General features: G+C 39.6%; 4 protein-coding genes and 1 non-coding gene across 11 annotated transcripts; 2 read left to right on the top strand and 3 right to left on the bottom strand.

Annotated features, from left to right (window-relative positions):
• Nucleotides 1-20083: 20083 nt before the first annotated feature.
• MGP (matrix Gla protein) lies at nucleotides 20084-23442 on the bottom strand. Its single transcript, XM_059185981.1, has 4 exons — nucleotides 23283-23442; nucleotides 21821-21853; nucleotides 20906-20981; nucleotides 20084-20464 (listed from the first exon to the last, which is right to left on the bottom strand). The coding sequence occupies exons 1-4, from the start codon at nucleotides 23341-23343 to the stop codon at nucleotides 20323-20325; spliced, it is 312 nt and encodes a 103-aa protein (XP_059041964.1). The 5' UTR covers nucleotides 23344-23442; the 3' UTR covers nucleotides 20084-20322.
• A 7710-nt stretch (nucleotides 23443-31152) lies between these two features.
• LOC131840092 (U1 spliceosomal RNA) lies at nucleotides 31153-31317 on the top strand. The gene has a single exon (XR_009357202.1). It is a non-coding gene; the product is annotated as a U1 spliceosomal RNA (small nuclear RNA).
• Nucleotides 31318-58080: 26763 nt separating this feature from the next.
• On the bottom strand, nucleotides 58081-81413 carry ERP27 (endoplasmic reticulum protein 27). 2 transcript variants are annotated; one of them, XM_059185971.1, is made up of 7 exons: nucleotides 80439-81413; nucleotides 79971-80071; nucleotides 78083-78220; nucleotides 64908-65024; nucleotides 60560-60685; nucleotides 59100-59297; nucleotides 58081-58685 (listed from the first exon to the last, which is right to left on the bottom strand). In XM_059185971.1, exons 1-7 carry the CDS (start codon nucleotides 80530-80532, stop codon nucleotides 58638-58640), a joined length of 822 nt encoding a protein of 273 aa, XP_059041954.1. In that variant the 5' UTR covers nucleotides 80533-81413; the 3' UTR covers nucleotides 58081-58637. The 2 variants fall into 2 exon arrangements, with proteins under 2 accessions (XP_059041954.1, XP_059041955.1); XM_059185972.1 differs by lacking the exons at nucleotides 79971-80071; nucleotides 80439-81413 and adding an exon at nucleotides 78358-79942.
• Nucleotides 81414-81542: 129 nt separating this feature from the next.
• ARHGDIB (Rho GDP dissociation inhibitor beta) lies at nucleotides 81543-117639 on the bottom strand. Its single transcript, XM_059185973.1, has 7 exons — nucleotides 117621-117639; nucleotides 101530-101586; nucleotides 92145-92328; nucleotides 91420-91503; nucleotides 88593-88669; nucleotides 84485-84548; nucleotides 81543-82241 (listed from the first exon to the last, which is right to left on the bottom strand). The coding sequence occupies exons 3-7, from the start codon at nucleotides 92320-92322 to the stop codon at nucleotides 82042-82044; spliced, it is 603 nt and encodes a 200-aa protein (XP_059041956.1). The 5' UTR covers nucleotides 92323-92328; nucleotides 101530-101586; nucleotides 117621-117639; the 3' UTR covers nucleotides 81543-82041.
• PDE6H (phosphodiesterase 6H) lies at nucleotides 99603-124062 on the top strand. 6 transcript variants are annotated; one of them, XM_059185976.1, is made up of 4 exons: nucleotides 99603-99991; nucleotides 119489-119662; nucleotides 120922-120962; nucleotides 123224-123571. In XM_059185976.1, the coding sequence occupies exons 1-4, from the start codon at nucleotides 99864-99866 to the stop codon at nucleotides 123235-123237; spliced, it is 357 nt and encodes a 118-aa protein (XP_059041959.1). In that variant the 5' UTR covers nucleotides 99603-99863; the 3' UTR covers nucleotides 123238-123571. The 6 variants fall into 6 exon arrangements, with proteins under 6 accessions (XP_059041959.1, XP_059041957.1, XP_059041960.1 ...); XM_059185974.1 differs by lacking the exon at nucleotides 123224-123571 and adding an exon at nucleotides 123578-124062 and having other exon boundaries at nucleotides 99614-99991; XM_059185977.1 differs by lacking the exons at nucleotides 99603-99991; nucleotides 123224-123571 and adding exons at nucleotides 107464-107610; nucleotides 123578-124062.
• Nucleotides 124063-132899: the final 8837 nt, after the last annotated feature.

The raw sequence follows: 132899 nt of genomic DNA, 5'->3' as shown, positions 1-132899 counted from the left end.
CAAATAAATAAATAAAATCTTAAAAAAAAAAAGATTATGAGGCACGAGATGTTTAGAGAGTAATAGAAGTACTTTTATTTTCTTTCCTCGTCAAACTCCTGAATATTACCCACATTTGACCACATTTATTTCACAACACAGAGTGGTGGTTACAATGAGACCTAAAGAATTAAATTAGTCATCCAAAAAATAAAGTTCAAGGTCCAAATATGTTCACTTTAAATATATGTTATGTGCACATGTGAATGAAGAGTCAAGATGTGGGCTTAAAATCCAAATAGTTACTTTATTTCATTATGTGACCATTTGCCAGCCCAATAGCTCAATTGTAATCATTTCCTTTTTTGCCCATTCTTGTATATTCATTCTGTCTGCCCTGGAGTACCTCACTTTCTTCAACTTTTTTTTTTTTTTTTTGGCATATTATACTGGATAATCCACTCCCTATTCTGAACAGAATGGGTGCTAACTGCTGATTTTATGGATATACGTATTGGTTTCATATATTTCTCCTCTTTGAACATGATAATGTTGGGTCCGTTATCAAAGAAACGAGACTGAGACAAAGTTACCCAAAGCCTTATTCTATGCCAAGCATTAGAAGTTAGACTGACCGGCCAGGGAAATGAGGCTGAGACAAAGTGAAAGTTATGTAAAGCTTTATTCTATGCCAAGCATTAGAAGTCAGACTGACTGGCCAGGGCCGCCTCCGAAAAGAGTGACGCCCCTTGGTCTTACAGGTTAGTTTTTATAGGGCACAATCGCAGACATCTACCTATGTGGCTTTGGCTGATTGGATGTCTCCTACCTGTGTGTTTTAGTAATGGTTACCTGGAACTGATACTAGTAACTGTTGAGGCATTTATTAAACAACAAAATGGCCTTGTTTTAGGTATGTGTTTTAGTAATAGTTACCTGGAACCGATACAAACAAAATGGCCTTGTTTTAGGTGTGTGTTTTAGCAACAGTTATCTGGAACTGATATCAATAACTGTTGAGGCATTTATTAAACAACAAAATGTCTACCTACCATGGAGTTACTATGGCTAAGTAGGACCAGGCAGGCCCTAGGGGGTTAACATGTTTTAACGTGGAATCGACCCCAACAATAAAAATCAGAGTATTGAGGGTGGGGTGGCTCAGTCATTTAAGTGTACAACTCTTGATTTTTGCTCAGGTCATGATCTCAGGGTCATGAGATCAATCCCTAAGTCAGGCTCCACACTCAGTGGGGATATTGCTTGAGATTCTCTCTCTCCTTCTGCTTCTCTTCCCTACTCCAAGTGCTCTCTCTAAAATAAATACATAAATTTAAAAAAAAACAACAACCAGGATACTAAGGTGGGAAGTTTCATTTGGTCTAACCAACAATATACTCCAGGAATCCCTTTCTTGTCCTGGTCAAGTGGTGTTATTCCCATGTTTAAACACAATCTGTGATGAGAAGCTCATTGTAGCAGCCCTTTTCAAATGTGAACTTGTCTCTTCGATTTTGTGGTTTTCAAAACAAAATTTTCCTCCCTGTCTTTTTAACCCTCTGTTTATTGTCCTACCCTTAGGATAACATGTCTTTTTTCTTTTCCCACATGCCGTACCTCTGCATATTTTTACCTAGATGTCATATAAACCTTCTCTGCATCAAACAAAACAACACTCATTATGTCAGTCACTGATCATATAGCTTAGTTTTAACTGCTTTACTTTTCATATTTATTCTCCTTTAGACATAATGCCCTTGATATCCAGAGCCTGTTTCTAGGCTATAAAATAGAGCCATAAAATGAGCTGGGACAGAGACAGACATTCTGATTTAAGGGACATGTACATCTGAGCTTTCTAAGGAGGAGAGGTGGGTTGCATGAAATTATGGTATGAAGAGAGGTCAAACAAAGGGAGGGGTCTGACTTTCTAATTTTGATCCTCTTTGGCTCTAATGACTAAGGCACAAGAAGATGAAGAGAGGGATACTGAAATTAAGTTCCAGTTAAGCTTAGAGAGGGAGGTATGGTTGGGGTGAAGGTGACTACATTTCTTGCACTTTTATGAAGGGGTAAGCTTTCCAATTCACACTTCCCCCAAAGTCACATGATCATTAAAACATCAGCCAATGATGAATTATGGAAGAAGCATCACCATCAAATGGAGAACATCCACAAGGTTCCATTTTGGTACATCTACCCATCTTTTGAATTATTTTGCATTTCATTTTGTTGTTGAAGACAGAAAGAAGGCATTTCACTAATTCTCTTTGAAAGCCAATATTTATATGTACCAGGATTAGCATAGTTATCTGTTAGATAAACTAACTATACTGTAGGATAGTCTCTCATGAAAGATCTTGGAAAACTGGAGGCTTAAAAATATGGATACTGAAAAAACTTTGAAGGATACATAGGGCTAATTCTAGAGCTTGAATATCTAAATACTTAGCTGATCCTGTCAAGATCTTATTTAGCCCTGAAGTCATATCTATTTGTTTTTAATATGAAGGTAATAAATCATGTCATTGTTTAACATTGTAAGGTATGTGTACACAAGGCAGTCACAGAGCTGAAATATGACTTTGAAGCTTTTTAACTGCAACATTTAGAAACCTAGTTCAGCTTGTGGAAAACCATGGACATATTTTGGTTTGGCTCAGTGCCCTCTTTTCATCCTTCAGGTCACTGAGTGCAAAGGGAAAAAAAACCTCAAGCTGTAAATATTTTTGAAGTACAGGTTTATTTTTCCCTCTTGCAAAACCAACACTGAATTATTTGATTTTGTCCAAGGGATCTAGTTTTTTCCAAGGCAGGGGATTGAAAAGTGCTTTATCACTGAAAAGTGCTGTTTAGATTGATTGCAAACATGTGACTTTGTAATTCCCAAGGGAATCTTATCAGAAACTAAAAGATGACTGCAAAGAGGTTTTTCAGTCTCAACATTTCTTCCTGCTTTAGGGTTGTATCTTCTCTTTTCATGCTGTTGAAAGTCTGGTCAGTTTGCAAATGTTGTCCATCTTTAGTTTTGCTTTTGCAAAAAAACTCCTTAAGCTTCTCACCTGCAGAAGATATCAAAAATTGAGTTTCAGTGCTGGTTTTGTTTTTAACTTACTTATGACTTTAACCCAGTAATGTTTTAGTTTTCACATCTCTTGATTATGGATAATAACCTTTTTGCCTACAACCTATAGATGCTGTTAATATTTGTGGGATTGATGTATATGTACAAAAGTGTTTAAAATAAATTCATTTATAAAAATGGAAAATTAATGCCATATATCCACAGCTCCTTGGGGGAAGGAAGGGCACAGCTTATATAGAGAAGATCTTGAATTGTGTTTGCACTGAGCTGGAAGAAGGCAGGGTTATCAACCCTAAGATTGCTTCTCTTTTTCTCAGGGCATACATGCAGGCATACAAATGCAAATACCATTTCTAGTTAAGTCTACACCCACAGCTGACATTCTAGATATTAAGCTTAGTATGCTTCTCTTTCAAATCAGTCCTGACTTCTTGTATATACCAGGAAAATGTAGGGGCTCCAGAAACGAGTAATTCCCAGGGGGCCAGATAAGACTTAGGTTCCCCCTCACCTAAAGAACTCCTCAGAAACCACATCAGTCTGGGCCTCTTTTTACCTTACTCTTGATTGACAGCTTGAGAAACTTGTCTAGCTGTTCAGCTGACAAAGAAAATCCTCTTTACTTGTCCGTAGATTATGTTGCTACTTTGTAATATAACCTGAGATGTACTCTGGGAGCCATGCAGCAAAACATCTGTGTACAGGACCTTGTCTCCCTGCCTTTAAGGTGACTATTTGAAACACTTTTGTGTGTGTGTTTGTGTCAAGATAGTCCTCTCCAAATTTTGTTTTTAAAACGCAGACATCTCCTTGGAAAGACAAAGGCAAACTTGTCTGGGTCAGTAGTGGGAAGGGAGTAGATAGAAAAAGAGACACTGGAAAGGAAAAGTGTGGATGTTTAAGACAATATTTTCTTTCTTTGTCATAGTTCTAGCTTGGACTGACCTGGGCTCAGGTCTTCCTATACCAAAGCACATGTTAGTACTTGCCCAACAAGTACTCAAATCTCTGGGGTGGGGAGGAGTGAGTAAGACCTGGCCTGGGAAATTGTCTAAACAGCACTTCATTTGGAGACTTCATATGACCTTTCTTTGTCTTCTGTCCTTTTGGCCCAATCAGTGGGTTTATTTGCATTATGTGTTAGCTAATCATTATGCAGCACCTAGGCATTTTGAATAGTAAGGAAATAAAGCAAATGGGGTCAAGAGAATGATCTCAGATAGCACATGCAATGAATTTACTGGCTCCCTAAGTCTGCACTGGGATCTCCAATAAAGCGGGCTGTATTAACAAAGATGCAGGGCTACAGCAGGTGATATGATTAGCTTTGAAGTGAATTTTAATGCCAACCTTTTTTCCTATGGCTGTATTATCTCACCCTTTTTGGTTCTTTCCCTCTGAGGAATCTGTTGCTAATCTTTGTTGGTAAAGATATTTTATTCAAAAGCATAGGTGACTTCCTCATCAAATTTTCAGGTGAATCAGATCTCCAAAAAGAACTAATAAAATAAATGACAAAATTATCTCAACTACTGAATTTAAAGAGAGAACAGGTAAAAAAACAATAAAATATACTTTGCATTTAGATTATAAAATTTACTCAGAAGGACAAGATGGGGGAAGATATGATTTTCTAGCAATTTATGTCAAAAATACTTAAAGGCTTTTAACAGGGCATGAGAAGTAGCCATGAGAGAAATAAATGCAGGCTCTGACTCCCAATAAGGGCAACAAGAGTTGGGTAATGAGCAGTCACAATTAGTTATACTATGAAACCATCAGATAATGTTTTGCGCTTCATATTAGGTCCTATAGGACAGATATTGACCAACTAGAATGTATCTAGAAAAAGTTGCTTTGGGGGTATGTGACATAAGCAAGATAGTGAAGGGGGAAGCCTTGGACATGCCTTCTCCCCATAAACACCAATTCAACAACAATTTACAAATTCCCTTTGCGAGTAACCCAGAAACTGATTGAAAGATGGCTGTGTCCAGAACAAACAAAACACTCACTGAAAATGGTAGAAAAACTTGGGATTCCCCTCTCATTGGAGTCCTTGTCCCTAGCATAGCTGTATGATTGGGAAGAAAGTCTTTGGCTCCCACTTTCTCCCAGGGGAAGGAAGGTCCTGTTTTGTACATACAGCATCCCAACTTTTCTGAGGCGGCTACCCAGAAGACTAGCTTCTGTGTTACCAGTTATGTAATCTGATGGGTTTGGCACAGCCTAGTCACCTGGGAGAAAATGGAGATGGCAGCTTGGTCTGGTAGATGTGACAGCTTCTTCCCTGTTCAGCACAAAATGATTAGGATCTGGAAAAATGCCAGCTCTCAGCTATACATAATGGGGTGGCGGGGAGTTCATGTGTCCAGTGCCCTAAATTTCCTAAGGATGACCAAAGAATTAACATCTGTCAGTCTTACCAATCTTGGAGGTCTAATGTGTCTGGCAAAGTCTAGCTGCTAGAAGAGGATGGGGATGGGAGGTTATGTGTGTGTAAATGCATGCCATAGATTCTCAGCTTAGCACAGGAGAAGCAGATTAAAAAAAAAAAGAAATCCCAATTCTCAGCTTCCTCCAGAACAGCAAAAGAGTTGATCAATGCATCTAGCATCCTAACCTCTCTGGGGCTTCCCCAAGATCTGCCATCTATTTTGCCACTCTTGGAGCTTTCATGGGTCCAACAGAGTCTAGCCAATGAGGAGGAATGGAAATAATGATTTGAATGGTTAGTCACTATTGTTACACCTCCTTTTGCTTCCCTAACCCAGCACAGAGCAAAAGGACAAAAAGCACAGCTCCCTGTTTCTTCCTGAGTAGGGAAAGAGTTAATAGAGGCCCCCACAATCTCTAGCTGGGCTGAGTGATGAAGCTTTTCTTCTGTATGAGGCCTGTCCATGAAGACTGGGACAGGTGCTTGCTTTGTCTAATGTCCAGACACCAGCAGAGTATCAAGGGAAATGAATCAGGCAAAGTTGTTCTGAACAAAGAAACTAGATAAATTTTCAGAAACCAACCTTAATGAAATGGAATTATATGATTTACCTGAGAGAAAGTTCAGAATAATTGTCATAAAGATACTCACTGAGGTCAAGAGAATAATGCATGAACAAAAAGAATTGCAACAAAGTGATAGAAAGTATTAAAAAGTACCAAAATAGAAATCATGAAGGTGAAGAACACAATTGAATTGAAAAAGTCACTAGAGGGGTTCAATAATAAACTAGGTCAAGTAGAAGAAAAGATTAGCAAACTTGAAGACAGGCCATTGGAAATAATTCAGCCAGAGAAGAAAAAAGAATGAAAAAAGCAAAGAAAGCTTTAGGGAAATAACTGAACATCAAAAGGACCAATATACACATTATTGGAATCCCAAATGAAGAAGAGAAAAAGAAAGGACCTGAAAGTTCATTTGAGGAAATAATGTTTGAAAACTTTCCAAATCTGGGAAAGGACATGGACATTTAGATTCAAGAAGCCCAACAAAAACCCAAGTAAGATGAACCTCAAAAAAATCTATAGATCTTCCTCAACTTATGATGGCATTTTAATAAAAGTATTATAAGTTGAACATATATTTAATACACTTAACCTATTGAATATCATAGTTTAGCATAGCCTACCTTAAAAATGTTCAGAACACTTACATTGACTTGCAGTTGGGCAAAATCATCTAACACAAAGAGTAACAAGTATTGAATATCTTACTTTATTGAAATTTATGTAATTTGTTGAATGTATACTAAAAATGAAAAGAGAATGGTTGTATAGGTACACAATGGTTGTAAATATACTCTTGTGATTGTGTGGCTGACTGGGAACTGTGATTTGCCATTGCTTCCCTGCATCATGAGAGAGTATCATACTATATATTGCTAGCCTGAGAAAAGATTAAAATTCAAAGTTCAAAGTGTAGTTTCTACTGAATGTATTGTCTTTGCACCATTGTAAAGTCAAAAAATTATAAGTTGAACCATCATAAGCTGAGGAATGCCTGTATTCTGAGACACATTATAATCAAATTGTCAAAAAAGTCAAAGACAAGGAAGGAATCTGAAATCAGCAAGGGTAAAGAAACTTGTCACATACAAGGGAACCCCCATAAGAGGATATTTCAGCAGAAACCTTGCAAGTCGGAAGAGAGTGGGAGGGTATATTCAAAACGCTAAAGGGAAAAACCTGCCAGCTAAGAATAATATATCTGGCAAAATTATCCTCTGAAAATGAAGGAGAGAAAAAGATTTTTCCAGACCAAAACATATACAACACCCCCCTTAATGCATACACAAACACACACACACAAGGGAGTTCATCACTAGATTTGTCTCATAAGAAATACTAGAGAATTTTTCAAGTTGAAATAAAAGATGCTAATAGCAACATGCTGGTATAAGAAAGTATGAAATTCATTGGTAAAAGTAAATATATAGACAAATACAGAATGCTGTATTACTGTATTCTGGTTGATATGTCACTTTAAATTCTAGTTTAAAAGTTTAAAAGGAAAAAGTGTTAAAAATAACTAAATAAAAACATGTTAAAAGATACACAATATGAACAGATGAAAATCGTAATAACAGTTAACATAATATGTGTGGAGGGGGAGAAGTTATAGTGTAGGGTTTTCGTATGTGATTGAATTTAAGTTGTTACCAGCTTAAAATAGACTATTATAAAGACAAGATATTTTATGTAAGCTCCAGGGTAGCCAAATATATATATACATATATAAGCTCCAGGGTAGCCAAATATATATATATATATATATATATATATATATATATATATATAATATCTTTATATGTATATATACACATACATATGAATATATATATATAAGTTACACAAAGGAAAAATAGAAAGAAATCAAAACAGGGCACCTGGGTGACTCAGTGGGTTAAGCCTCTGCCTTCCGCTCAGGTCATGATCTCAGGGTCCTGGGCTCAAGCCCTGCATCGGGCTCTCTGCTTGGCGGGGAGCCTGCTTCCCTCCCATTCTCTGCCTGCCTTTCTGCCTACTTGTGAACTCTCCCTCTCTGTGTCAAATAAATAAATAAAATCTTTAAAAAAGAAGAAAGGAATCAAAGCATACCAAGACAAAAATACATAAATAAACATATACATATAAAATATTATCACAGAGAGAGTCAATTATCATATGGTTTCACTTATTTGTGGAGCATAACAAAAAGCATGGAGGACATGGGGAGTTAGAGGGGGTTGGGATAAATTGAAAGGGGAGGTGAATCATGAGAGACTATGGACTCTGAAAAACAATCTGAGGGGTTTGAAGTGGCGGGGGGGTGGGAGGTCGGGGTACCAGGTGGTGGGTATTATAGAGGGCAAAGATTGCATGGAGCGCTGGGTGTGGTGAAAAAATAATGATACTGTTATGCTGAAAATAAATAAATGAAAAAAAAATATTATCACATATATATGCTATATATATATCAACAAACACAAAAGAAGACAGCAAGAGAGGAAAAGACAGACAAAAGAACTATAAAACCAACATAAAATACCTTAAAAAAACAACAATAGTAAATCCTTCCCTATCAATAATTACTTTAAATGTGAATAGATTAAACACCCGGTCTTAGTCTGCTTGGGCCGCTATAACAAAATATCTCAGAATGGATATCCATTTTAATTTAACAGAAATTTATTTCTCAGAGTTCTGGAGGCTGGGAAGTCTGAGATCAAAATGCCAGCAGGACACATTCTTGCAAAGTTTTCTCTCTGACTCATAGCCAGCATTTTCTTGCTGTGTCTTCATACAGCAAAGGGCTAAAGATCTCTTTGGGACCTCTTATCTTATCTCTTTGGAACCTCTTGGGAGCCTCATGAAGGCTTCATTCTTATGGTTTATGCACTTCTCCAAGGTCTACTTGCTAATACCATCACATTTGGGAATTAGGATTTTGTCATATGAATTTGGGGGAGAGAATACATTCAGATGATAATACTCCCAAATCGGAAGATTTGGGGTGACTGAATGGATTAAAAAATCCCAACTATATTCTGTTTGTAAGAAACTCACTTTAGATTTAAAGACATACTTAGGCTGCAAGTGAAAGGTTGGAAAATGATAATCCATGCAAATAGTAACTGAAAGAGAGCAGGAGTGGCTCTACTTATACCAGATAAAAGAGACTTTAGGTGAAAAACTGTCAAAAGAGGTAAAGAAGGGCATTACATAATGACAAAAGGGCCAGTTCAACAGGAAGATATAACAATTATAAATATATATGAATGGAACATCAAAGCACCTAAATTTATAAAGCAAACATTGACAGAACAGAAAGAAGAAATAGACAGCAATATATGGGGTGCCTGGGTGGCTCAGTGGGTTGAGCCCCTGACTTCGGCTCAGGTCATGATCTCAGGGTCCTGGGATCGAGCCCCGCATCGGGCTCTCTGCTCAGCGGGGAGCCTGCTTCTCCCTCTCTCTCTGCCTGCCTCTCTGCCTACTTGGGATCTGTCAAATAAATAAATAAAATCTTAAAAAAAAAAGAAATAGACAGCAATATAATAATAGTAAGAGACTTAAATACTCTACTTCAATAAAGCATTTAGACAAAAGATTAATAAAAAAAACCCAGAGGACTTGAATAATGCTATAGATCAATGGGACCTAATACATGTATACAGACCATTCCAGCCACTAGAATACACATGCTTCTCAAGCACTTATGGATCTTTCACCAAGGTATTAGTTCATAAAACATATTAGGTCATAAAACAAGTCCTAACAAATTTAAGAATTGACAGATGAATTGATGAAGGAAGTGTAGTGTACACATCCAAGAGAACACTTTTCAATTTTAAAAAGGAAGGAAATTTTGCAATGTACAACATGGATGAATCTTGTGATATTATGCTAAGTGAAATAAGTCAGTCACAGAAAGGAAAATATTGCATTATTCCACTTACATAAGGTACCTGAAAATAGTCAAATTCATATAATTGAAGAATGATAGTGATTGCCAGGGGTTGGGAAGGTGGTTTGAGAAGTTATAAATTCAGGGTATAAAGTTTCAGTTAAACAAGGTGAGTAAGTTCTAGAGATCTGCTGTACAACATTGTACCTATAGACAACAATAATACACTTGAAAAACTTAAGAGGGTAGATCTTAGGTTAAGTGTGTTTACCATAGTAAAATAAAATAATAAAAAAAAATTGTATAGCTTTTCTCTCCTAGAATCATGGCAAATGGAACATAAGCATTGGGCTATTTTTTGCATTAATATAGAAAGAATAGGGGAGCCTGGGTGGCTCAGTGGGTTAAGACTCTGCCTTGGCTCAGGTCATGATCTCAGGGTCCTGGAATCGAACCCAACATCTGGCTCTCTGCTCAGTGGGGTGACTGCTCCCCCTACCCCTGCCTACTTGTGATCTCTCTGTTAAATAAATAAATAAAATCTTTAAAAAATATAGAAAGAATATTTCAGTTGGTGAGTGAAATAGACCCCCGTTCCTGAGAGTTGTGAGCTCCTGGTCACCATGTATTTCTCAGACCATGGCTGATATATCAGTTTACTATGCTCATGATAAGAAAATAAATTTATTTTTCAAATGAATGGAGTTTGTGTTTATGTTTGCTAAAAAATGGAGAGAGAAAAAAGATACATGAGAGCATGCATATGTCTGAGTAGCAAATCAAATGTAGATGTTTAAAAAGGGAAAAGATAAGTGAGGCCGTTGAATATATGCACTCTGTTTTATTCTAGAAAGAAGAATTAATGCCAACATTTTTAAATTGATCCAATATAAAAAAATTTAGTTTTTTAAAGATTTTTAAAATTTACAGAATTGAAAAAACATAGAAATGGCTAATAGACACATGAAAAAATGCTTAACATCACTAGCCATCAGGGAAATACAAATCAAAACCACAATGAGATACCACCTTATACCAGTTAGTATGGCAAAAATTAACAAAACAAGAAACAACAAATGTTGAAGAAGATGTGGAGAAAGGGAAACCCTCTTACACTCTTGGTGGGAATGCAAGCTGATACAGCCACTCTGGAAAAGAGTATGAAGGTTCCCCAAGATATTAAGAATAGAGCTACCCTATGGCCCAGCAATTGCACTACTAGGTATTTACTCCCAAAATACAGCTGTGGTGAAAAGAAAGAGCATGTGCCCACCCCCTTCCGCATTTTCAGAGCAGCAATGTCCACAATAGCTAATCTGTGGAAGGAGCCGGATGCCCTTCAACAGATAAATGGATAAGAAGATGTGGTTCATATACAATGGAATACACACCATTTGCAGCTACATCAGATGGAACTGGAGGGGATTATGTTAAGTGAAGTAAGTCACAGGCAGAAAAAGACGATTATCATACGGTTTCACTCTTATGTGGAACATAAACAGTAGCACAGAGGACCATAGATGAAGGGAGAGAAATGCAAAAGGGGAGAAATCAGAGAGGAAAATGAACTATGACAGGCTATGGACCCCGAGAAACAATCGGGGGGTTTCATAAGGAAGGAGGATGGGGGGGGTAACAGGGTGATGGTTATTAAGGAGGGCATGTGCTGTGATGACCACTCGATGTTATACTTAACTAATGAATCATCGAACACTAGATCAAAAATTAATTATGTACTATATAATGGCTAACTGAACATAATAAGAAGGAAGAATTTTAAAATTTATTTATTTTAGAGAAAGAGAGAGAGAGAGAGAAAAAGAGAGAGGTGCCAGCATGGGGAGAAGCAGAGGGAGAGGGACAAGCAGATTTTGTGCTGAGCATGAAGGCCAGCACAGGGCTGATCCCACAACCCTGAGAACATGACCTGAGCTGGAATCTAGGGTCAGAGTCTTGACCGACTCAGTCACCCAAGTGCTGTGGTATAAGAAAATTTTCTATCCTAGCAATCAGTTATCCAAAAAATGAGCTGATGAATCACGCAACCTAGAGAATTTCCTAACAATGCTTTAAGTGCAAATTGATCATTTTCTTTTCTTTTTTTTAAAGATTTTACTTATTTATTTGACAGAGATCACAAGTAGGCAGAGAGGCAGACAGAGAGAGAGGAGGAAGCAGGCTCCCCACGGAGAAGAGAGCCTGATGCGGGGCTCGATCCCAGGACCCTGGGATCATGACCTGAGCTGAAGGCAGAGGCTTAACCCACTGAGCCACCCAAGCGCCCCCAAATTGATCATTTTCTACTGTGTGGTCATATTGTGTGGTATAGAGCAGGTATATGATAAATATTTGTTAAGTGTTAAATACACGGTAGGCATGCTATAAAAGGAGAGGGAGGTTGGGCTTGACCAATAATTCTGAAGTAAGTTGTGCAAGATGGTAACCAACACCATTTAAAGAGAATGTTCTATTGTCAAATTATCCCGTGTACCCCTGAGTTAAATAGATTCAAACAGATTCCTTTACTGATGGACCACAGAGAGGATTTAATATAGCAAATTTCACATAAATACTTATCTCCAAGAGGAGATTATGCAAAAACAATAGAACTTATTTGGGCATAAAACAACATTTGCTGAGACACTGACTGGAACATCATTCTTTAGAATACTTATTTTGGAAATGCTGGTCTAATTTGATCCACTTTCTCTTTTAATTCTTAATTCCTTTTATGTTTTCAAAGAGATGGGTGTTATTTGTCCTTAAACTTCTACTAAACTTTGTAGTTCTAGCCACCTTTTTCTAGATAGCATGGGTGTATATAGAAATGTATTTACCAGCTTAGTGAAAAATTTATCTCCTCTTTTTCAGCTCTATGACATCTTCCTTGGTATACTCTAATGTTTGAGTTCTAATTTACTCCTAGGGGTAAGTCATAGCATTTATGATTTTCTTTGAAAAATTTTTATAATAAAAAAACATTATCTTTAGGAACCTTTCCAAAACTTCTTGTAAAGAGGAAAATTCTCTCTCAGAATGTTTAAAAACTGTATCTAAATGTATGCAGATTATTTTCCTACTTTATTATGTTTGTGGTCAAAAGGAGTAGTCATTATCCTTAGATGAAATGGATAGAGACAAATTCTGTGTATTGTTTTCTCCAAAGTAAAGGAGTCAGAGTGTTTCTAGGCAAGCACCATAAAAGCGTCCTGTATTAACTGAGAAAAGAGCACATTTCTTGAACAGTATTTTTCAGAGCTTAACCTCATGTTTTAACAACCCCAGATGACTTATGTTTCTGGGTTTCTTCTTTGTAGGTTAGTCTTCAATGTCTGAGTTCAGAGAAATGAGAGATGGAAAAAACCCCCAACGGGTCACCCAGTTCATTTCTGTAAAGAAATTAAAAGATGAGTCTCATAATGTAGTCCCTGGCATCAACTTACTTAAGAATAACTTGAGGGAGGGGTTTACATTTTTAAATCCAAAAAAACCTGGGGCCAGTTTCCATTTCAGGATGAATTTAGAGTTCACCAAGAGATTTCCATATCCTACCTCTGCTGTATTTGTGTGTGTATACATATGTCATAAACTGAGCAATTAAGCCAAATATATTCTGGCTTTGAGCTTGTAAGGGGAAGGAAAGATAAGAAAGAAGGAATCACAAGGTTGAAAGATGCCAGTGTCAGGGAAAAGGGCCTAGCATTGACAAGTTTTGAGATGGGGGCTGTTTTATGAATTGGAGCAAGCTGCTCTCTTCATCTAAGGGCAGTTTTGGGAGATGGACTCAGCTCACCCAAAGCCATCAATTGCTGGCATGTGAGGGAATGAGTGCCTCAGTCCTGAAGGGAACTGAGCAAAACACCATAAAATCAATTACAATTCCCATTTGCACTGTTCCTTCCACTTGTTTCATACAGTATGGTCCAGAAATAGCTTCTCCAGGATTCTGGTCGGACTCTTTTCCAGGAAAAAAAAAATTACAATCTAGTTATCTTTTCCCAGATGCTGTGGCTGTTTAATAGAACTGTTTTTCCCAGTTTTAGTGTGACAGTGATCTCCTCTTTCTCAGTTCTATCGTTTCTCCTTTGGTATAGTCTCGTGTTTGAAATCCAATTCAGCCCTGGAGCAAGTTAGAATCTTACAAAGGTTAGCTAGACAATCTGCAGCCTGTGCTGCTGCAGCTGGTAATAAAGTCACTACTAACACTGTTTCCCTCTTCAACTATCCATTGCTGATCACCTTACTCTTAGTTAACACATCAGGTGGTCTAGGTGTGTAATTGACTAAGTGAAATAGATTCCCATTCCTGAGAGTTGTGAGGTGGTCACCATGCCCTTCCCAGACCGTAGCTGACATATTATTTGCCCACTTACTCTCACAATTGGGAAGAGAAATGCCACGAGTTATTCCAATGGATTACCTAGATATCTCATATATTTTTCTTCTTAGATTCAGAAAGCCTACCTTCTCCAGATAAACATGTTCAATTATCCCCTTTAGAAAAGATGACTCTGTTACTTGCTAATTGTTCTCTTAGCATGAAGAGACTGATGTGATAGCATCTAGAGCTTAAATGGGACGTTTAAAATGTTCTGTGGTAAAATTGTTCTCTCTATATGAATCAGAATTTCCAACCCACAGATACTAGAATTGTAAGGAGGGAAAGTATAAACCCTTCTTGTGGGTTATGCAATATGATAAATAGATAAATGATAAATAAATACTGCTTCTTTATCTTGGTTCTCAGACCCATGTAGTCTTCCTACTGGGGACATGCCACTGTATGATGCTTGGTAGTTTATGGTGGATAACACCTCATGGATAAAGATGCCCCATTCTTGCAAAGAAAATCAAATGGATTAATATATTCTGTTCTGAATTAACATCAGTTGCTAGGGATTCTTACTGAAGGAGGAGGCATGGCAGAAGATATACCTAGCAACAGTCAGAGAGGTAGTAATGTCCGGGCTCCAGAGAAGGGCCATCTAGGATGAAATAGAAATGAATAAAAAAACAGAGGCAATCTACGCACAGTTTCAGGGTTCCAAATCTAAATAAGTTCAGTATAGAAATTTCTCTCATTAGAATTTTGTATTATGGCAAGGAACTGGGCTAGAGTGTTAGAATTGAGGAAGTGAAGGAAAGGCTACAAATGATGGTTAATCAAGGTACTCAAGAACTCAGAGATAGAACAACAGATTACTTACAGATTATCTTTATTGAAAAGGTAAGCGTAGGGATTTAAATAGTGCTCAAATATACTACTAGCACTAGTATTTAAGTATATAACTTTAACTCCATTCTAATAGGGATACTTTTATGACCGCATAAAAATACAGTTGTATGAATTCTAAACCCAGGTAGACACAAGAGTTAAGATAATGAATTTTCCTTAAATGAAAATGAACTTCCTCGGACAAGGATTCTGAAACTACATGTTTCATCAGCACAGGTAGATATGGCATAGGGGAGAACTGACAAAGAATGGAATAGGTACAAACTGGCCTGTGCTATCAACAGTTTTTGGCCGTAAGTTCTGCTGGCTGCTTTCAAAGTACCCCCAAAGAAAAATCATGCTGTCATTTCTTAATATCCAGAATGAGTACATTACAGTAATGGTAATAATACAATAGAAAGCAACAGTAGAAATAGCTAACATTTATTAAGCACTTATGCTATGCCAGTGTTTGTGTACATCACCTATATTTCATTTATTTAGCATTTACAGCAAGGTGAAGGTGGGTACTAGAATAATCTTATTTTACAAATAGGGAAACTGAGATTAACTTGCCCAAGAATTTCACAGTTCTAAGTGGTGAAGCTAGGAGTTCCAAAGTCCTTATTCTCAAACATTTGCTAAAACAGAAGATGGATTTTATGGGGTGGGAGAAGAGCATTCTCACTGTGTTTAAGCACTCTTTGGTTCCCAGGATGTACTATTTCATGAAAGGCCTTACCAAGATCATGAAAAGGGAAGAAAATAAGGCCTGTAACCCATCACTTCATGTGTCTTATCTCTCAAACACCAATGTATATCAAAGAAAGAAGCAGAACAGAGAAGGTGGATAGATAAAATTTTGACTGACCTGAAACTACATGAAAACTAGCCTCATCAGATTGGAAAGTGTGGCTGCATACAGTAAAGGTTGGTACCAATGTATGGACCATTTGTACATAATACTTTCTAAAAACTGGCTTAAGGAATTAGATTTTATGAGGTCAGTACAAGTAAATTTCTCAGGAAAATAAAATCACCTGTCCTTGGAACATTTAGTCTAAGCTACTCAACATGAAATGAGGGGATTGAATGAGGTTTTTGCTGAACTCCTTGTCAGGTCAAAAACTATAACTCCAGTGCTGTGCAATTGATAAAACAAGAGGTTTGGAGCAAGAAGACCCCTGTCCCCCTATTTACCAACTGAATGATGGTCACAGATCTGGTTCCTGGGAAACAGACTCTAAGAGTTGGATATTTGTGTACAGATGGTTTATAGGGAAGTACTCTTGAGTACAACATGGGTGGGGGTGAGGAATATAGGCTTAGGCAGAGTGAAAATTTGAGCTGTCATACAATTCCAATAAATGCCTTAGCCAATTCTAGGAGGAAACTTTGAGGCTAAGATGGCCATTCAGAATAGTCCTGTCTGATATGGAGTCTCAAATGGGATTTACCCTTTCTTTAGAAATAACTAAAGAAAGCAGATGACAATACATATGAAACAATGATTTTCAAGACACTGGACATCAATCAATGAAAGATGATGATGATCCCTAAGAGATTAGAAACAAACAAAGTCAGTCTTGTGATTGCCTCAGTTTATTGCCTTAAGAGAGTTTCCAGGCCATGGCTCAGGGAGGAGGGAACCAAAGTGAAATATGGTGGACATTTTGTGTTGAGATGAGTTGAAAGTCCTAGGAGAGTGTGGTGGTTATAATTTACATGGCAAAATACTGGAGAGGAGAGAGAAAGAGGAGAGAGGGGTCTCTGGATATCTGGATATGTAACAGAGGATTGATTGGCACATAAATATAAAAAAATAATCATCCAAGAGGAATAAAGGGAACAGTAGCTGGCACTAACTCAGGGCTGGGATTATTGTCTCTTCCTACCACCTATTCATGGGACATTGGGTGCAGTACTCAGAGGGTCTTTCGTCAGTGTAGGGGAAGCAACTTGTCCTAGACTAACTACTGAGTTGGTCTCATTTTAAAAGCAAGATGTAAGACAATGAAACTTTACCCAGGTGATTTAACTGTCCCAGAACAAAGCTCAAGAATACAAAAACAGTAAAATTCACAATATCTGGTGACAAATAAAAGATTAGCAGGAATTCAAAGAACTAGGAAATTAAGATCCATAACAAGTAGAATAATCAACCAATCAAAAGTGAAAGTGAGACAGATATTGGAATTAGCAAACAATGACATTAAAAAAAGTTATCCTGACTTTATCAAAGATGTTAAAAAAGTTGAGACATAGAAAATATTAAAACACCCAAATAAAACTTCTATAGGTGAAAACTGTAATGTCTGAAATGAAAAATGGACTGGATAGGATTAACAGTAAATTAGATGTTATTGAGGATCAGTTAACAAACTTGTAGACACATTAAAATAAACTGTTTTCTTTTGTGGAACAACTTCAAGTGCATGTAGGTGCAGTCTCCATGGATGAGAGGAGTGAAGGAAGGAAAGTATTTGAAGAAATAATGATAATGAATAAGATACAATGAATAATGATAAGAAATAATGATAATTTCTAAATTTAATGCAATCCAAGAAGCTCAATAAACCTCATGGACAAGAAAAATGAGGAAAACCACACAAAGGTACATAATAATCACTTTGGCTAAAACCAATGGTAAAGAGAAAAACCTCAGAAGCTGCAAGACATAGAAGACACAGTAGAAGATACAAAAGAATAAAGGTAAGAATGACAATGGATTTATAGCAGGAACAATGAGAACCATAAGACAGTGGAACATCTTAAAAGAATTTTAAAAACCTGGCAACATAGGATTTGCTATGGAGTGAAGACATATTTCAAATATGAAGGCAAAATTTCAAAATTGAAAGAATCCAGCAGACCAGAATTACAAGTAATGTTAAAGGAAGTCCTTTGGGCAGAAGAAAAATGAGACCAGATGGAAATCTGGATGCATACAAAAGAAGGAGGAGCTGTGAAAATGGAAGCTACATGAGTAAATACATGAGATTTCTTTTTTTGTATTATCTAAACATTTTAAAAAATAATTGACTGTTTAAAGCAAAAGCAAAAACATCCTATAAGATCTTAACGTATGTAAAAGCAGAAAATAACTGGGCTATTTAAGCCATTTACATATAATGAGATTTCTGTGATAGGTTTAAGTCTATCATCTTGCCATTTGTTTTCAATTTTTATTCCCCTTACCCTCTATTTTTGCCTTCTTCTGTAATTCTCAACACTGATGTAAATGAGGATGAGTTTGATAATTGCCCCAACTTCTTGGAAAGTTTTCAGCCATAGGACAGACAGTAGAGCTCAGCAGAGCCTCTTGGCTTTCCTAAACTGAGGAGACAGAGCTGGGAGTCAGAGAGGTGGCTGGTGATTACAAAGAAGAGTATCAGAGAGGAGAGAGGTGCACACAAGGGAGAACTCTAGAGAGCTGTAGAGAATTGCGCTCAAGTCCTTAGCTGGGAACCATCAGCTGCCAATGTATCTGGTGATCAGGGGAATAATATCTCAGACTGAGTAACACACCACTGCATTCACTACAATGTCTTTAGGAAGTTGCTTCTCTGAATCTCAATTTACCATCTAATAAATATTACCCATCTTCTAGGTTGTTGTAAGACCCAATGAATTATCACATGCAAAATAGCTTAGAAAATGATAAAGCGTTCATCATCATATTACTATGATGATGGTTTAAATTATATAACACACATTATTGTATGAATGTTTCAAAATTGGGTTATCACTCCCTTGCATGACTAGTCAATCTGTTTTTATTCATCTTTCATTGAAAACCCTTTGTGAACAGAGCATATTACTAAGCCTGTGGAGAAGAAAAGAAATTGCAGTTTCTTCCCTTAATGTTAGCCAAGGAAATATGCATAAAAAGAAACTTTAATCAAAATATGAATTGAATAATACTATTGTACTTTACATATATTGTTGAAGGGTTAGACACTGGTTTGAGTAGTGTGATAGGAGATGGGTGGATTTAATCATTATTGATTTCATAAAGTACTTGAGTTTTGAGCTGAATTTTGAAGGATTGGAAAGATTATCCACTAAGGAGATGGAGGCAGTGGGCCTACCAAAAGGAATGGATGTAAAAGTTGGACATGGATGGGTTCTCATGGCAGGAAGAGCAAACTCTAAAGTGGGATTGAGAAGTCCTGGGCTCTGTCTTGAACTACCAAGCAGGAGACTCTGGAGCCTCATTTCTTCATCGGCAAACCAAGCTTGAGGGAATGATAACATTTTGTCTGGTTCCCAAATTCCAGGATTGAATTGTTTAAAAAAATCTCTGGTGATTGTGAAAGTGACATTTTCTTGGCCCAGGTGAGTTAAAACTGACATCTTAGGACATGATAACTCTCAAGACATTATGATGAGAGTGATGAGCCAGGATAAAGCTCAGAATCCACACAAGGGAATTAGGGCCATTTGAAGTTTGGGAGCGGGAAAATCATAGGATTAATCACCTATGAGGTTTGAAAACCCTAGAAAACATATAACAGGAGGAATTCACCTATCCTAAGGTAGAGTCTAGACAAATTATGGCTGAATGTCTTCTAAGTTTCATTCTTGCTATGTAGATATGTTTCTTTTTTTTTATTTTTAAAGATTTTATTTATTTATTTGACAGATAGAGATCACAAGTAGGCAGAGAGGCAGGCAGAGAGAGAGGAGGAAGCAGGCTCCCCACTGAGCAGAGAGCCCGAATGCGGGGCTTGATCCCTGAACCCTGAGATCATGACCTGAGCCGAAGGCAGCGACTTAACCCACTGAGCCACCCAGGTGCCCCTAGATAGTTTCTAATGAGCACTAGAATATGATTAACAGAATTTCCTGTTCTGGGTTAGATGGATCATGGTTTAAATATCTTAGTACTTTTTTTCCAGAAGAAATCAGACTCACAAAATGAAAGTATCCAACCAACAGTTTATTACATACTAATCACACATCTTAACTCCCTCTTGACCTTTCACAACATTGCACTTACACTGCGTATCAGCCTGGGATCGGGAAGGAGAGCAGCAGCCAGACAAGAACATGTAAGAAGTAAGCAATTCTCATGTGTTTATGTAGTTCGATGATGCTACTGCAAAGGAATACAAAACCAGACACCAGGCTCTGGAAAGAAAGAGACGTTTTCTAATCTCATTTGCTTCCTCTGCGCCGCCGGAAATAGTGATTGTAGGCCGCGTCGTATCCATAAACCAGGGCAAAGCGTTCGCAAAGCTTGAAGTCATCACAGGCTTCCCGATTGATCTCATAGGCAGGCTTGGTGCGTTCTCTGATCCTAGAATGTTGGTGGTTGGGGGGAAAGAGGCCCCAAATTAGAAGCATAGAGTTGGGGGGGGGGAGAAAGGGAAAAGAGGGGAAAGAAAGAATAAGAAAATATAGGAGAGAGATCCCATTCATCCCCCAATATTAAAGACACTTAATAGGGGGAAAGGTAGAACCGGGGAATTTTTTTTCTTTTCTTTTTTTTTTTTTTTTTTTAAGCGAAAACAGAAATTTTCTTTCTGTCCTCCTTTTCCCTTCTCCCTCTCTCAGCTTTCTGGGTCTTTCACAAACTAGTCTTCTTGAAATTCAGTTATTTTCTATACACTGTTTTTAATTCTTTGATTTAGGGTTACAATTAGAAATGATTAAAAAAATGGAATGTTTCTCATTCCATTCAGATCAGGGATGCTACATTGGGTAAAATTACCTCCCCTCATCAAGTTTTGTTACTCACCTCTCTTGGGCTTTAGCTCTCCATCTCTGTTGCTGGGACATAAAAGTATTAGCATTTCTCCTGTTAATGAAGGGATCTTCAAAGAAAAAAGAAATAATTGCAGTTTCAGAGAAGCAATAGTTGGAGATATTTCCATGAATATTCCCTGACATAAATACATTTGAAAACTCATTAACTCATACATTTCATGTAACTAGCTATCTTATGAAACTCAGAGGGAAAAGTAAAGCAGGTTTTATAAACTGCCTAATCAAAAGAAATCAGCATATGCTTTTTAGAGGTTTGTTACATAGGCCACAGTTATTTTTATTTGTTTATTTCACCTTTGGGCAATTGCTTTGCCTTTCTCAATTTGGTATTCCTAGTCAGTGTGTTTGTAATTCCTGTGAGGAGAAACTCTGTCCTGAGGACTTGTGAAGCATAATTTTAGATCACCAGAAATGGACAGTGTAAATATCATGAAAATAATGAACAAACTGGGAATGAGGGTGATATATTCCTTCTTCCTGTACTCAGTCTTTGTTAACTAGATACTCAATGGCATTCAACATAATGCTGACGACTGTGGTTTCCCAGCTGACTGGGCCTCTAATTCCATACTTTGCCATACTTCACCATTTGTCATTACTTCTTGTTTTCCATCTGTGTGGCTGATGTGGTGCCAGCTTAAAATTTCCAAATGCCTCCAACTCTGCTGAATGCAGTTTCAACACCATATCACACTATTTCAAGCCTAAACCATTGTGCATCTGGTGATTTTTATAGTTGTTAGATTCTTCAATTTCGTTTTCCAAAAGAGGCCCTCGTTCCCTTCCCTATATGATCTCCACATACTATCATTTTGTCTGCTTAAGAATAGGAAGAGAGATTCTTTAAAACATGAGATTTAAATAAGGAAGTAAAATGTTCACTTACTAATTTCATAGGATTCCATGCTTTCATGAGATTCTGGAATTTAAAAAAAAAGTTTCTGTTGATTATTATTTATCACACATGACAATGGTCTAAATTGAAGGACGGACGGAGAGAAAAGAGTCAAAACGATGTGAAGAATATAGTGAGCAGTGTGATTATTACAAATTTCAGGCATTTAGGATTGAGGAGTTGTTTCTCTAGCTCTGTCCTTGGTGTAGAGATCTCTACACTTCAGTTTTTTCTGATGAGGAAGGAGCCAGTGGTTACTTGGCTATAAGTTCCCAAGGGCTTTGACGTCTTCAGGCTAGTGAAATAAGCTGATTTAAGTGCTACGCACAGATTTCCAGAGAGGCTGCTTCTCTGATTCATTTGGGACCTGTCCAAGAGCACAGTTGAGAAGGACAAAGGGGTCCAGAAAATAGCCCAGGTCCTCCCGGCAGTGTGGGGGATATGGTCAACCAGGATCTACCAAGATAGGTTTCTAAGAGGTTCTGAAAGCCTCGTAAGAACCTGTGTGACCTTGGCAGTCACAGAAACCACTGGTTCCAGGTGACATCTCCCACTGGGCTGAAGCCAGTTCAGAGGAAAAGCTGAGCTGATGCCAAAGCATAAGTTTTCTTCTTTCTACCACTTCTCTGTGCACAATAGGTAAATTTGGCAATAAGGGGTTTATATTTGTAAGCAAGTGATTTTATTTGAAAAACCAAAGAGGAGATGAAGAGATCAAATCCTTTGATACAGAAACCATATGAATAATTTCAAGAGTCAGAAGAAAAGTACAAGTGGTTGTTAATATAATTGAGGTTCAAGGACATCTAAATATCCAGATAATTGAAGCATAAGATGGATTGAAAATAATCTTCCTTCAGATTCTCTTTCATAAATTTTGAACAGACATAGGTGTAGTTAACGGCATAGAGAAACCAGGTAGAATTTATCTTTTGACAATTGGAATTATACACCCATTTTTCTCTGAGATTCTTTAAATGTAGAACTCTGTTTTTAAATTAATTCACTGAACAAATGTAGGAAGTTCATGAGATTGATCTGTCCCTGCATAAGGCTAAACTTAACATTTCATGTGATAACTGCTTTTCTTAAAAATGAGTGATTTAACTAATACCTTTAACCAACTGTTATCAAAATATAAATAAACATCCCTAAAAATGAGAGCTTGGGGGCTGGGAATTTGATATCTTTCTGAAACAGCAAAATTTCTAGGTGTATAGTGACTTACTATAGACAGGACATGCTTGCTAAGTCTGGATATTTCAGATGTAAAGAAGATTTGATGGGACAAATCAGTGTCCATAGGGCTTAGGAAATGGTAGATTGATGGTACTTTAAGATTCTATTAGAGAGAGGGGGAAGAAGAGGAGCAGGGAAAGGGAAAAATAAAAATAAATTGAAATCAGAGGCAGAAAAGAAAAACCAGAAAAGCGGTAGAAGAAAGTTTTCTCACCATAGCACAGAGCTGCCACGGCCAAGGCAGCCAGGATGGAGAGAAGGAGCAGGCTCTTCATGGTCTCTCCGTGTTCTGTGGGTTGGTCTCACTGGCTTGTGCAGCAGTAGACAGAAGAGAGCTTCTGTGGGTTGTTCGTGAAAGGCTGTGAAGTTTTTATAAGAACTAGAGCAGCTGAAAGGGGAGGAACCAGTGGGAGGGGGCCAGAGAAGGTGGAGACTGGTTGGCCCTAAACTAGCACTGGGACTTTTCCCAAATCTTCATTCCTTCCAGATAGTATCTGCTCTGGGTGGGCAGTTTCCCTCAATCCTTGGCCAGACTGTGCTACAGCAGGATGCTGCCCTGCTACGGACGTTGTGGCCGCCCTGACTTTGGGGCCAGACCTGGGCAAAGGTCCACGGACAAGGGAGTTGCCACAAACACATGTTTGCCTTTCTAATTCCTTCTCCGATCCACTATCCTGGCCCTGACTGCAGGTCTCGGGTGCAGACAGAGCTGTAGTGTTCTGCTGGCTCCCCTGATGGATGGATGAAAGTTTCTGAGGGCAAAGGACTTCCCTTCATAAACTGGTTCTGATGTAAACTTATTTTCCCAGTAGGGTTGAACTATCAATCCTAGACCAATCACACATGTGCCTGGTGGTAGACAACTTTTGCATTTTTGCTGGTGCTCAGCAGGGCAGAGATGCCCAGTGATGCCATGAGTTGTGTTTCCTCAACTGGCTCCATCATAACTTGTCCATCCAGTTTTGTGTCTTGAGTCCAATTCTGTGCCTCATGGCCCTCTTAGGTTGGATACCACTCTTCTAAAGGGCAGCAAAGACAAGAGGGTGCCCACCTCTCATTTTCTGCAGATATTGTCCTGATAATTATTTAATCCAATATGCTCTTAGCAAGTGACACATGAGAGACAAAGCACTGTGCTAGGTGCTGTGGCAGATCTAGAGACAAACAAGGCACGTCCCTAAGGAGGTAAGTAATAGCTACTTACTATATTCATTTTGTGCTTTAGCTGTCATGTGTCCTCCAACATAGATTTTCACAAACATATGCTTCCATTATGCCATTATACCTTCAGTGGCAGAAGTGCTATGTCTTTTCTTGCAGCAGGAGGATTGTAATTTGGTGCCTCTGGTTATGCTGTAGACAGAGTTCTGTTTTTTTTTTTTTTTTTTTCTTCTTGGACAATCAGAAAACCTTTTCTATTAAGATGTGTCTCGGCTATCTGTTACCCAAGAGTCCTGTTGGAAGACAGATAGATTTGAGTCACAGAGAAGCAGATTGTAGGTGAGCTGAGCTACAGGACCTGTCACTTGGCTGGAACAGCAAAAGGGTTGGCATGGGAGTGGTCGGTATGGTTTTCAATAATTTATTTCAAAGAGCAGTACTGGACAACCAGGTGAAGCTACATGCCTCATTCTTTTTGTTTTTTGGGGATGTACTTTCCCTCCCAGCCTCCACCTTCTGAAGAGCTTTTATAAATACTAAAGGATTCCCTGTTAAAGGAACTAGGTTGGAATCCTTGTACTCTGAAGGAATCATGAGTTGCGAAGGACCAATAAAATTCAGGGTTCCCCCCCCCCCGATTTTTTCATATTAAGAGGTAGATTCTTTGTGATAAAACCTTAAAGAGGACCTCAAAGAGAAGACAACATATGTTCATCCCTGATAAATTCATCCATTGTGATTTCTAGTCACAAGATTGGTGGTTGTCTCCCTCTTTAAATCACAAACTTGGTCTCGGGATTGGCTTCAGTGCCCTTTTTCCAAGATAAATCATCCAAATCATTATATTTGCAAAAGACAGTTTACTCCACTGCTTTTACAACATTTACTACATCGCTTGTTTTGGGAAAAAAAGGCTAGCTGTGGCTTATTCATGTAGCATTTTGTATGCACTCAACTCAGTTACTAACCCCCAATTTATATGAGATGAAGGAAGTTTGGTTTCAGTGTCTCATCCCTAAAATGAGTAGGATACTCCACCCACACCCACCCCGCCCCTCCCATCTCCGGAATTAGAGAAGTCTCTCTTTTCCAGCTACAAATATGCGCTTTGAGAGGTATGTTAGCTTGGTCTTTTCTGGCCAGATTCTGCCTGCCTCCTCTACTCCCAAGTTCAAATGGCAGCTATGCTGTGTCTGCCTTCTGACATTATCATTGTTTATTCTTACACTTTCTGGATCCAAGCATGAAAATCTTACACTTCTCTTTCCAACTCCAACGTAAGCTCCACCTTTCTTCACAAGTTGTTTTTATCACTGCTTCCACTGCCTTTCCTAAAGTTTTATTTGTTTATTTAAAAATATTTTCTTTATTTATTTGAGATATATATAGAGAGGCAGAGACAGCAGGAGCAGGGTAGGGGAGTGGCAGGCAGAGGCAGAGGGAGAAGCAGACTCCCTGCTGAGCAGGAAGTCAGATGACATGGGGATCAGGACCTGAGCTGAAGGCAGATGCTTAAATGACGGAGCCACCAAGGTGCCCCTTTCCTAAACTTCTAAGCATGTTTCCTTATCATCTTGCCTTTTGCAAGGCTAACACTTTCTGTTGGAAACTGCCTCTTTTCACCTCTCATCGTCCCCTTTCACTGTTTTCCACTTATTTATGGTTCTCCTATGATAAATACCATTTTTATATAATTTATAAAAATTAATAATGTGTGTGAAAACTCCAAGCCCTTCTTTTTCTTTTTTCCCATACCACTCCCTGTCTCAAAGATATTTTTGTGGCAATTCCCATCATAGGTGTTTATGAAGAGGATCTGACTAACTCGATGGGGGCTTTGTACTAATAAGAAAGGGTCGATATTGGCTCCTTGGAAAAAAGAGAGAGATAAAAAAAAATGGAGGTAGAAAAAAGTGGAAGGAGAGAAATGAGAAAAGCCTTAGATTTGGTTTGCTGGATGGGGAAGGTTTTGGGTAGAGATGAAGTTGTAGAGAGAAAAGCTTTGAGGCTGCTGTAAGATGTGAGACATTGAAAGTGAGACATGGGAAAAGACAAATAAGATGCTATGGTTATGAATATGCTTGTTTGAGATTGTAAATGATTGAGAAGTGCCAGGAAATATTAAAATTGTTTTTAATTAATGCTGGCACCAATTTTTTTTTTTTTTTTTGAGAGAGCTTGCATGCACTTGCGTGAGAGCATGCGTGAACGGGGGAGGAGGAGGGATAGAGGGAGAGGGAGAGAGCATCTCAAACAGTCTCTACACCCAGCACAGAGCTTGAGGCCAGGCTTGATGTCATGACCCTGAGATCATGACTTGAGCAGAAATCAGAAGTGGATGCTTAACGATGAATGGAGCCACCCAGGTGCCCCTAATTTATATTTTCTTAATTGAAATATCTTGTAAAGATTAGACCACATGAAGCTCCAACTTATATTTGGATTTTAGATAATTTTGAAAAAGACATATACATGTATTTCCCCCTAACTCAAGAGGAGTGTTCTTTAGTGGAGAGACTATGTACAGATACTCCTAGGAGTAACAACAAAGGGACTGAAGAGACAGTGACATGACTGGCAGTGTTTTCAGACTTCACAAAGATCTCCCATGGGAGATGCTATAACCCAAGCAACAGGAGCCATGGAGCCACACAGGATCTTCTCTTCTGCCTGCCCTCAGGAGGAAAGAGAAGCATGAGCATGCCCTCCTGGGGCAGAAGTAGCCTCATGCTTTAGTCATTCTTTCATCCATCCAACCATCAATCCATTTTACAAATGTATCGAGCATCTTCTATGTGCCAACTCTAACCTGGAAACAGAATGGAGAAAACCACAGAGCGGGACCCTACTCTCATGGATCAAGTGTGAACTTAGATCACAGATTTAATTAGTGGTTCCTCTTCTTTACAAGTGTTTTTTAGGCAACCAACTGGCCCTAGAGAGGTCTACATGATATGCTTTCTCATTGGACTTTTTTTAAAGGTTTTTTTTTTTTTAATTTATTTATTTGACATACAGAAATCACAAGTAGGCAGAGAGGCAGGCAGAGAGAGAGAGGGAGGCAGGCTCCCCACTGAGCAGAGAGCCCGAGGCGGGGCTCGATCCCAGGACTCTGAGATCATGACCCGAGCTGAAGGCAGAGGCTTAACGCACTGAACCACCCAGGCACCCCTGGACTGACTTTTTATAGATACTCAGGAGCATCTTTATTTGCAAAACATTGCAGAAAACACTGATGACAAGGTCAGATAAATTCTCAGTTCCAGGAAAGAAGGGAGGAGAAGGAAGGTTGGCAGACCTTGGCATTGTAACGTATTTCCCACAATCCTACTTCCTCTGTCTGTCCTTGCCTATCTGTTCTTTCTTTTTCAGACAACTAGGTATTTTGTCTCCTTGAGGAATTTTCCTGGCTCCAGTCAGACTTTTTTTTTTCTGTTCCATGAGATTCCGCTTTATTTACAGAATGTTGGTTTTATGAGTTCACAGTATTATTTTCCTGGCAGCAGTAAAACCCTCAGTCTTGCCATTAAAGAAAAAGGCAAAGGGGAGAAGAATTAGGAAGTAACATCCCAGAAAATAAAAACAAAAATCTCTTTCTAGGACAACAAAGGGCAACGAAACAAGAGACAGAAACTTAGCCAGCTTCCTAGGACAGTGCTGACCAATTAGTTCTGTTTTTTTAAGGGAAGCCCCTTGAGTGGATTTTACATCTGAGATTCTTTTCTTTTTAAAATTTTATTTATTTATTTGACGGAAAGAGCACAAGCAGGAGGAGTGGCAGGCAGAGGGAGAGGCAGGCTTCCCGCTGAGCAAGGAGACTGATGTGGGTGGGATTCAATCCCAGGACCCCTGGATCATGACCTGAGCTAAAGGCAGATGCTTAACCAACTGAGCCACCCAGATGCCCCTACATCTCAGACTCCTTAACTGACATAGCTTCCCAAGCATTGAATCCTTGAGATCTTTCTTAATGTGTCTCAAATGAACTAAATGAAAATAAATGCTTGTGAAACTCAGATATGGGAGGGACATCTAGGAAATCCTGGGAAGACATGTCTGGGAAAAGGCAGAAAAGCCTGGATAGTAAATAAAGTGGTTTTCTGGATGGGAATAGCTGCCTCATTTTTTCCTTCCTTCTCATATAGATCATCTCCTCTACCCCTTTCCTTTCCAGTAAAAGCTTCAAGTTTTAAATAACATAGTGGATGTGAAATAATAATTATACAACGATCCAAGTAATATTAGCATGTATCATATAGGTACTATGATAAACACTTTTTATTCATTATGTATTTACTTCTCATAATAATCCTACAAACTGAGTATAATTACCCACATGGTATATATGAGAAAATTAGGCTCAAAGAGGTTGTGTATTTTTTCCAAGTTCACATAGTAACCAAATGGCTAAAGGCTGTTTGATTTCATAGAAACACTGGGCTACACAACTTGAATCACTTGATATAACCATGCACTAGTACCCAAGGTTCTGACACCTGTTTAAAGAATTCTGTGATTGTGTCCCCAGGGATTGCTGAATCTAAAATTTCAGAGATAAAGATAAAATTATAAAAAGATACACATATTTTAAATGCCAATTTCTTTAATGTTGAAATAGAATAGAAATTGAAGATTTTCCTTTTGTCACTTACACCCGGATAGTTAAGTGACATAAAATCAGAGAAAGGGAAGAATTTGGTATCCGAACACAAGTCCCGCCCTTATTTGTTTATCCAGTACTCTGCACACTAAATCACCTGTCCGAAGAAGCTCCCATTTGAATATGTTGCTTTCTAAAGCCTTTCAGCTTACTTTAGAAATCCCCATGTGTGCTGTCAGCTGACATCAACTCTGGTCTGGTATAAGAATACTGTCTCTCCAGTGTCTAAAAGTCCATTTCTACAGTTAGTTAGACCGCAAGCAAAACTGGAATCTAGACTGCTCCTTCAACTCAAAGCAAAACAGAGAAGAGGTTCTGTGTCTCCAGCTTTGGCTGGGCATGAAGTTAGGAAAGGTCGGCCATGTACTCATGAGACTCTCGCTGCTGCTTCTGAGTGAGGTGTGAAGGTACAGTCTGGCGAGTTTCTCTCACAGCACTATGGCAGGTGTCCTTTCTGAGGAGGGGGAGGAGCCCTTTCAGATCTCTTCTCCTGTCATCCCACACTCACCACGTCCTTGTATTTGCCTCTCATTATTCCAACTCACCAACAGAAAATATCCCTTCCTATGTTCAGGGAGTGTATAACAGCAAGCGAGGGACTTGAATCATTTATAGGAGTTGAAGAGGATATTGGTGACTCATAGAACAGGAGACTCGAAGGTAGAAGGAACGAGCTGAGGTCTGCATGAGTGAGGTGGAAGGAGAAGCAGTGTATAGTTAACATTTGTCAAGACATGAAGGGAAGGGACAGGATGACAGCTTTGCTCATCCGTCCTGGTGTACAGGCACTTGGGAACGCAGTTGGAAGTTGTAAGAAGTCATTTTGGAGGAAGATAGGACAAGAGCTGTAAAGGACAGCAAATGGTGTAATAGAGATTTAGTAAGCGTGACAACAATGACATTAGTTAAGAGAAACTAAAAAATAGTTGACAACTTTTAAATTTGACATGAGAAATGAAATAGGCTCTTTGACATCCTTCAGTTATAGGTAGATACCTGGATGGATCCTGTATAATCTGAAGGTATTTCATCTAAATGAGGATTTAAACCATTTTAAAGTGATTTTAACTTTAAGTAACATTGACCGGAAGAGAATCTAGTGGCGAGCTGCATGAATCAAACCCGCTGAATTCCTTTGTACTTTGGCACATTTCACCTGCTCCTCCATTGGTCTGTCAAACAACAAATGACAGATTGGGTGTGTGTGAGCATTTCATACCCTTATTCCATTTTCTTACTTCCTTTATACTTTTGGTACCCCTCTCAGATGAAAAATAATCACATAAACTAGAAAGGACTCTATAGAAAGAGAGTCAATTATCATATGGTTTCACTTATTTGTGGAGCATAAGGAATAACATGGAGGACATTAGGAGAAGGAAAGGAAAGTGAATTTGGGGAAATTGGAGGGGGAGATGAACCATGAGAGACGTGGACTCTAAAAACAAACGGAGGGTTTTGGAGGGGAGGGAGGTGGAGTTTGGGTGAGCCTGGTGGTGGGTATTGAGGGCATGTATTGCATGGAGCACTGGGTGTGGTGCATAAACAATGAATCTTGGAACACTGAAAAAAAAAAAAAGGCTCTGTAGGAAGTGAATAGCTCTTCTGGTTGAGGGATATGCTTTTTGGAATAAGGAAGCCCAGGGAAACAGTCGAAGTGTCTGTTGACAGATAAAAGGATAAAGATGATATGGTAGATACATAACGGAACATTATTCAGCCATAACAACCATTTGCGACAATGTGAAGGAAGCTGGAGGACGTTATAATAAATGAAATAGGTCAGAAGCAGGAAAGACATATACTGTATGATCTCATATGTAGAACCTAAAAAGTTGAACTCACAGGAACAAAGGTAATTGCCAAGGGCCAGGGGTAGGAAATGGGGAGATGTTGGTCAAAGGGTACAAACTTTAGTTATGAGATAAACAAGTTTTGAGGATCTACTTATTGTGTAGCATGGTAAGTATCGTTAACAATACTGTATTGTATACTTGCACTAATTCAAGTTCAAGATGCTATTCAGCTTTAGTGTTCTTACTATGCTAAAAAAGAGATAACTACAGGAGGTGATGGGTATGTTAACTTGATCATGGTCATCACTTCCCAATGTGTTTGCATATCAAGTCATCACATCTCAAATAGATAAAATTTTTATTTGTCAATTATACCTCAGTAAAACTAAAAAGAAAAAAAAAAAGGGCCTGGATTTGAATTCTGGTTCTATTTCTTACCTCCTTGTGTGACATTCGACAAGTTAAAATTCCTGAGCCTGGCAGGGGAGATACCATGATCACGAAGGTGGTTTTCCCAGGGCGAGGCTTATCCATTGCACTCCGGATGTGCTGACCCCTGCGATTTCCCCAAATGTGGGAAACTCGACTGCATAATTTGTGGTAGTGGGGGACTGCGTTCGCACTTTCCCCTGTTTAAAAAAAAAAAAAAAATTCCTGAGCCTCACATTTTTCAGCGACACAATGAAGGTTTATAAAACCTGACTCACAGGACTGTTGGATGGATTAAATAAGACAGTAAGTGAAAAAAAAAAAAAAAAAGAAAGAAAGAAAAGAAGACAATAAATGTAGAGCTCCTTGAGTAATGGCTGGAGCGCAATGCTGTGGTGTACACACATTTAATAAATGTGATTTCAAAAAAATTGGTAGAACACTATTGCTTTAGTGTTACGATCTTCCCCAGGAGCCAAGGAATAGACCCCTAAGGATGGTCAAAGCAGAGGCGTGAATGCAAAAGCAGGCCCAGCTGAATCAGCAAGGGCGCTGATGGGAACTGAATTGGGAGATGGTGGAGCAGTTTAATCCTGATACAGCCACGTAATGCCTATGTGGCTTTTGAACGGATACTTTAAATCTCTTTTCCAGCATGAGTTGGAATAGACTGGTGTAATTTTGTGCTTCCAGATTATTTCATCCTTGAAGTAAATAAACAGGATAGAAATGATTCTATATTTCTGTGTTTGAACAGAACATTCTGTTCTTAATGCTACTTCGCTGCTGATGCTTCCCAGGCTGACTCGTGTTCGGATGTCAACCCCTTGGTCTGAAACCCGCTAGCTAGATGTCTTGCAGAAGTTCCATTCACATAAATCACCGCGTGCCAGAGGCCCTGTCAGCTGCTATTTCCCAGTGTAGTCCAATATCTTCCTACCTTTGTATTAGATGTGGATATGCTTTGAAACCTTTGAAACAAAAAAGAAGATTTCTTTTTTTCCCTGGCCAGGGGTTTGTCAGTGAGAGAAAAATCTCACGGAAAAGATGGGTAATTCTGCAATTTCTCTCCTTTGTTTCATCACCCAGTCCTTGCCAACCCTGGAAATAGGATGACATTCAGAAGAAGGATATTTAGAGAGGACACAAAGAAAAAACTTCGAGGTTAATATGAGGGAGAGTACAGTGCAGAACATGCCCTGGCTGATCAAGCTACAAAGTGAACTGGCTGTGAAATGAGAGATGGTTTCCACATACGATTTCTCCCTGATAGCACCGTTATAGAAAACAGTGCGTGAAATGTGGGTTGGGACGACCAGTGGAAATCCAATTCAGCCCTGCCTGTCGGGGGCGTTCACCTAAGCAGTCCTATAACCAGCGCTTATCTGAATCTTGGTGGCCTCACCCCGACTCTGTTTCTTCCAATTTATCATTCTCTGTGTTTCCTGTCTTTCTCATAAGCCTAGATTATTTATTTCCTGTCCCTAGGGAATTTGGAAAGAGACTTTTATTTTGTTGAGGGAACAATGGACTTTTCATCTGTGTTCTTCCTCTGACTTTGGGTGAGAGAAAATGAGTGGGTGTTAAGAATGGGAGCCCAAGGAAAAGGAGATTAACTGAAAACACAAAACAAAACAACAGGGTGGAATGAAGTTTTTTGTTCTGTTTTGGGAGAACAGTAGAAAGGCAGGTGAAATGGGTGGGAGCTGGGGTGTGGGCTTAGGGATGATGAGAGTTCAGCGTGAACACTTACTTGCCTTGCACTTCCTCCAGATTTCGAGGTGTTTGAGGTTGGCCTCTGGATCTTAGTCATCTTAAAATACAGAGAAGTGGCTGCCCACTGCTCAAAGGAAGCCAATACTCCTATTGCATGGGTCCCCAGTTCTGTCTGGTGATATAAAACAGTTGACAAGATTATGGGCTTTGGAGTTGATGGGGCAGGATGTGAATTCTGCTCCAGCACGTAGGGATCTCTGCCATTTCCCTAATTCTCATTTTCTTTATCTTAAAAAAAAAATGGAGGGGATCATGGAAAGTAGTTCATACAGCTGTAATGGGGATTAAATGAAATAATGCGTGTGAACATCTAGCTGGTATAGTGCTGGCATGAAATATACCATGAAAGTAACCATTATTATTATTATTTCAAACTAGCTATGTGACTCTGAGTAAGTCATTTCCTTGCTGTAGCATGTGAGGGATGATAGCTGTCCATAAACTGTCGTGAAGATTTAATGAGATAATGCTTGTAAAATACTCAGTGTCTGTGATATAGTAGTTGGTCATTAAATGTTTGTTCTCTTTCCTCTCCTCCTGGTTGTCTTTTCCATTGTTTTCCTTCACTATTTCCCTGTGTGTAACTAATACTCTAGCCAAATGAAGCAACTTGTTCCTGAGAGGTCCCTCAATGTTTGCCATCATACCTTTGCTCATTTTATTGTTTACTTTCTCTCTCTCTCTCTTATTTAATTAATTAATTTATTTATTTGCTTTTCTGTCTCTGTCTTTGACAAAATTGGGCATCTTTTGAAGCTAATCTCAAAAACCACTGACTTGATAAGATGTATTACTTAAATTAGCTTCCACACGGGCTCTTTTTCTTTCCTTAAACACTCCTTTATTTCTTTATTACTACGTATCTTCTTTATTTCTTTTTTACTACAGGCAACTTTTATCTCTTTATTACTACACATCTTCCTTTTTTTTTTAAAAAAAAAGATTTTATTTTTATTTATTTGACAGAGAGATCACAAGTAGGCAGAGAGGCAGGCAGAGAGAGGGAGGAAGCAGGCTCCATGCCAAGGAGAGAGCCAGATGCGGGGCTCGATCCCAGGACCCCGAGATCATGACCTGAGCCAAAGGCAGAAGATTAACCCACTGAGCCACCCAGATGCCCTATGTATCTTCCTTTCTGAGTTAAAGGCATTCCTGTTCTCCATCTTGCTACTTACCCTCTCCCCAGCTGTTGAGGGTACAATCACTGGTCTCCAGACCCATTCATCTACCAGACTATACCTGGTTATCTAGGAAACTATCATTTCTAGAAAACTAAAATCTTTCCAAAAGAAGAAAGAATTCTCTTGCTGAATTCACGCATTGAGTTGAATATCTCTTGTATGTTCTCACAGTAACCTTATGACTTCCTTTCATAAATCTTATCCGATTTGATTACAGAATACTGAAATTGTCTATTTACATGATTATGTTCTACACTGAATTTTAAGCTTCTTAAGGGAAGTCAGGGTTTGTGTCTTGTTCATCTTTGTAATACTAGTCCTGTACTTGTCATCTTACCTGAAAACCTAGTACAGTGCTTGAAAACCACAAGAGCTCAATCAAGTTGCCCTTAACAATTCACTCTGACATTCTCATAACACATACTTGGAATATCCCTGCTCTTTAAAATATAAATTTAATTCTTGTGGAGACAAGAAATCAATATAATTTGAAACATTAAATAATTATACAATATGCTAAAAAAAGGGCAAATGTTATTTCACTCCTTTTTTTTTTAAACCTTTGTGTTATGTAACAACACAACAATTGAATTAGCTGATTATCATCTTTATGAAATAGCAGTATTCTTGAAGCGTTTCCAGATAATAACATTGTAAAATTAAATTACAGCATAAATACATGAAAAAGTACATTCTTTCTTCAAGAGAAGTCCCTTGAAAAGCAAAAGTTCCTATGGAAGAATAAAATAAACAATGTACCCTTGTTGTCTGTGAAATGTAAGCTCTGCCCTTATGTGCTTTTCCTTCAGAACTTTTACACATTGATGTGTTGGAGTAGGCTGGTACTTGCAACATGAAATCAGAAAAAGAAACTTGACTCCATGTTACAGCACCAGAATCTTGCCAATTATCGGTATAAGAAGTTGGATAGAAGGAAATCAAGAATATGTGAAAGATTGCAAAGGGCAGAATTGATTAGTTAATTAATTAAATACCCGTTTCCCTAAATTAGAAGTGGGTAACATTTATTGAATCTATGTCATTTCTTTCCTTTCTCCATTATCCTTTTTTCTGGTTCACCAAAACAAGTCTCTCATCTATGCCAAATACCTTAAAACAAAGCACAATTTTTAGCTTGAAAAAGAAAAAGATAACTGACCTATCTATAGTTAATATACAGAAAGTTAATTTGGAAAAGAGGGAGAGTTAAGCTATCCAAAAGCTTCTCCTCTACCTCAATAATGCAAATGTTTTGTATTCACTGATCGTTTTACTGGATAGCTGAAAGGAAGGCACTTTTGTATCATTTTCCCTTTTCCCAGAAGCTGTGCTGTATTTATTGGAATGAATTTCAGCACTTTCTTCCCATTTTCAGATGATTATGACATATGAACTTTCTCACAAGGTCAGCAAGCCAGGACTGGAGGATTTGTGGGGATTTGTGTTTTAAGGCCAAAGATTCTTGGGGACAAGAAGAAACTGAATTACAGATATTGGCTGTTCTCTAGGCTGTTTATTTTCCAGAAAAGCAGTTTTTAAAATATTTAATATTTTTTGTGCCAGAAAAAAATGGACAATGGTGCAAAAGTAAAAATGTTCCTGGAATAACTGAAGGCTTTCAACCCTAGCCAGTCTGGCAACTTTAACTTGGATTTCTCAGGCCCCACATTTGGTCTTCATATTGTGCTTTATACCTGGACTGACTGCTTCCAAGGCTGGACAGAGTTCATCTGGCTGCATTTTTTTCTGCGAAGGCTCAAAGATTAAGTAAAAAAGCGGACTTGTTCTTCCCAGCATGTTTCTCTGTTGCCTCAAACAAAGCAACAACATAGGCTGTCGTGAGTAGATTTCGCAAGTCTTACTTGTAGGAATGATTTCCATATGGCATTAAGATTAATTACCCAAACACAGGACAGTTGAAGGACCCTAAGGCATTTTAAGTATCCTGAAAGAAGAGATCAAGCGGAAAAGATATGGAGACATTGCAGTGATTCTCTAAATAAATGTATGTAGGTCACGACACGTAGTAAACTAAGCTTTAAATTATGTTTCTTCTTTAAAAAGATTTTAATAATTTATTTGTCTGAGAGAGGAAGAGAGAGAGGGAGGAGAGGCACAAGTAGGAGGAGGGAGAAGCAGGCTTCCTGCTGAGCAAGGAGCCCAGTGCGGGACTCCATCCCAGGACCCTGGGATCTTGACCTGAGCCAAAGGCAGACGCTTAACCAAATGAGGCACCCAGGCATCCCTTAAATTATGTTCTGTGGAAAATTTTTTTCTTTATCATGTTATAGGTCATTTCAATATTATATCTCATGACACAAAGGAAGCTTTAGTCAAAGTACTGATATTATAAATAGGCTGCATTTTCTGATTATGATCTAATAAAATTAGAATTTAAGGTCAAAATGTTAGCTAAAAAAAAAAAAGCAAAATATTTAGAAATCAAAAATACATCATCAAATAATCCTTAGGGGGAAAAGGAAATAAAGGATTAGAGGACATAAAGCAATGCTTAGATCTGAATAATAAGGAGACCACTACATATCAAAATTTGTGAGAGCTGATCAAAGTAGTACGAGAGGAAAATAATTAATAATTAACACATTATTTATACATTAATCAGAAATAAAGGGAATTTGAAAACAAGTGAACTAAGCCTGCAACCCAAGCTGGAAAAAGAACGAGAGAAACAACAACAAAAAAGAAGGAACAAAGTAATAAAAAATCGGTGAAACACACATCAAAATGTAATGTAGTAGATATGTATACAAACTTACTGTTTGAAAGATAAATAAATAAAAGAAATATCTCTGAAAAAGCAAAAGTATTTTTAAAAATTAATTAGTTAATTAATTAATTTGTTTATTTTCAGCATAACAGTATTCATTGTTTTTGCACCACACCCGGTGCTCCATGCAATCCGTGCCCTCTCTAATACCCACCACCTGGTACCCCAACCTCCCACCCCCCCGCCACTTCAAACCCCTCAGATTGTTTTTCAGAGTCCATAGTCTCTCATGGTTCACCTCCCCTTCCAATTTCCCCCAACTCCCTTCTCCTCTCTAACTCCCCATGTCCTCCATGCTATTTGTTATGCTCCACAAATAAGTGAAACCATATGATAATTGACTCTCTCTGCTTGACTTATTTCACTCAGCATAATCTCTTCCAGTCCTGTCCATGTTGCTACAAAAGTTGGGTATTCGTCCTTTCGATGGAGGCATAATACTCCATAGTGTATATGGATCACATCTTCCTTATCCATTTGTCCATTGAAGGGCATCTTGGTTCTTTCCACAGTTTAGTGACCGTGGCCATTGCTGCTATAAACATTGGGGTAGAGATGGCCCTTCTTTTAACTACATTTGTATCTTTGGGGTAAATACCCAATAGTGCAATTGCAGGGTCATAGGGAAGCTCTATTTTTAATTTCTTGAGGAATCTCCACACTGTTCTCCAAAGTGGCTGCACCAACTTGCATTCCCACCAACAGCGTAAGAGGGTTCCCCTTTCTCCACAACCCCTCCAACACATGTTGTTTCCTGTCTTGCTAATTTTGGCCATTCTAACTGGTGCAGGATGGTATCTCAATATGGTTTTATTTTGAATCTCCCTGATGGCTAGTGATGATGAACATTTTGTCATGTGTCTGATAGCCATTTGTATGTCTTCATTGGAGAAGTGTCTGTTCATATCTTCTGCCCATTTTTTGACGTGATTATCTGTTTTGTGTGTGTTGAGTTTGAGGAGTTCTTTATAGATTCTAGATATCAACCTTTTGTCCGTACTGTCATTTGCAAATATCTTCTCCCATTCTGTGGGTTGCCTCTTTGTTTTGTTGACTATTTCCTTTGCTGTGCAGAAGCTTTTGATTTTGATGAAGTCCCAAAAGTTTATTTTCGCTTTTGTTTTCTTTGCCTTTGGAGACATATCTTGAAAGAAGTTGCTGTGGCTGATATCGAAGAGATTACTGCCTACATTCTCCTCTAGGATTCTGATGGATTCCTGTCTCACGTTGAGGTCTTTTATCCATTTTGAGTTTATCTTTGTGTACGGTGTAAGAATGGTCGAATTTCATTCTCCTACATATAGCTATCCAGTTTTCCCAGCACCATTTATTGAAGAGACTGTCGTTTTTCCACTGTATATTTTTTTCCTGTTTTGTTGAAGATTATTTGACCACAGATTTGAGGGTCCATATCTGGGCTCTCTACTCTGTTCCCCAGGGGTACCTGGGTGGCTCAGTCCATTAAGTGTCTGCCTTCAGCTCAGGTCATGATTTCAGCATCCTGGGATCCAGCCTCACATGGGGCTCCCTGCTCATCAGGGAGCCTATTTCTCCCTCTCCTGCTCCCCCTGCTTATTCTCTCTGTTAAATAAATAAATAAATAAATAAATAAATAAATCATCTTTTTTTTAAAAAAAAGTAGTAAACCCAAAACTGGCAAAAGAAGAAATAGAAAATTTGAACAGATCATTAAACATCAAAGAAATAAAAATGGCAACAAAATACCTCTCCTCCAAAATACCCCCTGTGCAGATGGCTTTCTAGTTCAGAAGTACAAATCCCTTGAAAAATAGTTTCTATCTTATTTAAGTTGTTAAAATGTTAAAGATATGTAGCTCATTTTATAAGATGAGTGAACTCTTTGTTGTAAAACTGGATAAAAACTACAGAAGAAAACATTATCAGGCCTATTTTTATGAATGTGGATACTAGAATCCTAAATAATATAGTAGTTAACATAGTCTGAAAAATATTACAAAGTCTACATACTGATCAAGTAGATTTGTACTTACAAATGTAAGTACAAGCAAGCATTTTTAACATTAGAAAATCTATCAGTGTTATTCCTCATAATAATAGATCAAAAGACAAAAACTGTATCATTGTCTCAGTAGATGGAGAAAAAGCAGCTGGTGATGTATATCTTTTAATTTTATATGTATTTTATGCATTAGTTTTGTATTTATATATTTAGAAATACAAATATAATATAAATTTTACATCTAAATATATATACATATATCCAAATTAGAGATAGATAGGAAATTCCTTAAATTGGTAAAAGTCATATGCCAAAAACTCACAGCAAACTTTCTTCTTAATGGAGAAAGTTAAAATACATTTCCTTGGGGTGCTTGGGTGGCTCAGTGGGTTAGGGCCTCTGCCTTCGGCTCAGGTCATGATCCCAGGATACTGGGATTGAGCCCCGCAATGGGCTCTCTGCTCAGCGGGGAGCCTGCTTCTACTTCCATATCTGCCTCTCTCTCTGTCTGCCTCTCTACCTACTTGTGATCTCTGTCTGTCAAATAAATGAATAAAATCCTAAAGAAAATACATTTCCTTTAAAACTAAGGATAAGAAAAACATGTTTACTGTTATCACTATTATTTATCATAGGACTGGAAGGCCTGACCAGGGTTATACAGAGAGAAAAGAAGTAAAACAAAGACTGAAAGGGAAGAGAAAGATAAAGAACCTTGTTTTGAGACAATATTCAATATTCAATATTCAATATTCTCAAAACCTTGTTTTGAGGCAACCTTGTTTGAGACAATATTATCTAAATAATCATCCACCCAACAGAGTGTTAGAATCAGTGAGAGTTTAGCAAACTTGCCTATAAAAGATCAATTGAGAAAGTATCATTTCTTTACATCAGCAATAACTGAAAAAAATAATGAAATAGGATACATTTCACAATACCAACAAGAACTATTGCATATCTTTGAGTTAACTAAGAACACATAGACTCTCTGTGAAGAAAATTCTACGACTCCATCAAGAGCGATTGGAAGATAATCTAAATGGATGGGTGTAACTTCCATGCCCGTGGATAGGAGGATTTCCCACCATAAACATATCAATTTTCCTGAACTTAACCTATAAGCTCAATGCAATCCCAATACAAATTCCAGTTGTAACTTTTGAGATGTCATAAAGATAATCTTTCAAAAATTTTACTTTTCATTTTTCACATTTAGATCTTTTTAAAAATATAATATAATTTAATTTTTTTAGTGATTCATAATTCTTTGTTTATGCACCACACCCAGTGCTCCATGCAATAAGTGCCCTCCTTAATACACACACCACCAGGCTCACCCAAACCGCCACACCCCTCCCCTCCAAAACTCTCAGTTTGTTTCTCAGAGTCCACAGTCTCTCATGGTTTGTCTCCCCCTTCAATTTCCCCCAACTCACTTCTCCCCTCCAACTCCCAGTGTCCTCTGTGTTATTCCTTATGCTTCACAAATAAGTGAAACAATAGGATAATTGACTCTCTCTGCTTGACTTATTTCACTCAGCATAATCTCCTCCAGTCCCATCCATGTTGATACAAAAGTTGGGTATTCATCCTTTCTGATGGAGGCATATTTAGATCTTTAATCCATCAGAAATATTTTTGTTCTGGTTCCTTTTATGTAGTAGGTCATCTTTTCCTCATTGATTTGCAATGTTCTTACGCTCCCCTTAAAGAGGAACTGTTTCTAGTTTCTGTATTCTGTTCGATAGTTGTTTTTCCTATGCTATAGCAAATCTAATTTCCCAAGACAACTAGTATTTTGCTATCTGGAAGACTAAGTTTTTCCCTTTTCTTAAAATTATTTTGGCTATGCTTGGCTTTTGGCTTCTGTGTTTTTTTGATTAGCTTGCCAAATTTTATTTAAAATCTTCTTGGGTTTTTTCTTGGAATTACATTTATATTCATTGAGGAATTTGGGAAGAAATGACATCTTTAGAAAATTGAATCTCTCCACCCATGACCATGACATGTTTTAAAATCTCTTTAGTTGCTTTATATTTATCATCAATATTTTATATTTTTTATGCAAATATCTTGCTTATCTTTTGATTTATTTTGACTTTCAGTGTTTTTGTGGGTGGCATTTAAAAATTACATTTATATATAATCTCTACTGGTGTATTTAGGAACATTGAGGATTTTAAAAAACCTGTAGTTTATAACATGGTAATCATATAGAACTCCCATGTTGATTGAAAAAAAATTTTCTATAGATTCCTTTAATTTTCTGTGTAGGAAAATATATAAACAACAAATATTGATAATGCTGTTTTTGTGTATTCTTTTCAAAAATATATTTTAGATTTTTTTGTTTGTTTTATCGCATTGGTAGGAATAAGGTAGACAGCAGGTATCCTTACCTTGTTCTTAACTTGAAAGGAGATGATTCTTGTGTTGCCCTTGATTATAATGTGATATATTTATAGATTTTTTAAATGAGTATCCTTTATCAGGAAAAAATATTCTCTATTAATCTTAATCTTCTAAGAGTTATTATTTTTAAAACCAAGGGAGTGTTAAATTATATATAATATTTTTCCATCTGTTTTAATATCACTGTTTTTCTCTCCATTAATCGCTCAGTATGGTGAGTTACAATAATAGATTTTCTAATGTTGGCCTTAATAAATTATACTACTTTCCTTGATTATTAAGTTATTTCACCATTAGTCACTGTTACCATTAAAGTGTTATACAGCTATTGTTTGTTTTGACTTACACACTTGTTTACAAAACTCCTTGGTTTTAGTTTCTTCTCTTTGTTCAGTTTTCTGAAGTAAATCCATTACTAACAAGTTACAGTGTTTGTTTAAAAATATATTTATTTTGGGGCACCTGGATGGCTCAGTTGCTTAAGTGATTGACTCTTGATTTCAACTCAGGTCATGATCTTGGGGTCATAAGTTGGAACCGTGTGTGGAGCCTGCTTGTTCCTTTCTCTCTGCTCCCCCCGACCCCACCCCGTTTGCAAATAAATACATAAATAAAATCAATCTAAAAATATATTTATTTTGTCCTTCCTCTGCAGTGATAGTTTACTTAGAAATAAAAATTTTAGTTTGAAATTTGCTTTCCTCAGTACTTTCAAAATGTTTCCATTATCTTCTGGCTTCTTCCGACATTGTTGTAAAATCTGAGGTCAGTCTAACAGTTGCCTTCTCTCTTTAGTGATTTTAAGACTTTTCTCGTAATTTGGTGTTCCATGTTTTGCTAGGGTATGGGTAACTGTGGCTAGGTTTCTATTTACATGGCTCAGGACTGTGCTTCTGTAATGTGATGAATTCATGTCTTTCTTCCATTCATGCATTTTCAAAGACAGTATTTCTTCAAATACTGCCTCTGTCATGCTTTCTTTAACACCTCTTTCTTTAGCTTTTACTAATTTGTGTTGGACCTTCTCATTTTATCCTCCATGTGTCCTAATACTCTTTTATACCGAATTCTGAGTGGTTTGCTAAAATATTTTCTCCTATTCACTAATTTTCTCTTCTTGATTTTTATGTTGATGAGTTCCCTCATATATTTTGTGTCTCTGGATAATGACTTTATCTTAGTTAGGCTGCTATTTGTGGGAATTCTAAACAACCAAGTCATTAGATTGTCCAGAAGTGTTCTGCTTTTTATGCAAGTGCCCAAAGGGGCAGAATTTTGTGCTAATTTATCAACTTGAGAGTTCTTGAATACAAAGTTGGTATATATTTAGAATTCAAACCCATCTTCAGAGTAAGCCTAACTTTTTGATTTCTCATGGGAGACTTTTTTTTTAAATTCACAGACACCAACAACCACTCGCGTAATCTCTCTGTGCTGCTGAATGAATTTCTTTCTGGTCCTTTATTAACTCATTTATCCAACAGCATTTATTGCATGTTAACTGGGTGCTACACACAGTGCTAGATGCTGGCTCCTTTTGATACAAAGATGTACCTGCTACAGTTCTCAAAACAACCCAGATTGTAAAATGGCTCAGTTAGTCACTCAAATGTAAACAGTAGCAAAAATGTAGGCATTCCTGCATTTTGAGACAGTAGAACCTCCTTAGGAGTTAGCCAGGTTCAGCCTGCGCCAGGGCACAGACACTAACTACACTTCCTACTTCAGATTCCAGAACAAGGAAGGTGTTTTGCTTTGTTTGGAACACTTCTCAATGGAAAGAATGAATGACTCATTGGCATGAGTCACCTTGGTCAGTCTGTACTTCTCATTTTTCTAGCCTCTGAAAACCCCCCAAACTCAACCAAGTCTAGAATAACGACCTCAACACTTTCTCCTAGTTCATAGGTCTTCCATAGTGGGGTTTCATGATTTCAGCTGCTTAGAACATATAAAGCGGGTAGAACCAATATTTAAGCCTCATTCTTCATGGAAGAGGTTACATGGGGTGAATACAAGATTCATCAGCTTCTTCTTCTGTCTGCTCATTGTTAGTTTTACCCCTTATTAAAATAGCAACGACAGGGGCACCTGGGTGGTTCAGGGGGCTGAGTGGTTGACTCTTCATTTTAGCTCAGGTCATGGTCTCAGGGTCCTGGGACCGACCCTGGAGGTGAGCCCTGCAAGGGGTTCCCGGCTCAGCGAGGAGTCGGCTTCAGGAAGACTTCTTCTCCCTCTGCCCTTCCCATCACCCCCCCCCCCCAGTCATTCTCTCTCTTTCTCTCTTAAATAAATAAATACATACATACATAAACAAACAAACAAAAAAATCCATAAACAGAAGTTTCACAGAGATGCACTCGACGACTGTCATCATGTGACCATGCCTGCTGCTCTCTCCATGGCTACCTCTCTTGGTGTTCTTTCCCACTCTCAGTCATACATGTTACTCTTAGACACTGACCACCCTCACACATTTATACTGACTTCTAATTATAGGCATAATTTCCTTCTTCCCTGGGGCACAAACTCATTTTAATGGCATGAGTTATTTCTTTTGAATTGATTGATGCATTTTTTTTCATTTTAATGTGACATTCACTTTCATTCATTTTTCAAACCATGTATTCATCAAGTTGATACTATGTGTAGGTCTAGGTAGCAGAGGGAACAAACAGTGAACTAATTAAAAGTAAGTAAATAATTTCATAGGAGCTAGTGATAAATGCTAAGAAGAAATGGAAGAAATAGGATTACTTTGAGGGTCTACACCTATTTACAGCATGATCTATAGCTCACTTCTTTATATTGAATGTTCCTTTGGGTTAGCTCACCCCATCTACTCCTAACACATGCTTATTGCAGTGTGGAGCTATGCTAATGTTCCTACCCTGTGGGACATGGAGTCTTTGAACCAGATAATCAGGAAATGCATAATTATAAACTTTAATAAATATTATGAAGGAAAAATACTTCAATTAGGAAAATATGTGACAATGGATCCAGACTTGATTTAGGAGGTTAGGAAAAAATTGCTTGAAGGAGAATGTTTGGTCTGCAATTTAAGGTATAAATAAGAGTTAAATTTATAAAGGGGGTACTAAAAACAGGAGGAGAAAAACTGAGGTACAGTCACTGTATACATTGTAAGGTAGAATGAGGCTTTCTGTGTTCAAAGACACAAGATCTCAAGTGTACTCACTGCACACACACACACACACACACACACACACACACAGGTAGCTATGTGAGGTTATAGATATGTTAATTGACTATGGTAATCATTTCACAATGTACATTTAAGTCATCATCTTGAACAAGTTTAAAACACATTGTACAACCGAAATATATAAAATTTTTATTTGTCAATCATACCTCAATAAAACTGAAAAATAAAACCACAAGACTTGGGAATTAGGAGGACTATGTGAAAATACCAAAGATCTAGCATTTAAAAAATTTGTTTTAAAGATTTATTTATTTATTTGAGAGAGAGTACATGATGGGGAGAGGCAGAGGGAGAGGGAGAGAGAATTTCAAGCAGTCACCTTGCTGAAAACAGAGCCTGATATGGGGTTTGATTCCATAACTCTGAGATCACAACCTGAGCCAAAACCAAGAGTTGGATATTTAACCCACTGTGCCATCCAGGGGCCCCCTAAAATTTTTAGGTTTTAAAGCTAATTGAAAACCACTGAAGAACTTTAAGAAGGAGGAGGGAGACATAATAAAATATTGTTTCAAAAACATGACTCTGGCTGCCAAATATGGAATAGATTGAAAAGGGGCAAGAGGTAATGTAGGAAGAACAGTTCGGGGGGCCATTGTCGTAGCCCAGTCCTGGGTGATGGTAACTTTATCTAAGATGATATTGAAAAGAAGGAAAGAAGGAGGGATATAAAGTTGCTTAGAAGGTAAGGTTGAACCAGTAAATGTAGAGGTAAAGTGTGGCACAAAAGCACTGGGTCCTTTGTTTCTGGATTATACAGGGTTGCTGATCTAAAGCAGTTCACAGTCTTAAGGTGAAATGAAAATGAGTTGAGATGTTTTTGTGATCTCTAGATAGAAATGTAGAGCATGCAGTTGGTGTTCAGTATCTGATCTGCAAATGCAAATTTGGGAGTCATTAGCCCATATAAACGAAACACATTTATTTTTCAAAATAAGTGAAAAATATATCTCTCCCTAAATGTGTTCCCAGCTGCTCTCCTCCACAGAACAAGGTGCTTGTTACCCAGGAATGAATGAAGGAGATAAATACTGTCAAATCCTTTTGCTTACTATTTCCTATCTCCTTCATAGGTTATAGTAATAAAACCAAACAATAAATATATTGTACAATATCAACAAATAGAGTTACACAGAGAGGGTTTAAACACACAAGTTCATTGGGATGATTTGCTTAGAGTAGGCGTTTGATACACATTTGTTGTTTGACCAAGTCACACTGCTAAATCATTTTTTTAATGATGGCTTATTATTGGGTTTGTTGTAAAAAAAAACAAAACATGATTATGACCATAAATACTCCTCTGTAAGAAGACAAGAGAAAGCCCTTCCCTCTTTGGAGAGGTTGACTTTGGCTACACAGTTCAAGTGACCTGGCATAACCTAAGAACCAAAGTTTTAGTCTGTCACTTAGCCTTTGGTGGGCCATGGGCCTTCTCAGCTAATATAATTTGGCAAACAAGAAGTGTTTCATGAGAGAAGCAGTGTGGAAAGAACTCTATAATTCTGTAAAAGATTTTGCCAACGTTTTACGCACTCTTCTTCCTAAATGCTTTGCCTCAGTCAAATTAATTTGCAAATATCTTGTATTTTCCATGTCTTTTTCCATTCCCTCTCTGGGGACCAAATAGTCGGCATGAATCCTGGCTGTAATAGCCTCATGGGATCAGGCTGAGTAATCTATTGGTCAAGTTAAAGTTCAAGCTATTTATTGGTCAAGTTCAAGTTACTATCAAGGAAAGGGAAGGCATGGGATAGAACCAGAGGAACAATATTAAATGTGTCCCAGGGTAGAGTTCCGGGTTGTACATGGAAAATGTAGCAACCGGTTAAGAGATCAGCTGTAGGTTTCTGAGCCTTGGGCAAGGATATGAGAGTAAAAGAAAAGTTCCAGAATGGAACCCTGAATAAAGCAAGGGTGGCAAATTTTCTCCCACAGTGACTGGGCTGTGTTTGAAGGCTCAGGATCATCTCAGACACCTGTGTCCCTTTGCTGCACACCACTCCTATCTTTTAGAATGCTTTCCTCTCCCTCTGTCTATCTAAATCTTGTCTGTTTCCTTTGGACCAGTCCAAGTCCCATGTGGTGTGTGATCACTGATATAGTTTTTAATTAGCCTGAGAATAACCAAGCAAAAATCTATTTCCCAATAAAAATGCCAAGTCATTGCAGTATGTTTGTTTTGGGGGGTAAATTTTGCAACCTTCTTTGTGTTTTTAAGAATTTGCTCTCATTTCTTCAACATTTTCAGAAAGCTTTTCTGAAATTTTTTTCTGGCTTTATTGCTTATAAACCTTTCTGAGAGTAAGAATCATGTTTTACTTATGTTGTTTTATATACTTTGTAATAATAATGATAATAGGTGAGTGATAATAATAAGCGAGTGAGCCAGTCACTCATAATAATGAGTGACTGGTTCAGTTTATACAACATGTGACACTTTCTTTCTTTCTTTCTTTCTTTCTTTCTTTCTTTCTTTCTTTTTTTTTTTTTTTTTTATCTTGCAGTTGTGGGTTTGAGTCCCACATTGGGTGTAGAGATTATTTAGTAATAATAATAATACTTGTTATTTAGTATATTCGAGATACTTCACCTATATTATTTCTAATTTTCATAAAAACCCTCCCAGGTATGTATGTTATCCCCATTCTGGGTTTGGAAAGGCTAACCTCCTCAAAGAACGAGTAAACACTGAAGCTGAGACCAAAATTCAGATTTGAGTTTTCCATTATTCTAGACTGCCTTTGAATATCTGTTGAATTGGTTAACCTGAATTGTTGGTTACAGAGTCTATGTGACCCATCTCCTAGGGCTTCTGTGGCCATCTGTCAAGCCAGTAGACCCAGAAACCAGAGAGAGAGAAAGATAAGCTGATAGATAGAAAGAGAAGCAGAAGAGGACCACGTTTTGTGTCTCCTCATTTCGCATGGGAAAACCTCCAATGTCATTTTTCTTTTTTGGTTTTCATTTTTCATTTTTCTTTTCTTCTTCTTTTTTTTTTTGCCTTTGCTTGTTTTTTTTTTTTTCCTTTTTCTTGTCCACATTTACTTCAAAAAACAAAAAAGTTTTCTTATATCATACTTCAACACTTCCTCCCACCTCCCTGATTTAATTTTCCATCAGTAAAATGTCTAGCTTATATGTATAATTTTCCAAAAGCTCTTAGGCAAATAGTTAAATTCCAAAAAGTTAACTTGTCCAGCAGGGGCTAATTTGTATGGTCTTCCTCAGGAGGATAGGGGGTGGAGGAAATATATATGTATAGGGAGAGAGAGAGAGAGAGAGAGATTTTTCTAAGAGAAGAAAATCAGCACGTTCCAGCAAATTTATTCTTGGAGGCAACTTAGTTTTCTACACTAAAAAGACAAACTCTGTGCAGTCTCTTTCTGACTGGTCACTGTCACATGCTCATGTATTTTTCAGATTAGCATAGATGTGGTGGAAAGAAATGATTGACAACAGGTTTTTGGATGAATCTGAGAGATAGCTAAACTTTGTAATGACTTCTCCATGTGTGGTATATGCTTATTTATTTATTTTTATATGAGAAAGACAGCACAAGCAGGAGGGGTAAAGGGAGAAGGAGAAACAATCTCAAGCAGACTCCATGCTGGTTGTGGAGACTGACTCAGGGCTCCATCCCACAACCTGAGACCAGGGGCTGAGCTGAAACCACAAGTCTGGCCCTTAACTGACTTGTGCTACCCAGATGTACCTATGCTATATGTTTTGAAAAGAAAGTTAGACATATATGTCAATAATAGTAGCAATAAGATATGATCACTGTTGTATCAGTTGATATACCCCTGTATCATGTACACGGGGAGCCCTTAGGCCCAAGGGGACCTCCAGAAAGACCCATCTGAGTGTGGCCCTAGGTGGTTAACGAGGGGTTGCCAGTCAGGGAAGGTGCAGTGGATATTCTATGTAGAATTAATACCTAGTGCCTTAGTACAAACTAGGAAGGGTTGGGGAGGAAAAGCAAAGAAAGCTTGTGAAGTGTGTGTCTGAGAGCCTGTGCACTTAACGATCAGGATATATTACCTTCTACAAGGCCCTTCCAAATGTTTGCTGAAGAACAAGAAATAATTATTAGTGGCACTCACGGGTGGCTCAGTCAGTTAGCTGTCTGCCTTCAGCTCAGGTCATGATCCCAGGGTCCTGGGGTCGAGTCCCATGTTGGGTTCCTTGCTCACTGGAGAGCCTGCTTCTCCCTCTGCCCACCACTCTCTCGTTCTCTCTCCCTGACAAATAAATAAAATCTTTGTTTTAAAGAAATAATTATTAGTATGATGTCTTTTGCAAGTCACTTGTGAACCTCACTAATCATAAACCCCTATATTTTAATAACACTGCACAAAATTCATGGGGAGAAAAGGAAGAGACAGACTCATAAGGAAAGGAAAACCCCTAAAAGGTGGAAAAGAAGGGGCTGAACCCAATCCTGGATCTCACGATAGAACCTGGGACAGGAAATGATAAAGACCAGCATCCTTAGTTAAAGCTAGAAGGCTAGTGAGTGCCAAAAACATAGAGTGGGAGATGAAGATAAAAATGGGTCTCACTCACTGGGATGAATGTGCCAGCTTTTATAAAAGGAAGATAAAAGATCCTACCAGCGTTCAGTTAATTAATTTCTTGTCCTGTCCAAATTTTATTACTGCTAACTTCCCTTAAGACCTTCTTGTGTTCTTGGAGCTCTTATTCATGAAGCGGTCAGGGGTTCTTCAGGGATCTGGGGCAATAATCACGCAGTGGAGCTCGGATTCCAAAAGCTTTAGGAGCATATTTGTGAGAAAAGAGTGAAAAAGAAACAAGAAAGAGGATGTTTATTTTTAATAAAGAGACCCTCCCCTAACTTCCTGAACTCAAACCAGTCTAGACTTGTTTTTTTCCATTTTACACAATGTCCGCAACAACAGAATAAATTTATTAAAACCAAACAAACTGGGGGTTGAGCTTTGGCACCGAAAGTTAGACAGAAATAGAATCAGCTGCTTTTGAGTTGAGTCTAGTGACTGATTTTCAAACCAGTGGGAGACTGAGGCTGCATTGGCCTTAACTGAACCAAAGTTATTTTCATTATGAGGAGACAATGGCGAGGTAGAATGTCTGGCCTGACGCCCGGGACATGAACTGGTCAGTTCTGCCATTCTTTTCCTCCAATTTTCAAAACCCCAAGTACTGGAGTTGAAAAGAAACTTTATGGCCATTTTCTTCACGTTTTTTTCTGTGATGGAGGACAAGGAGACTCTGAGGCGTCAGATGGCCTCCCACCCCCGAATAGCATTAGATTAGAACAGTGCGTCGCTACACTACCGGATGGTTCCTGCAAACGAGGAGATTCCATTTTGGCTCTTCTTGGTTGGGAAGATGAATGTGGAGACAGTTCAGCTGGCACACGTGTGAGCAGAAATTTAGAGCTGACTGTATTAATGGATTGACTGTGTGGGCGGTTGTCCAGCTTCCTCCCTTCTCCTCAGCCCTGTGGCTCTGTCCTTAGTGGTGCTTCAGCATCCCATGCAGGTGTGCATGGAGGGTTGTAGCGCGTTTGCTCAGAAGAGTTTCTGGGTCCAGGCCAGAGTCAGTGTGTATTTTTACAAATCAGAACACTTCCCCATTCCTCACTTCATGTTATCTTTGCTCTCTATTTGCAAGGAGACAGAAAGTTAAAATTAACTCCACTTCACATGTTAATGGAATGGGAAAGTGAGGGAAAACGATGGGAAAGGGAAAAATGAGACACAGAGACGTTCCCAAGGGGACATGCTAAATTTAATAGAGACGTCGGAACTGTTTCAGTTTTCCTAAGAGTAGGGCCACACTCTCCCCCCATTCCTCCATTAGTTTGATTTAGAGAAGTTATACAATACATCAACACTGGGAGGTACCTGTGCTCCTACGTTCATTTTTATAGAAGATGCTTCTACTTAATTTGCTTCAACACATTGGGCTAATTTTGAAGAGATGAGTGGCATTTGGAACGCATATGCCGCTTTTTGGGGGGGTTCCCGTTCTTTAAAACTTAACTCTTCCTGTCTAAAGAGGCAGATCCTTTCATCGGGCATTTTGGGATGAACTGTATACCATGCTGGACTCCTCTCATGGACATTTTTCTATGACACATTCTAAAAGACTAGATGTCTTAAATAAATGAAACCTTGTAACAGTCTCTGAAGTACAGAGCAGAGAACTGATAGAAGAGACAGTTGCTTGGAGAAATGACTTTTTCCTTAGATTTCCCATTCCCTTGACATTTCTTCTCTTTCCTCCAATGATGGCCACTTTGCTCCAATCTTAGATGCTTGCCCTCTCTTAAGGAGAAAAAATGAAGGCTTTAATCTTGATAGATTTTTTGGAATCTGTTTATTTAAGGGAGGTGTCCTTTACAGAAACATGGCCAAGAATTCATCGAGGTGCATGAGAAATTATTATTAGCTCTGCAAACAAAACAGCTTTTGCTGTGGTTTGGGTTGTATTCTGTTTGGTGACTAAGAACTGTAACTAATATATGGCCTCTTCCCAATGCTTCCCTTTTAAGATCATGCTTGATGGTTATCACAGCTTTCCTCCTTCATTCATTAGTTATCTCACGACAAAGTCCTTTTAAGTTTATTCTTGAAATTTCTATCTCTTCTTGGAACTTGAAAACACTGTGCTTAAACCCAAACATTTGAGAACTATGTGGAAATTGTGTTTTGTGACTTGAGCTTTCCAGAAATCATTATGCTAAGACACGAAGATATAATTAAACTCACACAGATTGGAAAATGGTGAATTTTCTCCTTCAGGAAACCCTGGTGGACTTGAATATTCTATAATTTAGCAAATTCGAAAATGAGAAGGTAGAAGGAGAACTAGAAGGTCATAAGCTGATGACAGTTCTAAAACTATAGCCCTTAGTAAACTGCCATTTTAACACTTGGTCTGGCTTCCATAATTATATCCAGCCTTAAACTCACTGGCTACCGGTCTTTCCTAAACACCAACTGGCCCCAAGAAAGCAGTGGCTCTTTGACCCTTTGCCCACATCCTACAAAACAACATTACTATTCTTATGTTTGCCATAGTTTCACAATCATGTAAATACCTTCCCACAAACTACCTGCCTGCTGCGAACGCCCAATATTTCCACTTGTTGACCCTGGAAGTCCTCCCCTCTCTTCCCTTCTCCAGCCCTGGCATATCGTTTGTGGCATCGAAGGAAAAGAGCATGTGGAGTGACCAGAATGAGTCAATCCAAGAGAGGCTGCAGGTCTAAGGAGTTAGACCACAAGTAATTATTTCCTATCTTCATTCTGTGGCATGTTTGCCCAAGTGTGGTGGAGTGAGAGTTACTCATTCTGTGGCATGTTTGCCCAAGTGTGGTTGAATGCCCTTTGGGACCAGTGAGAGTCTCCTGATCTTGATGTAGTGTAGAGACTTCAGGACAGGGCCACGATGTTCAATACACTGTTCAATGGATACCACTTCCTTCCATACTTCCTTCCCTGATCATACTCCTTTGTGCAGCCCTGATGCATAACTCAACCCCTTCAATTTCTTCCCCATGTGGTGACCTGGAGCAACTTTCTCAGATGAGGTGAAGATGGAGCAAGAAGTAGAGATAGAGACCATGAATTGGTAGGAAAGTTATAAAGGATGGACTGCGGGGTAGTAATTATTAGCAAGAAGGTTGATGTGGCAGAGGGAGGAAGGAGCAGGAAAAAGAGATAACAGGATAAGGGTAAAAAAGCCTGGTCCCCATTCTCTAATCTGAGACAACTCCAAGCAAGGACACCTCAGCACTAAATATCCCTAATGGGGTAATCTGAACCTTCATTGTGACTATGTCATAGCCCAACTTTTCCTCCCAATCCTACTTTCTTCATTTCCCCACAATCCCAAGAGTACTCTCCAATAAACTTCCCACAAGGAAATTTAGTCTCAGAGTCTTCTTCCTGGGAAACATAACCTCTGACACAACATGTTTGTGAATTTTAAAATTCTTACTTCACCACGGTTAGAATTATGTCATATCTTGTCTATTTTTTCTTCCTCAAGCCTAGGCTAACACCATGTTCCCATATTAAGACCAGTGGGCCTAATGTAGAAATTGCATCCTGCTATTAAGACTGAGTGCAACCAAAATAACAAGTGTTGGGGAGGATGTGGAGAAAAGGGAACCTTCATGCATTGTTGGTGGGAATGTAAGTTGGTGTAGCCACTATGAAAAATAGAATGGCGGTTCCTCAGAAAATTAAAAATAAAGTTACCCTACAAGCTAGCAATTCTACTTCTAGGTATTAATCTGAAGAAAATAAGAGCGCTTATTTGAAAAGACATATGCACCCCTATATTCACTGCAATGTTATTTGCAGAAGCCAAGATATGGAAGTAGCCCAGTTGTCCATGGATAGATGAATGGGTAAAGAAAACATGGTATAGGGGCACCTGGGTGGCTCAGTGGGTTAAAGCCTCCGCCTTCAGCTCGGGTCATGATCTCAGGGTCCTGGGATCAAGCTCCACATCGGGCTCTCTGCTCAGCAGGGAGCCTGCTTCCTCCTCTCTCTCTCTGCCTGCATCTCTGCCTACTTGTGATCTCTGTGTCAAATAAATAAATAAAAATCTTAAAAAAAACGGTATATATATAATGGAATATTACTCAAACATTAAAAAAGAATGAAATATTGCAACTTACAATAGCATGGATAGACTTAATGGGTATTGGGTAAGTGAAATATGTCAGGCAGAGAGAAACCAATACCATTCAATTTCATTTCTCTGAATCTGAAGGATGGAATAGATGCGAAGGATGGACAAGATAGGTGGAGGGGATTATGAGGCATAATCTTCCAGTTAGAAAATGAATAAGATATGGGATGTAAGGTACAACATAAGGAATACAGTTAATAATATTATAATAACTGTATGGTGACAGATGATAAGTAGAATTATCATGGTGACCATTTTATGATGTATATAAATATCAAATCATAATGTTGTATGCCTGAGACTGAAACGATATTATTGTATGTCAATTATTCTTCAATTAAAAAAAGACTAGTGAAACTGCCTGGACAATGAAACATTAATGTCTGGATTTTACACTTTTCATAACCTGTACAAGTAACCTAAGCCCTGTCCTCACTCTCCCCTCCTTACCTTTACTCCCGATGTAACTCAGACATTTCATTGTCAAACCCATGGGAGCAATGACAGAATGGAAAGAAAAGGACACACTGGCCTCTTGTGGAAATCATTTGAAAGAGGGGCACTCTCGTTCCAACTTCTATGAGCAGGACTTTAAAATTCATTTGTTTGATTCTAGAATACCTGTTCCCCAAAGGTTCAAATGAAAACGAGGGTTTGACTTCCACTTTTTTCTCTTCTCTCGAAATGTAAAAGTGCTGTAATTAGGGGCATGGGTCTGATACATCCCACTCCCTGTTTTATTTTTCTTTGCTTAGAAAACCAGATATTTTCAGAAAGGTAAAATAAATAGGGCTGGTTCCAAAGTCATTGTGAAATAGTTTGTCCATGATGAGCCTCTTTCCCTTTGCAGTCAACTATTTTCCTTGTGGCTACTCTTCCCCTAACTTTGAGACTTCTGTGGTTTGTTTCCAGCCTCCTGTCCACCCCTCTCCACAGTGACTCTCTTCTTCGTCCAGCTTTCCCTGTTCTGTTGTTCCCTGACTGTGACCCACAGTCAGGCTGATGGCCTCCGGCTGCCCCTTGTTGTCACTGAAACTGAAATGCCCCCTTCTACCGCATCTTCACCCAAGGCTAACTTTGCTCATTTAGGAGGCAATTTTGTTTGGCACACTTATAATTGATTAGTAATTATTTAAATAAATGGATGAGAATATGAATCAATAAACTGTTCCCTCATAATATACCACTTAGTACCCACCTAGCCCCCACCCACCCAAGGAAAATGTGTATTAACCAGGGCCTGAAGAAAACAACATGTCTTCCTTTGGAGCAGGACCAAACTAGGTGAGTCGGGAGAGGAGTCCCATGACAGAGGGGTGTTTGAGTATTGTGTTAACCATATGTTTCTGATGCCTTGACATCTGGGGCCTTGTAGACCCTGGAGAGATTGCTCTTCCTCAGGCTGGCCAATTGCAACCAAGCCAGAGCTCATATCCCCAAAACCTTCTTTAACTAAGATCTCACTGGGCTTTTACATTCTGAGCCACTATGCACCTGCTCTAAATACCCCAGGGCCAGGGTCCAGACAACTAAGGACAGCTTCTTTGCCCCAGAGCCTGCTGATATTATTCAAAGCAGCCAATCTTAAGCCTGCTTACCTGGTCTTGCCTGTTCCTTCCCACAGAAAGCACAATAAAGGCTCTCATTTATATTTTCCCTTTGCTCCTTCTGACTCCTGACAAATCCTGGTGGTTCCTCTTGGAAACAGTAACAAACTATCTTTTCAATGTCAATTGCCTCCTGATCTGTTGGCCTCACCATGTCTGAGTAACAATAAAACCTAATTAAGTTAAATTAGTTATATCATTACTAAATAAGTAAACTTATTTATTAAATAAATATTAGTTAAATTTAAGTAAATTAATTAAACATTAAAATAGTTGTATCAGATACTTCTCTAACCCCAAGTGTGAGGCCTCTACTGAGGGAAGCCTCTCTTTTTCTAGAAGTTCTGATATTCTATAGAAATAGCTACTACCCAGAGAAGGCAGTGTAGTATTAAGTTAAAAAAATAAAGGTAATGACAGACTTTATTTCATATGTATTATCAACTTCAGATCTTAAAAAAATCTTGTCATTTTATTATCCTCAATGAACTGAAATTCAAAGACAGTGTTTTCCAAGGTCACAAAACCACATACAGGGAAGAGATGAGACTCAAACATCAATTTTCCTGGGATTTCTCTGAATCGTGCCCTGTTTCTATGCCTTCTATCAAAGTCTTCCAAATCCTTCAGTATCTTTTACAAAGTTCTGTTGTAGAACATCATGGCTTCCTTCACACCTTAAAGAAAAGTATGGTAATTTCTTCATACTTTAAAAAATGAGTCCAGGGGCGCCTGGGTGGCTCAGTGTTAAAGCTTCTGCCTTTAGTTCAGGTCATGATCCCAGGGTCCTGGGATCGAGCCCTGCATTGGTCTCTCTGCTTCGCAGGGAGCCTGCTTCCTTTCCTCTCTCTCTGTGCCTGCCACTCTGCCTACTTGTGATCTCTGTCAAATAAATAAATAAAATCTTTAAAAAAAATGAGTCCGTTGGTGGGAATGCAAGCTGGTGCAGCCACTCTGGAAAACAGCATGGAGGTTCCTCAAAATGTTGAAAATAGAACTGCCCTATGACCCAGCAATTGCACTATTGGGTATTTACCCTAAAGATACAAATGTAGTGATCCAAAGGGGCACATGCACCCGAATGTTTATAGCAGCAATGTCCACAATAGCCAAACTATGGAAAGAACCTAGATGTCCATCAACAGATGAATGGATCAAGAAGATGTGGTATATATACACAATGGAATACTATGCAGCCATCAAAAGAAACGAAATCTTGCCATTTGCAACAACATGGATGGAACTAGAGCGTATCATGCTTAGCGAAATAAGTCAAGCAGAGAAAGACAACTATCATATGATCTCCCTGATATGAGGAAGTGGTGATACAACATGGAGGCTTAAGTGGGTAGAAGAAGAATAAATGAAACAAGATGGGATTGGGAGGGAGACAAACCATAAGTGACTCTTAATCTCACAAAACAAACTGAGGGTTGCCGGGGGGAGGGGGTTTGGGAGAAGGGGGTGGGATTATGGACATTGGGGAGGGTATGTGATTTGGTGAGTGCTGTGAAGTGTGTAAACCTGGTGATTCACAGACCTGTACCCCTGGGGATAAAAATATATGTTTATAAAAAATAAAAAATTAAAGTCTAAAAAAAAAAAATGAGTCCGTAGTGAAAAGTAGTTAAGATATACCTAGGTATTTCAACAATAACATGGCCTTGGAAAAATGAAGGTAGAATCTTAGGAAAGATATTTCTCGAAGATAGAGAAGATCTAGAAATTGAAGCACTTTACAATCCTAAATCTGATATCTAGTGAATGAATGAGAAACTTTAGATATCTCTTCTTTCTGTAAGAGTTCCATTCTTTGGTCATGAATCATCAGAGCTACAAAGAACAGATTGGCTGTGAAGAAGACAGGCAAAACTATCCTGTAGTTTTGGGGACCCACAGACTGAAGGAACAATTCAATTCAATACAATAAAGATAAAAATAAGAAAAAAAAAAAAGGCAGTATGTAATCAAGTTGCTATCACATGTCATCAAGCAGCAAAATGCCCTATAAAGACATGGTCAGTGTTGACCATAGTTATTGGGGGAAATACTTTAAAGAAAATACTTGACAAATCAACCCAATGTGGAACAAAATATAACTCTTGGGAATTTGTCTTTTAACCTCTGCCAAATTCCTATAGTGGTTTAAAATCCTCCATTTTAAACAAACAAACAAACAAAAAAAAAATGAGAAGGAAAAAGGAAAGTTGAGAAAGAGGGAAGAGAGAAAAATAAGAAAGCCAATCAAGTGACTTGGAAATAAGCTGGCTGCCGAGCTGGGCTGGCGGTATGGAGAAAAGAAGACGGATCAGGAGGTCAAGGGCAACTGGCAAGCACTAGAGGTGTCGCTTGGAGATGGCGGTGATTGGCCCCTGTTACGAATCTCCATGGGCAACAGGTGAGAAGAAACGAGTCTGTGTGGCCAGAGGACCTCCTCTGGGTATCAGGAAGAATTTCCTGACTGTAAATGTCAAGAGCACTGGTTCTCAGGATCAAAGGGAGGCTTCTGGGATGTGCCTACCCTAGGACTATTTTGTAGCCTCCAGCGAGAGACTAGTGGTTTCCTGCAGCCCCGAGGATGGGCTGGATGCCCTCCCCACAGTGTACCACTCTCCTGTTGCTGAGAGGTGTGCCATGCACTCCAGCTTTACAGCCTCTGCCAGCTGCCCACTCCCAGCTCAGAGGCTGTGGAGTTTTCCCCGCAGAAAGAAACAACTAAGTCTTTCACTCCCTGTTCATCCCTTGGACTAGTCCTTAGGTATACACTGTTTTTTTTTCAGCTCTTCCGCACTTAGGCTCTTTCCTTCAGAGCCAAGGGCCTCCTGGGAACAATGTAGTGTCTGTGTGTTGACAGTAACAACCTGGGGGCCAGAGAGGCTGACCAGACTCTCCCTGTCCTTCACATAGGCTGCCCTACCCACCGCACCTGCAATAATCCACCCTTAGCCCCAGCTGGCCCCAGCACCAAGTGGCCCCTTCCTTACCTAGTCCCCAACCTTTGACCTAAGTTGATTCCCAGCTCTTTCAATCGCCACATTTATACCAATCCTCACGCAGGATGGTCTCTACCCACCTCCCTTCCCACCCACGAAGTTAACAATAACACATTAGTGGCTCGTGGCCGGACACTAAACAGTGGGTGCCAAAGCAGGAGATACCTACTGCTTAATTGGGCAGCTGGGTATTTACCAAAGGTTCAGCCTGCAAAGAGATGCCAGTCTTCTCCTATAACATTATTGCTTTTTATTCACTGGGCAATTGTTGATTTACATGGGAGTTAGGAACGCTAAACAAGCATAGCCTGTTTCTGCTGAGTTTGGAGACTTGGAAACATCATTTGACTCTGGCAAAAAGACAATTCCAGAAAGGTGTTTAAAACTGTCCTTTTGTTCCTGGCCCTGAGTTAGAAAGGGACATGTGCTTAGGAAGAGAGTTTTCTACCCATTACTAACCATTAAAAGGACAGAATCTATGGTGCATGTAAGACCTGTGCAGTGTGCAGATTCAATAGGAAGTGACAAATCAGAAAAACCTTCTCCAGAAATGTCTCCCATTCAAAGAGGTATCACAGGAGGTCTGTTAAAGGTGCCATTCAGTATGGGACTACACAATGTGAATGCGTAGAAGACGACGGGATGGGTAGTGAGAGAGTGTAGACAATTTAAAAGAAAGGATAAGGAGATAAATGAGATTTTAAGGAAAAACAAAAACCCAGAGAGCTCTGTGTGTGTGTGCATATGTGTGTGTATAAGGCTTGGTGATCCTGTCGTTTCTTGTCTCTGAGGTTCGAGTTGCCTTTTTTTTTTAATTTCATGTAAATACTTGGTAGTATGCAGAAGTATCAGGGAGAGATCAGAGTTCCACCTTTGGAGTCTTTTCTTCTGGTGCATGATTTTCTCTCTGAAAAACATCATGACACTGTTACTTAGATTTGGAACCCACGCTTGGTTTTGAGCTCCGAGGTTAGCAAACTGAGCTATTTAATGACTCCTGGAAGCCCTAAATCCATCCTTAATTTTTATCTCATGAACTCTAGTATATAGGAATTTGGGTTGTTTCCCATTAATAATGTCAACAGAATGGTAAAACCCCAAATTTAGCTCCTTCGAATATGCGAGATGTTTTCAAAGACGCATGTGTAGTTCTGTCCTCATGACTCTACCCTGGCAAGCATCCCGATCCTCTCCGCCGTATATCCCCATGTACTGTTGCTCTTAATCAAAACCAGTAAAGCTCAAAGACTTTTTACTTAACAGGAAATAAGAGGACACAGAGAGGAAAACTCAGCTTGCTGTACCTGAAGTCTCCACTTACCAGACGTTTCCCTTTGAGGAATCCATCACAAAAGTTTTGCACACGCTCCACAGAAAGTTCTGTAATGGCCAGTGTATCCCACGCCTCATCCTGAGTCCGGTAAATTGCCAAAGCAGGCAGTTGAGACTCATTTAGTTTGAAAAATGAGATCACCTTCCCATTGGCCTTTACACCACTGTCCACCAGAATAAAAAGAATCTGCAGTTGGAGAGGTTTGAAAGGGGAAAAAAAAATCTGAGGTCCAGAGGAGAAAGAGACACCTCATAATTGTTGCTGTTTACACTGATTGAACTTGTGGTCTGTGCCCTATAATTTAATGAGTTTCTTCTTCTTTAATGAGTTTCTCTGCTTTGGTATTTTATCCCTTTGATCAGGTTTATTTAATTTTAAGAACACAGAATTGGAAACAGCTTTAGTGATTAGCTAAATATGCAAGTATAGCCTAATGGTTGGAAGCAGATAATGCATTTTAAATTTCGCTTCTGGTACTCTCTAGCTGTGTGACTTTGGCACGTTACTCAGCTTCTCTGAGACTCAGTATTCTCACTGGCAAAACAGGCTTTTGTTGGGGGAGATTAAAGGAGAGGATCCATTTAATATGTCCAGCACGGTTTTCAGCATTTGGTAAATGCCTGATAAATGTCAACTATTTAACATAATTAAATCAAACCTTCTATGCCAAATAGAAACCTTTAGAATGTTGTTAGAAGATGATTTACATTCAGAAACACTGAAAACTTCCCATGTTAGAGTAACAGTCACCTGAAAGCCAGTTTATGTTACTACCAGACACTTGTCAACATTGAAAAGTTCCAGTTTAATGAAGTGGCTTTGAGGCGGTCGAAGGTTTATTATTTCAGTGATACCAAATAGAGCTGCACAAAGTAGAGAAGGAGCAGAAGTAAATACTTATTGGATATCTAGTAGACACCGGGTACGTGATAGGTGCTTTACATGAGAAATAAGTCCTGAGTCTAAAACTTTAAGAAGTTATGGCAAAGAATAAATACATTGTGGCCAATAGGGGATTTTTATTTTCAGATCTCTATTTTTCTCTCCACTTCTCAATGCAGGAAAAAAATGTAGACTTCCCACCAAGGGAAAATATGGTTATATAGGTCTTTAACAGTATAAAATAGACCCTTAATTTTGTTTTATTATTTTTTTTTATTTATTTATTTTCAGCATAACGGTATCATTATTTTTTCACCACACCCAGTGCTCCACACAATCTGTGCCCTCTATAATACCCACCACCTGGTACCCCCACCTCCCACCCCCCGACCCTTAATTTTAAATCAGAGTAGTGTGATTCATTATGTCCCCATTCTTACTTTGTTATCTCTTAAACATACTCACTTTCCTCATTTACCTAATTTCCCTGGACCCGTCTTCCCCTTTTCAGTGTCCTCTGTCCTGGTACTGAGTACTTAGAAGGGTATCTCCCATCTCAGACTTACCTTTCCCTGGAAGAGCTTGGCTGCCTTCTGGTATCTGTGCAGACTTTCTTCATACTCTGGGGAGGCCTTGTTCATCATCAGTAAAAGATGAATCTGGATCATGCTATTAAATAGACCAACTGCTGTCTGGCAAATTGAAGTGTATTATAGTAGAATGAAAGAGACAACGAGAAAAAAAAAAACACACACATAAGTAGCAACCCAGTAAATAAGTAGGCAGAAATATGAATGAGAGCTGTCCACCCATAACACAAATGGTAACTGGCCTCCAACTTGGCCATCAGAAGGTCTCAGCCTCTGGCTCTCATGCCACTGTGTAGCTCCCTACTGCTCACGCTGGATAAGGCTGAGCAGAATAACCACAGGGATATTGCAGACATGATGGCGCGTGACTTCCAAGGTTAAGTCATAGGTGATGTAGGAGCTTCCGCCTTTTTCTGCTTATTCTCTCTTCTGTAATGCACTCTGGGGAAAGCCAGTCCCAGTGTGAGACATCAAGCAGTCTTGTGAAGAGCCCCAGACAGCACAATGCTAAGACCTCCCACTGACAGCCAGCTCTAACTTAGCAGCCTCCGGAAGTGGATCGCCTAGCTCCTGTCAAACCTGCAGATGACTGCCTCTCTGACCCAGGATGGCAGGAGCCTCAAGATCAGAAGCCCCTAACCTAGCCACTCCCAAATTGCTAACCAACAGAAACTGTGGGAGAGAATCAACTTTTACTGTTCTAAGCTGATACATTGGAAGCAAGCTGTTATACATCAATGGACAATGAATACACCATGTCACACTTTGGTTACTTTTATCAGTCCCTCTTCCTGTTCCAAGAGCCATCACATACACCTTTGAATGCTTTTCAAGTGCTGGGCACTGTTTCTGGGTCTTTATATATAACTAATGGAATCCTCAAAGTTTCAGGTTTATCAATGAGGAAACCGAGGCACAAACTCTCCTAGTCACTCTGGAGCCAGACTGCCTGGGAGTCACACCAGGCAGTCTGGCTCCAGAGTCCAGGCTCTCCACCATCAGGATATGCCTTATGCATATAGCTCATTGCAACACCCCATCTAAACCGACTCCACCGGAAGCTGTCTACCTCAAACCTTGCAAAAAGATAAGCCCTTCAGGAGACCAGAAGCATCGGCCCTTTATTTGCTGATGAGAGAGGGTGATTTCCTGTGAAGTTGTTGGTGATGAAGGGGAGCCAGGATGAGGAGAGAGCGTGAACAATGGCACTGGCTTGTTTCATGTGTCTCTGTTTTAAACAAATCCCATCGCTCCCCACTTCTCCCTCCTAAATGCAGAAAGTGCTGCTGTAAAACTGGCATGTGTACGGGAAGAGGGAGAGTGCAGAAGATTAATGAACTGTCAAGACAGAGTTCCAGGATGATGGGAAAGGCAGCAGCTAGGTAGGCTTCTGGAAGCTACACGCTGCTCTGTAGTGATCCAGCTCTATTGGCCAACCTGTAGGCAAGGAGGGTTCAATGAGTTCTTTCCCAAAGTTTCTCCTGGAGTTCGAAGCCAGTGCTTAGATTGTAAATTTGGGAGACCAGATGTTAAACAGCCATCTCTTGTTTTACTAAGTCCTGCTACTAAAATGTAAGGTATGCATCTGTCCTCCCATGGCAGAGATGGAGGATATTTTTGGGAATTCAAGAAATCAAAGCTAAGGAGTCAAAAGGTATAGCTGTCTTAGCAGAAGGGATTTAATTTTAATTTAATATAATAATTTAAAATATTTTTTAAATTTTAAATTTTTAAATTAAATTAAATTGAATTTTTAATCAGAAGTGAGTAATTTAATCTTAATAGACACAGTCTAATTTTTCACCCTGAAACCAAGTATTGAGTGTATGCATTCAGAGTATACAGCTGGGGGTGGGGGTGCCTGGGGGACTCAGTCAGTTGAGTTTTTGACTCTTTGTTTTAACTCACGTTGTGATCTCAGGATTGTGGGATCAAGCCCTGCATTGGGCTCCATGCTTAGTGCAGTGTCTGCTTAAGACTCTTTCTCTCTCTCTCTCCCTCTCTGCCCCTGCCCCACTCCCCCAACCAAATTTATAAATAAATCTTTTAAAAAATAGCATAGAGCCAGCTTAATACAAGGTCATGAATTCCGCCTCATCATTGTCACTGTGCAAACCTCTGCATCATCAGCAGGTAAGAAATAGCTATGGTAGTGGGGGCAGGGCTCCAAATGAGAAAAATATCATTTTTGGGAAATGAAAAAGTCACAGTAAAAGTTGGACTTGCTTCTCTAAAGAAATTCTTACCTATTTTCTTCTTGATGTGATTTGCCTTCACTATTAATGTGGATTTTAAAAACAGTGTCAGTATTTTGTAAGAGACGAGACAGCCCGGTCCTAAGAGCTCAGGAAGACCAGTCCTCGCCCCTACCTTCATTTGTGTGCAGAACTCCAGGACCCTGGGGCCAGAAACCCAGGAACTCTGACCTCTACAGACATAATCATGAGAAAGATGATAGTCTAGGAGAAAAATGACTGATTATTGCTGCCAACACCGCTGGGGTGCATGTGTTTGTAATCTTAGCAAAAGTGGAAATGGAGTCACCACTCCATGAAGACAAATGTGGTGTGAGAGGTGGACAAAAATTTAGTCAACAGGAAAAGGGGTGTTTCCCATTGAAGGCTGTGTGGGGCAAAGGAAAAACCACAGGATTCAGTCAGACAGACGAGTCATTAAAAAAAAGCAGGGACAAGTGCAAAGGGCTGTGTCTGAAGTTTGAACAGCTCGTCATATGGCCCTGAGGAAGTTAGGCCACTTTTCGGAACCCTGTTTTCTTCTCCTGGAAAATGGAAATAGACAATAGAAACTAATGCATCAGCGAAACTGCCTGCCATCCACGGTGCCTTTCCTGCTTACTATGGGATCCCAGACACGTCACTTGGATCTTAAATGTGCTCCTCTATAAAACGGGCAAATAGCTTTGGGAGTTCTCAAAGTCAAGACGTGCATTCTCAAGTCATATTAGTAGAGAACGTACAGCATTTCTGAACTGAGGAAGCCAGTGGAAATGAATATTCTATCACTTTACGATCTGCCCCAGGGAATGTAAAACACTGGGCACAGAAAGTACCTGTAGAGGCTGTAGAGCGTTAGAAGAGCAGAAGATGATCAGAACAGGTGGATCCTCGCCTTGGCCCGGTTTGCACGCAGCGCGCAACACCGGAAGAGGACCAACCTAGAGAGAAAGCCCACCACGGGGAGGGTCTAGGCATGCGCAGGAGGTACCAGGCCCGGAGCTGTCAGTTACTGGTCCACTAGCAGATAGGGGAAGGTTTTACAAGTTTTTACAGAATGTTACATTGCTGTGACATCCAAATATGTGATCAGCGGGCCTTATTTTTTAATATTTTGTCTATTAATTTACTTTCATTGTATTTTGCCAATGTATTGGTCTTGGATGCTTTTGGAAAAAACGTGGACCTTCAGCAGAGATTGCGATTTTGTTGAAAAGTGTGGTCTCGAGGATGGCTTGGATGAGTTGCCTTTAGTGAGCCCTCCCAGGCAGCAAAACTCAGACGTTTTTGAATCGGTCATCTTGACTTTGCATTCTGGCTCTCTTTCTTACTAGTCGTCTGATGGGTATTTAAGGGTCCGCCCTTCCTTCCTTCCTTCCTTCCTTCCTTCCTTCTTTCCTTCCTTCCTTCCAAAACACTTACTTGCTTATTTGAGAGAGAGAGAGAGAGAGAGAGAGAGAAAGCACATGTGGGAGGGAGAGAGAATCCCAAGCAGACTCAGAGAGAGAGAGAGAGAGAATCCTCAGCAGACATGCTGAGCTTAGAGCCAGATGTGGGGGACCCAAACCCATAACCCATGAGATCACAATCTCAGCGGCAACCAAGACCCGGATATCCAACCAAGTGAGGCATCCAGGCACCCCCTGATGGGTATAAAAGTTTTTTTTTTTTTTTTAAGATTTTATTTATTTATTTGTCAGAGAGAGAGCGAGTGAGAGCGAGCACAGGCAGACAGAGTGGAAGGCAGAGTCAGAGGGAGAAGCAGGCTCCCTGCGGAGCAAGGAGCCCGATGTGGGACTCGATCCCTGGACGCTGGGATCATGACCTGAGCCGAAGGCAGCTGCTTAACCAACTGAGCCACCCAGGCGTCCCTGGGTATTAAAGTTTTTTAACTCCGTTTCTTTCTTTTTTGAATAGGGACAACTCCATCAAGCATAAAGGGTAGTAGTAAGGATAGCAACATAAACGACAATAATGGCAGCTACTGGTTAAAGGATTGGAACTCCTGGAGGAAGGGATCTCTACTATGGAGACAAGTACCCTCTGTGACACAGGAACTTAAGGGTCTGGAGACAAGTGCTATTGCTTACCACAGGGTTGTACTCTGTCACCAAGTGGAGGCTGTTGATCTCAATGAAACGGCTTAATTTGGTGGCATCAATGCTTTCAATGTCTTTGCTCTCTAAATCCAGTTTTTCATTATCCACCTGGGTAACACAGAAAGGATAAAACTGTCACTGTTGTTTTTATTCATTCGTTGGTAAATATTTCTAGACCATCTACCACACATCAGGCACTGACTAAGGCTCAAAAGACATAAAGGTACATACGAAATATTCTCTGCTTTCAAAGAACACTGTCCTGTGGGAATCAAAGAAGTGAACAGAAATGTCATCACAGGGGAATTGCAGGCCCATATGTCACCTACAGGAAGAGAAGAAAACTTCCAGGAAGAAGCAACTCTTGAAAAGTCAGGTGAGTGAGGATGGGGAGGGAATTGTAAATTAAAACAGTATTTGCAAAAGGCAGAAAGGTGCGAGCTGCCATGTTCTGGAAGCTGCAGTTAGTTTGCTATGACTGTAACAGTAGATGTTAAGTGTGAGTAGGAGAGAGACAAGTTTAGTGGGGTAGGCTGGGGTAAACTTCTGGCGTTGAAGCTGAGGTAAATAGATTAAAGTCTAACCGGAAGGCAAGATGATCCGCTTGCATAATCAGATTTTATGTATGTATGCAGAGAGGTATGTATGCATGTATCCTTTTAATGTGAAATAATACACACATATAGAAAAAAACACAAAATGGAAAATATAAAAAAAAATCAGGTTGTAAAAATCATTATAGGGCAAACAGTATGGGACCACCATTTGGGTAAAGAAATAGAATATTGCCAGAATCCCTGAGGCCCTCTGTCTTCCCTTCTAAACCATAATCTGCTCTTGGTCTATCTCTCTTTTTTTTGCCAAACACGACCATTTCTTGACTTTAATGGACACCATTTTCAATCCTCCCTTTATAGCTTTGCCACTTAAAGATGCATCTTTTGATCCTATGGTTCAGTTTTCTTTATTAAAGTTTATGTAAGTGGAAACAAACAGTGTGTTTTTGGTATGTGTACCTCATTTCTTTGTTTAACATTCTGTTTAGGAGTCATCCGTGTGTCTGCATGCATCTGAAATTCGTTCATTTTCCTTACTATATAGTGTCCCATTGTATAAATATGCAATATTTATTTATTCATTTACTACTGATGATAGTTAGGCTGTTTCCAGTTTCTGATTATTGAAATAATGCTTCAGTGAACACTCTTGTTCATGGTAAATATCTGTTGACCACACACCTTGGACTGGGATTTTTGATTAGAGGGCATTCGTATTTTCAACTAACTAAAAATGCCAAACTGTTCTCTCAAGTAGATAATAATTTATGCTTGCACCTATATTGCTTGAAAGCTCCCAATATTCCACAACCTTGCCAACATTTGCTATAATCAGCTTTTCTAATTGTATTCATTTTGGTCAATATGGGGTGGTGTCTTACTGTGTGTGTGTTTTTTAAAGATTTTATTTATTTATTTGAGAGAGAGAAAGAGCAAGCAAGAGAGAGAGCATGAGTGGGGAGAAGGGGCAGAAACAGAGGAAGAAGCAGACTCCTGGCTGAGCACGAAGCCCAATTTGGGGCTCGATCTTAGGACCCTTGGGATCATGACCTGAGCCAAAAGCAGACACTTAACTGACTGAGCCACCCAGGTGTCTCTTATTGTGGTTTTAATTTTATTTCCCTGGGTAACCACTTGTATATTCTCTTTTACGAAGTGTCCATACAAATCAATTGCCTATTTTTCTATTGAGTGTCTCTCTTTTTCTTGCTGGTTTGAAGATTTTTTTAAAAATATATTTTATATATGGGCCCTATGTTGCTTCTATATTGCATTATCTTTCCTCACTGGGAATTTATGTTATTGCTCATAAACAGAAGGTGGTTTCAATGTAGTTGAAGCTATCAATCACTTCCCTTATAGCTGGTGTGTGTTTTTGTTTTGTTTTATTTAAAAATCTTAGACCGCACCAGGGTCATGAATATATTCTCTTATATTATCTCCCAGAAACATTACTATTTTATCTTTTACAATGGATAGGAAATCCACCTGGACCTCATTTTTCTCACTATAAAATGGATGCTTAGAGCCTTGATTTTTATCATTTTCCTTTTCTAAACTGTACATTAAAATCTACACATTTCCCCCTTACAGGGCTATAAATGCATCCATTAATTTTATGTGTAGATTTCTTATCATTCAGTCCAAAATGTCTTTCAATTCCCGTTCTTACTTCTCTAAACTATTGGCTATTTAGAAGTATGTTTCTTAATTTAATCTTGTTATTAATTTCTACATTTTACTTATATCATTTGTCAACTTCTTTATATGTTATAAATGTCCTTAAAATTATGTATATTCTGCAGCTTTCAAATACACTATTCTGTATATACTAGCAGCTCACTTGGTTAATTTTGTACTTCAAATTTTCTGTATTCTTACTGATATGTTTAGCTGGTTTATTCTATCAAGAGAGTAGTATTAAAATCTCCCATTTTCATTGTGAATTTAGCCATTTAAAAAAATAATTCTGTCAGTTTCTGCTTACATATTCTCAGGCCATGTATTAGATGAATGCAAATTTAGAATTGTTACATCTTCTGGCCAAACTGAAATATGTTTCATTATAAAATATCGTTCTTTACCTCTTGTTGCCTGAAAGACTACTTTGTCTGGCATTTATATGTTAAATCAGCTTTCTTTTGGAAGTATTTGCATGTTATAGCTCTATTCTTTCACTTAAAAAAAAATTTAGGTAGGAATTTTTTAAAAAATTTTTTTATTTAAATTCTAGTTAGTTAATATACAGTGTAATATTGGATATCAGAAGTAGAATTTAGTGATTCATCACTTACATTTAATACCCCAGGGCTCATCACAAATGCCCTTCTTAGGGGCGCTCGGGTGGCTCAGTGGATTAAGCTGATGCCTTCGGCTGAGGTCATGATCTCAGTGTCCTGGGATTGAGCCCCGCATCGGGCCCTCTGCTCAGCAGGGAGCCTGCTTCCCCCTCTGTCTCTGCCTGCCTCTCTGCCTACTTGTGATCTCTCTCTCTGTCAAATAAAATAAATAAAATCTTAAAAAAAAAACCCAAAAAACAAATGCCCTTCTTAATGCCTATCATCCATTTAGTCCATCTCCCACCTATGTCCCTCCATCAACCCTCAGTTTTGTTCTCTATCATTAAAAGTCTCATATGGTTTGTTTCTCTCTCTCCCTCTCTCTTTCTCTCTCTCTCTTCCTCCCCTTCCCATATGTTCATCTGTCTTGTTTCTTACATTCCACATATGAGTAAAATTATATGGTATTGTCTTGCTCTGACTGACTTATTTCACTTAGTATAATACACTTGGGCTCTAACCACATCATTGCAAATGGCAAGATTTCAGTCTTTTTGATGACTGAGTAATAGCACATTGTGATATATATATACCACCTCTTCCTTATCCATTTATCAGTCCATGGACACTTGGGCTCACTCCATAGTTTGGCTCTTGTTGATAATGTTGCTACAGACATTGAGGTGCATGTACCCCTTTGAGTCTGTAATTTTGCATCTTTTGTGTAAATACCTAGTAAGTGCACTTGCTGGATCATAGGGTTTATCCCTTTATTTTAAACTAACCTAGATATTTTACATGTGTTCCTGTGTTTAAAAATGATCTGTCTTTTGTAAAAAGCACAGAGTTGTATTTTTTAATCCAGTCTTTCTTGCCTTTTGATTGCATTATATTTATATAATTACTCATACATTTAATTCCATCAGCATTTCTTATTTCTGCCTGTTCCAAATCCCACTTTCTTTCATTTCTGGACTACTTTGAATTGATGGAGCACTTTATATTATTCCTTCTTTTCTTCCGTTGGCTTAGAAGTTACACATGCCAGAGTCACTCTTGAGGTTCACCAGCATACAGTATACAACATGCATTCTTTAGGTATCCGAATCTAACTTTAACTGGTAATTTTGTCTCCTTTTGGACAATGCAGACATTAGAACATTCTAATACAGGTTTCCTCCTTCCAACTCCATTCCCTGATTCCATACTGAAGACTTACCAGTGATTATTATAGCACATTTTAATTCTAAATCTCACAAGATGTTATTATTATTGTTATATAGTCAGTATACATTTGCACTCATGCACATTCTTATATTTCAGTTTCTCGTCACTTCTTTCTGCACTTTTGAGCTCCCATCGGGATGTTTTGCCCTCTGCCCAGAGAATGACTTTTAGTATGAGTAAGATCTATTGGGTGGCATAGTCTTTCAGTTTGGTTGCTTAAAATATCATCATTCCAGCTTTATTTTTGAAGGCTATTTTTGCTGGAGGTAGAATTCTAAGTTGACAGTTACTTTCTTTCAGTTTTTGCAAGATATAATTCTTTTAATTCTTTATATGTAGCATTCCTTTCTTTCCACTGAGAAGTTATCTGTGAAATTTAGTATTACCCTTTGACTTTTTACCCTACTCTTTTTCTTTGACTTTCAGCTATTATACTATGGCATGGCTAAGGGTGGATTGTATATATGATACACGTATAATTATGTATGTGTAGAGGTATATGTGTGTCTGCATATATGCACGTATGTATGGGTATTTATAATTTATATATTCATATATGGTCATCTTAATCTAATTTCAGGGACTGAGATGATTTAAATCCATTGCAGACCCTGCGAGGGCTGATTTACTTATGGTACATCCTTGTCCTTAGGGTACTGCCCTCTAGGGTCCAAAGTGAGGCAAAGGGTGTTTTACTAAATCTACCTCCTACTTCCATTTCTGGGCTCTGGATTTCACCATTTACTTTTCTGGCTCTTTGAAGATCTCAAAAAACGAATAAACTTCTTAGTCTCTTGATTGCTTCAAGAATTGGTAGGAAAAGACCCCCAGACAAAAAACAGTCCCAATGCAGGACTTTCTTTTTGGGTTTTCATCTTTTCTAGATCTTACTCTAGACATTTCTCTCTCTTTTGCTATTTCTCCAAACCCACCCACCACCTTTTAAAATAAATTGCTTTTGGTGGAAGGGTTACCTAGTTACCTAGTCCATTATCCCATATTTGCATTTTAGAGCTACCTTTCCACCACATTCAGATATATTAAAACATAAGACTTCATATTGTCCATCATTGTTCTAGAGTTTTCCATTCCCCTCCTCCAATCTACTCAGGCCCATAAAGGCACAAGATAATGCTTCTATCACCCATAGCAACTATGCCTACAAATGTTAGCTCCTGAATGGTTCTGTTGCCTAAAATAGTTTGAGATCACTGGGCCACCAACACTTGGACATCTCAACCGCTTTCCCTTAGATCTGCTATCTAGTATAGGTCCTACCCAGTCTGATCTTCCCTTAGAACCATCCTTTTAGCCCCAAGATACTTTCTCCCAATCTACCCAACAAAGTCAGAGGTAAGTCTCATTATAGTTTATGTAGGAGGGAATTCAGGCATAGATAAATTGAAGTCACTAAACTGTAGGAATCTGATATTGTTCATTATCATCATTCCCAAGATGATTCCCATTGCCTATTTTTCTCTTCTTTTGTTCAAGCAATATGCACCTTTAAGAAGCCCAACGCACTCTATGGTTAACAATATTACTTCTTGATATACCCAGTCATTCTCTTAAAATACATTTGTGAATAAATTATTTGAGAGGGGAGAAGGTCAAAGGGAGAAGCAGACTCCCCAAGAAGCTGGGAGTCCTATGCAGGACTTGATCCCGGGACTCTTGGATCATGACTGGAGCCGAAGGCAGTCATTTAACCAACTGAGCCACCCAGGCACCCCCACTCAAATAGCAATTTAATCACTTTATTTGGGGGCACCTGTCAGTTAGGCCTCTGCCTTTGGGTCGGGTTATTGTCCCAGAGTTCGGAGATGGAGTCCCCATCAGGCTCCCTGCTCAGCGGGGAGTCTGCTTTTCCCTCTTCCTCTGCCCCTCACCCTGGTCGTATTCTCTCTCTCTCACACTCTCTCTCAAATAAATAAATAAAATATTTAAAAAAGAGTAATTACTTTATGACTGTTCTTTTCAACTCAAAGTTATAAAACAAATAAATGTTGAGGTGCAAAAAAATGTACTTCAAAAGAATTTTGAAAAAAATCATCAAAACAATGGAATATTTTAAAATGTGAACTCCTGGGGTGCCTGGATGGCTCAGTGGGTTAAGCCTCTGCCTTGGGCTCAGGTCATCATCTCAGGGTCCTGGGATGGAGCCCTGCTTTGGGCTTTCTGCTCAGCAGGGAGCCCGCTTCCCCCTCTCTCTCTGCTTGCCCATTTGTGATCTCTCTCTCTCTCTGTCAAATAAATAAATAAAATCTTTAAAAAAATGTGAATTCCCTTTGTATATGTAATTGTTTTAATATTCACAAAGTTCTGAGCAGAAGGCTTGCGGCAGAAATAGCAAAACAAGAGAAAAGTCTTCCTAGTGGCGTCTCTGCCCAACCCCTCCCCTCCCATCCTCCTCCTCAAGTCAGTAACAGTCAGGAGAGAAAGAGAATGAGCAGTCTCTTTGCTGCTGCTTTGCCAGCTGGAATGTATCCTTCACACTTAAGGCTTTGCTAATTGCAAACATCAAAATCATCATTATTATAATCCCAACCGGGGCCTTTTTAATATTTCATGTGTCTAAATACTTCCTGATTATTTGTCTAGGAACTTGCAGGCCTAGTGGCCGCGTCTCAGCTAACCGAGTTGTGCTGTGGCCAGGAGCCCCTCCCTCTCTGCTCTTTTCCAGGCAGTCCCTCACCATTTCCCAGAACAGGGAGAACAGGAAGTGCCCGCCACTCCAGGTGTTTCTGGACTTCAGGAATGCAGTATATTGGAGGCCAAGGATATTAAGGGGTGATAACATTCTCTAAGTAGCAAAGAGTCTTAATAAAAACCAGTCTTCTGAAGTCTCTCCAGTTTGTAGTGCTTCTTTTAACGAAACATGGCAGATTAGTTCACCATGTCTTAAACTAATAAACTCTGGAACATTCATGTGTAGGGTTCCTGGAAACAACATTTGAACAGGAAATCTCCCTTCTGTAAAGGGAATTATTTGCATAATGCAGTGGACAGAAAATCCGACCCTGAAACCAAGAGCTGGGGAAAATTTTTTTTTTTACATATTTTTCCAGTTTTTGGAAAGAATTTTACTTGAGATATCATATTCTTTCTCTCCCCAAGAAAAGAGGCACCAGAAGAAAAACAGAAAAAGTAAACCAGAGGGGTTGCCACCTTAAAATATAATTTTGAATCTTCCCAAGAGTATTTGAAGCGGGCTATTTTATGTTTTAGACACTGTATCATTACAATAGGTTAGTTTTTCCTGTTCAGCAATATTCCTCTGAATTCCTATGTATTTCTCTAATTAAGTACCCAGTTTTTCATAAAATGTATTAAAGTCATCTTAGTTTACACCACAGTTATAGTATTAAATGTCTTGAATAGCACTGAGAAATCATTTGTGAGACAAATACCCTCATGTTCCTGGGTTTGTTTTTACAAACTGCTTAGCTCACCATATATTTGGTAATACATATACTTGAGAAAAAATACTTAATAATTTGATAGATCTCACTTCTAACATTTATTAGCTTATTTTTATGCACTAGTTCCTTTTGATTCTCTTTGTTTGGCAAGGTGCATTTCTTATAATAGGAATCCAGCACATAACTGTCCAAGGAATGAAAGAATGCCTTCATTGTGTTTCCATTACTATCCCACTGGGTCAGAGTGAGGCTAATTATATTTCTTAAAATAGAGGTGATTGAGGAAACCCAAAGCAGGATAAACATTCAAATAATATCTGAGATTCCATTTTAGAACAGGCTCGTGGTTTATTCAACCCAGGATTACATCTCCATTGAGGCAACAATGAGGGTGCTGTCAGGGTAGAGGGTCTACCTGTAGTCACATGCACAAAAGACAAGCTGTCGTACACACCCAACAGGTTGTCATACACAACTTATTATTGTTTCACTGACTTAAATTTTTTCTGATCCCATTTATATAGTTGGCCCGCACTATTTCTGGAGGATGATATATATAGCATTTAGCATTATATATATAGAATATAGCATTTGCTGGCTTCGTATTGCTCTAACCTTTCTTTCTTTCTTTTTTTTTTTTTAAAGATTGTATTTAATTATTTATTTGAAAGAGAGGGATCACAAGTAGGCAGAGAGGCAGGCAGAGAGAGAGGAGGAAGCAGGATCCCCACCAAGCAGAGATCCTGATGTGGGGCTCTATCCCAGGACTCTCAGATCACGACCTGAACCGAAGGCAGAGGCTCAACCCACTGAGCCACCCAGGCGCCCCTGCTCTAACAGTTCAAAGCATCCAGTCATGTCTTCTCATTACAGTCTTACTGTTTTTCCACTTATTGTGATTTCAGCTTATCTCTAAATATGTTTTTAAAATTGAAAATTCTCTGTCTACATCCTGAGATTTCTTTGCCAAAATATGTAATGTCTAGATTAAATCCTGAGAAATAATCCTAGGGTTTAAGTAGTTCCGGGGAGGATAGAGAAATGGTTTAGGAGAAGGTTTAAATAAATAGGCTGGAGAACGAGCCTGATAGAATCTAGGAGTAAAAAGAAAGGTTTTCGTCAGGCTTAAGTACTTCAGAAAGTCACTACAGTATCATAGAAATGGAGTGTTTTGGAGACAGCAAAGCTGGGTATGAATCAGACGTCGGTTTATTCCATAGTTGTGAGAATACAGAATACGGAGCTTTAGTGTTCTTACTGATAATGCAGGAATAATAATAATTATTTCATCAGATTATTCTGAGAATTAAATGGTAGAACACTGAAAAACACCTAGCACAGTGTTATCATAAGTTAGGCACTAAAAACAAAGAAACAGGGAGCCTGGGTGGCTCAGTGGGTTAAGCCTCTGCCTTCAGCTCAGGTCATGATCTCAGGGTCCTGGGATGGAACCCCACATTGGGCTCTCTGCTCAGCGGAAGCCTGCTTCTCTTCCTCTCTCTCTCTGCCTGCCTCTCTGCCTACTTGTGATCTCTGTCTGTCAAATAAATAAATAAAATCTTAAAAAAAATTAAAAACAAAGAAACAAAACATACAGAAGGGACTGTACATTTAAGTTGAAGATACTCGCAACAGGCTCACATTTCCCAGTTTAAAAAATAGTTTTGGTTGATGTTCCTTGAAAAAAAGAAAAGAAAAAGAAAAAGTAATTTGAAACTCCTAAATAATAATTCTGTTAGAATACGGACTAAAGTTTTGAAAGTGTAAACTGAGAAAGGTACGTTTATCTAAAAGCTGGCTTGGCATAGGTTGAACCTCTCCCAGACCAAGCCAATGGAATAGGGCAGGAGCCGGTGTGTTTGGTTTTGGTATGGTACATCAATGATCTCATCCACGGGGTTCCCAGGAGTTCATTCAGAGTAGGTCCGACACTAGTGGTAAACAAAAAACTGTTGCTAAAGACCTGTAGCAGCCCTGGGAAGTCATCAACAGGCCTTTATAAAGAATACACTGAAAGCCAGGCTAATGAACCCATTAGAGATCGAAAAACCAGTAGAGACATTGGAAGCAACCGCACCGGTTTCTCTTCCTCACTTGTGTATCTTGGTAGCATGAAGACTTCTTTCTTTATTCTTTTAAAATTTTTAATTAAAAAAATTTTTTTAGTACTAAGACTTTTATATCAGGCCTTTGTGAGATTTATAAACAGCAAACTGGGAAAAGAACTTGTGGACGTGTAGCTGATTAGCATTTTCCTATGGAAGGGTTACTCCCAGGGTTTCAGCAGTCACGTGAAAAGGCATTAGTCTAACCTTCCATACCTGCCTAACCAAAGCTTTTCACCAAAGAGCTTGGTTTAATCCTATTTCACAATGGTGGAAAGAACGACCTGCAGCTACCGTCCAGGTGGGCAAAGGATTAGGGACTCAGATGGACTTTGGGTGGTGAGTCAGTTTCTCAAGCCTTCTGAGTGTCTTCATGACCAGAGGCATATGGTGGAGCTCTGGAGTACGAATGTGAGTGAGTCGTGGTCCCTGCCCTTGGATAACTCATGGTCTAATGTCACTGTTAGGTGAGACAGACACGGAGAAACGTAACATGTGCTTTAAAGTGGTAAATGTAAATAAAGATACAGAAGTACAGAGGCACAGGTAGGCTGATTTGAAGATTCCACAGAGGCATCGTGAAGGATGCAATGCCTCAGCGGAATCTGAGAAGTTCGCTGCTGGAAGCTAAGTCACAGGGGTGGTGGCAGTCAGGGTGGTGGCATGCTACAGAGGGGCCTGTGTGAAGTCATGGAATTGTATCATCACTCTCTGGTAGGGTAAAACCTACCATGGGAATGTGCTAGAAAAGGGACTAGAGAAGCAGGTAGTGGCCAGGTCATAAAAGACTATATGTGCCATTAAATATCTTGGTTTTATTCTGTAAGAAATGGAGAATATTGAAGAGCTTTTAGGAAGGGAGTGTTGTGGTCCACTTTGCATTTTAAATACTTCATTGTGATACCAATCTAGAAATTGGATTCGAAGTAGCAAAGGGAGATAATTAAGAAGCTATTGAAATGGTTTATGCCAAAGATGCTAGGAGCCTAAATGAGGAATGAAGTAGAAAGAGTGAAGGGGAATATAGCTTCAATTAGATTTGAGGTACAACTGGCAAAAATTAAACCAGATGAACATAGCCATTCAATAAAAGTATTTTAAAGAAAAGAGCGTAACTCAGCAGGTACAGATCATAAATTCAGTTTTGAACATGTTAGAGCTGTAATGCTGAAAGAAAATATCCCAAATAGTTATATACAACAAGCATTTGAATCATGAGAGAGGTCCCAGGCTAGAGATAAAACATTTCAGATCCTCAGCAGACACATAATAGTCAAACAAAAAGAACTGTATTACCTAAGGAAAATACATTCATTCATTCATTGATTCACTCAACAAACAATGGTCACCTGCTGCATGACTGACACTTTTTTAAGGTTCTGTCATTGAAGTAGTAAACAAAATAGTTCGGGCTTCTATGGAACATGAATTCTATAATCCAGACTGGGGAGAGCACTGGGGTCAGGGAGCAGTGTATATGGAGACAGAGGTCTCAAGGAGACTAAGAAAAGAAGACCAGAAGTAGATTCCTAGGAGTTAAGGAAAGAAAGAATGTTAAAGAGATAATCAATAATGTCAAATATGGCAGAGACGTTTACCTAGATAAGACTTAAAGCGTGTTCATTGGGTTTGGAAATATAGAAGCCATGCTGACTGGAACAAAGCAGTTTTTTTTTTTCCCCAAAGATTTTATTTATTTATTTGACAGACAGAGATCACAAGTAGGCAGAGAGGCGGCAGAGAGAGAGAGAGAGGAGGAAGCAGGCTCCCTGCTGAGCAGAGAGCCAGATGCGGGACTCAATCCTAGGACCCTGAGATCATGACCTGAGCTGAAGGCAGAGGCTTAACCCACTGAGCCACCCAGGCGCCCTGGAACAAAGCAGTTTTAATGGAGTGTGGGGCATAAGTCAGATAGCAGGGTATTTAAGAGCTTGAAGAAAATGGAGGCACTGAATATAAAATACATTTAAAAGAGATATGGATGAGAATTGAAATATATAGGATGGAAGCTAGAAGGGGAAGGACTGTACAGAGATCTTGATAACTTTATCTTTTGTCCCAATTTTGCATTTCCAGTAGATTCCATACATCTTTATCTTAATATTCCACCAACAATACACATTTTACAACTAATAAGGCATCAGAAATCCCTATTTTTGTATATGCCCTCACTATTCCTACATACTCCGGCTTTAAACTTTGCCTCCTATCCAGAAATTTCATGTTTGACCATTAGCAGGACCTGCCTTCTTCTTTTTTTTTTTTTTTTTTAAACTTTCTTGTTTTTTTTATTTTTTAAAAATGATTTTATTTATTTATTTGAAAGAGAGAGTATGTGAGTGTGCTTGTGCATTCATGAGCAGGAGGGAGGAGGAAGAAGAGGAAGGAGGAGAGAGCAAAGGGAGGAGCAGGAGGAGGGGAGGGAGTAGGGACAGAGGGGGAGGGAGAAGCTGACTTCCCACTGAGCAGGAAGCCTGATGTGGGACTTGATCCCAGGACCCCGAGATCATGACCTGAGCCTAAGGCGGGAGCTTAACCAACTAAGCCACCCAGGTCCCCCTTTTCTTCTCTTTCTTTTGTCCCCACTCTACTGCTCCAAGCTTTAGTACATGGTTGATTTTGTCAGCTTAACAAAAGTCCTCTAGACTCCTGTGTTTTTGCTTAACAATCCATCATCCTAGCCATCACTGCCAAAATCATCTTGCTAAAACACATTCCTGCTCATGTTACTCCTGGATCCAAAGGCTTTAAGGGCTTTGCAGTGCCAACCAAATTAAATGTAAACCCACTAACCTGGTATTCACATTTCTCCATAATATGGTTTCAATCAAACTTCTTATATTTATTTTCTCTAAACACTTACCCTGAGATCCAGTCAAACTGGCTTGATCACTGTTTCCTAAGTTTGATGTTATTCCCACCTTGGACACGAATTCTCTATTTTGTCCAAATTTTATCTTTCCCTTAAATCCCAGTTCAGTTGTCTCCTTCATCATTTTTTTTTTTGCCAAAATCCCTACATTTCATTTATCCTTTTAACGACTTGCATTGTAGATACTTGTAAACTATGTTTACATTCTCAACTATAGTTTAAGACCTATGAGAACAGAGAACATATTTAACATGTTTTATTTTCAGTATCTTGCAGAGGGCACAGTGGTTGTTCAATACATGTTTGGTAAATGTATGTGAACACGCAAGGATATAAAAATATAAAATTTTGGAGCTCAAGATGACCTTAGAGATGACACGGTCAAACTCTTTTATTTTACAGATGAAGGAATTGAAGCTAAAAAATGTCAAGTGACTTGTGCAAGTCACTTGTCTGGTCAGTGACAAAACCATGTTGCAATCCTACCTCTTGACAATCAGTCTAGTCCTCCTTCCACCTCATGACAGCATCTGTTTGGGAAACTTCAGGGGAGCCGCCATCTTTGTCATTGTTGTCCCTGATTCCTTGGTCCCTGGCACCCTCATTAGTATTAAAGGCAAAGAGCCCTTTCTAGGCTCACAAGTTCATAGATCCATAACCGAAGGAAAAACAGAAAGAAAGCTCCAGCAGCCCACCCAACTTACCATGCGAAAGAGGGAAATGGTGTTCCCGGTGATGTTGTAGTGGGCCAGAACTTCAGAATCGGTGCTGATTCCAAAGGACACGTCTTGGAAGTTTTGCACCATACTATGGAATAGGGACACTGCTGGTATTTCTAAATCCTAAGAACAAGAAGAAAAAAAAAAAAGAAAAAACCCACAGGATTATGTTGGAGAGGAGAGAAATAGAGAATAAATGTGCTTACTCATAAAAAAAAAAAAATCAGACTTGATTTCGAATCAGATGAAACAGCACTTACCTCCAAGACTGCAGGCTCAATTCACAGTGGGATTGTTGAATTTTCCAGGCTGAGTGGGCTAATAGGTAGCTACAAAACTGTAGCTTAGCCTGAAACTTCTGTCTGGCCTTATCATAAAGCTTGTAATTTATTAGCAGAGAGGGGCCCACAAATTATATAGGCCTGCAAAGTTTGCCTACATTGTCATTGACCACCGAGTAGGCAAAAGTTTTGGGAACAATTTGTGGAGGAAAGAAGAAATGCAAAAATAAGAAATAGGTGCTGTCAAAGGGCCAAAAAGGAAGAAGAAGAAGAAAAAAAAAAAAGCATAAAGGAAATTAAAATGGAAGCCTAGAGGTTTTATTAACAAAGATTTGTGTGGATGTGGAAGAATAGTCACCTTTCCCTGCATTAAGCCTGAGATAGTGCCCGTGAAGATACTATTCCTGGGCTGTTCCGACTCTAGAAAGCCCTGCAGGAGGGAGCAGGGAAGCCACATCTGAGTAAGGATTCCAGCCCTTCCTTGACAAGCTGGCATCATTTTCCCTGCTGTCAGAGGACCTTTGCCCAGAGCAGCTCCAGGCAATGAACAGGAGGGAGCATATCCTTTCCTGACATCTTTCTGGCCTCAAGGAGGGGAAGTGCGGAAAAAGAAAGGACACTGACTAGCCTTGCCTCTGGGGTCAAGCAGAGGGAGTTGGTATCTTGCTCCTTGGAGATGGTGTATGGAGTTCATTCGAGGCTATGAACTAGTGCTAATCTAGGCTCCTCCCCCCCCCCCCCTTTTAATTCTCCTTAGTGTGGAATTACTCATGGATCAAATGACCAACGGCATCTGGTGGCTGCTTAAGTTATTGCAAATTCCTCCATTCCCACTTTCATTGCCTTCCCAAGGGTGGCTGTTGCGGTCTCCAGCTCCGATTTCTCATTGCCAAGAAATGGGCTCCCCGCCTTCCTCCCCACCTGCATGTCATTGCAGCCATTTCCTGGTCAATGACAATGTATTGTGTGTATTTGCTGTGTATCCAAAATCGCTAGGGTGATGGTGCGTTGTACCTAATTAATGGAAATGGATAAGAAGGTCTGCAATCAGAGCAAGGGCTTGATCAATGAGAATAACCAGATGTTACCTTCAAAGAAAGATAAAAATGCCGGAGTGGTGCCCTTTCATGTATGGCTGCTTTCATTAGCCAGGCAGCCCATCTGGAAGATGGCGGCTAATGCCTTCAATATTCAAAAGGTCATCCTTTTTCAGCATTTCAGAACAAATGGAGAGATAGAAGGATGAGGGACTCCCTATTTGGTAAGACTTTAGACAGAGATTAACCATTGGCTACTGTGTGGCCTGATGATAGAAGCTGGATTTACTCTGATTCCTGCCTCAGCAGTCCCGATACAGATTTAAGATTCAGAGCACTCCCATAATGAGGAACCTCACAACTCCTGAAGCAAGTATGAGAAAGACATAATTCAGAGGCGGGGAATGTCTTGAAATTGAGAGGTCTCGATTGAGAGGTACAGACTCTGTACCCCTTGACTTCTAGTGCAGGATCATCTGGCCAGCAGGTGACTGTTATGGCTGCTCTGGGCCAGGAAGCTCCTGGTTCTTTATGGGAACAGAAACAGGGACAAACCTGGAAGAAACCAATGATGGCCACCTCAGCAGCAGCAATGAATTCCATGGTTGCTGGAACATCTGTGAGTGACACGGGTTTCTGAGAAGCAGCAGAACCATCTAGAGAGGGAAGAGAGAGAGAGAAGCAGAAGGTATGGGAGAGGAGGAGTTCTAAATGCTGAGGGCATCTCTACTTTTTCTCTCTATACCAAGGCCAAAGAGATGACGGTCTCTGGGGGCACTGCCATTATCCCAAAGCCTTATTGTTTTACTAACATATGGAGGGTGCCCCCACCTTATGGTTTCTCTCTGAAGGACAACCCTAGATTTCTTTTTTCTCCACTGGGCAACACAGGTCTTTATCCATTTTCCATTTCCTGGAAATGTTCTTTGTTTGGAGCAAAAGGACCCAGGGCACTCCCATGTTCCCTTCCCTTCCCCTAATAACATTTTCACCGTATGGTCACCCAAGTGCTTTTTCTTTTACCTGATGATTCCTGAACTTCTGCAGCAACTTCTGGGGACAGTCGCCATGTGAAAAGAAATAATAGAAATAGGAGTCTGGGTTGGTCAGCTTCCATTGTTCTTTCCCTGCTCCTTCTCCAAGCCCTGGACTTTGTCTTTTGGGAGACCAACTCAGGGCAGCCCACTCCTGGTAATTGGCTGTGGTGTTGTTAGTGTTCTGGGAACTGTGCAGCTGGCTCTCTGGGAACCTTCAACTTTTGAGATAAAAGACCAAATTCTGTGACAGGATCTCAGAACATAACCAACCAGAAGAAGAAAGTGGAGTCTATTCATATGGATTAAAAAAAAAAAAAAAAAAAGGAAATATTTGCAGGTATTGATCTAAGCACTAGGGATACAAAGGTAAGTAAGATCCAATCCAGCCTGTCCCAGCTTAGACTGTTAGTGTGAGAGATGGACAAGTGGATCATAAATATAAAACAAGACATGACTAAAAATTGAGAAACCCATAGGATACTATGAGAATACAGACTTCAGGACATTTAAGACAGTGGTGGGGTTTAGTGAAAGTTTTCTTCCTACAGTGGATGTGTAAGCAAAGTCCTCTATAAATAGGCTGTTGTCAGACAACAAAGGTGGACTGAGAGTTTTGTGTAAAGAGCCAAACATGGAGATGAAAATGTAACGTGTGAGAGAACTATTAGTAATTGAATTTAGGCCAGATTGTAAGGGGTATTATATAAAAAGTATAGGATCTTATTCTCCAGGTGATGGGATTACGCTGAAAAATCATAAGCAGGAAAGAGGTGGTGTCTGATTTAGCCCACAGATGCCCTTGGATATCCAAGATGGGATTTCCATAGGCCTTGGGTTACAGAGGTCTCAAGCTTGGGAGAAAGTTCCATGTGGAACTATTACAAGGTGAAATAACTCAAGATTTCTACTACTCATATTCTGAATATCTGCTGCTCATCACACTGGAACAGGGAGACCAAACTGTTTCCAGTGATGTAAATACCTTTTCTCCTGTGTCCAGCCCACATGCCCTCTTAGGAAACTCACAAAGGTAAACAGTCTAGTTATCATATTTGTTCGAAGGAAGAAAGCAGGGAAAAGAGGGTCTCAGTCAGATCATATAATTGTTTTATTTACTCTCTTATGCTGTTTACAGTCTCCCAGAAAAGAAGAACCTCCACTGGTGGGGAACATGATTAGGGACCTTCACTGAGCCAGCAGCAACCACAGAAGAATCCAGGGGTGGGAATGAGCTACTGTAACCCAAGGCAAAAGGACTGTTAATGATGGTTTGCCTATTTCCTGGCTTCTAGCTGCTCCAATGGGAAAGGTAGAAGGAAATATTAAATGACTAGGTATTGAAATGAAGAATTTTGAAGAACTGGCCTTAATGGGGGCCCAGAAGGAATGGGCAGGATTAAAGCCTGGGTTTTAAGCTTCTTGTGCTAGGGACCACTTGAGACATTGCAGGATAAGATGTGTTGGTAATAGAATGTGGGGCGCATTAGGGAAGGGATCCAGCTGTGAACAGGGAGGAGGGCCAGGGTGGTGAACGTGACTGAGAGGGTACTTCTGGATGGCGAGGTAGGGAGAGGGATGGGTGGATGTGCTCATTCTGTCCACTCCTTCTTAATGGACAGGTTCCACTCCCAGGTAAGGTGGTCGTGCTTGTCATCGTCGGTGAAGAAGGACTTGTTGTGGTAAGTGCCTCGGGCCAGCATGCCCTTGGGAGCCTCCTCAGTTGGAGTCAGGAACTCATACTCCTCTGGCCGAGGCCCGTAACTGCCAACCATAAATGTTGCTTTGTCCACTAGGAAGAAAGACAAGTTCATTAGGGTAAGCGTCTGACAGAGGAAAAGCAAACACAGAAAACTGGAAAATTTGGAGCACAGCCTACAGTGACCAAAACTAAAAGCCATAGTTTCCAAACCGGGCTAAACAACAGATGTACCTGGGCATCTTTTTTTTTTTTTTTTTTTACCTTTAAAAAAAAATATGTGTGTGTGTGTGTGTGTGTGTGTTTTATTGGCGTGCCATTTAATAATACAGTTTCGCTCTCAGAAACTATGGATCAGTAATCCGCTACAGGCAGTGTCAAGAGTCAGTGTTTTTATTTTATTTTGTTATTTATTTATTTATGATTTTATTTGTTAATTTGAGAGAGAAAGAGTGTGAGCAAGAAAGAGCACAAGCAACAGGAGGGTCAGGGGGAGAGGGAGATGCAGACTTCTCGCTGAGCAGGGAACCCAATACAGGGGCTCTATCCCAGGACCCCAGGGATCATGACGTGAACTAAAAGCAGGAGCTTCACCGACTGGGTCACCAGGTGCCCCAAGAATCAGTGCTTTTAGGAAGCCTCACAGCTGTTGCTATCAGGAAAGTTGGGAAACTAGCACCTTAAGTCTATGGCGATCAAGACTCTTCTATTATGGAGCTATAGCAGGTTATACCATTAAAAAATTCCTCATTATGGGCACCTGCGTGGCTCAGTCGTTAGGCTTCTGTCTTTCGCTCAGGTCATGATCCCAGGATTCTGGGATCCAGCTCCATGTGGGCTCCCAGCTCAGCAGGAAGCCTACTTCTCTCTCTCCCACTCCCCCTGCTTTTGTTTCCTCTCTCTCTCTGTTAAATAAATAAAAATCTTGTTAAAAAATCCCTCATTAATTGAGACCTGAATTCTGGTCTCATCTCTGCAACCACTTACATCGATATGATATTTCTGGGCCTCTGTTTCTTTCTCTATGTAATGAATGTTAAGGACTTCCTACCTATAAACTATCATTCTATGAACATATCAGTTGGGGAGGTGAGGTAACAGCCGGTGATCAGAATGAACAGAAATCATGGATGGAAGAATTGCATAGAAAGGGGAAATCGATAATTTGTTTTTTTAAGAAAAAAGTGAAGAACTGGGACGAATGTTGAAAATAGCCAACCAAAGTTATTAATAGGTGAATAACTGGGACATATATTAAGAAAAAGAGGGCATTAGAAAGTATAACTAAAGGTGGGCAGGAGGAGGGACAGGCAGGCAATGTGTAGTTGGCTGTTAAATATTGTGAGTAAGTTTGGAGGAACAGCTACAGACATATCATTATCCTCTTGACTAAGGGAGGCAACATAATCTCTATACCCAAAGGAAAACAGGAAATTGAACTGTTTTTTCAATGAGACTTGGTCCTGGAAAGACCGGTTAGGATCTTACAGGTCAACAACCTTCTGTGGGATTTGAGTAATTGAGTGGTTGCCCAAGTCATGCAAATTTGTCCAACAATTTCCCCTCAAACCCTTTGCTTATTAATTTGGGGGAACTGACCTATGCCTCACTGTTTCCCACCTCTGGAAGAAGAGAGCCCCCAAGGTCAAAGGGAAATGTACCAGTACTTCCATCACCTTTCCAAGTTTCATTTGACCCTGCGCGTAGCGTTGGAAGGAAACTGAAGGCAGTTCCCCAAGGCACATACAGTTTAGGTACAACTTGTCAAGGGCAACTGAAGACCAGATAATGCTGTGTTATGTCTCCCTCATAGCTTTTCTTAATTCTAGAAGGAATTCTGTTTCTTTGTTTTAAAAATTAGGTGCTGCTCCTTGCTCCCCCATCATCACTCCACATCTGCCCACATGCTACTTCCAACTCTTATTCCCCCAAAGCACACACACCACTGGATAGAACCATAGAAACTTCCAGTCTTGGATTTTGCTGACCCTTAGGTTTATACCTCTGAACTATTTTTTTTTTAACTTTTGAGAGTTTTTTTAATAGACTCCATTTTTATCCAAATTTATCTTGGTTACTCTTCCCCTTTGTGAATAATAAATCACAGAAGCCTAAGACTAAAGGTTAGTGGCTGACCCAGTCTAAACTAGATCTCTGAATGTAGGATTTGCCATTAGTGTCTAGACAGAAGTATACGTGTGCTCTTTCCTAGGGGGAGAGTTCAAAGCTTTTTGTCAGGTTCTTAAATGAGTCTGTGACTAAAATTTTTAAAAAGAAGAAGTTTAAGTATCAGTGGGGGACAGAGTTTGGGACAGTGTGAAGTGTGGGTCCCTTACCTTTCACCCCAGTCCGGTAGGTATGCTGAACATATTTCAGACCCGACACAATATCCCTGTTCACCTGTAGGTGGGAAGGATCCAAGCAATTCAGATTAAAAACGGTCTCTCATTTCTCCCTTTTCTTTCATGCTTACCCTATCTAGCTGAGTCTTCTTTGAGGATGAAAGAAGGTTAAGATTTAGTTCAGAGTAAGTGTTACTATTATCATTTAGTGTGGGCAGCGAAACAGAGATTAGAGAGAGGAGGTCCCAAGAGTCAACATTGCCAATCTGGTTTTAATCATTGAATACTGTGCTGTTTTCTTGGGGGGGGAAGGGGGTGCTTAAATAAAACACTGTCTCGATATTCTTCATTACAATTCTCCTTCCTCTAAAGGTCCAAAGAATGGTCTTGAGCCTCCCCTTCCCAATACTACTGGCCAGAACACCGTCCCTGTTTTAGGAAAAGCTACAAAGGTACCAATGGAAAATGTTCTGTGAGTGCCCAAAAGCCCTAACCTCAGAAATGATCCACCTAGCATGAAAAACAAACAACAAGGAGCAAAGCTGTAATGGAAAATCATGTCTAGAAGAGGGTTGTGCCCCTAATGTTGCTGAGATTGGAGTCTAAAGATGAGGAGGTTCTGCCCCACAGAAACATCCTCCCTGCAAATAAATAATGGGTGAAATCCATTTGTGTCTGGCAAGCATTTTGGATGGCTGTTCTTTGCAGATGTTTTCTGAGATGTCACCACTTCCCCAAGCCTTTCAAATATACACAGCCAAGCACTTTGTTTTTCCATGATTCATTGTACCTAGGACTGAACTTGTTGTCCATTAATTTTATACAGTGCTCGTGTTTATACAAACAAAGTGGACATTGTGTCAGTAGATGGAAAGCCTGGTGAATTGTTCTCCAAGATGAAGAATGAAAGCATCTTTAAATAATTTCTCCCCACAGTAATTATGGCTGCCTTTTTGTCTCGAACAGAGTAATTAAACCGATTTCTCAGTGCTATATTTCATTGTGTTGGCGATAAGGCGTCACAGCAGTGAGCACGGCCAGCTAAGGTTTGAGACTGTCACTCCATAGAATCTATGGTATGCATCTGTCAAAAAGCAGAATGAAAATAGCTTCATTGAAGAAATGGTGCTAAAAATGACACCCAAACTTTTTGACCGCTCTGCCAGATGTGGCTCATGCCTATAGAAAAAAGTGAATGCATTTTTCTAGAAGTCTCTAAGCTCTTCCTTTGGGCCTCATGGGAGATGTGGTCTGGTAGCAAAAAGTCTGAAAAATAGGAATGGTGATTGCTACTCAGCAATAAGGACTTCAAATCAGAGTCCGCTGTTTTTCTGCTGTTCCATAGAGGGATTTATAGAATTGGGAGGGGCAGAGGAAGAGGGAAAGAATCTTTTTTTTTTTTAATTATGTTAGTCACCATACAGTCCATCATTAGTTTTTGATGTATTGTTCTATGATTCATTGTTTGTGTGTAACACCCAGTGCTCTATGCAATCCATACCCTCCTTAATACCCATCCCTTCACCCATCTCCCTTCTAAAACCCTCAGTTTGTTTCCCAGACTCCATAGTCTCTTGTGATTTCATCTCCCCCTCTGATTCCCCCCCTTCATTTTTTCCTTCCTTCTCCTGATGACCTCCATGCTATTCTTTATGGTCCACAAATAAGCGGAACCATATGATAATTGACTTTCTCTGCTTGACTTATTTCACTCAGCATAATCTCCTCCAGTCCCGTCCATGTTGATACAAAAGTTGGGTATTCATCCTTTGTGATGGCTGTGTAATATTCCAAATGCATATGGACCACATCTTTATCCATTTGTCTGTTGAAGGGCATCTTGTCTCTTTCCACAGTGTGGCTATTGTGAACATTGCTGTTATGGACATTGGGGTCTATGTAGCCCTTCTTTTCACTACATCTGTATCTTTGGGGTAAATACCCAGTAGGACAATCACTGGGTCATAGGGGAGTTCTATTTTTAACTTTTCGAGAAACCTCCACACTGTTTTCCAAAGTGGCTGTACTGCCTTGCATTCCCATCAACAGTGTAAGAGGTTTCTCTTTTCTCCACCTCTTCAACACTTGTTGTTTATTGCCTTGTCATTTTTTTGCCATTCTAACTGGTGTAAGGTGGTATCAGAGGGAGAGAATCTTAAGCAGGCTCCATGTCCAGCCTGGGATTTGACATGGGGCTTGATCTCAGGACCCTGAGGTCCTGATCTGAGCTGAAATCAAGAGTTGGATGCTTAATCTATTGAGTCACCTGGGTACCCTGAGGGTTCATTTAATATAAATGTATTTGAGATGGGTAAGAGAAAAAAACGAATATTCTCTTCCTCCATCTGAAAGTCCCTCCCCATTGCTTCCCCTCATCCCAGGAGGAAGAAGCCTGTGGAAGTCAAAGATATTACATTTCCTTGGGAGGCAGAAGGAAAAGGTGAACAAACCAGAAAGGTGGACATCCCAGGTTTTGGAGAGAAGCATGAAGCTTTTGGAGGAGGGGGGCGGAGAAAGAGAAGAACACGGAGCACAGTTCAGAAAGAGACGATGCAAGAGGATCTTAGGATGTGTTCCTGTGGTTATTAAAACAAACCTTCTTGGGTGTTTTTCAACAGATGTCACTAAAGATTTAAATTGCCTCTCAGTTATTTCCAGTTTGGGGTTGGCGTTTCTGCTAATGGTAGCTCTATGCTGGGACATGGGACAGGTTGGTTAAACTTTGTGTGGGTTACACAGAGAGAGTGGTTTTTCTCTTGTGTGAGAAAATGTTAAGCCTCTGCAGCAGATAGGACTTGAAAACCCCTTTCTGTGCCCCCTCCTCCATCACCCTGATATGTAATACCGACCACTGCATTCTCTTCGGCCTTCCCACCCATAGCTGAAGCCCATGCCCCAGACATTTCCTTCTGTTCTTATTCCCATTAAAATTTACCTCTTCTGTTTCACTTGGTACAAACCGGCTTACCAGAATGATAAATTAAGGTAGTAGCATTAATAATTAAAAATTCAGCTAATGCGTAATGCATTCTAAGCATATTTAGATACAATGCCTTGCATACAATTCTAGGCATATTTGGATGCAACATCAAACGCTCAAGGGCTTCAATAATAAATATATAGAAAACAAGCAAGTGAAGCGTAGCTCAGTATGTATTACAGAGTAGGCATCAATAAAAATTTTCAGAATCAAATTATTTTGAGGCCTATTTATGTGTGATATATAGGGATTGTTCCTAGATCCTGAATCAACCCTGCACTAGGGGCAAAGAAGAGCCCAGTGTTCAGACACAGAGGGCAGATGGAGTCTTCCTTGGTGGCCCTGAAGCACCTTGAAGGATATGGCCGAGAAGGGCAACCAAGGCAAATACAGGCAATTAAGAGCAAACAGTACATTTCTGACTTACTTGGTTTCAGCCAAGATTATTTTTCTTTTTGCTTTTGGCTGCTCACTGGGGTATGTGTGTATTCATTATATGTCAATTTATCTCCTGTTTAGTCTTGCCCTTTCCAAAACTATAATTGTAATTCCCCGTTGTTGACCACGGCCCACACTCTCTGGATATATATCCTCACTGAGCATTTAGAACTGAGGCTCTAATGGTTCTCTTTCTTACTATTAATCGATTCATTCCTGTGTTAATTTCACAGGAATGAAATGTTAATATGTTAATATGTTAATTTCACATATTCACAGAATATCACTTACAAAGTTTTGTGTAAAATGTTGGAAAGAAGAGAATATAATCTTCCCCTTTCTCAGGGTACTTGGGCAGTACAAGGAAGAAATGGCAAAAATGGTACAATATAAAGCAGGGTGTGCTTATGGTTGGGAGCTTTCGGAGTTCGTAGAAAGAGGGGTTCTGTTGGCTAAGTGATCCACGAAGAGTTCAGGAGAGGGTCCTGGTAGGGAAAAGGCATGAAGCAGGGGTGGGCCTCAAAAGATAGAGCTCAGAGTTGGGGAGAAGGCAGTCCAGATCCAGAGGAAAAAAAAAGAAACAAAAACAGTGACAACATGATAATGCAAGACGTTTGATTTTTTCTTTCTCTGATTATAGGAAGAATGCACACTTTATAAAAACATATGTGGCAAGATACTTACTTTGAAGTGAATTTTGACTCTGTATTCAACACCCTCCTTTAGCACAAAAGTTTCTTTTTTGAGAGCTTCAAGATCCCCTGTAGAAGTAGATTTAGAAAGAGTTTATTCTCCTCAGAAGGAGAAACACAAGGAGATGATGGGAGTTTAAACTCCAGAGCTGTTTGCTGCGCCTGTCAGAATAACATGGTCCACATGGCCCTTAATTCAAAAAATATTAGAGTTTACACACACACACACACACGTGTGCACACACACGCACACATACATACAGACTCACACACACACACATACTTGCAATGCCTGAAATCTTACAGGTATATATGAAAAAAACTGGGATAGCACTTTCTCCCCCAAATTTGATGACAACCCTAAAATATACAAGGTATTATCAGCAACGAGTTATGCGTGACAATGTCTTTCTTTTTTTTTTAAAGTAGTTTCCATGCCCAGCATGGGCTTGAAATCATGACAAATCATGTCTGAGGGATGTGTGCTCAATCAGCCGCCCTGACAATGTCTTTTCAAATAGTCAATAATAAAAACAAGTTTTAATCAGCCACCCTAGAGGAAAATCTAAATTACCTTTCTATTTTCTCTGTTGAAAATGATATGACATACATGGCCAAACAAAAAAATGATTAAAGAATGTGTCCCTACCCCTCAATAAATAAAGAAAAATATTATGTAAGAGCACTAGCTATTTGTTCTTGTAGATTTGGTGATGTTTGTGCCATTTCCTAGCTTTAAAAAATTTACCTGTTTTGGCTCCCTTTTAACATTCTAAATATATATTCACTTTTGTACTTTATATTTGCATATGTAATCTCATATTATTTTTCTTAAGGAAAGTCTCTTAAGTGATAAAAGCTTTAGGATTTTCTAGCTCCATCCACCAGGATCTGACTCTAATTCTGTATTCTGCTTAGAGAGGTAATCACTCTCTGTTCTTCTCCAAGTGTGATCCTGTATCATCTGACATTCTGGGGTGAATGTATATGTGTGTGTGTCTGTGCATGTGTGTGTGTTTTGTATAGCTCTGTGCATGTGCTTCATGCCATATATATGTGTGTGAAGTATATCTATATCTATATATCTACACATACACTATGTGCATATAGTATGTATATAATATGCCATATATTTTTATATACAGTATATATTATGTGTATTATATACACATATATTCTGTGTGTGTATATATATACATGCACACACTATGTATATAGTATGTATGTATATTATATGTATATAATATATATTTTATATATGATTATATGTTTATTATATGTATATATAATGCATATTTGTGTACATATACACACTATATACATATAGTATGTATGATATTATACACTTATAATATATAGTATATATTTTCTACACAAACTATATGTGTATTATGTGTGTGTGTGTGTGTGTGTGTGTGTGTGTGTGTTTATGCTGGGATTCACCTCAGGAACTTCTTGGTGATAGAAAACCAAATTTGGGCATCCTGATGGTGGGAAAGTGAAGGAGACTGAGTTTTCCCTGTAATGTGGTCAGGCCCTTAGATTTCCTGAGCGCTAATTCAGACCTCATCTCACAAATTAACGGTTGTACCTGCTAGCGTTACACAATTTCACACAGGAAGAGGCCTGAGTCCTGGTGAGAGAAAGAGAGAGAGAGAGAGGTATTCTCCTAGAGAGATGCTAGAATGTGGGGGTAGGTGAATTTGTGTCTGCTGTAATGATTTCAGTTGAAGGGGAAGTGTGTCTTCTCAGCCTCTGATTTCCTCCTTCAGACAAATAAAGCCATATAAGGTAAAGAGTGGATGTGCGCTGTGAGAGGGGAATCACCTAGCTGCTGAGCCTACCCTTCTGGAGTCACATTCGCTCTGTCTCATGAGTTCACCTTTTGAATCCAGGAATCATTTTTTTTTTTCCCCTGAATTGCTGCCTTGGATGCCTCCAACCTCTTGACTCTGCGGCCCTTTTCCTCATTCCTCTCAGATACAGATTTCCCCTATAATTCCCACCTTCTCAGCTCTATATCCTCAAGAGTCAAGTGTCAGGAAAGGACTTGACCATTGTCACAATAAGGGGAAAGGAAATAATTTTTTGTGGGGGGGAGGCGCAGAGAGAGAGAGTACAAACAGGGGGAGTGGAAGGGAGGGAGGAGCAGGCTCCCGGGGAGCAGGGAGCCCCACACAGGGCTCAATCCCAGGACTCCTGGATCATGACCTGAGGAGAAGGCAGACGCTTAACCGACTGAGCCACCCAGGCACCCCAGGAAATAACATCTTAATTTGTACATGTTTAGTGAGGGAAGTCCCTTCTACAAGAATCAGAGCTTTAAGCTAAACTAGTATGTATTTAATAGTGGAATTCCCAGCACTAATTAAAAGATTTTTAGATGGCTTTTTGCCTTCATGGAATTTCTCTAGTTGATATAAGATCAATATTCTCTGATGTTTAAAATGTATAAATATTACATTTCAGAAGTATACAACTTGCTTTGTAATATTTCCATCACAGTCATTTTACATGAATAATAACTCCCCTGTTGCTGCATGGAGATAAAAATCAGAGGTAAATCTGATGATACAAGTAAATAGACCCACTACTTATGACTGCCCCGTCTTCAGTTAAATAAAGACAGAGAGTGGGCTTTTCATCAAGTGTGGTAAATACTGTGTACCAGGAGAGCAATGGTTTGTGAACTGGTCTCAGCATTTTTGTATCTGGGATTCCCCTTACTAGTGCTTCCTTTTGCCAGGAGAGGGGCAGAGACTAAGTTTTCCCCGTGATATCACTAGGCCTCTTGGAACAGAACAGTTGTGCCCACTTACCAGTGAGGTCCATGGTGATGGGTCCTGGGGCGCTCTCACAAACTAGGGTAAGCCGGGTGACCGTGACATTGGGAGCTGTTGGGTCTGCAGGATTCAAAAAAGAATGTAAGCCTAGGGAAGAGACACGTAGGTACAGTGTATGTGGACATTTTAAGTGGGAGAGCGGGAACATAAGAAGAAAAGTGGTATCTCTGTCTGGAGTGGAAATAGAAAGGGAAGTGGCAGGTTCCCCATGCTGGTCTCGATGGCCTTATAAATTAGAGTGGTGCTAGTTCTGCTTCTGGGACTCAGAGGTCCACCTTGTTATCAGCAGCAAACATTTCCTGGGTGGCTGTGGTCAAGTTCCTCTGCTCAATGGCACTGCCCCTCTCTATCTTAGTCTGCTGTTGTGTCTGTGGAAGAGATGAATGGGTAGGCAAGGGAGGAGTGAGGAAGAGAAAGAGGAAGGAGAGAAAATATGAGAGCGTGGAGAGAATACAATTCTAAGTGGGAGTCTGGGGTTCTTTCTAAATCATCCCCATATGTAATTTTTGCCTATTTCCATGCTGACTTGTGCTGTATCTCCCCAAAATACTTCATCCTATGGTCTGTAACTTTATGCGGCATATAGAGATTGTGCCTCACTTGCTTAGCCCTGGCAACCACTGGGTAGTCTTTCTTCTGCACCTGCTCCTGAGTTGCTGAAATGTATGTCTTCCACCTGCCCCCCATGCCTCTCCACACACCTGCCACCACAGGGCCATCCCCCAGGAGTGTTTTCTTATACTTGATTAGACTTTCATCATCTTTGTCCATCTCCTGTAGTTCTTTCAGGGACTTCTGAGGTGGAGGCTTGTAATTGAGCTTGCTGTCCAGCTCATCAACATCCTCCTCCAGGTGTGTTTCTGCATCCTTTTCAGTCATTGTGATCTATTTCAGAGAGAGAGAGAGAGTGAGAGAGAGAGAGAGAGAGGATGATAGTCCATTAGTCAAAAGTCAGTGGATATGGAAAAGGTTTGTGGGGCTGCTGGTAGCACCATCCTGGCCATAATGGGCTTCTGTAATCGTCAGTGATTTTCCAGGATATTTTTTCCTAGTTTAATCTCTTTATTTTTCATGCAATGAGCATATAATGCTGTTAGTCTTTTCTCTGACCTTCCTGAATTTCTCTGTACTGTGGCCAATTAACTCTTATTCATCGAATAAATGGACCAGAAAGAAATAGCTCATTTGTGAATAATGTACAAATGAAACAACATTAACACAAACAGTCCCAAATAATGAACAGATAGCCCCAGTTCAAACAATTATAGGAATAACTACACTCTAAATCCAGCCATTCCTCTAGTGTCCAAGTTCTTAGCATTGTACCATCCCTGTTGTGATGGTCTCAAAACACATGGAACCAAAGAAATGGTTGGCTTCTTCCCATTAACTGAATCCTTCCCTGAACTCCTGAGATACTTCAAAGGTAAGTCAAGCAATGCTGTAGACTGCCATGATACCTGCCTGAGGTGTCTGAACAGTTCCCATCCAACAGTGCTAATAAATCCCTGAGGGCAGCAGGCACTAGGTTCTGTGCTTCTCTTGAATCTCCCATAATTGAATAGTTTAGGCATTTTATAAACCCTCATGGTTTATTTGTCTTTATATCTAAAGATCTTCTGTTCCTTTGAAATGACATAAAAATAACAAAAGACTCTTTAAATTCCTTCAGACAAAATGGGAAGGGTTAGCCTGTCTTTATTTTACTTTTATCTATCACTGATCTCCCTTTTCTGGTCCCTTTCCCTTTTGGTATCTCCCTACCCTTGTCAGAAGACTAGTTATTTTATGCTCTAAGTCCTCACCTTGGCATACCCTGGAGCCTGTCTTCTTCTCTCATTATCTACATTTACTTGCTGTGTGTTAAAATATTGAGGGGGAGATTCTAATAAAATGATTCACACTTGTTAGTGACTGAATAATGAGTTTAAAAATTACTCATTTTAGGCCATGTATAGTCAGAGATTTTCAGAGCAGAATGAAACCATAGAGGTGAGATATTCTAACCCATTATGGAATTATCAAGAAAACTAAAACTCAGAGGTTAAGAGAAATGCCCAAATTTTCATAGCTGGATGAATTGCAGTGTCTTAATAAAGAGGAAGAAGTCTCTACTGAAAGAATTTCAGGACTGTGGCTTGCAGCAATGGAGCTATTTGGGGAAACATGGGAGGTATTTGGGCAAGGAGATAATTTCCTGATTTCCTGTAGTCCTCCCTCAAGAGTGTCCTCCCTGCCTTTGGTTAAAGACTACATTGTTCCTAAGTGGCACAACTCTAGACAATATCTAGCACATCTCATCTTCAGTGACTCTGCAAACCTCTGTCAAGTCCCCCAGGGGGTGAAGCTATCTCTGGCCAAAATCAGCTGTGGTTTTGAGTTTCAAAGTTTCCATCACTGGCATCAGAAAGAAAAATAATTGGAAGTAAAGTCAAACAAAAACAATTTTAACAGAAAAAGAAGGAAAAGACAGAGAGTAAAAAGAAATGCTATCTCTTGGCTCATCAATCCTCTTCTAACAAAATAACAAGCCAAACACCATGAGCTTGATCAAGTCTGCAAATAGCATTGCAATGCCCAGGTCCACTTCCTGTGCAGGAAGGAAGCATGCAGGTTTGTTCCTATGGCAACTCTTGTCTCAGCAGAAAACTCAACCCCATTCATAACTGAGCCTCTCAAGAACAGCATAATAAACATCATGACCAGCTCAACTCATATTCCAAACAACACTCAGGGAAAGTGAATTAACTGGTTGGAAAAATAATGAAGAAATAATAAAGAATGCAATGGGTTGTGGGTAGCTTGAGGACAATCAATAAGGGGCAGATGAAGAGCAGCCAGATGAGATTAGTCAGAAGAGAGAGGTTCTCCTTTGGTGACACCCAGGAATCTGACCAGATACCCAGAGTGGACATCACACAACATATATGTAGACAGGGATGCCTGAGTGACTCAGTTAAGTGTCTGACTCTTAGTTTTGGCTCAGATTATGATGTCAGGATCCTGGGATCAAGCCTTACGTCTGGCTCCACGTTCAGTGCAGAATCTTCTTGTCTCTCTCCCTCCTGCTCTCTTCCTCCTCCTACTTCTCTTTCAAATAAATAAATAAAATCTTCAAAAAAATATGTGTGAACAGATCATCAGGAAACCTATCTATACATGAGGATGTCTTTACCCTCTTAGGACTCTGGAATATATTGCTTGGTTCTAACAAGTCATCTGCTTGAAGTCTGACCATCAGAAGATAACATCGCACCCACCCATTACCTAGTTGACGGTGATTTCCATAACCTGCAGGAAATTGTTATTTTGCACCCTGAAATTTCAATTTTGAAAGGATAGGGAGAGAGAAAGATAGGGAGAAAAAGATAAAGACATGATCTAAGACAGGATTCAACAACATCTGTGGGATCATTGGCAAGCCAATTTCTCAGTCATCTAGATCTTGATATGCTTATTAGTAATTCTGAGACTTCTGTCAATTCTAAATTTCCTTGATTCATTAGAAACAGATATACAATAATTGGTTCATACAAGTGAAATGTAAATTTATTTAAAAGACAGGTAAAAGCAGAAGATAACATGAGATTCTATATAAAATTGTTGCAGTAAAGAGAAGGAAATTCAGGACCACATTAAAATAATTTGATTTAAATATATAGCATATGAAAAAATGATATGAAGCCGAATGACCCCAAACCAGCTCAATCTGGAAAGCAGACTAGAAAAAGATGAAAACATAGTAATACAACAAATAAGGAACTGGAAAAGCAATTCTCAAGGAAAGTTTCTTTAAAGCATAATACTTGGTGAGAACCTGCTCTTTATAAGGCTCAGTGCTTTACCACTTAATGATAATTAAGTTACTCTCCAAAGTGGAGAAGGAGCTGTGGGATGGACAACCACCATGGTTTGACTGATGATTCTTAAATCTTTTTGGAAATTACACATCTTTTTAAAGATCTGGTGAAAGTCACAATCATCATAAAAGGAAAAAAAGAATATGTCCATGAGATGCTTTATGCAATCCAGAGGCTCATAGACTTTACTAGAGTCCAAGATTAGAAACATGACCTTGAAACTGTGACTTCTTGGAAACATGAAGCAGAGAGTTGACTGTTACAGTGGAATCTTTTTCCTTTTGGAGGCCTGGCAGCATCAGTGACCCATACTAGCTTCCAGCCAAGGATCATGTCTATCAAACCCCAAATGCTAGATATGAAAAAGCAGGAGATATCAGGTAACATCTGTATTTGAGAGAATATGAACACTCAGCCTGGCAGAGTAGCAAAGGTGCGTAGGGCACAGCTCTTGAGGGAAAGAGTTCTGAGGTCAATCTACCTGATTTTGGATAATTATCTCTTCATTGAACTAGTTCTCACCATGCACAGGTGTTGGTTCTGGCTTGGCTACTAATCAGCTGTCACACCCTGAGCAACTGGTTTACCCACTGTAGTGCTTATTCTCCTTCTCTTGAGGTTTGGGGGTTGGAGCAGACCACCTCTAGGTGCTTTCCCTTTCTAAGTTCTCCATCTGTAGATTCGTTCTGCCCTACGGACATTCATCAGCTGAGTTGCACACATTCAATTACCTTATTTCACTTGTGTACAGAAGAGACTTACCCAATTTTTGTTTCATTATCTCAAATTTGTCTGAAGTCCCAAAAGAAAAGCATTTTTAATTTCACAGTTCATCTCTGAAGAACCATGGATTCTGCCAATGCCTCAGCTATCATGGCTTACGGAGTTTGATAATGATTTCCCAAACTATGTGGTTGTTATACATGTGAATATATAAATATACATGTAAACTATGTGTATACTAACCACACATATCAGTCTTCTCTCTTTATCCCCTCATTTTACAGTGGCATATGCCTAGAAAAGGGAGAATGGGCATTTTATGGAAATTCTACAACTACCTTCGAGTATCATCCAAAGAACAATGATGATGATAATTATAATAGTTATCATACATAACGCTAAATGCTGTCCTGAGGACTAGCTCATCACTCCTCACTACAGCCTCGGGGGCGGGCATGGTCATCATGCTCTTCTACAGGTTAGGAAGCTGAAGCTCAGATGAGAAGCTTGCGGAAGAAGACCTATTGCATAAGGAGCAGAATTGCCATCTCCGCCATCTTGTCTGGCTTGCAGGTGCTATGCTCTGTTGCTCCAGCTGTCTTAAGTAAGAAGTAAAAATGAAATTATAGAACCCATTAGTCATATTGGGAATCTATCCTGAGGGTGCACAGGTAGTAGGAAATGTGCTTCTTTGCAAGCCTCTGCGGGCTTGGAGGCAGGGAGGCATCACATAGAGAGGGTTTCAGGGCCACTCTGTTCCGTGTACTCTTGCACAAGTCCCTGAACCTCTCTGCACTCCAATTTTGTCCTCTGCAAAATGAAATCATTGCCTTAGAAGGACCTCTGAGGCCTCTTCCTAATTCAATGACTCGAATGCTCCTTTATTTAAAGAAGCCTCTGAAATGAGAAAAGAAAAGAGGAAGTGGAGGTGGGGTTGGGGAGAACCCAGTTCATCTGTGCAGAACATTCTAGCTGGCCTTTTCTCACCTTCCTCTGCAGCTCACCCACTGTTCCACAAAGAGCAGAGGTGTTTTGTTTGCTTGGAGGTCATTTTGACATTGGTTATTTGACACAGTAAAAGTGAAATGGAGACTCAAGAATTATGTGTTGAATAAGGTTAGTGTGCACTCCATCAAGACCCAAAGTACATATTGGTTGCGCGTGTGTGTGTGTGTGTGTGTGTGTGTGCTTACTACTCATTATCTTTATCTCCTGCTTCACAGATGCCTCCACAGATGAATTTTCACAGTGAACCCCTCACACCCTCCTCTTTGCTAGGCAGGCAGGCAGTGTAAGCACGAGGTGTGCTGAGATAGGAACTTAATCCTCTCAGGCTCAATTAAAATGCCACATTAAATTAGGACAAGTTACTTGTGACATGACTATGCCATAGTACAGAATGGTGGTTTTGCTTGCAAATCCAGTGAAATGTTCAAGATACCGAACTTAAGAATTTGCACCGATCTCAGGATAGAACACCCTTGTCTGGCTCAGTGATTCAGTTCCAAAGAAGTGGAGGGTAAGAAAAGGTGAAACTCTTGAGTTTAGATAAAACAGATCACCTGGCTACTTCAAAGAAAGGTGATTTTCAAGGCCTACTAGGATCTGGACTTGGAGTCTGGTGGGCCAGAGATTGACAATGTGGTTCTGCTTTGCCTTATTACAGGACCTAACTAAGCAAATGATCTGCCTCGCCGAGCCCCAGATTTTCCACCAGTAATGTGGAAATAATGATCTCTCTTCATGGGGTTGAAGAGTTGGAGGAAACATGAAAAGTTCTCAGACGATCCTGGCCGATAGTAGATGTTCACTAAACTACCCGTTCTCTTCCTCTGCTCCCTGCCCTGTGGGACGAAGTGTCCTTTCGCACAACTTCTGTGAAGTGAGGTAACTGGCTCCCTGGGCACTGAATGCTTTCCCTTGGTGCTGCAGTGTTGACAACATCCACTCCTTCCATCTTAAAAATAGATTTTGTTTCTTTGAGGAGTACGGAAGACACAAGAAGTTCTGGGAATTGTGAGAACTGTTTATTAACTGAATCAAGCTTAAAATGGGAATATCACTATTATGTTTCTTTAAAAAGCTTCCTCATGAACAACTTAATTTTAGATTCTATTTATTGTTCCCTTTCCTAATTGAAGCCAGAGTTGAGTCCGCGAATGACGAGAAATGACAAAAGACAACAGGCGCAGCCAATGGAGAGAATATCCTTTGGCTCTGGAGCAAAATTATGTGGAGACCGATCTCATGTTCCAAAGTTGCTAGATGATCCTTCTAGATGCACAGGTCATGAATATGAGAGAGAAGAGGTGGAGATAACAAAGAGACAGCAAAATATGGAAGTACCAGAAGTAGGGGGATTTCCATCAGAGAAGCGCTGATGCAAGCATTAGTATTCTCTGTCATCCTGTCAATGTCCTCTCCCTGCTGACAAGGATACATCCCACTTTCACTAAACCTGGGGCTGTAGCTCTAGATAGTGGGCTGTGGAGAGCTGGGCCATCCCTGAAGGATGGCCGACATGTCAGAGCCAGTCAAGGATTTGGGTCTGCTTTGCTGCCTGCCTGGTGACTGGGCTTATCTGGGGACTTCAAGTTGATCCCTCGGGACACCAGAAGCTGTCTTGGTTCTGGAGTCCTCTGTGGTTTCTCAGTGTTCCTTAGCAACATGGAGGGTTGATGCCTCTTGGGCTCGTTGGGGCTGCTCTCTACCCTGTTAGCTCTGTGAAGACCATCTGAAAGAGCAAAGCTGAATGAGGAGAACCAACTCGGTGCCTGAGAGGATGGTGTCTTGTTAGATAAAATAGACATTAAAATCAATCCAGAGAATGATACACATGACTAGAAGCAGAATTCTTCAACATTTCCCTGGGTGGGAGCAACGAGACATTCTTTCTTCCTGGCACACTCACAATATACTCTTCTAACCCAGATTTCTATGCAAAAGGAGAGAGAACTCGGTGGCCCCATTCAACCTTGCTGGGTGTCTGCCCTGTGAAGTTAACCATGCTGGGTATTTTCACAAATATTTATTTTAAATAATCCTCGATAAAAACTGTAGCAAGGAAGCCATTATTAAGCAGAAGTCTAGACTGCCATAACTTGAGACAGTCACAGAAGTCTTAAATTCAGCATGAAAAGAGGTAAAGACACGATTTGTAACCGCGGGTGCTGAGAAGAAAGTTCAGGTGAATTTGTACCAGCTCTGGCTGTGGACACCAGGGTGTGACATGGCGCAGAGCGACTGGGGAAGTGCTTACTAAAGGGATAAACGTTGAAGTAGCAGGCTCAACATGAGAGCCACCCCTGGGCATGGCCTCTCATCCAGGGTCCCGGACAGCATAACACTGCCTATGAATAAGGATGCCTAGAATGTGGCATTAGAGAAAATCCGCCCCCCCCCCACCACCCCGGGACATTTCTTAAAATGTCCTTCTAAGGCATTGTAGCTGTTGGTTCTTTTTTTTTTTTTTTTCTTTCTTTCTTTTTTTTTTTTTTCTTTTTTTGGTGACTTTAGTCAACTAATTGAACACTTCTGAGCCTTACTGTCCTCTCAGGATTCAAACTGGAAAGTTTCTACCACCAGGCCCGACATAGAGAAGGTACTCAGTGGATGTCGGTTCTTTTTCTTTATCTGCTTTGTTTCTAGTCCCTGCTAGCTGAAGTTTGTACTGTATTGTGCTCCCATAAATTGGCCTGGGCTGATCTTCCCATCAGAATGACTTCACTGTGGTGACCTCCCACTGACAACAGAACCTCCATGTTGCTCCCAGCCTACTTCCCTAGGGACCAATTCATGCTCTCCCAAACAAGCAAGGACTAAACCCCCATCCCTGGAATGTGCCCGAATGTGTCCCATCAGCTTTGGTTCAGCTGGAGCACGGCGATTCCACACATGCCAGGTCCGAGCATCCTGAATGGAGAAGGAACTCTTCTCTCAGAACTCTCTGCCCATCTCACAAAAGAGTAAGATGATCTTATTACTACGCTGGTGTCACATTTGGATTTGGGAGGGACGTTTCCTTGTACACTTAATAAAACAAAGTGATGGCAAAGATCTGCGATATCTGCCTGGGCACCAAACTCTGGATTTCCCTTGCTTGAAGATTCCTCCAGGGAGGCTCCAGTATGCTAATGCTGATTTTGGTGACTCTTTGTATCCATGTGAAAGGGTGACTATGGGGCGGATCTCTCTGGGAGAGCAGTCTGCCTTCCCGGACTGTGCATGGAAGAACAGCAAGGGCGTGATCGGACCCAGGCCACAAGTAGCCCTAAGTCTAGAGTGTAATAACAGACTAGCTTCATAGAACATGCTGACTGGGGCCACCTCTGAAGGGAAGAATTTCAGATCATGCCTAAGGCACTTCTAATGGTCGACAAATTCAGTCCTTGACAATTTGAAGGCGCGCGGTTCAGATATCCTAGCGGGGCTAATTGGATTTTTGTAGAACCTATCTCATAGAACCTATCTCTTAATAAATTATTTGATGATGCCTTCTCTGCTTTTAGTCCTCTTGGATGTAAATTTTTTTTTTTTTTTTTTTTTTTTTAAGCAACAACAGGAATGAACTTTCTGCCCATCTGACTGCAGGAATTTATATATATATATATATTATTATTATTTATATTTAAGATATTTATTTATTTGCCAGAGAGGGAGAGACAGAGACAGAGTGAGAGAAAAAGCACAAGCAAGGGGAGCAGAGCAGCAGGCAGAGGGAGAAGCAGGCTCGGGACTCGATCCCAGGACCCGGGGATCATGACCCGAGCCAAAGGCAGATGCTTAACTGACTGAGCCACTCAGATGCCCCTGACTGTAGGAATTTAATAAGTGGTTTTTGTTAGTGGTAGAAATTGATTCCACTGTGACAAATGAGTAAATAACAACGTGTTCTACCATTACCTCTCCTTTGATTGTTAAATCCCATAGTACTTGAAGGAAGGCTTTCATTATGCATTTCTCTTATATCACCAGAAAAATTCTTTAGGGGAAAACAGTTTAATGTTTGACAGCTTTGAGTCTTTATCTTTTTTCCTTTCAATCAGTCTCTTTACATCTACTTAAAAACAGGAAACCGCATATCTCCACCCCAGAGCAACCCTTCATCTACTAGCATGTTCCACACCAGTTTGGGTCCACAGTCTTTTCACTTCTGAACTTGGCTGGATGCCCACCCCTACCTTGTAGGAAACCCCTCCGGGCACTCCTCAGGAGTTACACTCATGGCCCTTTTCCCACACACTCAGGATCTCATCCCCGGGCTGCTGCAGGGCGTGCCCTCCCCTCCTTCTCTGAGCTCTCTCCCCTGAGTCATTGCTAAGATTCCCTGCTCTGACTTCCCCTTCTTTGCAAACTGCTCTTACCGCCTCCTTAGTACTTTTTTATCCATTTCAAAGATAATCTAAAAAGATAAGCTGGAGAGGGTCGTCGCCTGGTTGAGAGATCGCCTGCATTTGCCTGTGCCCACCTATAACCTCCCCCACCCCGAGGTATTTCAACTTACATTCAGTGGCTCACGGCTCTCTGGGGTGCCTCTGTCTCTCACTCTGACTTCTGAGTTCTGGCAGTTAGAACAGGAAGGAAGTTAGTGAGGAAAAAAAAAAATGTTTTAAACCTACTAGAAGAGGAAACCCTGGGCTGTCTCAAATCCTGTGCCTTTGCACTGCGTATCTCTTGATCAGTCAACTGAACAGTGTTCTTGTCAAGTAATGGCACAGGTGTGAGCACGACCGCCCGTGTGAGTGTGAACGTGGGTATGCGTGAGTGCTCGTGCATGGGCATCGAGGCCATAGCCTCTGAGCATTGAGGATCATTGTGCAGATATGTTGAAACAAATTAAGTCATTGCAGTGCATAAACTTAACTGAGGCAAGTAGCCGAAAACCAGCAGCAGTAAATTCGCATGAGCTTTACTTCGTATCACTGACTTCTGTTCTTATGTGGTCTCTGCCAGCTTTCTTATCGGCCAGATATCTTGAAAGTTTGCTGGCAGCCAATGCAGAGCGTTAAGGAATTATAAATGTTAACTGCATAATCTTGGCCCTCAAACAGGTTTTTTGGAGTTTTGTTGGTTATGATTTCAAAATGTAGCTTTGCACTGCAGCACAATCAAATGTTATTTGGAGTTTTCACTACTTTTTTAATTAAAAAAGAAGTAAAGCACTGTTTTCGATTAAACCTAGGGATGAGGATTACAAAATAGCTTAAGACTTCATTAATTCACAGTCTTGTAACACAGAATTTGTGGTAATTTAACAAGTACGAAAACTGACTTCGTACCCCATTTAGAGAAATGGTTTGTGAAGTCATTTAAATGGGAACAAGTTACAGGGGCCATATTTAAACACTTTAAAGGAACAAGCAGTTCCTAAGTAGTCCAGTCACATTGATTTCATAAACTCCATAGCTGCTGTCAATTAAAAAAAAAAAAGCTTATTTATATGAACACTTGCATATTTCATATTTACATTGTTTCGATGTGTGTAGAGCTGACTAATGAAGCAAATATAGTTGGAGAAACTGACATTTATTTTGCTGTCATTTGAACGTGCTGCATCTTGTTCCCTTTATTTCGTAAATTGATGCCACCAAATATATCTTTAGTCATGGGAACTGAAACAGTCGAGAGTATGGTTATTTGGTGGGAGAAAAGAGATGAATCTAGGCAAATAAAAAAAACAGTATATAATTAAATTTAGCAAAAGTCCTGAAAACCCAATACAGACTTCGTTTGTAAATTTCCTAAAATGCTAAGACAGAAGATAGCCCTTAAATGTATCTGGCCATATTTTAAATCAAAGCAAACACTAATTCACATGGGAGAGAGTAAATTTTGTAACCTGGTGCTCCCAAGAGGGGATGCATTTCTTCTCTCAATAACATTCGCGGAGCACCTTTATTTTTTCAGCTACTGTTCTAGGTACCAGCGAAACAGCAGTAGACTACAAAACTCTCTGCTCTCTTGTGGCAGTTATGTTCTAGGGGCGACAATGAAAAAATAACATAGGTAAAAATAAATTGTTTAGAACAAAGGGGATTTAAAAATTGGGAATGGTAGATTCATAGTCCACATTCCACTCCCCTTTTCCCATGCTATTAGGGAAGATGTCACTAGTCAAACAAGGCTTTTTTTTTTTTTTTTCTCTTCTCCTGTCAAGCCCAACATGTCTCCACAATTTTTCTCAATGCACTGCACTGGGCACGGACCCTGGAAGGAAAATGTCTGTAACATCGCTAGGTATGTGTGCAGTATGTGTGTATTTATTGGGGGAGGAGAGAGCATTCATAACTTCTGGAAAAGGAGTCCATGACCTCGAAAGGATTAAGAATTGCTCGTTGAAAGTCTCTTCTTGATGATACAGCCATGGGCTTTCCATAAGTTGGAGGACAACTACCATGTTTTCCTAAAGTACTTCCTGACATCACAGTCAGGGGAGGGATGCCCCGAAATTCCCATTTCTCATTTTTCCTCCATCACTATTCACTGTGCACTTGTATTTATCAGCAGAGGGAACAGACGAAGAGACTCTTTGAAGAGACCCATGAGGGGAGACACTCTGCTTCCAGCCCATGCTGACAAAGATGTGTTATGTACCCAGACTCCCTCATATTTAAGCTTCTTCAGATGCAGGACAATGCCTGTCATGGTTGCAAGGAAGCTCTTACTCCAAGGACCTTTTAGTCCTGTGCTGCCAAATGAAAGCCACAGTACTTGGAAACCTACATGAGAGTTTCCAGAACAATCATCAAAACTTTGAAATATTTTCCAGTTTATCTTTGTTGTTACAAGCATATGACTGAAAGGTAAATTCTGGACAACTCTTCCATGGGGCGGTGCCTTTGCCATGAACCTCAAAAAGTGACAAAAGACTGAGGCCGACGTTAACACTTCCCCTTTTTGCACAGACATATTTCTTTGAGGCTCCAAGTTGAGACAACAAACTCTCAGAGAAGACTTTCCACCCTGAAAGCTGTGCATTCTGAAATGTATCCACCGGGCACCAAAAGCGGGCTGGGGGTGGGGAGGGGGGAGCTACAGTTAGACAGATGTCCTGGCTCTGTGTCTTCCCATCAGTGTATCCCTGGGCCATGATTTTTTTTTTTCTTGGAGCCTCAGTTTTCCCATCTGTAAAAGAGGCACATCAACCTTCAGCATCGCTGGAAGGGTTGGAAATGATGTATGAGTAAGTGTCCAGCAGGGTGCTCAGTACTCAATAAATAATCGAGGTTAAGAAAAGCATCACGAGGGCGCCTGGGTGACTCAGTGGGTTAAGCCGCTGCCTTCGGCTCAGGTCATGATCTCAGGGTCCTGGGATCGAGTCCCGCATCGGGCTCTCTGCTCAGCAGGGAGCCTGCTTCCCTCTCTCACTCTCTCTCTCTGCCTGCCTTTCCATCTACTTGTGATTTCTCTCTGTCAAATAAATAAATAAAATCTTTAAAAAAAAAAAAAAGAAAAAAGAAAAGCATCACCATCATCAATTCCACAGGATATTCTGATGCTTATTACTGCAGACCACATATGAAATTGACTAAGAGCGAGTTATTTTCATCTATGTGCTCCCAATCAGCCTACACACATCTCAAATACATATATATCTTATATATTACCTTCTTTTTCTTTTTTAAGATTTTATTTATTTTACAGGGAGAGAGCAAGCACAGGCAGGGAGAGCGGCAGGCAGAGTGAGAGGAAGAAGTAGGCTCCTTGCAGAGCAGGGAGCCTGATGCGGGGCTCCATCCCAGGACCCTGGGATCATGCCCTGTGCCAAAAAGAGACGCTTAGCGAAATGAGCCACCCAGGCACCTACCTTCTTCTTCTTTCCAGCATTGATCCAGGACAAGGGTGTTATAGTTTTTCTGAGCTACAGCATGCACTATTTGTACAATATAATTTAGGACTTTAGTAAGCACTATTTTGTGTTACGTGATTATTTTCTGAATAGTAGAGTTATTTCTCCATCCAAATATAAAATGTTTGAGGAAAGGGCTGTGTCTTAATTGTCTTATATTCCTTGGAGCAGCTAGCATGATACTTTGCTGAATAGTGCAAGAAATTGAGGAAAGTTCTCGAGTAGTTATGTATCTGTCTAAATAAGATAGAAATGACCACATTCTGCACCCCCATTCCATCTCTTTCCTCTGGTTAGTATGTTGCCTTGGGGAAGAACGAATGGTATTCCATGAGTATAATCATGTATCCATAGGGGTCACTGAGACCAATTTTTCTGTGTCATATATAAGAAAGGAATCTATATCATATATATATGATAAATGTAATTCAATATGTCATATATATGTGTATATATATAAATGTATAAATGTAAATATATACACTATATATGACATATTGAACTACACTCTGATGGGGTTCGTGGCCTTGGCATAAAGGTTCATTTCCAAATTCAACAAGCTCTTAAGAATTCCCACCCAGCTATATTCCAGGACCTGCGCACAAAGTCAGAGATAAACCCACTTCCAAGGCACAGTCCTAGAATGTTGCTACCAATGTAATGAGGAGGACAGAAATAAACAAATTAATTTTTTTGTGTGTGCTTAGGAAAAGAAATGTACAGGAGGTATCAAGAAAAGTTAGTAAGGACATCAAGAAAGGCTTCTTGGAGGAAGCGATTCCAACGCTAAGTCTACAAAGGAGAGCTACTTGACATGGGAAGGGTTGGAGGTGGAGGAGAAGGCATTTGAGGAGAGGGAAACCATGAGCGAGGGCATAGTGTCCTACAATGGTGTGGTGTGCGCAGGGAATTACAAAGGAGCAGCTCGAGGTTGCTGGACTTCAAAGTGAACATTAGATAAGGATAATAAATGTGCCTGAGCAGGACAGGCACAGGGTCCTCATCACAGCAGACCTCTCATGCTATGCAAATAAGGAACTTGATCTTGATCCTGTCAGCGATGGAGAGCCATTGAAAGTAAAGGAGACACATGCAGAGTTTTGTGTTTTGCTCTATAGTTTACTCTGGTAGCTGTGTTGATGGGTTTGATGGCAACAAAACCAGTTTGGAGACTGTTCAGGCCTGAACTAGAGCAGCATTCATAGTAGGGATAGACAGAGGGGGTCAGCTCTAAGAAATACTCAGGTGGAGTCGGCATGACTTGGTGATTGGAGGGATGTGAAGAATGAGGAGGGGGTGGAGGGAGGACTTAACCGATTTCTGCAAGAATGAAAGGATCCGTGGTGGTATGCCCGACTGATTTGGAAAATACGAAAGAAAAGACAGATGTCTCCGGGGAGGTTATGACTCGAGTTTGGACATGTTGAGTTTGAAAACAATCATTCCATTTCTAGGAGGTGATTTTTTTTTTTTATTTTTATTTTTTATAAACATATAATATATTTTTATCCTCAGGGATACAGGTCTGTGAATCGCCAGGTTTACACACTTCACAGCACTCACCAAAGCACATACCCTCCCCAATGTCCATAATCCCACACCCTTCTCCCAAACCCCCTTCCCCCAGCAACCCTCAGTTTGTTTTGTGAGATTAAGAGTCACTTATGGTTTGTCTCCCTTCTAGGAGGTGATTTTTGACAGAAAGATACATAATCCTGAATTTCAACTCTAAACTACTGAATCATCAGGTTATGGTTAGTAGTTTCAACCAGGTTTCCCAAAATGTGGTCTGTGGCTCCGCAGATGGAATTCACACAGGAATTTGTTAGAAATGCAAATTATCAGGACAGCGCCAGACCCACGCTATCAGAATCTCTAGGGCTGGAGTCAGGAATCTGCTTTAAAACACTCTGCAAGTAAGTTGTGACGTTTGAGAAACACCATCTTAAACCACATAAATGGATGAGACCACCCCAAGAGAGTATAAAAAGAGAAGTTGCTGACATCTAGGAAAATTCCATCTTATGCAAGCTCTATTTTCAAATATAACCTGTTGATTACTTCTCATCTCCTCTGCTAGCAGGCTAGCCCTACCATCACCATGCCTTCAGATACTTTTAGAACAGTCTCTGTTCTATCCACTTTCGTAATAGCTTCATGCTTTACTCTCCTCAGAGTAGTCAGAGTAAGAAGCACACTCGTGACCAGATCATTCCTTCCATCTGAAACTTCTAGGGACCTTTAACTCATCTACAATAAAATGGAAACATGTGCTGTGGTCTGCAGGTGGGCTCATTATGGTAATCAATCTCCAAGATGGCTCCAATGATCCTGCTATCAACCCTAATCAGACTGTATCAGGCTTGGTCTTTGGGACCAATAGAGCACGGCAGAAGTGTGGCATGAACTGAATGCTATGTCAGTTCTGAGATTATGTTATAAAAGACATTGTGCCTTCTCTCTTGATCTCTTGGATCAGCAGTTCTGAGGAAAGCTAGGTGTCATGGCATAGGGACACTAAAGTGACGTATGAGTGACAATGCAGTGTGGTCTACATGGTGAGAAATGATTTGGCTAACAGCTGTGCGAGTGAGCTATGTAGGAAGTGAATCCTCCCACCAGTCCCAGCAGGCTGGCTGTTGCCTCATGAAAGACGGACCAGGAACCACCTAGCTTCAGGACTCCTGAATGGACCCTCAGTAACCATGGGATGGTTAGAAGCTGCCAAATTTTGAGGTAATTTTTATGTTATTCGATAACTGGTGCCCCTTGCACCACTCCAGACTCCTCTCCCTTCTCTTTTGTTCTCTGTCCCCTGCTAATCCTTACAGGAGAAGTAGGTTCCCATTTCAGCAGGTGTTGTCTCTACAGGAATGCTCTCCTCCCAGAGAGCCATACTTGATTCATTTCCTCATTGTGGCTTTAATTTGTGTTTCCCTAATGGAGGATTATGAAAAACATCTATTTATGTCCTTATTGCCATCTGTATATTCTCTTACAGTGAAATGTTTATTTGTATTTTTTGGCCCATTTTCTAACTGGCATGTTTGCTTTTTGAGTATTGAGTTTTGAGAGTTCTTTGTATATTCTAGAGGCAAATCCTTCGTTGGGTGTGTAATTTGCAAATATTTGCTCCCAGCATATTGTTCTCTTTATTCTCTTAACAGGGTTTTCAGAGTGAAAGTTTTAATTTTGATGAGGTCAAGTATATCAGATTTCCCTGTTAAGTAATTTTGCTGGCACGTCTAAGACATGTTTGCTTAGTCCTGAAGGACTTAGGCCCTGAGGATTTTCTCCTATTTTTTTCCCCTAAATCTTTATAGATTTACTTTGCACCTTTAAGTCTGTGATACATATTAAGCTAATTTTAATGCAGTGTGTGGCAGTGAGGTGTGGAATTTTAGGTACATAAAGTGTGAGGTGTAAGATTCACTTTTTTGGTTCCGTTTTGTTTTGTTTTATTTCTGATGTCCATGGACAAAATGTCAATGCTCAGCCTCATTTGTCCAGGATTTAGATGTTCATTCTCCAGCACCATTTGTCGAACAGGCTGACCCCCTTCCAGTTAATTACGTTTGTACCTTTGTCACAAGTTAATGGGGCATATTTTGTGGATCTCCATTTGGGCTCTTTGCTTTGTTTCACTGGTCTGCATGTCTATTACTCAGTCCATACCATACTGTTTTGACTACCGTAGCTATGTAGTCAAACTACATAGCTTTAACATTAGGAAGAGTCATTCGCTCCCATCCTACTTTTTTCTCTTTTAATATTTGTTTTGGCCATGCATTTTAGAATAAACTTTTCTATGTCTACAGAAAACCTTGCTGGAATTTTGATAGAAATTGTAATAAATATGGATCAGTTTAGTGAGAATTGATATCTTTATTATGTTGAGTGCTGTAATCCATAAGCACGGTGTGTTTTTTCAACTGTTTAGGTCTGCTTTGATTTCTTTTGAATTAGATTTTGTAGGGTGCCTCAGTGGCGATCAGTTAAGTGTCTGCCTTCAGCACAGGTCATGATCCCAGGGTTCAGGGATTGAGTCCCGCATCAGGGTCCTTGCTCAATGGAGAGCCTGCTTCTTTGCCTGCTGCTCGCCCTACTCGTGCTTACTCATTCTCTCTTTTAAAAATGTCTTTAGGGGCACCTGGGTGGCTCAGTGGGTTAAGCCTCTGCCTTTGGCTCAGGTCATGATCCCAGGGTCCTAGGATTGAGACCCACATTGGGCTCTCTGCTCAGTAGGGAGCCTGCTTCCCTCTCTTTCCCTGCCTGCCTCTCTGCCTACTTGTGATCTCTCTCTCTCTGTGTCAAATAAATAAATAAAATCATAAAATGTTTTTAGAAATCAGAATTTGTAGTAGTTTTTAATCATACAAGTCTTGTGCATGCTTTGTTAGATTTACACCCAAGTATTTCATTTTTTTAGAGCAATTGTGAATGATGTTACTTTTTAAGTTTTAGTTTTCATTTATTCATTGTTATGTATAAATGCAATAGATTTTTCTGTATTAGTCTAATATACTTCAACCTTGCTAAACTCACTTATTAGTTATAGCATAGTTTTAAAATGAAGATTCCTTAAGGTTTTTCTATGTAGATAATCATGTCATCTGTAAATAGGCGTGGCTTCATTCCTCATTTCCAAATTATATGCTTTCTATTTTCTTCATGCCTGATTGCATTGGCCAGAACTTTCAGTACCATGTTGAATAAAACCGATGAGAGCACAAATCCTTGAATTGTTCCTGACCTAGAGAAAAAGCAGTCAGTCTTTTACAATTAAGTATGAAGTAAACTGTAGGGTTTTTTTTTAATTTGTTTGGTTGGCTGGTTTATTTTGAAGATTTTTTTTTTGAGTTGAGTTTTATTTCTAGTTTGCTGAGAGTTATCATAAATGGGCACTGGTTTTTGCAAAATGCATTTTCTGTGCATTTCTATATCAATTGATATGGTTATGTGATTTTTCTTCTTTAGGCTGTTGATATAATGCATTATGTTAGTTGATTAGGCTTTAAATAGTCTTGCATACATGGAATTAATCTCACTTGATCATGGTGTATTATTATTTTTGTACATTCCTGTATTTGATTTGCTATTATTTCATTAAAGATAAAGATTTTTACATCTAGAGACACCTGAGTGGCTCAGTTGTTAAGCCTGTGCCTTTGGCTCAGGTCATGATCTCAGGGTCCCCGCATCAGGCTACCTGTTCAGTAGGAAGCCTGTTTCTCCCTCTCCTGTTCCCCCCTGCCTGTGTTCCCTCTCTTGTTGTCTATCTCTGTCAAATAAATAAAAAAAATCTTAAAAAAAAAAAAAAGAATTTTTACATCTAAATTTATGAGAGATTGGTCAGTATTTTTACTTTTTATTGCCTTTGGTTTTAGTGTTAAAATATTTTATGAGGGTAAAACTGGCTTAATTAAATGAGTTTAGTAGTGTTCCCACTTCCTATTTTCTGAAAGGAAGTATTGTATTTTTAATTAATAGGTTATTTTTTTCAAGATTAACAATGTTATTCTGGAAAAGGCATAAATATTATTGGACATTAGGAGAAGATGGGGGAGAGCCTTGTACCTTCCTTCTTCACATTTAGGGGATTCCTCTCTGGGGTCCACTGTGTATTCATCAGAGTGGGAATCCTGGTCTAGGAAAATCCAAGTGTAGAGGAAATGTGTCTCTGATGTGTGTCTTCCTACTCAAAGGTATTTTAAGAAACACTAAAGAAGGATTAGAGATTAGTGCTTGAGTAAGGAGCTTATTGGACAGCTAAAATTTTGATTACTTTCTAATTACTTAGTGCCTGCCCTTTAACTCTCTGTATGTGATTAATAATACTTTCCCATCTGTCAGAAAGTATCAAGAACCAAGGATTATAAATATGAAACATAATTTTTAGAAGCGTTTTTATGATATTTCATTCTTAAATTTGCATACAGTAAAAATCCTGGGAGTTACAGATCTCCCGCTACAATCATGATACCAAATAATCCCACCACCCTTTAAAATCCCTCGCCTTGTCCCTTTACAAGCAGTCGACTTCTCTCAATCCCTGGCCACTGAAGAGGCTAGCAAGTCACCAATTAAGTAAACTGGTAGAACTCTTCTGTTTCCCAGAGGCAGTATGTACTTCCTGGTGGTTAGCCTGGCTACTCAAATCCTCTAAGACTCAGTGGCAGCAGGAGTAGTAGAGAAACAGAAAGAACAACCACTTGGAACAGAGAACAATGGGTACAGTCCCTGAAGATGCAAACTGACCAGATCTCTAGAACTCCACAGAGTCTTGAACGATTTTTAGGTCTCCACAAGCCCAGCCGAATGTGGTTGAGTTTCCTGTCTTCCAGTCTTCCACACATCCCCTTGTATCCCACACTTCCTCTTTTTTCATTTTTTTTTTCTTTCTAGAAGTTCAAAAATTTCTTTTTTTTTAAATTATCATTTCCTTTCTGTTTTAAGAACTTCCTTTGTCATTCTTTTAGTGTAGGTTTTCTGGTGATAGATTGTCTTAGTCTTTCTTTATTAGGATGTCTTTATTTCCCTTTGCTCCTGAAGGATAAATTCAGAGGTGACAGTTCTATTTTTATCAGGACTTTAAAAATGTTGTGCTACTTTCTTCTGGCCCCATGGTTTCTGATGAAAAATCCTCCATCATTCCATTTTTTCACCTCTAGGTAAGATAGTATATATATATTTTTAAATTGCTTTCAAAATTTGTTTTGTCGTTAGTTTCGTCACTTGATTATGATGTGCTTTGGTGTAGATTTCTTTGGGTTTGTCCCATTGGGGTTCGATAGCTTCTTGATTCCATAGGCTTTTGTCTTTCATCAAATTTAGGAAATTTTCAGCCTATTTTTTCAAGTACATTTTAGCCTCATCCTTTTCTCCTCTCCTGGAACTCTGATGACATGAATGTTAGATCTTTTAGTTTCCAAGTTCTCGAGTGGCTGTTGTTGTTCTGTTGTCGTCGTCATCGTCATCTTCTTCTTCTCTTTCTTCTCCTTTTCTGCCTCCTCCTCCTTCTTTTCTATTTATTTTCTCTCTTTTAATCAGATGGGGTAATTTCTACTGTTTTAGTTTCAGGTTCACTGATTCTTTCTTTTGTCTTCTTTCTGTTGTCAAGCCCATTCATTGAATTTTTGTTTGTTATTGTATTAGTCTAAAATGTTCATTTTGTTCTTGTTACCTTGTTATTGCTGAATAGTGGTGAAAATTCCCCACTTGGCTTCCTCTGACACCATTCTGGTAAGAAGGAAGAGGGTGCCTCGTTAGCACTGGTTGGAATGAAAGTCTAAGATCCCTATGTGGCCTTCTCTGATACTACTTCGGTGGGGGGGGGGGGGTAGGTTTACCTAATTATAGCTGGGCCTGGATGGAAGTCTCGACGCTCAACCTGTGCTGATGGGTTTGAAACTGGCCTTTTTTCCCTAAAAAAGATGTTGGATTTTTCCCCATGGCATAAGGTGATTTTTGTCTAATTTTTTTCTGTCTTACTAGATTACATCTTTTCTGGTCATTTGTCTAGAAAGAGTAGGCTTTTTGAGAGTTTTATTTTTTTTAAAGATTGTATTTATTTATTTGACAGACAGAGATCACAAGTAGGCAGAGACACTGGCAGAGAGAGAGGGGGAAGCAGGCTCCCCGCTGAGCAGAGAGCCCAATGTAGGGCTCGATCCCAGGACCCTGAGATCATGACCAAGCTGAAGGCAGCGGCTTAACCCACTGAGCCACCCAGGGGCCCGAGAGGATTTTTTTTTTTAATCTGCTCCTGTTTGTGTTTCTGGGTTGCTGCCTCTCTTCCTTCTAGTCCAGGATATACAAAACTAAAAGAGAGCTCAAGGAATTTACTGCCACATTGTTCCTAGAGCACTAAATTCCCTATTTGGTCTCTCTTCTTCTCTTGACCTTTTAAAATACTCTTATGTTTGTTCTATATATAATATTTAGGAATTTTAGCTGTACTTAACACAGGAATGGGGAGAAGCATATCTACTCCATCTTGGTCCAAAACTGGATGGAAAATAAATTTTTAAGTAATTAAAGCAATTAGAGGATTTTCTAATCATAAATCCTTGAGTGCTAAATTAGAATCACTTTATTTTTTTAAAAGTTTTTATTTATTTATTTGACAGACAGAGATCACAAGTAGGCAGAGAGGCAGCCAGAGAGAGGGGGGGAAACAGGCTCCCCGCTGAGTGGAGAGACTGATGTAGGGCTTGACCCAGGACCCTGAGATCATGACCTGAGCCAAAGGCAGAGGCTTAACCCTCTGAGCGACCCAGGTGCCCCTAAAATCACTTTAGAAGAGTTTTTCCAACTATATACTTGGTTGTACATCTCATTCCTCACATTCCATTCTTCTGGCTTTCCCTGGGAAAGAAGTGTAATGGTACAACACCCTCCTCCTTCCTCTAACAGTGAGGAAAATCCTGTTACCAATGAAGGTGGTTTATCTTTCTCAAGTGTGTTGGGATGGAAAAAATTGAGAACCTTGGCACATTTTGGTATATGACATGAAGAAACTGAGGCTGGAGGAGGTGGCATTCTTGTCACATAGCAGAGATGTGGTGAGATCAAGCCTGCACATGGGTCTACAACAGTACTGTGCAAACAAATCACCTTGAAACCTTGTTAAAATGCAGCTTTTGGGTCAGTAAGTCTGGAGCAGGCCCTGAGGTCCTGTATTTTTAACAAACACTCGGGTGATATGGACGCTTGTACATTTTGAGTAAGAATACTCTAGAGCATTTGGCTTATTGCTCTTCTCACTGCCTGTATGAGTTGTAGTCCTTCAGCAAAGAAATAGAGAGTGGGTGAGGGTTTCACAGAAAAGAATCTCAATATCTATGTGCCTTCTAAGAGTAGAGGAGGTCTGAATTGTAATGGAGACCAGAGGTGGGAATGGAAAGACTCATCCAGACACTAAATATTCTACTGGCTCTGCACTGCATTTGCTGCTTCAAAATTCCTCTAATTTTGGTGAAGACCAAGGTTATTATTATTTTTTCATTAAAAAAACAACCAAAAAACATAAGCTTTTTAGCTGCCCATGTAATCTGCTTGGGGCTGTCAGTTAAGAATCTATCCTTGCCTGGGAAGGATAAATTGACCTTCTTCCTCTATAACTTTATGGAGTGCAATTCTCTAACAAGTAACAATTTAGGGAGGGCACATTACAATTCACTGGCAAGGCACGAGAGAGACCAGCAACATGTGCATCTCGGTCTATTCTGCTTTGCTATAATATAATAGAAAGATAGCAGAATATGCAAGGTGTTTCCAGATTTAGGCCATGATCCTGGCTCCACTACTAACTTTATACACAGTCTGGAGTAAATCACTTTATTTCTCTATGAAAAATTTCTCAAAAGAACTTAATGATGCTAGCCTATGGACTAAGGTCTAAATAAAGTGATGTACAAATTAATACTAGTGGCTCAACATAATGGAAAGACTGCAGCCAAGGGTACCAATGAGTTGAATTGTAGCCGAGCCCTGTGCTCTGAAGCCTTTGATGTGGAAGATTCAGCAATCAATTTTCAAATAAATGCCATCAGTTAAAAGTTATCAGCTATACGTTGGGCTCTTTCTCTGTCAAGTACCACTGAATTTTGTGTCATTTTTGATTTGCGGTTCTATCTTACTGAGGAAATATATCCAGAACTTATTAGAGAGAGAGATCGTATGCTTTTCAATGTCCTTGCTCACACAATCAGCATCCCAGTGTCCCCACTGCAGCACGGGACACTATGATTTTGTTTATCTTTCCAGTTATCTAGATTCCCATAAGAATTATGACATGATGCTTGTGTGGTGGGGATTGACTTATGACTGGGGTGGGGTGTGTGTGTGTCAGGGAACCGGATGGAATGGGAGACAACAAGGACAGTGGTGGGAATGGAGGAAGACAAGAGATTGCGAATCACAAACCACGAATATGCCCCTGGATATCAGCACGTTGTGTGCATTTGTAGTTTCAACACCTACTGATTGACAGGAGAGTGCCCAAGTCAGTTTTGTGAGAGAATTTCACTTGTCGGAAACCTCCTAAGCCTGTCCCAGTCTCACCCTTTATTCTCCAAACTTCTTTGTACGTGGGTTGGTGCTCTAAGCTCCTAACAGTGGGATTACGAGGCATGTGGGTATTACAGGGAGATAAATCAGGAGGCATAGATCCTTTATTCATCTGCTTTGAAGAGGGCGACTGGGCGGTTTATGGGAGCAACATTCAACTCTGTGAGTATTTCTCAACTTCTGGTGTTTAAGTAGGTTTTAATTGAAAGGCTTTGTGGGTGGTGGAGGGTTGATCTGGCTCTAAAATAAAGAAATGGACGAAAGCACACTGAACCAGTGGGCCTGGGCTGGGGCCAGGAATGAAACTGGGAAAAAACATGAAGGAAATACATCCAAATTGCCTTATAATGTCATGCAGCCAGTTAATAAGTGAAACTTGGTTATTGAGAGGTTGCTGCAAAACTTGATTACCCAACTCATTTTGAAAGAACCCCACACTGACTCCTTCTTTTTTGTGGCTCCCAGTTTTCTGGGAAAGGAGGGATCTGGGGCACTAAGTGACCACAGAGCTAACAGTTCTTTACTCCCAGGGTGTCCATGAAAGAGACCAAAATACAAAAGGGGGGACATGAGAGTGTGAGGATAAGGAGAAAGAGAGTCAAAAGGCAGTCAGAATGACCCCAGTGCTGTGTGGGTGGCTTAGCCTTCTCCCCCTGAGGCCAAAGTGTTTGTTTGTTCCAATCCGAATGAAGATACTTGCGATATATATATATATATATATATATATATATATATATATATATATATTTTTTTTTTTTTTTTTTTGTCTTTTCATGGCTTTGGTTAGGGTCTTCCTTGGCTCTCCAGATTATTTGATTCTCTCTGCCTCAGCAGGACCCTGGTGATATTTATTGGCCCAACCCCATCAGTGCAGGGAGACCACTCCTGCACCTATCTCCTCCTCACCCCTTCTCTTAGCCCCCCAACAATCGAATTGTCTATTTGCCTATATCTATGCCAAGAAGGGGAGACCTGGAAGTCTGGGGGTGATGATACCAGCATCAGAGATCCTGACTCAGGACCTTCTGATACTGCTCTGCCTTAGCTGTTTATGGATGGTCATCCTCCTTAGCTTCTTACTCTGAACTCTGCTGCCTTGCATCCAAGGTGACACTAACCCTGATTCCCTACAAAACTGTGCTTTGACGTACTGCTCTGCTGAATCCACTTCCTTCTGCAGAACAACAGTTCCTACTCTTCAAAAGGGGAAGGGGAAGCCATTCCACCTCACAAAGGAATGAATGAATTTCTTGACACTTTTGGAAGACAAAAATGGGAAACATCTTCTTCCTACAGCTGAAAGCAAGTCTGACACTGGATGGAGGATTATTTAGCCTTGGGATGCCCTTTTAATTCCTAGGAAAGCATGGCCAGGATAAGTTTAGTCTCTGGTGATATGTGGCATGGACAAGATTAACTTCCAAGTCAGGGAAGGGTCATATTTGCTCTGTTCCTCCCAAATGGTTTTACAGGGAGAACTGGAGGACACATCCATGACAGAAACACTCTACGAGTTAGATTGTCCTATCTACTCAAAAATGAAATATTATACATGAAATGCATAATAAATACAAAGTTTTTACCCATGGTGCAAACCCTGAGGATCAGGAGGATCCAGGGACGAATGAGGCAACTGTTCTATAATGCTTTTGTAAGAGAATACCTTTATATAATGCATCATACATACCTAGAGAGGAACGGGAATGTCATCTGAGCCTGCGACTTCAAAATCACATATATAAATATGCAAAAGAAATTTACAAGAGAAAAGGGGAAGTATAATCAAGAAAAGATGGAAGTCAAGTGTGATTTTTAAGTTCTTTGGGGCTGCTTTTGGGGATGTCAAGGGAATCCAAGCTTACGGCAGAATTTCAAGACCAGTCATAAATTAATAGGGTATTGGAGGGATACAGAAGATGACCCAGCAAGTGCTGGTGACAGTCATCTCTCTGGTATGTGACAAGGGCTCTTCAACCGTTCGCCCAGGAGAAAGTGTATAGGAAGGGCAGGTGAACCTGTGTCCCAATCACAGATTTGTTTGTTGGCTTCCTAGAAGGTCTATTACATAGTTATTATTTTTTTGAGCACTTTGCACCAAACACTTATTTATATTATGCCTTTTACTTTTCTCCATAGCTCTAAAAAGAAGGTATATTGGATTAATTTCATAGATGGAATGAGGTCCAGACAAGTTATGCAATTTATCCAAGGTCACATAGACAGTTTTTGTGGAGCAGAGATTTGAAACTATCTATTTGAATCTAAAACACATAGTCTTTACATTGCATTGCCCCCAAAGGGTAATACGGCTGATTAGTTTACCTTAAACCCTCATATTATAGACTCTAGATCTGACACAGTGGAGTCCTAGATAGAACTGCTAGATCAAAGTAGAAGACACCCAGTAAAATTAGAATTTCAGATAAATAACAAATAATTTTTCTTGTATAAGGATGTACCATGAACTATTTAGAATATACTTATAATAAAAACCCCATTTTTCTTGTATAAGTATGTACCATGAACTATTTAGAATATACTTATAATAAAACCCCATTTGTTATTTATCTGAAATTCTAATTTAACTGGGTGTCCTGCATTCTTATTTGTTAAATATGGTAATCCTAATCTAGTAAACTCCCCAGATGAGAGAAGGAAAATTTGGGCTTTCTTACTATTTTGAAAGAATTGAGAAGTCCAAAAATCTTGATTGGAGAGAAATTCTCTAGTTTTCCTCTGTGGCTTTGTCAGAGCCGGGATGTGCCAGCTACTGGTATAAACTCAGAGAACAATGCTACTCTTGGCTGCCCAGTAGCAGTTTCCATGGTCCCAACCACACTTGGAAGAGACACAAACTTTGCATGTTTACCAGGGCAAGAGAGGGGCCACAGCACAAGAACTGGATTCAGTGAACAGATGAACAGGCAGCCCATTTCCTAAAGCCACTGAGAGCTTTGTGAAGTGAAGACCAACTGATGCCTTCTTTATGGTTTGGTGGAGAAATCACAGGGTCTGGCTCTCATCACCCAAAGTTCGAGGTAGTAGTTCAATGTTTCCATTTATTTATTCAACGATTAGACAAATATATACAGCACATCTGCTATGTACCAGGCACTATTCTAGGTTTTGACAGAAATGAACAAAAATGGAAAAATAAGCCCACTGGAGCACATTCCAGTGGGGAAATAAGACAAGATCCGTGGCATAAGCAAGTAAACCTGGCCAGGTTTGCCATCCCTGGTACCCACTCACAGATTAGTCAATGCGTTTCTATGGAAAAAGTTGAGAACTAGCAGGAGAAAATGAAAATAGTAATTGAGGAAAAGATGAAAAGGAAATAAATATCTCTTAGGCCAGGATAATAATTTAAATTGATTTTGAAAGTAATAAGAAAAAGTTGATGAACTTGAAGTCATACAATATAAAATTTGAGGCATGTTCAGTGTGGTGGAGAAAGAGGAAGATAGTTAGCATGGGTCAAAGATAGTCAGGGAGAGTTGAAGCTGAGAATATTCGCATAAGTCTATAATTTATAGATCATATAAATAAATAAATCTTCTAGGTAGCAGAGCATGGAACTGTTTGGCTCAGGGTAAGAGATTAGGGGTACTTAGAAGTTCTTTGGAGCTTTTTAGACTTCCTTCCTAGGAGAAGTATTATCAACTTTTGTGATAGAAAAGAGAAAGAAGAAAAGTCATCCTTTAGCTTAGCATATTTACTTTTAAAATTTATCTTGTTAAGACATCCTTATTTGTACTTGAAGAATGACAATGTACGTTTCTACGGCTAAAATCAAAGTCTGTGAAAATCATATTGGATAAGTCCATGATTTGGATAGGAGAAAATGTTGAATATTTCAGAGAAATGGGTGATTAAAGAACCTCATGTCTGAATATGGAGTTAAAGCATAAACCTACTCCTGAATCATCCTCCATTGATTTTCTTGTGTGTGTGTGTGTACTGGGATGTATCTCATACTACACGGGTGTTAGTGTCCCTGGTTCAGAGCTCTCCTTGTTATCTCCCAGAACTAGGAGAGGAGTATCTTGATTACACAAGGCTTAAACAGTGTTAGGTACTGTAAAATAAAAAGCCCATAAAATGTGAGGCAATAAACATTAAGAGTCAGGCTATTGTGTAGTAGGGTGGAAAATATATTAAACTTAAAGAACATATCAGTGCTGTAAAGACTATAGATAGCATTCAGTCCATTGTTCTGTCTTCACAGATGATGATCACAGAATGGGAAGTACTTATCATAATAGATTCACATGGAAAGCTCGTGATAATTTATTGAAACAACACATCTATCTAGATTTTTCGTTTGCAATCTATCTGTTGTCAGTCTGCATTCCACTACATTGAGTGATTGATTTATACCATATTTTCTTGAAAATCTCTTTTAAAAATGATTGATTCTTCCCTTTTGAGACAAGATGAAGTTCTGAGCTTTTCTGACTTTTCCAGTGAGGGTCTAAGAAGCAATGGTCCCTGTACCCTGAAGAATCTTTTTTTTTTTTTTTTTCCCCTCTCATCATCTAAGGAATCTGAAAGAGAACCATCAGACACTCAACGACATCAGAATGAGCGACAACACTACTTTGGCTCCTCCAGCTTCAAACCAGGGTCCCACTACCCCACGCAAGGGGCCCCCCAAGTTTAAGCAGAGACAGACTCGCCAATTCAAAAGCAAGCCTCCTAAGAAAGGTGTTAAAGGGTAAGACCAAAATGAAAAAGACTTTCTATTTTTTCCCCCACAAGCCTGCTTTGATTTTGAGAAATTAATGCTCCCAATATTAAATAGACTTAGAAAGATTTCTACCCCATCCTCTCTTTTCCTCTCTACCACAGTCTTTACTGAATCAATTAGTTTTTAGCCCCGGGATGCTTTCTCTCTCACCCCCCAGGCTGTGGTGACATTTAAAACGACAAATGGAGCCGGTCATAGCAACCTTTGACTTGACCTTCCAGACTTTTCTTGACCACTCCTCTTCACCAGTACACCCTGTGGTTTAATTTGGAATACTAAAACACAGGCCATTTCCAGAACGCAGAGTTTATTTTTATGGCTTCAAATGTTAAGTCTTCAATTCTTTATTTTTCTCTTTCTCTTCTTGGCAAAATCCAATTTATTCTTTAACATATATTCATATGCTAATTTCTCTTTTGAAGCCATTACTGACTCTCTTAGACAAATGTGATCATGACTTCCATGTCTGCATTTCATACATTCAGCTGCGATAACCTGTATTGTTTTACATTACATTTATTTATTTACATCTGTTCTCTGAGATTGAAGTTCCTCAGAGAAAATTCATTTTTTTCTTAATTCTCTATGTTTAATACAATGCCTGGCACATAGTAAATGCTTGATAAATGCTTTTGTACTGCTAACCAAATAGATGAATTAATCATTTTAATGTCTTTCATGCTGTGTTTTCATTCCAATTTCTTCCTTCCTTCCTTCCTTCTTTCCTTCCTTTCTTCCTTTTAAGATTTTATTTATTTATTTATTTGACAGAGAGCTCAAGAGAGCACAAGCAGGGAAAGCAGCAGAAGAAGGAGAAGCAGGCTCCCTGCTGAGCAGGCAGCCTGATGTGAGACTCTGTCCCAGAACTTTGGGATCATGACCTGAGCTGAAGGCAGACACCCAACCTACTGAATCACCCAGGAGCTTCCATTCTATTTTCTATTTTTAAAAGTGGAGCTTGACTAAATTTCCCCAGGGATAGTTCTAGTTAGCTCTCAGTTGTCTTAGGCTAGATTTTTATGAGGGGCAAATCTCACCACAGAGACACACTGTCTGAAACCAGCCTGAGTCACTTTGTCTTTTCCCTAGGTCAATGCAAATAAAATATTTCTCAAAGACAAAAACTTAAACCTCTTCCTGCCCCCTTAGTCAGGAAGCTGTCAGTAGAAGACATTTCAGGATCCTTTCACTCTGATATCAGCTAATTTTTCTTTTTCTCTCTATAGGTTCGGAGATGACATTCCAGGCATGGAGGGGCTAGGAACAGGTGAGCCTCCCAAGACTGTGGACTTTCACTTAGAATTTCACCACTATCCATTCTTTAGGCCTCAAAGGGCAGTGAAATAGCTAAGGCAGCAAGCAGATCCTTGAAGACATAGAAGTATGGGGGGTTAGTTTAATCACCTCAGTAAATACACATGTGCCCTGAGGCAAAAACTCTAATAGAAATCAAGCTAAGGCCCAAAGATACTAAATCCTCTTGTTCTGTTAAACAATGCTTGAGGACATCAAGTTGTAGACTTTCATGGTAGAAAGATTCTCAGCGTTTGTCTATCCCAACTTCATCATTTCTTCAGAAGAGAAATCTGAGACAAAAAGGAATGAAGCTACAGTAGGAGGCCGCAGAGTGAGGTATTGGAAGCAAGGGAGGAGCCTGGAGAACTTTTTCACTCTACCAGACAACACACTCCCTAACCACCGTCCTCTTTTCACAGCTGCTCTGGCACCCAGAACAGGGCCTACACACCGAATGTACCCAATCCAAGATTTTTCAGTTAGCTAGAATAATTGGATTTGTTGGATAATGAATGAAAATGACTGGCTCTTCCCTTTAAAAATACTAAACTGTATTTTTTAGAGCTATTTTGAGTTTGCAGAGACCTTAAGCAGGAAGTGTAGAGCTCCTGCATACGCCTGTACGTAGCTTCCCCTATTATCAGCATCTTGCATTGGTGTGGTGCATTTGTTGTAAATGAAGAGCCAGTGTTGGGAACATTATTATTAGTGAGCATTCATAGCTTATATTAGGATCCATTCTTTGTGTCGTCCAGTTTTGACAAATGCACAGTGTTGTGTTTCCATAACTACAGGTACATACAGAATAGAGGTCTTAAAAATCCCCCATGTTCTACCTGCTCATCCTTTCTCCCACCCTCCACAAACTCTTGATAACCACAAATCATTTTACTTTCAAAAAAATTTTGCCTTTTCCAGATTGTCATATGGTTAGAAGTATACAGTCTATAGATTTATAGCCTGGCTTCTTTCACTTAGCAATATTTATTCACGTAAGTTTCCTCCACGTCCTATATGGCTGGATAGTTCTTTTTTTTTTTTTTTTTTTTTAACCACAGAATAATATTTCATTCTATGGCTGTATCACAATTTGCTTATCCTATTAAAAGACAAATCGTTGGGACACCTGGGTGGCTCAGTGGGTTAAAGCCTCTGCCCTCAGCTCAGGTCATGATTGAGCCCCGCATCAGGCTCTCTGCTCAGCAGGGAGCCTGCTTCCTCCTCTCTCTCTGCCTGCTTCTCTGCCTACTTGTGACCTCTGTAGGTCGAATAAATAAATAAAATCTAAAAAAAAAATAGACATTTTGTTGCTTCCAAATTTTCACAAGTATAAATAATTCTGCTATAAACACCACTGTGAGAGTTTGTATTTTTTGTATTTTTTTAAATATTTTTATTTATTTATTTTTTAGAGAAATAGCAAGTGACAGAGCTTGAGAGGAGGGTGGTGAGGAGAGGGAGAAGTAGACTTCCCAATGAGCAGAGAGCCTGATGTGAGACTCAATCCCAATACCTGAGCTGAAGGCAGATGCTTAACCAATGGAGCCACCCAGGTGCCCCATTGTGCAGGTTTTTGAGTGAAGGTATTTTCAACTCATCCAATACACTTTTGATAAATGGTGTGATTAGTAATCAGTGTCCTTACCAGGCAGTTCTTAGTGTATTTGCTTTTTACAGTCAAATGTCACTCCTGGGAGCTCAAATACATTTTCCAGCTATTTTCTAAAGCTCATTTGCTATTCTCCTAAATCAACTGCTTCTGTATTTTGGCCAGACTACATAAGACCAGCAGATTTCCTTTGGGCTCTGGAGGATATGCTTAACTCTGCCAACGTATTTGGAATACTAGAAAGAGCTTTATACTGAGGGGAGATCTGAGATCTTTGGCTTGGTTTTAATCCCACTCTGATTTTTTTTTCTTTTGGTAGGTATTTAATCTCTTTGGGTTCCAGTCAGCTTCTCTGTAATTCAGGGATAATAATATTTTATTGCCTGAAGCAAAAAATTGGATTAGTAGATGCCTTGAGATTACTTCTCAGTATGCAACTGGATATATTAGGCATTTCAAAATCTAAAGGAACTAAAGAGTGAGTCAGAGAAGCCCAAGGAATGCATCTGAATGGGCAGGGAGTAAGAAGGCAGTGGATTTCCAGATCATGGGAATTTAAAATGCTTCTATTTCTCATTTTAACTCTTGGCCTGACTAGAATTCCACTTGTGTTCTTTCCATAGTCATTGTGCTTTGAGGAGACCTGTTTGATCAGTGACCTGCACCCCCTCATGCTAGCTCCAGTCAAAAGCCTTGGGTCACCTCTCCAAAGAGCTACAGAATGAAACCAATGGAGATACCTACCTGGGGTGGGGGGCATCAGAACCGTGCAAGGGATTAATTAGGCAGTCAGTCTAATCCTTCCTGGGCTAAGGGCAATTATAGGTAACTTTCTGGTTACTGAGACAATGAATGGGAGAGAGGAGTGAGGTGTCTCCAGCCAAAGGATGTCTTCTGGAGCACAAGAAGGCTTCTCAAGGCTCTGGGGGGCAGGGTCAGTGAGGCTGGCTTACAAGCTCTTCTTCCCTCTCTTGCAGACATCACGGTGATTTGTCCCTGGGAGGCATTCAGCCACTTGGAACTGCATGAGCTTGCTCAGTTTGGGATCATCTGAGGCACCAGAGGTTCTGCCATTCTCAACAGCAGCTGCTGTAGTTTTAATTCCTTTTGCCCTATTGATCTGCCAGAGTCTTGAAATTCAGCTGTTAGGAAGTGGTTTCTTCCGCTGACAGTCATTTCCCCTAAATTGCTGCAAAGAGCTCTCTTAGCGTCAGACCCTCTCCTGCCATATAGTTCAGCTCAGAATAGTGGATGCAGATAGACTTGTTCAATCATTTCAAACTTGACCACCTTTTCTTATCAGCTGCTTAGAATTCATCCATAGTTCTCTAAATATTGTTTATTTTTGAAGTCCTTCAAATCTATTTAAAGGCATTCCCTGTAGTTAGTAGCAGCTTTTAAAGATAACATTTATGTCACTCCCTTCCCCTTCTCATTTAATAAAGGACATACTGACCTTGAATCTGATGATGCAGCTGTAGTAAATGCTGTATGCAAATATCTGATACCCTGTTCTGAGAGCCAATTAAACAAAGAAACAAGCACAGGGCATATGAAAGAGCGTGGGAGGAAGAGTCAAGCCCTGATTCTGCTTTGTAACTTTGTGAATCGTGCACGTTCTGGGTCTTAATTTTATGGAACTGGGTCATCCCTGAGGTCCTAAGCAGCTTGTACAAATTGGACAGCCTTATGTTTGATGGAAGACTGGAGATTCAAACTCAGGAATCTGATAATGTGAGCCTTCCTCTCCCTGCCTTGTCTCAGCTGATTGAAAAGATTTAGATGCTAGAAAGTTTAGACTTAGATGCAAAGGACAGGGGGTTGAACCCTCTAGATAAAATGATGGGTTGCTTCACCACAGTGAAGGTTGTGTCAAATGTAATGTGTACATAGCTATCTTTCCTCAATACTTTCAAGGCAATTGTGCAATTCAAAGCCTGCCTCTGTCTGACTTGGATGCTTTGGGTACGGGCTGTATTAATTTCTTCATTTCAGTTTTGTAATCTGTGGTGAAAGAATGGAGTAAATTAACTGAAAGGAGAGGTGGGATTATAGAGAGGAAAGAGAGAGGCGGGATTATAGAGAGGAAAGAGATCTGGGTTCCAATCCTGACTTGACCAGTTAGTTACTCTGTAATTTGGGACAAAGTTTTCTCCCTTTGGATCCTCTAGGTTGCCTGAATCAGATAATATAAGGTTTGAGGTGGTGATAATTTCATGGTATTGAGGCCTGCAGAGTCTAAGTAAGAGAATTCAAGGAACTCACACTCAAGAAAATGTCTTGTGCTACAGGCTCCACACCGTTTTGCACAAATGACCTACTGACCTCTAGCCAGAAGACTAGAAGCCCAAGGAAGGAATCTAGATTAGTGTGGGGAAAGGAGACTGTGGACTTCCAGACCATGGGAATTTAAAGCACTCCTATTTTTTTTTTTTTTAAATTCTTCGCCTGATTAGAGTTCCATTTCTGTCCCCCCACCCCCACCCCTTAGCAGAAAAGAAAAAGTACAGAAGAAAAAATAAAATATAAATTCAAGAGTAGAACAGTGACGTGCAGGAAGAGAAGCCTGGACGTGTGCCTCCCCCTCCAGGAGGGATTCCAACCTCTGCCCATGTCCCTGTTTTCTGTCCGGCGGTGGTTCCATTTGATAGCCAGGGCCCTGGGTTGAGCCTCTTTCATTCCCATATGCCTCTTGGTGATGGAGGTCCTGGTTCTTGTCCAGCTAGGTGAGACTCTGGTCCACATTTGGCTTACTTTGCAAATGTGTCTCTAAACATTTTAAGATGCACCCAGAGAAACATACTCAATGGCCAGGCTGGAGAAAGACCTAGAAACCTTGCTACATGAAGAACTGTTGAAGGAATGGATAATATTTAGCCTAGAGGGGGGAAATGATCATTACCAGCAAATATTTGAGAAGTTGTAATGATCAGGATGAAGTAGATATATTTTATGAAGTGTTCTGGCATTTGGCGGTACACTGGAACAGATAAATTGAAAGCTATTCAAATCCCAGAATCCTATTCTTTCCATCTCTAATTCTACATCTACCATTTTTTTTTTTATTTCTAATAAGAAACAAGAAAGCCCTTCTTATATAAATGGCACCTAGGAAAGAGATAAAGGTAAATCATGGTCCCCATCAAAGTCCTGGCAGCAGAGATGCCACACTCAGAGTAACTGAAGAAGTTTAAACAAAGGGACTATTTTCTTTTTTAAGATTTATTTATTTATTTATTTATTTGACAGACAGAGATCACAAGTAGGCAGAGAGGCAGACAGAGAGGGAAGCAGGCTCCCTGCTGAGCAGAGAGCCCGATGAAGGGCTCAATCCCAGGACCCTGAGGCTTAACCCACTGAACCACCCAGGTGCCCCAACAAAGGGACTATTTAAAAAGGCTTGGGGTAGGGGTGCCTCACTGGCTCAGTCAGTAGAACATGTGACCCTTGACTTTGGAGTCTTAAGTTCAAGCCCCACATTGGGTATAGAGCTTACTTAAAAAGAAAGAAGGAAAGAAAGAAAGAAAGAAAGAAAGAAAGAAAGAAAGAAAGAAAGAAAGAAAGAAAGAAAGAAAATAAGCTAAAAGAAACTTGGGAAAGGTTAAAGTGTATCTATAAAAGGTAGGACAGTAACTTGGGGCTAGCCACACTGTTGGGGCTACAATGTTTCCAACCTTACACCTGACTGGAATCCCAGTACGTCTTCTCTATAAGAAAGGCCCCCGGAAGGGCCACAGTGATCACAGTGATCAGCCCACAGTGATCCTGTGAGTCATTGGGAGGGCGTGGGGAAGAGGCTCATCGACAACTCAGTGTTCTTCTCCCATTCTCTACTCTCCTGTTGATGCCTCCCATTGGATAAACTCAGTTGGAAGTCAGAAGACAAAGGAGCCCATTTCTCTGGTCTACGGTTCACTTCCAACAGCCGGGATCAGGTGGAGAAGGGTGGAGAGTGGATGCGAAGGGACAAATGGGGACGATCCGGCGGGGCACAGGAAGCAAGAGCGGATGTCATTTGTCCACCGGCGATTGTTAGTTGGAGTTGGGAAATAAGCCCGGGCATGTGTGAAACCTGCGGAGGGAGAGGAAGGGCAACGTCAGATAGGAGAACACAACAGACAAAAGAGAACAATCACAAGAGGAAGTTCTAGTATTTAAGGGTTTGGAGAATTTGTGGAAATGTTCTGACACTTTCTTGATGATAATAACCACTGAGGATTTCTTGAGAAAAACAAAGAATGTGGTTCCATTCCAGATTTTCTGAATAAAGTTCTGCAGGGGTGAGATCCCAAATCTTTTATTTTCCGCAAGAGGGGCTCCAGGGTATTCTTTTAAAGTTGTGTCAGTTTGAAAACACAGATGTGGTCCCAGGCTATGATGGGAACATTAGGAATTAGAAAATTCCCGTTGCCACCCAGACCGATGGGTGGGTCTGGGTGCTGACATAGGGTCCATGTGCCCCTCATAACGTATGCAATAGATGTGAGAACAGGAACTAAGATTTGGGTGTCCCAACTCTTAGATTGATAGAATAGACATGCCTCATGACTTCAGACCTAACCCAGTTTAAATGCTTCTTAAATTGCACAGAATGTCAGAGAGTTTAGAATGTAAGTGTTAGACTGAAGCAGTTCCAAGAAATGTAGAACCAAACAGGCACCATGACTCCCAGGTGAACCTCTTGCCATTGTCTCGAGTGGTGGTCACCCTTCCTCTGTAGCCTATGTCTCTCCCTGTCCTCATCTTCCTCCTTTGACTGAAATGGGGGGGGGATGAGGGGGAAGGAGACAGGGGAGACAGTGTCCTTCCTTCCTTCTCCACCCCTCCCCTTTTCTATTTGTTCACATTATTGGATAGAAGTTGGGGTTGGTGGTTTTGGTGACATAAGCACCAACCCTCATTCTAGAGCTTAGGAGATTACCATCGGAGCAGAAAATCATGTGTAAGGAGAAAATTCTCCTCCAGAGTGCCCCACCGCAGATAAACAAATGCAGCTGTTATTAAACAATTGAAACTGTGCAGTTTGCCTCTATTTTTTTTCCTTTGCACAATGAGAAAAACAAGAATCACCATAAACTGAGGAAAGGAAGGAAAGTATTTTCTCAACAACTAAAGAAGTGAGGGGAAAACACACATAGAGAAAGATAATCAGTTAGACTAAGATTCTGCACAAGAGGAAAACCAGTCACTCGAGACTGATCAGCACAGCAACTAATATTATGACAACTGAGCAAATATAACCCTGCATTGTTTTAAAGAGAGAAACAGAAAAGGACTTCTATTTTAGAAGAGGCCAGAGGGAAAGGCATAGGCCACCAAAATTGCGTGCTTGTATAAAATAGCATAATGCTTTCTGCAACTCCAAATGATTTATTTGACTCTCCTCTTACTTTTTAAGGGCAGAGTCAGACTGATGGAAACTCGAGTTTAAAACAAGAATCGTAAACTTAAAACATAAATCCACATCAGTCTCACCATGCCTTTACAGCCAAACAATCAGGAGGGGTGAGTTCTGCCCGGCTGTGTTGCCTACGATCCGCTGGACATCTTGGGCTCAGTGTTTGAAAACAGAGCAAAGATATTGGACTAAATACCAAAGGAAGCAAGGTTCCTTGCAGTATAAAATTCTAGAAACCAAATAGACCTGAGCACATTTCAACCATGAAAAACCATTCTCTTTCTGGCCAGAAGATCTAAGGCACTGAGTCCCCAGCTCTTTTCACGTATAATACTACCACCTGCTGTAATGAACGAGCACCTCATGGACCCTTGGAAGACCATCTCTATCAGAAAACTTGTAAATCCATGGAGCTCGTTCTGAATTTGTCCCCATTCACTGACCTGTTTCAGTTGTTGTACTCCATGGGTATTTATCTGTATTAAGTGCATGCTTATTTGTGCCCCAAGATAAACATTAGAAGAATATACACGGGAACAAGGTAAATCTCATTTTCACCCACTGCCCTCTGTCTCCCGGCCATTCTCAGGCAATCCCTGTTACAAGTCTGGTGTGAATACGGCCAGAGATGATCTTACGTGCATGCATCTTTCCCTTTGCATGACGATCACATACCGTAGTCACTGTTCCATACCTGCTTGGTCACCTTCTTCTTCTTCTTCTTTTCTTTTTTTTTTTTTTTTAAAGAGTTTTTTATTTATTTGACAGACAGAGATCACAAGTAGGCAGAGAGGCTGGCAGGAAGAGAAGGGGAAGCAGGCTCCCTGCTGAGCAGAGAGCCTGATGCGGGGCTCGAGCCCAGGACCCTGAGATCATGACCTGAGCCAAAGGCAGAGCCTTTAACACACTGAGCCACCCAGGTGCCTCGCTTGGTCACCTTCTTATGCGGGGGATTGCCCCATGTCTGTACACTTTTATGTTCTCTCTCTCTATATATAAAATCTATTTGTCTGAATAGATATCTATCTATCCATCTACCTATCTATATACACACACTTTTCCTAACACTCTTGTCTACATATAATATTACTAAATTTTTATTTTGCCTGAGATTGAGCAGGTTTTCATGTTTTAAAATCACATTTATGAAAAAATCAATTTTACATCTTTATGAATTGCCTTCTTATATGCTTTGCCTATTCTCTGATAAGATGTTTGATCTTTGTACTGAACTGTAAAATACTCATCTCTAGCTAACTGTCAATCTCTCTATCTGGCTGAAAGAAAATACTTGTTTTTTATGTGTAGTAATTTTCTTTTCCTATTTGGTTTCTTAGTTTTTTATATTCATTTATATTATTTTTTATCATGTAGGTGTTTTAGATTTTATGTAGTCATATTTATAAATTTTAATGACTTCTGTGTATTTTTGTTTTACTTAGGTTTTCCCCTTCCAAATTTGAAAAAAAAAAAAAGCTTTTACATTTTCTCCCAATTTTTCTTTCATTTCTTTCCTTTAAATCTCAGATTCATTTGAAAGTTATTGTTGCAGAGAATATTTTTCCCAGGTAAAGAGCCATATATCCCAAGAGAATTTATTTATTTCACAATCTGTGTTCCCACTACTTTATTGAATCTCTACGTTCATCACAATGGCTCTATTTCTGTCATTTTACACTGATCTGTCCATTTTTAAACAGATACCAGCTTCAGACTATGTCGTAAGATCTGACAAAACTTTCATTGTCTCAGTATGATTATTTGTTATACATTTTCTGGATATTATTGTATATTTATTTTTTCATTTATAATTTAAAAATCAGCTTGTCTAGCTCCTTCCACTCTCATCCTGCACATGAACCCTCTGAAAAATTATCTTGGAATTATTTTTATTGTGGTTTAAAAAAAAGTGAAATATACTCTCTTAAATTTTTATGTACAATATTGTTAACTATAAGCACAATGTTGTACAGCAGATCCCTAGAAACATCTCACCTTGTATGACTGAAACTATACCTATTAACTAACAACTTCCCATTCTCCCCAGCGCCTGGTAACCTCCATTCTATTTAATATAAATGGAATCATGCAGTATTTGTCTTTCTGTGACTGACATATTTGACTTACCATAATATCCTCAAATTTTATCCATGTTGTAGCATATGACAATATTGTCTTCTTTTTCATGACTGAATAATATTTCATTGGATGTATCTGCTCTGTTTTCTTCATTCATCTATCAATGGACATTTAGCTTGTTTCTACCTTCTAGCTATTTTGAATAATGCTGCAAATAAACATGGGGGTGCAAATATCTCTTTGAGATCCTGATTCAAATATTTGGGGTATATACCCAGATGTGGAATTGCTGGATCCAGTGATAGGTCCATTTTCTTTTTTTATTTTTTGAGGAACTGTTATAGGGTTTTCCATAGGAGATGGACCATTTTACATTCCAACAAAAGTGCACGAGGCTTCCAATTTCTCTACAACCTTGCCAACACTGATTTTCTGTTTTATTTTGTTTTACTTGGTTGTTTATTTATTTATTTTTTAAAGGGTTGTTTATTTTTTTTAATGGTTATTCTAACAGGTATGAAGTAATCTCATTTGTGTGTTTTGAAGAGACTGTCTTTTCCGCGTTGTGAAGCATGACACCCTTATTGATCATTTGACTGTATATGTATGAGTTTACATTTTACATTCTAGTCTGTTCCATTGATCTATATGTCTGTGGTTATGCCAGTACTACACTGTTTTGATAATTGTGGCTTTGAAATATGTTTTCAAATTGGGAAGTCTGGGGTCTCCAGCTTTCCCCTTTTTTAAGATCATTTTGGCTATTTGGGGACTTTTGTGATTCTTTATGAATTTGGGGTTATTTTTTATATTTCTGCCAAAAAGACTATTGAGATTTTCATAAAGATTATATTGAATTTATAGGTTGCTTTGCATACTACATACCTTTTAACAATATTAAGTTTTCTAATCCATGAACATAGGATATTTTAATTTTTTTTCCCATTCAGTCACTCTATGTCTTTAGGCTGGAGAATTCAATCCACTTTCATTATTGATAAGGAAGGACTTATTATTGCTTTTTTATTAAATGTTTTTTGTCTGTCTTGTATCGTTTTTGTTCCTATCTTCCTCTCTTGCTGTCTTCTTTTGTATTTCATCAATTTTACGTAGTCATATGCTTTGATTCCTTTTTCATTTTCTTCTGCCCATCATCTATAGGTAATTTTTTTTCTAGTTAGTATGTTATTTTCATAAAGCATCTTATCATGATAACAATGTATTTTAAGCTGATAAAAATTTCAATGGTATACAAATACTCTACACTTTTGCTCTTCTTTTCTAGGTTATTGGTGTCACAAATTACATCTTTTTATATTATGGATCCTTGAATATATTTTTATAGTTATAGTTTCTTTCTGCTTTTGTTTTTTAACTTCTAAACTAGAATGAAGGTGGTTAACATAGGGCACCTGGGTGACTCAGTTGCGTAAGCAGTAAGCATCTGCCTTTGGCTCAGGTCATGATCTTCATGATGCCAGAGTCCTGGGATTGAGTCCACATGGAGCTCCCTGCTCAGTGAGGAGTCTGCTTTTCCCTCTACCCTTCTCCCCCTGCTTGTGATCTCTCTCTCTTCAAATAAAGTCTTTTTAAAAAAGTGATTAACATACCATCATTACAATATTACAATATTACAATATTCTTTGTCTATATATTTACTATTACCAATAAGCTTTATATTTTTTTATGATTCTGTGTGGCTGTTTAGTGTCTTTTTGTTCTTACGTGAAGGACTTCCTTTATTATTTCTTGAAAGGTATTATGTCTGTTTACAAAATGTTGGACCAAATGTTGAACTTGAGTAGACTAAGTTATTTTTTGAAAATGAGATGACGTTTGCCAAAAGAATACATCTGTATCTATATATCTATATCTATATATGTATATATCTTTTTATTTTCCAATCCCCTCAACTTGAGATAATGTTTTTGACCTCAATGATGTCATGGTAGAAAGTTGTAAGATGCAAGCAAGGACGGGAGGAATCAGAACCGGAAACAGAAGCAAGTAGTATGCTTTGGTTCTATCAATTCAATAAACCCGTTTCTTGACAATTTTGGAGACTTATTATGGGTAAGACCCAAAGCTCTGGAACCACAGAGATAAATGGGTTGCCTCTCCAAATGCATTTTCTCATCTATAAAGAAGAGAAAATTGCATTTGATGGAAGTGTTTTTTGGATGGGATATTTGATATTTGATGGGAGTGTTTTTTTGAAGGTCATATGAGATAAGAGTGTAGTATTGAGCTCATAGTAAATGTTCAGTGATCACAGTATGATTGTTATTGTCTTTGTTATTATTATTATGAATCTCTTGCTCTTAAGGTGCTTATCGCTTAGCACAGGGACAAAGTTCGATAGGAGATCACACCAAAGGGAGTCATCAGCTATACGAGTACTGGGAGATTATGTGTATAAAGCGGGTGAGAAGTGAAGTTAGGAAGAGTAGTAATTTGGGTGAATATGCCATTGCTCTTCATTTCCGTCATCTTCTGGATGAATTATTACAACAACCTTCAAATAATCCTTCGGTTCTCACCCCTCCCAGCTCATCCTTTAGACTGCAGCTGTAGTGTCTTTTCCCCCAGAATTTAGCACGTAAACTCTGTGAGGACAGTGACCTTGAAGTATTATTCTCAGCTGTGTTCTCAGTGACTGGCATGAAGTCAGACAGACAGTAAGCATTCGATAGATATTTGTTGAATTAATGAATAAATAATGAATTAAAATACACTGGCCCTAACATTCCTATCTTAGCCCAAAGGCAGTCTCTTTCACGTTCACCTTGTATCCATGAGAGGTCACTTGGCAAAAGTGGCAA

This window comes from Mustela lutreola, chromosome 8 (genome assembly GCF_030435805.1).
Source record: "Mustela lutreola isolate mMusLut2 chromosome 8, mMusLut2.pri, whole genome shotgun sequence".
Lineage (NCBI taxonomy): Eukaryota > Metazoa > Chordata > Mammalia > Carnivora > Mustelidae > Mustela > Mustela lutreola.
This window is presented reverse-complemented; position numbering and strand designations above follow the sequence as displayed.

Bases quoted from the DNA above. Each gene is read 5' to 3' on its own strand.
- MGP (XM_059185981.1), bottom strand. From the start codon at position 23,343: ATGAAGAGCCTGCTCCTTCTCTCCATCCTGGCTGCCTTGGCCGTGGCA. The intron at 21,854-23,282 runs GTGAGAAAACTT...TTTAAATTCCAG, and splicing joins CGTGGCAGCTCTGTGCTATG to AATCTCATGAAAGCATGGAA. The intron at 20,982-21,820 runs GTAAGTGAACAT...TTTTCTTTGAAG, and splicing joins CATGGAATCCTATGAAATTA to ATCCCTTCATTAACAGGAGA.
- ERP27 (XM_059185971.1), bottom strand. From the start codon at position 80,532: ATGGAAGCTGACCAACCCAGACTCCTATTTCTATTATTTCTTTTCACA. The intron at 60,686-64,907 runs GTAAGCAATAGC...TCAATTTGCCAG, and splicing joins TGACAGAGTACAACCCTGTG to ACAGCAGTTGGTCTATTTAA. The intron at 58,686-59,099 runs GTAAGTGGAGAC...GATGTTTTTCAG, and splicing joins TCCTCAAAGGGAAACGTCTG to AGAGAAAATCATGCACCAGA.
- ARHGDIB (XM_059185973.1), bottom strand. From the start codon at position 92,322: ATGACTGAAAAGGATGCAGAAACACACCTGGAGGAGGATGTTGATGAG. The intron at 91,504-92,144 runs GTGTGTGGAGAG...TGAATCCTGCAG, and splicing joins GGATGGCCCTGTGGTGGCAG to ACCCAACAGCTCCCAATGTC. The intron at 84,549-88,592 runs GTAAGTATCTTG...TCCCACCTACAG, and splicing joins GAGTCAAAATTCACTTCAAA to GTGAACAGGGATATTGTGTC.
- PDE6H (XM_059185974.1), top strand. From the start codon at position 99,864: ATGTGCCCGAATGTGTCCCATCAGCTTTGGTTCAGCTGGAGCACGGCG. The intron at 99,992-119,488 runs GTAAGATGATCT...TCATCATCTAAG, and splicing joins TCTGCCCATCTCACAAAAGA to GAATCTGAAAGAGAACCATC. The intron at 120,963-123,577 runs GTGAGCCTCCCA...CCTCTCTTGCAG, and splicing joins CATGGAGGGGCTAGGAACAG to ACATCACGGTGATTTGTCCC.